Consider the following 144,179-nt stretch of genomic DNA (forward strand, 5'->3'; position numbering starts at 1 on the left):
TGTGATCTCATATTAATGTGCCAATGTTTAACTCCGTATTAATATAGCGTTAGAAACATACAAACTAGGAGCAGGAGTAGACTATTCAGTCTTTGAGCCCGCTGTGCCATTTTCAATATGATCATGGCTGATCCTCAATTTCAGTGCCATATTCTCAATTTCCATATGCACTGATGCCTTTAATATCTACAAAGAAAACTTTCTTGGATATACTTTGTGACTTGGCCTCCACAGCATTCTGTGAATCCCCCAGAGAATCCCACATGTTTATGACCCTAGGAGTGAAGAAATGATTCTTCATCTCAGTCCTAAAAGGCTGACGTGTTTCTTGAGATTGTGACTCCTGATTCTAGACTCGCCAATCAGGGAAAATATCCTCTCTGCATCCAGTTTGTCCAGCTCCATTAGAATTTGATACATGTTGTTACAAAGTTGGGTAGAGTACTTGTTTCATAGAATCCCTACAGTGTGGATACAGGCCCTTCAGCCCAACAAGTCCATGCTAACCCACAGAGCATCCCACCCAGACCCATTGTCCTATAACCCACCTAATCCCTGAACACTAGTGGCAATTTAGCATTGCCAATCCACCTAGCCTGCACATCTTTGGGCTGTGGGAGGAAACCGGAGCACCCAGATGAAACCCATGCAGACACGGGGAGAAGGTGCAAACTCTACACAGACAGTTGCCCAAGGGAGAAGTTGAACCTGGGTCCCTGGCACTGTGAAGCAGTGGTGCTAACCACTGAGCCACCCCTAGCGGATGGAAGGAAGCTAAAATGTATGGTTCCTTTGGAGTTTGGTGCTTCGCCTTACTTAGAAATTTTCTGTTTTAGAAAAAATGCTTCTGTGTTTGTGAGCAGCAGCTGAAGTTGCCTGCACAGAGGGCCTCAAAAAGTGAAAGAAGTGTATCAAAAATGCCTTACAGGTGGCAGGCCAAACAGCATTCTTGTTTTGATGTTGTGACAACGAGTTTGAATTCAGCCAAATAATTTAAACTAAGCATCTAGATACAGAAAGCCAATTGAATTTTAATCTGATGATGTTGACAACCTGAAACTAATCATCATATGAGAATCTGATTATGTCATTAAGGGTATGTAAGACGAGGGCATTTGGAAAATCAGGGAGAGCCAAGTGCCATCTGAAAGAGAGAGACAACTGCCACAGTTAACACCATTCACTTCTCAGAGAAAGCCCATCTAATCAATTTAAGGTAGCATGGTATTTTAGCTCAAAGTCCTCATTGAAGAAATTATAGAGATAATATATCCCTGACAGGAGAATTAACAGAAGAAAAATGTTTGTGAAGAGAGCGGAAATGACAGAATATTCCAGAAGACAGTCTGTGTAAACTTGGAGAGATTAATTTATGCTTTATTTCTTCTTATTAATTGGGGTGATATGAGTGAGACTTGTTTTTATTTGAACAACATTCCAGTAGAATTTAGACCAGTCATGGAGTAGTCGGTAGTCTTGGAGGGAATTGTCTGTTAGTAATTTTTTGTTAATTTGTTCAATCGTTGGGTTAAATAAATAAATTGTTACTTGTGTAGTGGAGATCAGGAATTTTCTTTCTTTTAACCTCTCGTTTAACAGATTATGTTGGGAAAGATAAGCTTCTCTAGCTGTTTCACGGCTAATTATTAGAGGGGAACCCCTACTCCAGGCATAACAGATTGGGGCTTGTGTTTTTGTTTAATTATCAGAGGGATTTGGCCATTTCCTTCATAACAATGTCAATCAGATCCACTATCATCCTTCTAAATTCTACTGAGCACAGGTGCAGTTGAACCAATTGAGCCATAGGGCAGTCCTGCCATCTCCAGTATCAATGTAATGAATCTCTGCTGCATTCTCTATAAAGCAAGTATATCTTTTCTTAGATAGGGAGATCAAAACTGCACACAGTACTTTTGGTATAATCTCACCAAGTCCCTGTATGTCTGCATGGCATCCCTATTTCTGAACTCAAATCCTTTTACAATAAAAATCAATGTTCCACTTGCCTTCCTAATGGCTCGCAGCACCTGTCTGTCTACTTTGATTGACTGGACTACAAGGAATACTCATGTATATCTACACTTCCATTATATCACCATTTAAATAATACTCTGCCTTCCTATTTTTGACACTGAAGTATACAACTCCATATTTAGTCATGTTATACTGCATCGACCTGATGTTTGCCTATTCACTCAACTTGTGGAAATAACCTAGAACCCACCTTGCATCCTCACAACTCACAATCCCTCCCAGTTTTATACTATAAATAAACTGAAATATTTTTAGCTCCCTCATCTCAGTTATTTACGTTTATCTTGAACAGCTAAGGCTCAAGCAGCTATCCTGGTGGTACCCACCACCCCCCACCCCACCCCCCACCCCACCCCCTGCTCACTGCCTGACATTTGGGAAAAAGATCTATTTATTCCCACTCTCTTTCCTGTCTGTCAATCAATTCTCAATTCATGCCAATATATTACCCGCTGTGTGCTTTGAATTTGACCACTCACCTCTAATGTTGGACTTTATTAAAATCCTTTGAATTTCAATAGACACCACATCCATATTCCCCTATTTATTCCACCAGATACATCCTCATTTTGTGCTTATTCTTAGCTGTTTATCATACGCAGACCAAACTTCTCATGTGCCACACGTCCTTCCACAATTATGTATTTTTTCCTGTTTGACACTATCACTAACCTTTCCAGTGGGAGGTGTATTATTCCAATATCATCCAAGGTGGCGTCTCCTAACAGGATCAAGTGTTCAATGTGATTTTGGAACCTCTTCCCACTTTGCATCTCTTCCCTCATATTTATGATATTTTTATCCTCGAGATATTTTCAGTTAAAAGAGTTATAAATATACAGCAAAACAGCAATGAGAAGCCCTTTCTGATTATTTACTCCCCAATAATGGGATGATGATAACAACTGCGAGACTTTTCTTGTTACCCTGACTGACAGCTGCAACCTTGGCATAAATTGATGTATGATTGTGAACTTTTCAAGAATATGTCTCCACAGTGTGATGTTTTCTTAGCTATGTTATTAAAAGGCAACATTGTTTTGGATCAGGAATCATTCAGTTGGCGGCTGGATCCTGGGTGAGTTGAAATTGACCAGCTCAATCTGCTGCCCTGTACCCCTTTGAATGCTTATGCATATTTCAATGTGACTTGTCCTGGGCAGAAACTTACTGGAGCAGGCATTCTATGTTAAGCAAAGCTGAGAAATTTTTGATGCAACACAATCAATGCATTTTACATTTTAAGTGTTTAATAATATTAACAGTAGGGCCTTGGGTAGTGTTGTGGAACAGAGGGACCTAAGGATTCAGGTAGATAATTCTTTGAAGTTTGCATCACATATGGACAGGATGGTTAAAAAGATGTTTGGCATGCTTGCCTTCATTGCTCAGTCCTTTGAGTGCAGGAGTTGGGAAGTCATGTCGAGATTATACAAGACATTGGTGAGGCCTCTTCTGGGATACTGAGTCCAATTCTGGTCACCCTGCTATAGGATGAATATTATTAAGCCGGAGAGGATTCAGAAGAGATTTATCAGGATGTTGCCGGGTATGGAAGCTTTGATTTGTAAAGAAAGGCTGGGACCTTTTTTCACTGGAGCATAGGAGGTTGAGAGGTGACCTTATGGAAATTTATAAAATAGTGAGGGGTACAGATAGAGTTAATGGTAATTGTCTTTTTCCTATGGTGGGGGATTTCCAGACGAGGGAACACGTTTTTAAGATGAGAGGAGAGAGATTTTAAAAAGACATGAGGGCTAATTTTTTTACACAGAGGCTGGTTCATGTGTGGAATGAACTTCAAAAGAAAGTGGTGGATGTGACTACAATTACAACATTTAAAAGACATTTGTATATGTACATGAATAGGAAAGGTCGGAGAGATTTGGGCCACGAGCAGACATGTGGGACTAATTTAGTTAAGGATTATGTTTGGCATGGACTGGTTGGAGCGAAGGGTCTGCTTCCATGCTGTATGATTCTGACTCTGACTATTGGCACCTTTATTGGCTGAAGGTCAGTCAAGTTTCAGATGTAGAGCCATCTGCTGTGATGACATGCAAAACCATCCTGCCTCATTGTTACCAACATGCACAACCATTGCACGTTGGGGTTCATCCAGCCAGTATAAGGATGTCTTGCAGCAACAACCCTGCTCCAAGTCACTAAACTTCCTCCAGTAAATAGTAACAACAGTACTATACAGTGTACAACATCAATGCATTTCCATAGTGAGGTGTGTTTCTTTTCTTTCTGTGTTTGTGCTCAATGTTGCATTTGCATGTTGTGTCTTCACATTTTATCGAAAAACAACTTTTATCGCTGCAAGATTAAACGTTTCTTTAGACTGGAGTTCTACAAAGTTAGGTAGTCAGTATTTGCTTGTGACTTCTGTAAAGTTATGGCATTTTTGTTCCAACATGTTATACCCAGTAGAAAGTAACTGTGGCTAAATTTTGAGATCACATCTGTGAAGTAAACATTGCACATATGTGAGGTAAGTATTCGATGGTGCTTTTGCTTACCTATGTGGGAAGATAGCCAGAACCATTTTTACCTCCCACTTTAATGCTGTGTACATTTGTTTCCTCTTCAGCTGTGTCGAATTGAATGGTTTAAAATGAATATCTCCTTTCCTTCAAATGTCAAACAGAGGATTAAACAACTCTTAACATTTTTGTTCACGACATATGCAATTCATTATTATCAAATTACCCAAAAACCAGTTGCTCTGAAAAAAATGTGGATCCACTTAATATGGACATCACTTGATGGAGCAAATGCTTCCATGTGCATACAGGCTGGCATTCTGAGGTAAAGGTCTAGTTGTGAAATTACATGATTTCAGGAATGAATTTTGCTTAACTCTTTTGCAGGTTGACCAAATAGTTCTGTAACTTCCTTCCACTGTCATGTCACTAAAAAGCAAGGTTGTAATTTGCATTTAAATCTCTCAAAAATGGTGTTTTATATACAAACCAGCTTTCTCCATTCTGTTTCCAACCCAAGCTGAGATGTGACTCCAGATACCAATCAAGAAGCCACTCTTGGATTTAAAGGGCTTTTTGGCTATGTGAGGAATCACCTCCGCTGAATTATGCAGGGCAATGACAGAACTTGGGTGGGTTTTTTTAAAAATCTGCCCTGATGTCTCAACACAGGAGAGAGATCAAATTTTGGTCCTCCCTCATCTGAAAAGGATAGTTAATTTGCTACAATGGTTCAGTTCTCCTTCCCTTCCAACAGTGTAGTCATTACAGGCCTAAAAGGCAAATAATCTCCTCTAACAGATCCCAGTTCTACATGATAACATCCTGGCTGGAGACTAACCCAGAGCAAGACAAGGTGGTCATGCCTAACTTCTTGGCCTTCTGCTCATAGTTCTTGATTTGAAGGTCATTTGGCTGAAATTCCAGTGCAGTTATCATTCTGTGCTACTGTTCTCGCAGATAGATCAATATTATAAAGATAAGATTTCAAAATATGAAGGCTAAGTTCAAACTTTGAACCAATTTATTTTCAAAAAGCAGGTCTAATTACAAGGAACTACAAAGGAAGCAGCTCTTTAATCTGAGCAATTATCCAAACTGTTTGAAATAAGTGAAATAAAATCAAGTGAAGGCAATACTTCTCCAGATACTTTGCCACAGCAGAAAGCTATGTTCACAGTGCACGTAGATCGAAAACAGGACACATGTACATCTTTAAGCTGTGTGTCTATAGTCATAATTTTCAGAACTTTAAGTAAACTTTAAGATAACAAATTTAAACAGATGAAAATAAATCCGTTTGATACAGAAACACCGTCGTACCATTGCTTTACTGAGAGCAGGTAAATCTGTAACAGGAATCATAAATGATTATAAATGCACAGAAGACTAAACATAGGAAATGAAAAAGCTGCTGATATTTGAGTGTAATTTACAAACTATTGTTCCAGTATAAAATTCGTCATGTAGCAAACACCAACAGCAATGAAGCTCTACTTAAAAAAGCTTGTAACTGAAAACCTTCCTAACATATGTCCTCAAATCTACAAAGAACAAAACTTAGTTCTCACTGAACCTTTTCCTAATTTGTCCATTACACAAGGTTCGTTTTTTCCAAATTACTTGTTAATTCTAAGTGAACATTCGAGCTGTTCAAAGCTGTCAGTCTGTAAAGCTGCAGTGCCAGAAGGAGATGGGAGTCTTTGGAAATAGTTCAAGTTCAATACCACATTGTGTTTGATGAGTCTTTTAAGAAGTTTTTATCTTGCAATTATATTGAAGGAGAAAGTGATGGTCAGATGTTAATTGTAATCTGCAACATTGAGCATTTACAGGTCAGCAATTTGGGCAAAAGCCAAGTGGTTTTTTTGGCAAATTTGTGTGTACCCCCAACTTTCAGCAGACCTGAAATTTCCAGGATAACCAATCACGCATATAATCTGACCAAGTGCTCACTGAATACAGTACTCAGTTTTTTTCTCCTCATGTGGTTCTTCAAAGATCATTTGAAAATCAGAGATGTGGGGTCATAAAGGCTAAAGAGTTTCTGTGAGATTCCAGATTTTAAATTTAAATTCAATCCACTCACACCTTTGAAGGGCCTTAGTAGTGACTTCCTTCTTAAAGGCAAAGGCAAAGTCACCACAGTCTCAGAGGATTATAGAGAGAGACAACTGGTGGTGATGCCCTTTCTATCTGTCTGAACATTGTTGGATGCTATTTAATTAGCAGAAAAAAACATAGATTTTATCCAAATATCTCCCTTGAAAATTTCTTTCCCTTTCTCTGGCTTAATAGTCTATGCTATTATACTGATAAACAGAAATAAGTAAAAAATGATTTTCATTACACACAGGATCTAAATAAAAGAGGAAAATCATGGTTCAAAAGGGACATCCTATTTTATGGAAAAAAGAATCAGTAATGTTTCCATTAAAAATGCATGTGCAAGTTCAACCGCTGTTGATTGATTAAAGACAAGGAAGAACATCATTTGAAGACACCCTGGAATGTGGGACAGACATGAGTCTTCATTTTCTTCACAGCTTTTTTGATTTCCTTGCTCTTTTTGTCCCACCTGTGAATAACTGTCAGGAGGTTCTGTTTGTTCACCTTCCGACCCATAATGAGGAAGTTACTGTTGAGATTGTCTAGCTGGTGGCAAGGGCAGTCTGCCCCATTCTTAATGTACAAGGTCAGCTTCTTCAGGTCCTTTTTCTTGAGTGGTCCCAGTTTCAGAGGCTTTTTCTTTTTCTGTGGTATGATTTTCCGATCTCCATTCTCCTTCTTCACTTCTTTGATCTTCATTTTGAGAGCTTGAATAAAACAGCACAGTTATTAATTAAAGGCATCAAGAACTGAGACCTTTTATGAATAATGGACAACAATTTTCCTCATCTCTCTCCCTCCCATAGCCCAAGACTGTACAAGAGATTGTTCTGGGCTACGTTTTATGGATTAACTCCTGACAACATACACATTGAACAACTTCAATCCTGCAAATGTGGATGTGATTTCGCCAGAAGAAACCCTAAAGTATTAAATCAGCTTTCTTTCTCACACATTCTCTATGCCATGCTCTCTAACTCTGCCTCATACATCTTGGAGAAGGAAACCATGTCAATTTTATCAGATATCATTTTCCATCCCTTTTCGTCTGGACAGACTGAATACACAATTGATTTTAGTTTGAAAGTAAAATATAACACAGCTCACTATGGTTGAACTTGTTTGGGATTCAAGTGAATTGAAACTGAAGTTTGTCCATGGGTTCCTAAGCTACAAGAATAGATGTCAGACCTCAGGTGTCCAAAGAAACTGGTAAATAGAAGCAAATGTCTGGAAATACTCAGCATATCAAACATCATTTGTGGAGGCAGATACACTTGATGCTTCGGGTTGAAGTCTCCTCAACAAATGCTCCCTGGCATGTTGAATATTTTCACTATTTCCTTGCTTTTATTTCACCTCTCTAACATCTTGGAGTATTTTTGCTTCTGACAGTTTGGTTCTGTTACATTCCGAGATGGAGAAGAAGATAAAAAGCCAAAGCCATGAGATTATGTCTTGTGAATCTGAGCTGGTGCATGACTCTGCCATGTATTCCTTGTCATTTGTTTTGTGGAACATGAATTATCATTTGTATTTTCTTTCAAAGGCATTCAGAACTTCGTTTTCCAATGTGTCATACTTTTCATGTGCCACTTTAATATCACCAGATACCAGTTTTATTAAAATAAAAAGCTGACTACCTTTGTCAAACAGCAACTGGCAAACAGAAACCTTTCAATTCCACAACATGAGGAGGTTCCAGATTGCTTGACAACCAAAGTCCAATAAAATGTTGGAGTCAATTCGACGAGTATAAGTTTCAGCCATTATCAAGGATTGAATTAGTGTTCTCTTGTTGGTGCTGCTGGTTGAGAAGATCATATGAGCCATGACCCCAGTTGACTTCTCAGTCAGTGAAAAGACACATCTTTGCTGGAAGACACCAAATCATCATCAGGAGGACATAGTGCAACAATTCATCACAGTGAACTGGCATTTTAAAAATTACTTTTGCAGATATTATTTCCTCAGTGAAATGCCCAGCAGTTGATAGATCCATAGGGAATGAATAATGACTTGGAGCACCACTGAGCCCAAAACACTGGGGAGGTTAATTAACATTGGCGAAATAGTCATTCACTTAAAAGACTTCAGAATTCTTCTAATTTCACTGAAGTTTATGTCATTGCCAGGACTCTGAATTTACAGCTACATCTTTTCTCAAAATATGGAATAAAAATGGATCCAAAAAATTCCCTTTCCCTAAGAATATTGATCAAAAATATAACAATCAATATTTATAGGTATTGAACTTTTTCATAATGTTGATTGATATGACTCTAAATTCCAGCAGCTGATAGGTTACGTTTGAATTTTCAAAATGCACTTTCAAGGACTTTTTTATTTACATTTCTTTCATGCACTGATCAACTGAAAAAATATCATTTGGTGTGAAATGCTTATGAAGTTAATACAAATGAAGGCTGTCCAGACCAAGAAATGATACTTTTCTCATGTTCTAAGTATTGAAGGCAAGGTTGGCATTTCATTTCCCATCCCTTGCTGTTCTGTGGGTTTCTTAAACTTCTTATAAAAATAGACACAATACAGTCGTGTGGTTGGTCTTGTGCTTGGTTAGCTCCCCAATTCCTGAAATTGTGACCCATTCCCTCCTTCACATTTATTTGTATGGTTGCAAAAAGTCATTTCAAAATGTGTCATTCATGCATTTAGTTGTCTGCGGGTTCAGTTTTGACACAATTTCTTCCAAAACTGCTCCTGTCTTACTGGAAAGTCAATCATCCATGAACAGCTGTATTAGCTCAGTACCAAAATTTCAAATGTTATCTTTATATTTTCTCAATATCATTTATGAAAGCAAAAGAAAATTTTCATGCAAGCAGTGAAGCAATTGCATTCATGGATTACTTATCATTGATCATGCTCTCTTCATTTCAAAATAAGCCAATACATTGATGCTTTGGATTTCTCATTCGGCCATCTTCATTATTAAAAAAAAAGCTGCCGTATTCTTTGCACAAATAGACACAGAGAACTTCTTTGCATGAATTCCTCAGAGCCACATTCGGGTCCAGTTACCTTCAACGGCTTCATTAATGAACTTAGATAACCTTACACCGAGAAAATTCACAGAAGTAATAAGAATGTCACACAAGTGCCTGACAAAAGCATTTCCCATAAGTTAATGGCCTGGAATGTTGAAACAAACACAGGACAACACTGGAAAAATGCAAACTCTATATTTTGCTTTCATTGCAGTCAACTTTCGCCTTCTGAAAGGCAGGTAGGTAAGAGCAACAAATACTGGCTTTGCCACTAACACCTATGTCTCAAGAATGAGTAAAAAGACATGCTGAGTTCAAGCTGAATACCTTAGATCAAGATGGAGTCTGCAGCCAACCACCCTTATTTGTCATATTTTCGATATTTGTTCCATTTATTCTGAACTCAGTTGATGCCACAATCTAAGAACATAGGAACGGGAGTAGGTCATTCAGGCCCTTGAGCATGTGTTGCTATTGAATGAGATCATGGCTGATCTGTGGCCTACCTCGATAAACCCGCCTTGAGCCATATCCCTTTTTAGCTTTGCTGAACAAAAATGTATCTACCTCATATTTAAAATTATCAACTGATCCAGCATCCATTGCTATCTGTGGAAGAGAATTCCAAATGTCTATCATCCTTTATGTGCCAAAGTACTTCCCAACATCTCTCCTCATCAGTCTGCTCCTAATTCTCAGTTTATACCTACTAGTTTCAGAATCCCCAACCAGTTAAAATAGTTTATCTTTATCACGCCTGTGTTTTGTATTGGATCTTGTTGCAAGTTGGCTGTGATCTCCAGAAGTGTCAAATTTCTCTTGGAATATTGGCTACTATTCAGGTTTTAATGTACAAACGTTTTGCTTGACTCTTTAACAGTCGGAAAGGCTGACGTGTAGAAATATTAACATGTTGTCAGAATTGTCTATGTTTGCCATGATTGGATGATTTCACAACTGTTTTATTGGCTGACATTTTTGGATATGTTAAGTTTGTGGATTCTCCCTCATAGTTTGCCTGAAGGCTTTTCAACTGCAAATAAGTGAACCCCTTGGGGATTCGTTGTATGACTTGCACTCATAATTCAGCCATTGTTGGCTAATACATTCAATCTTGTGATGCAATGCCTTTCTTTGCCAGTTGTAAAGCAAAAAGACTCATTCCCCAAATGAATGATGTTTGATTGTCAGACAATAGACAATAGGTACTGGAGTAGGCCATTCGGCCCTTCGAACCAGCACCACCATTCATTATGATCATGGCTGATCATCCACAATCAGTATCCTGTTCCTGCCTTATCCCCATAACCCTTGATTCCACTATCTTTAAGAGCTCTGTCTATCTCTTTCTTGAAAGCATCCAGAGAGTTGGCCTCCACTGCCTTCTGGGGCAGAGTATTCCATATATCCACCACTCTCTGGGTGAAGAAGTTTTTCCTCAACTCTGTTCTAAATGGCCTACCCCTTATTTTTAAACAGTGTCCTCTGGTCCTGGACTCACCCATCAACAGCATTGTCCCCCATTTTCAATGTTTTTATATTTGCTATTGAGAAATGTACAAGGAAAATGATTTTAAAATGTGATTTTTAATATCCCTGTGCTTTTTGCCCTGGTGATGGAGCTCCAATTCCTGGCAGCCTCCAGGTACATCATATAGGGTTGGCAACCATAATTACAAGGTAGATGCCTAATGTGCCATGGTTTTGACCGTACTGAAAGTGAAGACTGAAGGCAGACATGGAGTTGGCGGAAGTGTTGTAAAGAGTCTCTGTGCCTTCCTGACATACAGAGCAATTGTCCAGCATTATGCAGTTCTGATTTTCAATAGCATGTGTGCTTATTGATGTAAAATGATGGGAATCAACCTGATCCTTCCCATAACAGAATTACTTATGTATTGGAGAGTAGAATGCACTTTAAATCCAGGTTAAAACAAAGCAAAGGTCATCATCAGACAGGGCTAACAAATAACAAATTAAATTTGGTTTCCATCAGTGAAGTATGGTGATAAAATATCAACAAAGATTGCCAATGCTCAGCGTTTTTGGAATTAGGACGACCTGTGGGTATCATGTGATAAGTTGCTGAAATATTTTCAGTTTGTAACAACAATATGTATGTTTTTCATGCCTTATATTGTAAAACACTTCACAGGACAGTTATTAAACAAGATTTCACACTGAGCCAAATGAGGAGATATTAGGACAAATGGCCAAAAGCTTGGTCGAACAGTTATCTTTGAACAAGCGTCTGAGAATATGAGAGAGAAGTGGAGTGGCAAAGAGATTTTGGGAGGAGGTGTCATAGCTTCCGTCAGAGATTGCCAAGGGCATCATTACCAATGGTGGGATGAATCATCAACAGAACCTCTACTTTTTTAGCCAGGCACCCTACTCTCCAGCTCAAAGGGCTTTCTTAGTAATGCAATCCATTGAAGTATACCAAGATCACAATGGGTCGATAATTGCTGTAGTTTTCCTGAAATGAAAATGTGTAAACTAAGGTGCTGTCTGTATATTTCTGTGATTGTGGAACAGTTGCCAAATGTTCCGTCAAAAGAACAGGAAGTTTGGTTTGTATCCTGACACTATTTCTCCATCAACTAGCACCATCTCAAAACAATGAAAGCTTTGTTGATCTGCTTTCCTTTCTATGAGATGGGATTGTGTGCTAACTGGCCCCATTTGCCCATGAACCAATAGCCATTGCACCAAAAGTAATTTATGGTTATGATCTGCTCTTCCAGATGTTTTAAGGTGCCAGAAAAATGAGAGTTAGCTCTTTCTTAATTGGCACTGTTGTTTTGGTTCATTTTGGTCTACTCTCTCCTCACCGACCCACTACAGTTGCTGTGCAGACATTATATTCCAGTGGCTATCAATTATCAGAGCAGACTAATTAAATGGTGCCATTACCACAGCATATTTTGCAAAAATATGCTCCCACTGGGGAAACTTGCTCACTGGGAGTTCAAAACTGGATTAATTTTAATGTATAGAAAATCACAGAGTGGGTTTCTTGTGGATGCTTTTGCAGTTATAGACATTATGCTTGGAGAACCACGGCTCCCCTATTAAAGCATAATTTTCTAAAACCAGCCTTTCAGCCTTCAACCTTATAATGAATTAATGTCTCTTACACTCAATAATTCCTTCTAGGAACTGAGATATTAATTTCCCAGTATTGTTGTCATTTCAGGTAGTACAATCATACCAGTGAAGATATTTTTGAGCCTTAACCCTGAAAGTAGAGGTTACTAGTTTGACCTTCAGTTGAAGTACATGTCAACTTTGGGGGATCCTGCAACTAAAGGATTTGGAGAAGGTGGAAGAGAAATATTACTCGATTTGTACCAGGGATACAGACTTCAAGTGACCTGGCAAAGCCAAAGACTAGGAATATTTACCTTCAAGCAGAGAAGATTAAGGAGGGATTAACAGGCATTTTCAAAATCATGGAAGTGTTAGGGACCTGCTAAAGATGATGCCTTTGATGCCGCACTGGCAAAAATGTTGATGATCAAAGAAACTAGATATAAATTTATTGGCAGAAAAGCGAGAGGAGAAATGAGGTGACATACATTTCCTGAGCAACTTGTGTTAAATGGGAATGCACCAGATGCAAGGACAAAGAAGGAAAGGATGACCCAAAATCAATTGGCATCTGACAGTAGATATCTCTTTGCTGGTTAGCAGATGCTGGACTAACAGCAGAGAATGGTGTATTTTGTCCACCTCATACATCTGTAGACACTGGAGATACTATCTCTGAGAAGTTCGCCGTTATATTTATGGTGTGGCATCTGCCCTGCCCAATATATCGATGCTAGATTTCATTGTTGAAGGAGCCTTGACTTTCACAGCATAATCACTGTTGTCATCGACACAGGCAACATTAAGTGACAGTCAGGCAATGTGAATCTCTTGCTCTAACTTGGAACATTATGTGTTCAAATTCTCCCCCAGACACTTAAGGATAGAGTCCATGCTGAGACTTAGTGCAGTCCTGAAAGCAAGCAGCACTGTTGGATATGACTTTTTTTTCAAAAATTATAAAATTAGCGGGTTATTCAATTAAATAGTTTCTGCAGGCTTTGCAAAGCAGCTGTCATTTTATCTACTTAACAACAGCAATGAATACTCATTCACAGCCCTGCTCTGGGTGTGAATCATTTTGGTCCAATTACTGTCAAGAAAGGTACTTTATCAATCCTGTGTATATTTGACTAATTGTACATTGTAACTGCAAGCTATTTAGGCTAAAATTGCTTTTTAACAAGTGACTAGCTCCTGGATCCACCACTTCTGTCGACAATCACTTTGTCGGTACTTGTGCATCCCATTTAATAGACTTCATGCAGAAAAATAAAAAGGGAATTATTTGTAATTACTGTGAATGCTCATTTACGTTAAACACTTGCTCTTCTGTCTACTTTTGTGGATTTTGCATGCAATTTAATTGTGAAGCAGTTAGTACTTGTGGTGTCTTTGGAGACAACTGACTTGGAAGAGTTAGTGAGCACAGAACTCCAAGGACTGAATTAATCTCAAAAGAGCTGTAATCATTGAGCAGATTATGCTTCGGCTTCATTGTGGCCTCGATGGTGCCTTGCAAAATAGATTCCTTTCAGCTAACAAGGCACCACCAGGCATTTGCTATTGAAAGACAAAAAAGTTTTCAAATTGACAGAGTGGAGAATTAAAACAAAGTACAGACTGCTGAGAAAAAAACTGATCATATTTCTGTTTAGTTCTTAGGACACAGGCTGTAATCACCTCTCATGCTGTGGATTCATTTGAAAATGTCTTATGGGTGCTTTTTGTTTATGTACTTGGGATGAGCATGAGTGCACACAGAAAATCACTATGCTTCCTGGAGTATTCCAGTGTTCCACTATCCCATGTTTGCCCACAGAAATTCAACAAATCAAGAAATGCACATGTTGATTGAGCATATATTTCAAAATATGTCTTTGATCTGTAAGTAATGGTGCGTATTTCGAACACTGCGCCAAGTAAATTCTTGTTAGAATCAATTGCTTCATACTAACCATGTAAAATTGTTAGGTGATCAACACTTTAGAGAAATGGCAAGACAGGACAGTCAAATAGCTGCCTGCCAGAATGTGAGTCGCTCATTCTGCAGTGCCTTGGTTTCACCTCCTCATCATGTACCTTTGATCCCAAACACTTCACCACTCTGTGATCACGACCGTGGCCTCTTGGTCTCTGCTGTTATTTCGCTCCCCATCCTGACTCAAAAGCAAGCTCCATCCTTGGGAAATATATTGATGTTCATTATAGTTTCTGTACTATGGGCAATTTTTTTCTCACCACTCAGGTCAACAATGGATCACCCTAACCCTTGTGGTTCACCCACAAGTTCATTGAGTTTGTAAACTCAAGTGTCTTCAAGGACAATTTTAGCTTCAGTACCTAACTTTGGAAATTATGCAGCATATTATTGAGATAGAACACATCTGGAGTCCTGGATGTCTCCTTAGCTAGGAAGGATAATATGGCATTAGAAATAGTTTAGAAAAGATACACTCACCCCATTAGTGGGATGGGGTTATCTTCTGAGGAAAGATTGGATCGGTTGAGCCTGTATTCTTTGGAATTCATAAGAATGGGAGATGATGTTATTAAAGCATATGAGATCCTGAGGGGAGTTATAGGGTGGTAGCCAAGAGAATGTGCCCCCATGTGAAAGAGCCTGGGAACACATTACAATTGAAGAGATAATAAAATGTGAGGCTGGATGAACACAGCAGCATCTCAGGAGCACAAAAGCTGACGTTTCGGGCCTAGACCCTTCATCAGAGAGGGGGATGGGGTGAGGGTTCTGGAATAAATAGGGAGAGAGGGGGAGGCGGACCGAAGATGGAAAGAAAAGAAGATAGGTGGAGAGGAGAGTATAGGTGGGGACGTAGGGAGGGGATAGGTCAGTCCAGGGAAGATGGACAGGTCAAGGAGGTGGGATGAAGACAGTAGGTAGGAGATGGAGGTGCGGCTTGGGTGGGAGGAAGGGATGGGTGAGAGGAAGAACAGGTTAGGGAGGCAGAGACAGGCTGGACTGGTTTTGGGATGCAGTGGGTGGAGGGGAAGAGCTGGGCTGGTTGTGTGGTGCAGTGGGGGGATGGGACGAGCTGGGCTGGTTTTGGGATGCGGTGGGGGAAGGGGAGATTTTGAAGCTGGTGAAGTCCACATTGATACCATTGAGCTGCAGGGTTCCCAAGCGGAATATGAGTTGCTGTTCCTGCAACCTTCGGGTGGCATCATTGTGGCACTGCAGGAGGCCCATGGTGGACATGTCATCTAAAGAATGGGAGGGGGAGTGGAAATGGTTTGCGACTGGGAGGTGCAGTTGTTTATTGCGAACTGAGCGGAGGTGTTCTGCAAAGCGGTCCCCAAGCCTCCGCTTGGTTTCCCCAATGTAGAGGTAGCCACACCAGGTACAATGGATACAGTATACCACATTGGCAGATGTGCAGGTGAACCTCTGCTTAATATGGAAAGTCATCTTGGGGCCTGGGATAGAGGTGAGGGAGGAGGTGTGGGGACAAGTGTAGCATTTCCTGCGGTTGCAGGGGAAGGTGCTGGGTGTGGTGGGGTTGAAGGGCCGTGTGGAGCGAACAGGGGAGTCACGGAGAGAGTGGTCTCTCCGGAAAGCAGACAAGGGTGGGGTGGAAAAATGTCTTGGGTGGTGGGGTCAGATTGTAGATGGCGGAAGTGTTGGAGGATGATGCGTTGTATCCAGAGGTTGGTGGGGTGGTGTGTGAGAACAAGGGGGATCCTCTTTGGGCGGTTGTGGCGGGGGCGGGGTGTGAGGGATGTGTTGCGGGAAATGCGGGAGACGCGGTCAAGGGCGTTCTCGACCGCTGTGGGGAGAAAGTTGCGGTCCTTGAAGAACTTGGACATCTGGGATGTGCGGGAGTGGAATGCCTCATCCTGGGAGCAGATGCGGCAGAGGCGGAGGAATTGGGAATAGGGGATGGAATTTTTGCAGGACGGTGGGTGGGAGGAGATGTATTCTAGGTAGCTGTGGGAGTCAGTGGGCTTGAAATGGACATCAGTTACATGCTGGTTGCCTGAGATGGAGACTGAGAGGTCCAGGAAGGTGAGGGATGTGTTGCAGATGGCCCAGGTGAACTGAAGGTTGGGGTGGAAGGTGTTGGTGAAGTGGATGAACTGTTCGAGCTCCTCTGGGGAGCAAGAGGCGGTGCCGATACAGTCATCAATGTAACAGAGGAAGAGGTGGGGTTTGGGGCCTGTGTAGGTGCGGAAGAGGGACTGTTCCACGTAACCTACAAAGAGGCAGGCATAGCTGGGGCCCACGCGGGCGTCCATGGCCACCCACTTTGTCTGTAGGAAGTGGGAGGAATCGAAAGACAAGTTGTTGAGGGTGAGGACGAGTTCGGCTAGGCGGATGAGGGCGTCGGTGGAGGGGGACAGGTCGGGCCTGCGGGACAGGAAGAAGCGGAGGACCTTGAGGCCATCTGCATGTTGAATACAGGTGTATAGGGACTGGACGTCATGGTGAAAATGAGGTGTTGGGGGCCAGGGAATTGGAAGTTCTGGAGGAGGTGGAGGGCGTGGGTGGTGTCACGGACGTAGGTAGGGAGTTCCTGGACCAAGGGGAGAAAATGGAGTCCAGATAGGTGGAGATGAGTTCGGTGGGGCAGGAACAGGCTGAGACAATGGGTCGACCAGGGCAGGCAGGTTTGTGGATTTTGGGAAGGAGATAGAAACGGGCCGTGCGGGGTTGGGGAACAATGAGGTTGGAGGCTGTGGGTGGGAGGTCCCCTGAGGTGATGAGGTCATGAATGGTGTTGGAGATGATGGTTTGGTTCTCGGTGGTGGGGCAAGATCAAGGGGGCGGTAGGAGGAGGTGTCGGAGAGTTGGCGTTTGGCCTCGGAGATGTAGAGGTCAGTGCGCCATACTACCACTGAGCCACCCTTGTCTGCGGGTTTGATGGTGAGGTTGGGGTTGGAGCGGAGGGAGCGTGGGCTGCCCGTTCTGTGGGGGAGAGGTTGGAGTGGGTGAGAGGGGTGGAGAGGTTGAGGCGGTTAATGTCTTGATGGCAGTTGGAGATGAAGAGGTCGAGGGAGGGTAGGAGGCCTGGGGGTGGTGTCCAGGAGGAGGACTTGTGTTGGAAGCAGGCGAAGAGGTCAGTGGAGGGAGGGTTAGGTTTCTGGTTGAAGAAGTAAGCATGGAGGCGAAGGCGACGGAAAAACTGCTCTATGTCCAACCGTGACTGGTATTCGTTGATGTGTGGTTGTAGGGGGACAAAGGTGAGCCCCTTGCTTAGGACTGACCATTCGTCCTCAGTCAGTGGGAGGTCTGGGGGGATGGTGAAGAACTTCCGCCATCTATAATCTGACCCCACCACCCAAGACATTTTTCCACCCCACCCTAGTCTGCTTTCCGGAGAGACCACTCTCTCCGTGACTCCCTTGATCGCTCCACACTGCCCTCCAACCCCACCACACCCGGCACCTTCCCCTGCAACCGCAGGAAATGCTACACTTGTCCCCACATCTCCTCCCTCACCCCTATCCCAGGCCCCAAGATGACTTTCCATATTAAGCAGAGGTTCACCTGCACATCTGCCAATGTGGTATACTGTATCCATTGTACCCGGTGTGGCTTCCTCTACATTGGGGAAACCAAGCGGAGGCTTGGGGACCGCTTTGCAGAACACCTCCGCTCAGTTCGCAATAAACAACTGCACCTCCCAGTCGCAAACCATTTCCACTCCCCCTCCCATTCTTTAGATGACATGTCCATCATGGGCCTCCTGCAGTGCCACAATGATGCCACCCGAAGGTTGCAGGAGCAACTCATATTCCGCTTGGGAACCCTGCAGCCCAATGGTATCAATGTGGACTTCACCAGCTTCAATATCTCCCCTTCCCCCACCGCATCCCAAAACCAGCTCAGTTCGTCCTATCCCCCCACTGCACCACACAACCAGCCCAGCTCTTCCCCTCCACCCACTGCATCCCAAAACCAGTCCAGCCTGTCTTTGCCTCCCTAACCTGTTCTCCCTCTAACCCATCCCTTCCTCCCACCCCCAAGCCGCACCTCCATCTCCTACCTACTGTCCTCATCCCACCTCCTTGACCTGTCCGTCTTCCCTGGACTGACCTATCCCCTCTCTACCTCCCCACCTATACTCTCTCCACCTATCTTCTTTTCTCTCCATCTTTGGCCCGCCTCCCCCCTCTCCCTATTTATTCCAGAACCCTCACCCCATCCCCCTCTCTGATGAAGGGTCTAGGCCCGAAACGTCAGCTTTTGTGCTCCTGAGATGCTGCTGGGCCTGCTGTGTTCATCCAGCCTCACATTTTATTATCTTGGATTGTCCAGCATCTGCAGTTCCCATTATCACTGATACAATTGAAGAGGTTTCCAGTTAAGATGGAGATGAAGAGATCTTTCTTCAATTGGAGGGTACTTCGTCTGAAAAATTGACTTCCACAGATCGCAGTGGAGACATGGCTAATGAATATATTTTAGCCTGAGGTAGATAGATTTTTGACTGACAGGGGGGTCAAAGGCTTAGGGGGTAGCCAGGAAAGTGGAGCTCAGAGCACAATCAGATCAACCTTACCAAATGGCAGAGCAGGCTCAAGTGGCCGAATGGCTACTCCTAGTCCTAATTTATATGTACATAAATAAACACAAGTTTTGATGTTTGATTGATTACAAATTACGAATACATTTTGACTATAATTCAAGAGTATGTTCAGTCAAACCATGTGTGATGCAAAACTGCAAGAGTGCAAAGGCAATCAGATCACACTTTCACCAACTAATGGCATGTTAGAAACCTTGATTCATTTTCAAAGATGTACATTTTTTGATCTTGAAGCATTTTCTTAATAGTTGTTCCAGATATATGTTTTAAGTGGGAAGTGACGGCCTAGTGATGGCCTGGTTAATCCAGAGATCCAGATAATGTTCTGGAGATCTGAGTTCGAATTCTGCCACAGCAGATGGTGGAATTTGAATTCCATAAGTATCTGTAATTAAGAATCCAATGATGACCATTAATCAATTGTCAGGAAAAAGCCCATCTGATTCACTAAGGTACTTTCGAGAAGGAAACAATCATCCTTACCTGATCTGGTCTATATGTGACTCCAGACCCACAGCAATGTGGTTGACTCTTAACTGCCCTCTGGGAAATTAGGGATAGGCAATAAATGCAGCCAAACTAGTGATGCCCTCATCCCGTGAATTAAAAAAAAGTAAGACTTCTGAAAGTTGACTTGCAACTTCATCTAATGTGAACTTTGCTGCATTTCAAATTCATTCTGAACCTTCAGTTGGATAACTTTTCCATGTATTCTGTTGTATTGGTGGAAGGAGCAGACATTTATGATGTTTTTCAGTTGTGGAAGGCAAGTGTGATAAATACAGTATTGGAAAAATACAGCTGACTGGGAATGTATCTCAACACCAGTAAATATTCAACTTGATACTAAACGTGGGTTTCAAGCTCAAGGAGTCAGTTGAACTCCAACAATCACAATGGGATGTCAAAAATATGCACGTCAATGCTTTGGTCTCAAATTACTCATAAACTATACTTCTTCCAATTCTCTGAACTGTACATACTCTGACAAGTTTTGTGGACTTTATACTGACATTGCTGATATTTAACAAATATATAAAGGAAAGATCATCAAGCTCTATCCCACTTCTGTCACCTCTGCATCACACTGTGATATTCACGTGTATAGGTCTGGATATCAGAGTTCAACTCTTCGCATCAACAGATCAGTTAATTTGCAAAAGGATACCACAATTCTGAAACCAAGGGCTTCAACTGATCTGCAAAGAAATAGTCCACATCAGCAACAACTTGCATTTGGCTCATGCTTTTAATGAAATGGAGTGCCCCTAGGGCACAGACATCATTTGATAAAAACTGACAGCATGCCAATGAATAGTTGACCAAATGCTTGATCAAAACAAACAGGATTTATGGAGGTGGAGAAGGGTAGGAATTAGAGGCCATTACATTTTGTATCCAAACTGTAACCTCAATAACTGTTTTAATGCCCACTTGATATCACCTCTGCTCGTGCGAACATGTAGATTTTGTGGAAACATTTGCAAAGCAAAAAGCAAACACTTCTAGACCCTCTGTCTGCAACCACTTATATTTCTTGTCCTTTGACTTCTTTACTTTATAATAAAACACAGCTGTGCACCTCATTGCAAATTGTCCAAGTTACTTGAAAGGTATCAGCTGTGGGGGAAGCGTTTGTGTTTAAATCATGACTTCGATAAATGCGTGGAAAAACAAACAGAAAGGAATTATTAGCAGGGCATCTTCATGAAAAATAGTTGGCAAAACTTTTTTTTTATGAGCAACATACTTGCTATACTTTTAAGACTTGTCAGGTGAACTTGTGCTACTAACCACAAATTATAACTCTCTCACAACCACAAAGATAAAGTATTTTGCTGTGTAGTTTGAATTCCATGTTTGTCTGATATAAATTAGCTGCAATCTCTTATGTCCCTGTATTGCTTTTTGGAATCCAGAAATAATTACTGATTGTAAACAGTACCATTTTCTGTTCCTTGCTATTTTTGAATGAACTAAATAACCTCTGGTTTTAATCTTTTCCACAAAATCTACATGTTCGCACGAGCAGAGGTGATATCAAGTGTGCATTAAAACAGTTATTGAGGTTACAGTTTGGATACAAAATGTAATGGCCTCTAATTCCTACCCTTCTCCACCTCTTTCTTCCTTCATTTAGACCCTCCATAAATCCTGTTTGTTTTGATCAAGCATTTGGTCAACTGGTTGTGCTCTTTCAGGGCAACTTGGATGCTCAAGCTTTGAGTAAAATAATAGCATTATTATAATTTTGACTTTTTAGAATTTTAGCAATACATCAAGCCATGTTTTAAGGATTGAAGTGTTTAGCATTGTGGATTTTCCTCAAGTGCATTAATCAAACCACAGAGAATGGGGAGCAAATTTCTGTCATATACACGAATCTGACTCTGAAGCAAATCTAAAGCAGCCTACCACAGAAGTCTTGTGGGGAGAAACGTCATAGTTTCTCAATCACATTGGCATGCAAGCACTAGTTCTACACCAAGTGCTGCATTGCAGATCATTTTTTTTATCAGAATGAATTGGCTTACATGTTAATTTAAGGAGTACAAGCTTTTGCTGCTCATTCCCGTAATTATTTTCCATCCCCAACTTCCTTCCCGTCAAGCACATCCTCTTGAATCCTGCAAGAACTTGCTCTTGTGATCTTACTATGATGGGGTACCAGAGATAGCAAATGTTGACGAGTTGTTGTTAGGGCCAAACAAAATTTATTCCATCATCAGACAATTTCCAGCAGACACCCCTGCGTAGCAGTCTGGAGATGGAAAGAACCCTGTCTGATATTTTGTCTTTCTAATCCAAAAGTACATTCATGGTCCCGGAGGTATGGATCAAATAAAGATGGTGCATTAAAGTTGAATTCTTCGTGGTGTATTTCTTGATAGCTACACTAACCAAAACTCTTTTTCCATGCTTTGGCATGCAGGAAAAGAGATGTGGGAGTGCTTTTAGGTTAGTGACTGAGTTATAAGCTGGACCTGCTGACAAAAATTTTATCCCCAAGTTCTGGGATTGCTATTGGAAATTTTATCTGTTTTAAACTACTGAAGAGTTCACATAAAACTGATGCTTGGCAGTGACAAATTCCAAACCTTTGGACCCAAAAACCGCAGTAAAATTGTATTTCAGAAATCTTTTTATTCTGAGCTATCAGTATACAATAAAATGGTTAACAAGAAGCTGGAGTGCAAAAATGCCTTTTCTAATCTGTTCAGTGAAATAGAATTTCTTGTAGTGCAATGATTTAACTAATAGGATAGAACAAATTGAGCTCATTGCAAACTGGACCAGTGTGAAAACAAAATAGAACTTCCCTCCTTCCTACTTTGTGACATGATGCCAGATGGAAATACTTGGAAGTATTAATGGGAACACAAATATCAGACTTAATTTCTGTGGCAGTGCGTCAGCTGGCAAGCTTAAGAGCTACACAACATTCACAGCACAGAAACAGGCCTTTTGCTACATGACATTTTTTTTTAGTGTTGCACAGGAGACTTGTCCCAATATTAATTCATCGCAGCCTATCAGCAAATCCTTTTATTTCTTTCTCCCCATGAACTTATCTGGCATCCTTTATTTTAGCCTCTCCACAATTATGAATTTCATATTCTCACCATTTCAAGTAAAGATGTTAAATTCAAACTTGTACATCTCTGAAAGCACAATATCCGGATGACTGTTGATTGTTTTCCTATTATGGTCTGAAACGTCATCTGAATCAATAGTATGTTGATCAACAGAATCAACAGAACCCATTTGTTCCTCAACATAATTGTGCTTGGATATACCAAAGGACATTTCTTACAAATCTTGATGATTATATATTTTATTTCCTCTTCTATCTGAAAGTGAACTCAGTTGTAGTCAAGACAGGAGACTAATCCTCTCTCAGATCAATGATCTGAAAATTTTGATGTTTCGTAAATGTATTTTAGATATTCAGCTTGCTCACAAATTTACCTCATTAACTTGGACTGCTGTTAGAGCTGCTTGGATACTGACCATTTGAAAAGTACTGTAGGCCTTATATAGGTGGGTGGCCCAGGAAGTTTTGCCAGAATTATTTATTGAGTAGGATTTTACTACATGGAACACACACACAATTTATTTCAATTTTTATGTGAATAGCAGAACATTATTACAGTGCTACACACATTTAGTAACCTGGAACACTGCTTTGCACTTTTTGTGCTTGATATTTAGACTTTTTTTGCCTCCAAATACTTCCTTGGGCAGTAATGTGCTAGGTAAATTAAGAATAGCCAAAGAAGATGTTCTACAACTTTAGCTAAGAGGGAAATATCTCATCATAACCAAGAAGGTCATGCCAGATCCACACCAGAGAGGTTCAGTGTTGTGTTGTGCTAAGAGAGTGCTGTATTAAGTCTTGTCTCCAATAACCATAATTTCAAAACAATCCCTGACCCATATGATGGTAGATAAACATGATAGCACTATTTGAACAGGAATAGGAAGAATTCTTCTGTTGTCCTGTCTAATTTGCTTCAACCAAATAAGTAGAATCAGAAACTGGTCATTCATCTCACCTAACTTTTCTGCAATCTTGGCGTGAGAATATTGATTATTGCATTGACCTGTGCTGTAGCAATGACTTAACATCTAACAGTGCTTTTGGATTTCCCAATGATGTGGAAGTTACCAGATAAATGCAAGCTTTTATTTTCATCCATTGTCTTCAAACTCTTTTATTTTATTAAACCCTCTCTTTACTAAACATGATTTGCTTTCAATAATACAACAAGGTTTTTTTCTTACAAGTCTTGATTATAATCTATGTCATATTTATGTAAATGAATGAATTTAAAACAAATGTTCTAGCTGGGACATGATCTCTTAAAAACGTACCTTCTTCAAATATATTATTTTCATCAACACCTACTCTGATTTCATCAAAGGTTGAAAGTAGTTTTCTAAATTTCAATTACAAAGAAGTAAAAGTGGAGATTGCATATCAAGCAGCAAATGGAAATACAATCATGGGTGTTTCATAAACTTTTAACAATAATAGAATGCTGCAATTTGTCAGTCACCACCCTCAAATTATAGTTTCATAGAATCATTACAGCGAAGAAACGGGCCATTTAGCTTGACAAGTATGCACAGAACCCCCAAACAGCATCCCGCTCAGACTCAACCCTGTCCCCATAACGCTATACTTACTATGGCCATTCCACCTAACCCGCGTAAGGAAAGCATCACAAATATATGTAGACATGGGGAAAATGTACAAAACCCTCACAGACAGCCATGGAATTGAACCTAAGTCTGTGGTGCTGCAAGGCAGTAGCACACCATGCCATTTCAGTAGATAGCGCTTGAGGGTATGCAAAGAGGGGTCTTTTCAGCGGTGCACTGTGGTGGTAGCCAGATAGGCAACTATTTCAGAAATCTTTGTCTGTTGTCCTCTTGAATGAAGAACTGAGACTGAGACAACTGCTCACATTAACAAACTTAGATTTCTCTTCCACTGCTGCAAATTGATTAGTCTCCACTAGTCTGATTTCTTGGCAATGCCAGGAATAATGTGTTTCATAGCCATACAAGTCTATCTCACTATATTTATTTGGAGGCAAATACAATACCCTGATCCTGCCCCAACATTTCATCCTTTTGAGGTACATCTGCAACCCACTCTTCTCACAAATTTCTGACTGTCTGGAGCAGAGGGCTGAGATCATAAAATAGCCTCCTCCCAGATCCCATCCTGAGCTGTGAAGGTCTGCACAAAAGCAATTCAGAAGTAGCTAGTCTCTCAAATTTGCTTTCTCTCCAAAAAATGTCAATTCCCCATTCTGTGTCTCTAAACACTGATGCTAAAATTAGGATCACATTGATGTGGCAGATTAAGGAGAGGAGCTGAGACCCTAAATATTCCAACAGCACCATCATCATTTCACCTTATCTCTGAGTTATAGGAATTATAACTAATGAACAAGTAAGTAACTTAGTGAAAACCGTCTTACTGCAGCATGTGAAAGTCATAGTTAAGGCATGATTTAATTTTAAAAACTTAGACCAAATGGCATAATTATGCAATTTCTGGAGCCTGTTGTGATAATATCCAATGAGTCATGACATACTTATTATGCAACCATAAGTTATAATTGCAAAAGTGTGCAATAGGTGTGATGCAATGTTTGGTCAATGTGACTTTGACTTTGTGACCATGTCAAATTCTCAAACAGAAAACAAATAGCAAGATAGTTCTTCAATTCTTAAGAACCGGATTGCTGTACATCCACAGGGGGCATTCTTTGTGTCAAATTGCATCATTGAATGATTCCCTTCGAGAAATGGGGTGATTTCAACAAAGTGATAGATGATTTGAGGTTAGTGTCTTGTAAACAGTTTCAAATTACATTTTGTTTTTCCACCTGCATCATGCACCGTAAAAGTATTTCTTGGTAAACTAAGGACGAGATAGAAAACAGATTTTAAGGCAAAGAGGGGATATGAGATAGGATTGGCAGAAAAGGTTAAGGATAAACCAAAGATTTTCTGCAAATACATTAAGAGCAAGAGGGTAACAAGAGAGACGGTAGGTCCTTTTAAAGATCAAGGTGGTTGTCATCATGTTAAACCCCAGGAGATGGGAGAGATACTAAATGAATATTTTGTGTCAGTTTTTACTGTGGAGAAAGAAATGGAGTCTACAGAATGCAGAGAAATAAACTTTTTGATGTTTTAAAAACATTTCATATTACGGAAGAGGAATTTGGGAGGTCTTAGAGAATATAAAGGTGCTTAAATCTCTGGGATCTGATCTAATGTATCCCAGAATGTTGTGGGTAGTGTGGGAGGAAATTACGAGACCCCTTGCGGAAATATGTGCATCATCTACAGGTGAGGTACCTTATGGCTGGAGGTTGGCTGATGTTGTACCTTTATTTAGGAAAGGTTACATGTAGAAACTGGGAAACTCTCGGCCTGTGAGTCTGACTTCAGTTGTGGGTAAATTATTGGAGTTGATTATAAAAGATTGGATTTTACGGACACTTAGACAGGCAAAAATTGATCAGGAATGGTCAGCATGATTTTGTGTGAAGAAAATCATGTCTCACAAATTTGATTGCGTTTTTTGAGGGAGTTACCAAAATGATTGCTGATGACAGAACAGTAGACATTGTTTATATGGATTTTAGTAAGCCTTTGACAAGGTTCCGCATAGTAATAATTAGTAAAGTTAGGTCACATAGGATTCAGGGTGAGCTTGCCAATTGGATACATAATTGGCTTAATGGCAGGAGACAAAGAGTAATGGTGGAGGGTTACTTTTTGGACTGGAACCTGTGACCAGCAGAGTTCCACAGGGATTGGTTCTGGGTCCTCTTTTGTTTATTGTTTATATAAATGATCTGCATGAGAATATAGAAGGCTTTTGGTTACTAAGTTTGCAGATGACACCAAAATTGACGGCATTGAATACAATGAAGAAGGTTTTCCTAAGATTACAAAGGGAGCTTGATTAAATAAATCAATTGGCTGAAAAGTGGCAGATGCAGTTCAATCTGGATAAATGCAAGGTATTGCATTTTGGTACAACAAACAAGGGTAGGGCTTCTGCAGTCAATGATAGGCCATGGGTAATGTTGTAGAACAGAGGGACCTAGGGGTACAGATACATAATTCTTTAAAGCTTGCATCACATATTGACAGGATGGTTAAAAAGGCATTTGGAATGCTTGCCATCATTGCTCAGTCCTTTGAATACAGGAGTTGGGACATTATGTTGAGAGTACAGGACATTGGTGAGGCCTCTTCAGGAATATTGTGTTCAGTTCTGGTTGTCTAGTTATAGGAAGGATACCATCAAGCTGGGAAGGTTTCAGAAGAAATTTACCAGGATGTTGCCAGGTATGGAAGGTTTGAGTTATAAAGAAGGGCTGATAGGCTGGGACTTTTTTTGCCGGAGTATCGAAGGTTGAGGTATCACCTGACGGAAGTTTACAAAATAATGAGAGGTATAGACAGAGTTGATAGTACCTGTCTTTTACCTAAGATGGGGAATTTCAAGACTAGGGGGCACATTTTTAAGTTGAAAGGACAGAGATGTCAAAAAAGACATAAGAGACAAATATTTTGCACAGAGAGTGTTTCACGTATGGAATGAATTTCCTGAGGAAGTGGTAGATGCAGGTACAATTACAACATTTAAAAGATATTTGGATAAGTACATGAATAGGAAAGGTTTGGAGGGATACAGTCCAGGATCAGGTGGATGGGACTAGTTTAGTTTAGGTTTATGTTTGGTATGAACTGGTTGGACCGAAGGGTCTGTTTCCGTGCTTATGACTCTATGACTCTTTTAGATAATGGAGAGCAAACACAATGCACAGGCTGCAAAATGTACAAATAAACACAGCTGTATAGTTAACAGTTCAAGTGCACCAGTTTCATTTCAAATTTTATTTCTGCTTCATGTCAGTCAGTCTAATCCCCCATTAATTCGTTTTCAGAAACAAACATCTCAGTTTGAGTCCCACCCTAGGGCTTGATTGTTTAACAGATTAATATCTGTATGTTGAATTAGGCAGCAAAATATTTGCAGGGATTTATGATGAAACTACAGGTTAGCAAAAACACCAGTTTCCACTTTTCCCTTTTGCAGCCTTGCCCTGTCCAGGAGCCAGATGCTGTACTGGAGAAGATTTGGCCTCAAATTTCGTTTTAAGAAGTCTACCAACCACCAAATAAGCAAATCATCCATTCAGCTAATTATCAACTTTGATCACCAGGGCAGTGTGACAAGAACAAAAGGTCAAGACGACGGTGCTCAAGAGAGGGGACTAAATCAAAGTGGGTTTACATAGAAGCCCTATAGAATGGAAACAGGCCATTCCACCCATTAGATTCATACTGACCCTCTAGAGAGCAACCCACCAAGACCCACTCCATAATCTATCCCCACATTTCCCAAAGCTAATCCACCTAGCCTGCTCATCCCTGTACACTACGGACAATTTAGCATGGCCAATCCACCTGGCCTGCATAATGTTGGGCTATCAAAGGATGCTGGAGCACCTGGATAAACCACACCCCCCCCCACCCCCCGCAGACAGGGGGAGAATGTGCAGACAGCACACAGACAGTTGCTTGAGGGTGTAATCAAACCTGGGTCCCTGGCACTGTGAAGTAGCAGTGCTAAACACTGAGCCACGGTGTGAGGAAATGGTACAACTCAGCCATCACAGTGCCCAAATAACTTAGCCCTCAATATTTCTGATCAAGCTGTTCAGACATGCTATGAAACATCTCTGGGCTTGAAACCTGGCCTTCTGGTCCAGAGGTAGGGGCATAAGCACTTGCACCACAACAGCCCACAAGACGTCAGCTATTAAATGCAAAGCACGTTGAGCATTACCTGCTCTTGATCAACTCCAGACTGTTTTTGTCTGATTCTTAAAGGGACCTACGTTTCTAGCACTGACGTTGATGGCCATGGAAGCTGCATTTGTAACCTAGCCAAACAGTCTGTGAATTCTTAAGAGGAGGAGCCTCTCAAAAGTTCTCACCCCCAGACAAATGGGAGGATTAGTGATAGGGAGAGCATTGAGCTGTAATACCAACTATCAATTTGAAATAAAAATAATGGCTGACTCACATGATCAAACAACATTGTGTTGACCCCACATAACATGGGAAAGCAAAAGGAAATCTATGCGGAGCTTGTGTATAGTCTCTATATCATTCGTGTCAGCTGTCAAAAAGAACACCTCAGATTATTCTCCATTAGCAATGTAAACCATACACATAGAAATAGCATAGTGGGATTAATCTGTATTATTACAGAATGTAAATGTATTAAATGCAAGCATTGGCTGCCATTTATTTGATTTGACTCTCCAACGCAGCTCTGGAAGCAAAAAAAAATGAAATGCAATATCAATTTTATTTTACTCATTGTCAATGTCATTAATGTCATGAAATATCATCACAGAGCCACATTGCTGCAGAAAGAAGGCAGCGTTATCTCGTCAAATATCAAATTAGTGCCTCAGTTCAGTCCATCCTGAATGTACCAGCAGTGATGCAGGACTTTAGTAACAGGGTAGAAGGAGGTTAAGCAGGATCTGTGTCAGTGATGACCCAGTGGTAGCATTCCACCTCAATTCAGAGTCAGAAGGTTGTAATTCATATGCTACTTGAAAGGCTTCAGCTCAAAGGATCTCTAGAACAGTGATGACGGAATTCTACATTGTTGACCACGTCATCTTTGCACTAAGACATAACTCCAGAGATCTTCTGTCTCATCTGTGTGTAAAAGATCCCATGACATGATTTCCAAGGTTAGGTGGACTTTTCCCCACTGTTCTGGTCAACATTTTTCATTCAACCATGCATAATTAAAACAGATTATTTTTAATATATGTAAGCATGCTGCTGTGCTTCATACATTATAACATTGACTGCACTTCAAAAGCGTTCAACTAACTATAAAGCAATTTGGGATGTCCTGAGGTCTTAAAAGTTTCTGTATTTTCTTTATAGCTGGCAACCCAGTCAAACTTTGAAGTAAAATAATAATAGTTAATCCCACTGAACGCTAACCTATTCAACTTCATAAGTAAATTTATGATCTTTGGGTGATGAAGTGTTAGTGTGTGTTTGATGTTTGAGCATGAATGAAGAGACAACTGAAATCATAACTTCCTCATTAAATTAAGTGGCAGGCAAGGAGATTTCCTGCAAACGAGTTCAGCCTTTATGGGCTAATACTCTTGCTGAGCAATTTCAAGGCTGAAGTTTCACTTACACTTGCTGAAAATGAATTGTGAATGAAGTGTAAGTTTTAGCTTGTCCCTGCTTTCAGGCAGGAGAGTCACAATAATGAATGCTTTCTCTTCTGAGAACAAAATTTAGGTGAGAAACTTGACATGTGGAAAATTGGAGCCAAGGAACCACATCCTAGCACCCTTTATGGAATGAATTGCCTGAGTCTGATGAATCTGAGTTTATGCCTATGTATCTGGAACATAAAAATATTGAATTTATAAATTGCTCCGGAAAGGAAAAATAAATTATTTTACAAATTACTAGGCTAGACCACTGCAGTAAAGCGTTTGTGTGACTTTCGCACTGTCAGTCAGTATTGAGAGTATTCCTGAATCAGCATGATGATGTTGGAACAGAATTTGTGATCTTAGTCATTTCTAGCTGACAACGTCAAGTGTTGCACAACCATGAAGTTGGATAGAGAACTGGAAGATTAACCTTTTTTTCAGTAAGTGAAGGTACCTGTCAGGTGTTATTTTGCAATAGAAATGCCATCAAATCTGCTCCTTGCATGGCCTAACTGGATATTGATGACTCAGTAGTTAAGTATGAGTCAGCTCCACTTCTGGAACTACACTCATTGAGGATTTCATCTCCAAACTGTGTTATGATCAGGATGGGGCAGGGGGAGGGCGCAAAAAACTGATTCCTTTCTTTGTCTCAGTCCCTACTGGTCACAAAAAATGTAGAATTAAAAATGAGGTGAAACTGACAATTATATCTGACACTGTGTATAGTTCAGGATCAGAATCAAGTCAGCCATGTCCCTTAAGTAATAAATAACTAACTAGTTTATTGCAAACAGAACTTCATGAAGCACAACATGTAAAGATTTTTAGCAACTGTGAAACTGCAATAAGATACAGTAATCCCTCCCATAAGATAACACATGCACATAACCTCACAGCCCTGGAAAATTACATAACATTCTACACAACATTAAATTCCTTCAACTGAGTAAAGTTACGTTCAGGAGATAAGAGATCAGTTTCCTCAACTGGTCTGCAGCTGGAATTACTTTGCTTTCCAGCTCTTGGCACCAGGGTTTTCTTGACAGGCTATAGTTGGTTGAATTCTCTTTTCCAGTAGAAGGTAGTGCTGATTCAAAATTCTCCTTTTGGAACCAATCTTTTTGGTGATGAAGCCTTCCAATGTGTCTTCAATTCACAAACTTGAGGAGGGTTTCAATGATTTGGAGAGAGAGGCAAAAACTGTTGCTCCTGAAGGAAGAGATAACAAGGTGTAGAGCTGGATGAACACAGCAGGCCAAGCAACATCAGAGGAGCATCTGATTTCTGAAGAAGGGTCCAAACTCAAAATGTCAGCTTTCCTGCTCCTTTAATGCTGTCTTCATCCAGCTCTACACCTTGTTATCTCAGATTCTCCAGCATCGGTAGTTCCTACTATCGCGGCTCCTGAAGGAAGTTGCCTCGGACTATCCGTGTTCCAATCCAACAGATTTATTCCATCCACAAATTGGGTCAGGTGACCCCTCTGGGAAAGCAGTGCGGACTTAAGTAGCCACAGTCATGAAGTTTATGTTCATGTACGTGCCACATTTTTCTCTGCTGCAATCAGAATCTTTCACTTTGTCAAGTATCATTTCCAAAAGATCCATGAGACACACCTGTGTCTGGTCAGTGATATTCTATATTGATAGTTCACATATCATAATTTGATAACAGCTACCATGTTGACCCTGAATGCTGGACCAACCCATTGGAAATACTCTTTATTAAGCAAGTTCCTGGTCACTATTGAAAAATCTTGAGTGAAGCTAGCAACCAACAGATGGCATTGCTCATGGCATAGTCACTGAACGAATAAAAAACATATTCCAATTGTATCTCAAAATAATGGTATTAAGTAGCAAGTTGAGGCAACTGACGGAACATCCCTTTCATTGGATATCTTTTAATTCATGGAATTGACAGTAAATTAATTTCTTGTTCAGAGAAGGTCACACTTATTTTAAATATCCTATGAAGTCAGAAGTTCGGTCATATTTTGACAGAATGATTTTCTTTCTGTTCAGTACTGCCTTTCATTCAGAATGAAATATCATCTCGCTATGTTATCACAATAATACATCATCCCAATTGGCTATCTCATGAGCAAGAATATGGTCTGCAAACTGAAATATTAAGGACAGAGGGCCCTGGCTCATTTCTGAGTTAGTGCTACGTAAGCTGATGCTGTTGCCAGTTAACTGCCCTGACAAATTGATTCCGTTCGCAAGTACTGACATACATAATGTTGGTACTTCCGATCAAGAGAAACTAGTTATCAATCTTGCACTTTTGGTCAGGAGAAACACTTCAATCATCTTGTCTGTTCTGTTGGATTGTCAAAGTCTCCCAAATGTCAAATATATTGGTAGGTTGAGCACTGTTTCAAAAGACTATATTCTTCATTCTGAAGTTTTTACATATTTGTGGATAACAAAGTATGCCAAAATTTTTGGTTGTTGTTTACGTAAATTAATTGGGTGCCCAAGAACTCATTTTCATTGAATGCTGACTGTAACTTACTTGGCAATGGCAGCTGCTTAAAATAGTGAGTTACAATTATGCAGACAAAAAGATTTGAATATTTTATCACAACATCATGTGTCATGAGCTGCGGTTAGCTAGGATTGGGCAAAAGACATTCACTGGTCTTCAAAGCTGGAAGCATAAGGCCATCCTTGATTCCTACAACTTATGACTGTCCAGCAATCCTTGCATGTGGAGTTAGTTCAGAGTTGATCTCAGGTCTGGCTGTGATGGTACAGTTGTCATCATCCAAAGATTCACTAATACTGGCCTGCCTCGTGTGAGGATCGGCACTTGAGCTATGTATTGTATAGCACCAGGGGTTGTGAAATAATGTGATAGTGAAGAATCTGAGGGGAGGAGTGAACATAAAGAGCACAAACACATGGAAGTGAGTGGAACACCACTCAATCTTCAAGAGCAATGCAGCTGATAAGAATCCAGTTGTGTGATTCAAATGTTTACATTTTGTTCTCCAGTGTTCTTTTTAACAGCTATTCATGACAATAAAGTTTGTATTTCAACACAGAAAAGGAACAATTTAGTCAACCAGATTGCAGATACTTTCAGTCATCACTTCCTGTGCTCCACAGCCTCTTTCAAATGGTCAGCTAAATGTCCCATATACTGCTGTCAACTTCCTTCTGCAACCCAAACTGCCCTACTCCCTGCTTAAAAAAAGAACAGTTTTATTTCTGTAAATATGAACTGGCAGTGGAGGTATGGGAAATCAGAGAATGCGTGTATCAAGAGTCTCTAAAGAATTTCTAAAGGTCCCGTTACGGAGGTTAGTGAAACAAATTAGGCCACATTGGATGGGAATAATATACTGACATGGATTGAAGATGGGTTAACAAATGAAAACAGATTTGAAATAAACAGGTCATTCACAGGTTGGCGGGCTGTACAACCAGTGGGGTCCCATGGAGCTTGGATCCCAGCTGTTCACAATCTCTGTCAATGATTTGCATGCAGGGATTAACTGTAATACTTACAAGTTTGCAGATGACACAGACTGGAAGAGAATGTGTTTTGTGAAAATAATGCAAAGAGATTCAAGAGAATTGAAAGGGCAAAAATAAAGCAGAAGAAATATAATATGGGTTCATGGGGAGGTGCAGAGATTTTCTTCAATGCAAGAGGTTGGATAAACCTGACATCTCATGAATTACGTCCAAAGGACCCAGGTGTCCTTTTTCATTAGTCACTGAAAGCTCAGATGCAAGTATAGCAAGCAATTAGGAAGGCATATGGTTTGCTTGTTTTTATTAAAAGAAGATTTGAGTGAAGGGGTAAAGGCACCTTGCTTCTAGGGCCACAATCACACTTCTAAGGTACAAGCCATTTAGGATTGAGTTCAGGAATTTCTTCACTCATAACCCTAACCCTAACCCTAACCCTATTGCAGGTGAATATTTGAAAATCACTGCACCAGAGGTTTGTCGAAGCTCAATCATTGAGCTTGATCCAGACTGACATTGACAGATTTCATATCAAGTGATATGAGGATAGTGTGGGAATGTGATGCACATGGTAGATGATCAGGTATGATCTAGAATGATGGAGCATACTTGAGGGGCTGAATGGCCTACTCCTGCTCCTATATTCTCAAAATATTTCCAAAAAAGGGAAAAAGATATCCTACTCATATTTCAATTCATAGGTATTTGCCTTCTAATTTTCTTGATGTCTGTGATATTAGTGTTTGAAGGACATAAGTAGACCACAACTTCCTTCGAAATAAATAGTTTATTTAAAACTTAACCTTGTCACTTGAATGTGTGCCTGGTCAAGCTGAATTTAATTCAGCTTTGTTCTTTCCCCTCACAGTTCTATTACTTATTTTTGAAAATGCTCACTTCTTTTATTCAAATGCCTTTTCAAACTGGTGTCCAGAAGCATGCAGGCTGAGTTGCTTCAGTAACTGAATACTTACTTAACAAATTCTTTTCACTGTATCTTGGTACTTGTGACAATGATAAATAAAACCAAATCAAATTAAATCAGTGGGTGGAGTTGGTTCATCGTGCAGTCATGCCAAATGAAAACTTCTTTTATTTTATGGAATTGTGTTTAAAAGATCAACCATAAATGCTCTCATTTTGTGCAAAAGGCGTGAAAGGGATTTACCAAAATTTACAAATTATCCCCTGCCTGAAGTCCATACTATTCCGTTCCTCACTTTTAATGCACACAGAGTATTCAGATAAATTGGTTAGCTCCAGGCAACATAATAACTTCTCACTGCAACAGAACCAAAGTCAAACTGTGCAAGTTTCAACCAGTCAAATGCTTATCCTTGTATGAACATTAATGTCTCACTGTACATAAAGTAAATGCAGCATGAGACATTGCCAAAATACCTCTACCTTTGTCATCTGGATAGCAACTAAAACAAAGATCAAATTTCTTACCAATGAGACATGTTACAGCCAGAACGGATTGTCCTGTTGTAAATCAAAATGGGCCTCCAACAAATCTCAGCCTGCTTGTATTGTATTAATTAATCAGTTCCACATTGACAGCTCTGGATGGTTTGTGGTATTATGTGGAATAAGTTGAAACAATGAAGCAATCTTGATCTTATGACTAAAGCAAAGAACGTTATTGAAAACAAGACAGCATTCAACTGTTGACATTATCCTCCTTTGATAACCAGTGTTAAGGCATGTAATTCCATGACTTCCTCTCTGCAGAGGAGGAGGGGTGTGTGTGTGTGTGTGTGTGTGTGTGTGTGTGTGTGTGTGTGTGTGTGTGTGCGCGCGCACGTGTGTGTGTGTGTGTGTGTGTGTGTGTGTGTGCGCGCGCACGTGTCAGTCACTGCAGACCTGGGCATAATGTGTTCACTCAAGTCAGAACTCCTAAATAACATTAATCAGAAGGTGTGGCATCAGATCCCAAACTCCCAAGTGTCTAAATTCCAGGTAACGATTCCCAAACTCTCAAACCCTGCCCCTACCCTCATCCCACAGTTCATGAGATCCAAAGCAAATTTTATCATGCATCAAATGAACCAAGAAAAAGAATGGTAAAGAATGTTGAAGTTTCAGAGAGTTTGCTTTGTGGCGTCAGCAGTATTCTTTTGGGCTGGATGACGCAAAGCATGACGGGAGCAGCAAAGTTTTGTCGCTCTGGCTTTTTTGATTGGTACCATTCCTGAAAAAGGCTGCCTGAAATATTTGGAGCTTTCCTCTTGCATCAACTCCCAAGCTAAATTTGCATGGGAGCAGCTCAACAGAAGTATTGCACAAATGTGGACTGATCTGAGAGCAACATCGTTTCCATTATTTGTAGTGAACTACATGTGTGCTCTCACTGTTTCAACCCAGTTTTTCATGTCAGAGTTTGTCCTTTTTAGGGAAGTGAAAGCAGGGTATAAATCAGGTTTTTGTTTTGACTTGGAAGAGCGAATCAGCTAAGTTGCTTCCAAGTGGGCAAAATACTGATGATGCAATGGATGTTTTTTTGAAGAACTTCAGCCTTAACTTCTGAAGACAGCCTCACTTTCGAAAACAGACATTCACTTTTCTTTAAAAACAAAATACTGCAAGTGCTAGAAGCCTGAAATAAATGACATTTATGCTGAAGAAACCCGACAGGTCTGGCAGCGTTTGGAGAGAGAGGAACAAGATTAATGTTTTGAACATTCCGCAGAAATCAAACCAGCTTCAAAATGTTAACTCTATTTCTCTTCACAGATGCTTCCAAACCTGTTGATTTTTGTCAGTGTTCTCCATGTTTTCTTCATTTTTCTCTAAATTGCTGCCTTGCCATCAGATAATATTAGGAAGGATTAAACTGTTAAATCAGTGGCAGCTTGTAATAGTTGAAAGGAGTTTGTTCTAATCTGTGTACTTCTTACACTTGTGGCTGGATGAAGCCACTGATGGTCTCTTTTCACTGCTCATTCAATTGTGAAACAGCAGCAATTGTCTAGGAAGGGAAATGGTTATATGTTCAATGTCAGGTCATGTCACGGGCAGTGTTAAATTGGAAAGTTATCTTTCCTCTCATTGCAAAGGATTGCCAAGCCATTTAGCAGACTTTGTGTGACAAGGCTCCTGGTTTAGAAAACAAAACTGTTCATGCTCACAATGGATGTTTGCCTGAATGTCATTAATTTTTGATACTGAAGCTAAGACCTTTTGTTTATATGCAAGAATGTTGTACTTGGAGTGGTGTGGCAAGAATGTTTTGGTTGACTTCAGATCTCCTGCACAATCAGTTGTTCCTAGACCTAGGTGAAATTGTAAGCATTCCCTTGGAATACAGAGCTATTTGCAGACTGAGCACAGCTCACACAGAGCAGGACAAGCTGTTGGAAGAGGAAAGATGAGTAAAGGTCTCAGCAGAAAGCTGCATTTGCCCAGGATATTCAGGAAACAATTCTTCCAGCTAAACCCGATGGTGGTGAGCCATCTATTGATTGATTGATTGATTGATTGTCATGTGCACCAAAGCTTTGTTTACAAGCAGTACAGGCAGATCATAGTAAGCAAGGATGTATAGATCAGAGGTTGTAAAAAGACTGAGACAGAGGCATACAGCTTACAATTCACAGGGCATGCAATAGGCAAGATCAATGTTAGCAAGATCAGTACTACTTGAGGTTACAGAGTCCATTCATGAATCTAATAACAGCTGGGTAAAGCTGTTCCTGAAACTGCTGGTGCGTGTGTTCAAGCTTCTGTATCTTCTGCCTGATAGAAGAGATTGTGGGAGATCATTATTTGGGGGCAACGGGTCTTTAATGATGTTGGCAGCATTTCCGCGGTAGTGAGCCACGTAAATGGAGTCCATGGATGGGAGGTTGTCTTTTATGACAGTCTGGGCTGTGCACACCACCTTCTGTAGTTTCTGTAGTCCTGGACAGAGCAGTTGCCATACCATACCCACACAGTGTGCTTTCACTGGTGCATCTCTAGAAACTGTTGAGGGTCCTTATTGACATGCCAAATTTCCTGAGCAACCTGAGGAAGAAGAAGTGTTGTTGTGCCTTCTTGACCATCGCATCTACGTGGAAAGCCTAGGACACGTTGTTGGCTATTGTCACTCTGAGGAACCTGATGCTGTTGCCATATCAATCTCAGTTCTGTTGATTTAGATGGGGCTATTGTTCACTAAAGACATCCTCACTGAAATCTGCGAACTGTAATCTTAAAGTAGGGAACACATTACCAGTTGATGACATGATGACCCTGGGTAGCTGACTCCTTCCCGACTGGAGCTGCATATATTTGCGACATCTCACAGCTTACCATCCACTGTTTTTGACAGGAAATCACTGAGGCTCTCCAAAGAATGACAGCAAGCTGGATTTCATTCCCTCTTGCTGAAGAGAAGGCACAGTGAGCCCACTGCTTTGCTCAGAATGCAGGCTTCTGCATGGTGGAATGAGCATTAATAAGCCTGGTTCTTTATGGGTACAAGTCAACTTCATACTATATCCAAATTGAAATAATTCAACTCCTGCAGTTTCCAGCTGTTGAGTGACCACAAGTGAAGAAACATTAAGGTCAATGCCCAGTATCTTGTCAATGTGAATATTCCTTTTTGATCCAGCTGTCCGCTGTGCCATCTACATTTGAAACGCCACAGCAGTATGACACTGCAAAAGCTATCTGCTGCTTATGATGACATCTGTGATCATCAAACCTTTTGCAGCACTGCATCCAGATCCTTGGGACTTGGTTCTTCACATTGAGTTCCATAGCTATGCATCCTTTGTGCCTTCTGAGCTCATTTCTGAAGGATATTTTGGCTCTCAACAGATATAGGGCATTTCTTCTTCTTTCTATCTCCTTCCGCAAGGCCTCATTTTCAGTTATTCAAAAAGCTTGGCACCTGTGCTGACTCCCGTGTTGTATGATCCTTCATTATTTTGCAGATTAGAATCACTTCTGTGTAACTACTAGCAGCAGCTCCAACCACACTGCACCTGCCCTTTGAAAGGGTAGTTTCATGCAGTACAGCCTATCCTGAAGTGCCAAACACTCATGATGTTGGTCAAATGCATCACCAGGGACCACTCAACAGTACAGTTAGTGCTGGTAGAAACTGAACTCATAGAAACAAGCTGGCAGTGCCAAACTAGTATGCTGCCTACACTGCAATAAATTGCCTGAGTTAATCACCCCCATTTTTGGGCACTGTTGAACTTAGCCCCTGCAATCTCTCCTTGTGTTGCCATTTGTACAGTACATTTATGTTTCACATCTGTTTGTTGTTTTACGAATAAAGCTTGGATCTAACTCAACAAGAACAGCCAAGGAACCCCACATCGGTGATGTTTCAAAGTAACATGAAACTTACCTTCTCAGATGCCCACTGCCTATAACTCAGAGCAGTCATCATTTGCCTGTGACAAATGATGAGAGCAGTTTGTAGACCATTATGTCATCCACAGATGACTTGCAAAGATGTCAACACAACAAAAAGAACCAGAATTAGGATTAATTGTTGCAACTGAACAAGGGAGAAGTTACATTCCTGTAACTTGCATCATGACTCAGTTGATTTTTATGCTTAATGAAATTCCTTCCTGCAATAGGAATAACTGGCATTTTCCTTGACACAACTCGTGAGATCATAATTTGGAACAATAATCTGTTCTTTTAGTAGGAACATAGGATGAGTAAAGTAATAAGTGCTTTGCTCCATCTCTTCCTTGTAGCTGTGACAATGTCTTGCTGTGATGATTAATCCATTAAGCTTTGAGAACTTACTGCAGTTCCGAATGGAGGAAGTTGCAGCAGAATTTCTCTGTCTCAAATTTGTTCAACATTTCTCTGTCGCCACAGCTAACAGAGCAAGTCATAATGTACACAAACCCTAAACTGGAGATGCATCAGGCCAGGTTATGATGGGAAAACACTGATGAGTGCACATGTTTGTTTAAAATGCAACAATTGGAAAGGGCCTTTACATGACCATCCAGCTACAATTAAGTACAAAAATCAAGCTGTCGCAGTCCACGTTTTCATGTTCCTCTGTGAGCTTCAGGTGGAGTTGCAATGTCGACTCACCAGAATGATACTCAGGTTGTATGAATTAATTGTTTACCCAGAGAAATAAGTGACATTTAATTACCCTTTTTAAGCATTGAAAATCCTTTGTAACCTTCTACTTTATGTCAAATATAAAGCACAGAAAGAGGATGGTGTGTTGATCCCATGGTGTATTTAGACTCCACCTCACCTTGCTGCCTGTCTAACTGTTTTTAGTCATTTTCCTGCAACCCCTCCATTCCTTTGTGCTTCTATGCATTAATCTTCAACTAGGACAATTTTCTTTGATAACGTGTCAGCAAAATGATGTTCCTGCAAAGTACTAGCTACAAATACAGACAGCTAACAGACTACCAGATAAATCTTGGGATATAAGAGTTTTATAGCCTGTTGGGGTTACCATGGAGCTACAACTTTCATTACTCTGTACATCAATGTAATGGGCAGCCACTTTGTTTGGCAACTTCACTAATTTTGTTTTCATTTGAGAATTACTGAACTTTACTTTTGAACTTGGTGATATTTCAGTTTACACATTTGCATTTTTCCTGAAATAACTCCACAGAGGCCAGTATCCTGTCACCAAGTCACCCTTTATTTGCATGTGGAAAGATCTTGACCATGGGACAGCCTTGTCAGAGTCAACTCCCAGAGTGTCAGGATGTCTGTCAGCCAGGGCTTCCTGATTTTACCATTTTAACAGCCCCAGTCAGTGAACTCATATTCTGTGAGGTCTACCTGGCTAACCTTGTTATAATTACTACAATTACTGTGTAAGAACAGAGAAGACTATCATTCTATTTCATCAAATTAGAACATAGAACATAGAACATTACAGCACAGTACAGGCCCTTCGGCCCTTGATGTTGCGGCGACCTAAGAAACCAATCTGAAGCCCATTTAACTTACACTATTCCGTTATCATCCATATGTTTATCCAATGACCATTTAAATGCCCTTAAAGTTGGCGAGTCTACTACTGTTGCAGGCAGGGCATTCCACGCCCTTACTACTCTGAGTAAAGAACCTACCTCTGACATTTGTCTATATGTATCACCCCTCAATTTATAGCTATGTCTCCTCGTGCTAGCCATCACCATCTGAGGAAAAAGGTTCTTACTGTCCACCCTGACTAATCCTCTGATCATCTTGTATGTCTCTATTAAGTCACCTCTTAACCTTCTTCTCTCTAATGAAAACAGCCTCAAGTCCCTCAGTCTTTCCCCCAAGACCTTCCCTCCATACAGGCAACATCCTGGTAAATCTCAACAAGTCTTCACATTTATTTTGAAGCCTCCAAGCACATCTCTTTCAGAGCTATCAGCACACATCTCTTCCTGAAATACTTGCATCCCTGCAGGAGAATCACATTGAGTTGCTTCTGCCAACTCATGTATCAACTATCTACAATACATGCCAACTAGTTCCATGAGATTAAATTGGAAAGTCAAAATTCCATGTACTGCCTGCAGGAATATGAGGCAGAAATTACATAATTTCGAGAGTAAAACATGAAATTGAGAAATGTGAACAGTGAGTTCCCTCAGCTATATCATTATTTTGCACTGTGCTTCTTGAAACCCTCATCATACAGACTGGATGCAGGGAAGATATGTCCCTTTGACTGAGATATCTAGAACAAGGGGTCACGGTCTGAGATTCATGTATAGGCCAATTTAGATTGGGATGAGGATAAATCTTCTCATTCAGGCAATGGTAAATCTGAGGAATTCTCTCCCACAGAAGGCTGCAGAGGCCAAGGCACTGAATATACTTAAGAAAACAAAAGATCAATTTGTAGAGGGTAGTGATATCAGGAGTATGTGCAGAGTGCAGGAATATGACATTGAGGCAGAAGATCAGTCACGATCTGGTTGATTGGCTGAACAGGCTTGATGGGCCAAATAACTTATTCCAACTCCTTGTCTCTACCCATGTGATCAACAACCTATACTAGCTCGAGGTTAAGCAACAAATTGATTTTAAATTTCTTATCCTTGTTGTGGATCACTTCACAGCCTCATGTGTCTCTCTCCTTCTTGAATCTCCCCATGGCCTGCCCACCTTCTGAGATACCTATGCTCATTTAATTTGGCCTCCTATGAGTTTCATGGTTTATTTCAGGGTGCCAACTCTGGCTGCACAAATTCCAGGTTATGTTGGTAGAAATGGCATCACGGAAAGCCACCTCTTGGCTTCAGCAGGTGCCAGTACATCCTCTGTTGCAAAAAATCTAAGAGAAGAAATCAGTTTAAAGACAGGGCTATACCCTGCAAATGGGCACTCCATTGCAATCTGCTGGCCTAAAATGGCAAGCTTTTCCACTGAATCCGGCAACAAATTGGACTTCTAAGTAGCAATCTTTCCATTGAACTGATGCTGTGTGCATGGCTGTACATGAAGCTGAGAGGACTTGTTCCACACAGTGTGAACTGCCATGTAGGAGTACTGAAAAATAACATGTACCAAAGAAATTCAGGGGGATGTGGTGACAATAGCGGTAATATCTTTGGAGTGGTGATCCAGAATCCTAGTTTAATATTCTGGGGCATAGATTCTAATTCCACATGGCAGATGGTGGAATTTGCAATCAATAAAAATCTGACAGAAAAGGCTAACCGAAAAAGCTAAGAGAATCCCACTATCATCCTTTTGGGAAGGAAATCTTGTGTCTTTACCTGGCCTGGTCATGATGATATTCTCACCTACATGCGCAGGATGGATGCTCACAAACAAGAAACGAGGTAAATTCCAAACTCTTGGAATGCATTTATTGACTGGCAGAAAATACTGATTCTACTTATCTCCCTATGAACTCTATTTTTAACTGCTGCACCAGTTGTCGGTGTGATTTCAGCTGCTGAGGTTCTAAGGTCTGGAATTCTCTACATTTCTAACTGACTTTCCAGTTTTGATTGTCTGACCTGATATCTCCTTTTGTGGCTCAATGTCACACTTTGTGATGAAAGTTTCTGTGAAGCATGTTTTATTAGATTAAAGCCATTGTCTCAGTTTCAAGTGTTGTTGGGGTGATAGCGAGGGGGAGCAATGCCAATGTTGAATTCGAAACAAAATAATCAGACAATATGAGAGAGAAAGAAAAAGAGACTTTGGAAGTGTGGTTGCTATTGTTTGGTCAGCACTTCAGCAGCCAATTTACACACAGTAAGCTGCCGGAAATAGCAATGTGATCATGAACCATGTGCTCAACATGCATTGATCATTGTTTGTCTGATACTAATAGATCCAGTAAACAAGGAACCTTGTATCTTCTCTAAGAAACTGAGAAGACAGTGAGATTGCAGTGTCGAATATCTGAAAACAAGTTAAGATTTCAGGCAAAGTTAGAAAAATATCCAGTTGAGATGTTTGTTGCGTCAGCCAAATCTTCGTTCTTCATCGTACTCCAGGCTAGAGAACAGCTCTCACAAGTGGAGCAGTTCCCTCAAGCCTCAAGAATGAAAAAGAACAGGAGTCACAATTAAAAATGCCAGTTCCTCTTTTTTTCTAGACAACGGCTGACCCAGAGGGAAGAAGGGAAAAAAAGAGTTCTTGGAAACAAATGTGATATACTGGACCTTCATCTTGAAGTATACAAGACAAGTCAAACCAGTGTGTCTCCTTTTCTGGATTCATTGATTCCTTTTCTTCTCACTGTGCTCTGGTACCTTGTCTGAATGTGCATGCTTCAGTTTTGAACTTAGACAGGTATCAAAGGAGTTTGTTTAACTGTGGAAGCTTAACTGCCTAACCACTGTTGTCTGCTTATGTGTGCTTAATGTGTAGTAACATCAGTAAGCACAGACCCAGCCCGAGTCTGTGATATTGTAGCTGTGTAAATAGTTAGTCTTATAAATAAACTTTAAGACTTCTGACTCAAGAAGAACCCAAGTGTCATGGTGTATATTACAAAGGTGAATGGAAAACCATAAATGGTGCCAGCTTTAGAACCACTTATAATACAGAATGAGGCCATTCAGCCCATGTCAGCTCATAGAAACAGCAATGTCATTTCTAATGAAGAGGAGTCCTGTTTCATAATGCAAGCAAGGCCAGGGAGAAGAGAAGTACACAATATCAGGGCCCAAGCACAATTCTTTTGTCTTTTCCTTTACCAGCAGCAGCACCTATCTGTCAAGTAGCTGGCTCATGCCTTAACCTGCTTGAACATGAATGCAAGATGGGCTCCTCAGTCTGTTCAAAGTTCTAGCACTTGAGATCTGCTTGTCCTGGAGTGTAAACCCATGTAGCCAGGATATATTGTGCGTGATGAGATCTACCCTACTGCACAGGTATCGCGATTCACCAAAGGAGTCACATCAAGATGGCAGAGTGGGCTAGGGAGGCCAGGACGAGAGGCAGTTGTAGCAACGGTGAGGCTCAAACCAGTTGAGTGTTGGACAAAACAAGGAGGAAGCAGGTCTTGACACGTTCACAGCCGTTCCATACTCCTCTTCAGTGATGTGAATCTCCAAATGTACAGCAATGGCGCAGTGGGGCAGTGCATGAGTAAATCAGAGAGAAAGTGAGATAGAGAATCCTGAGGTTAGGAGTGAGACATACACACAAACATATTTACCTACAATGTCAGGATAGACAAACAGCCCAGGTTGAAATGAAGGAAATGAAGCCCTCTCCCAGTCCACACTTGTATATCATTATGACCAAGGTGGATACACAGTCATTGTTAGTTAAATCCATCTTAACAGCTCAGCCTCCAGTTTCTTCCCTGGTGATCAGGACTTGGGACCATGTCTGGATCATTCTCTCTTTCTCTTGCACTGTTTTGTTTTAGGAAAATTTCAAAGAAGGTTGACTAAATTAGCCCTGCTGTTTGACACAATTGAACGATTCATTACCAATTATTAATATGTTATTTTTGAACTGATTTCATACCTTACGTGGTAAATTAAATTCATGTCAATGTTGTGCCAAACCAGATGTCCAGCTGGTGCTGCTGCGTTTCTTGCTGATTGGAAAAATTATGACTGCTTTTTGAAAATTGACCAAACAGATTTTTTTGCCCCATTAGAAATGGAAAGAGTTCAAAATATTGGGATGACAGGTCACATTTGTACACAGAGATACAGTGACCAGGGACCCTCCATCAGATCATGAGCCTAAAACACTAATTCTGTTTTTCTCTCCATGAATGCTACCTGGTCAAATCTCCAGCATCTGCAGTAGTTCTTCTATTTTGTGTTCCATGTTGGACATTTCTAATTCTGTTTAGTTTTGCTTTAAATTGAAAAAAATATTTATCCATCATTGCATGGTGTAATTTTTCTGTTCTTGAGTCCCACTTGTGTGACTAGAAATAGCACTCTATTGCAGGTGAGCTGATTGGTTCTAATCTACCAGAAGGGTTTGCCATTTTGAAGCTCACAAGTAAGATCTAATATAATGCACCAATCGAATATGGCACTCTTAGTTTAAAATGCTCTCATTTGTCTGTGGGATTGTTGTTTGTGGTGGGTGTGAGCTTCAAGTCTTCTGCAGAGGACCAGGTTCAAAGAAATGAAAATAGGTGCATGATACGATTGACCAAGTTGTGTGTAATTGTCTGACAAAGCAACATTGCTAAAGTCTACAATACTGAAATCTGAGAATTCTCGGGGCTCCATTATTAGAGGCAGACAGTACAAAAGCAAAGAGGTTTGGTTAAATTGATAAAACAGTTCAACCCCACTGTATCTCTGATTCCCAATATTGGGCACCCATAGGATATGAGGGGTGGGTTAAAAATTAAGTGGATGGTTTGGGATAATTTCAGATCTGGAAATCAGAGAAGCACCAGGACCTTGGTTTTTCTTCCTGGCCCTGTATGGTGCACCTCCTTTTCCCAGGACATATGCAACAGGGACATGACCAAAGGCATATCAATGAGGGGATGCGCCTGGTGGTGAAGTTCAATTGATAGGCCAATGGTAAAACAGAATTCACCCAGTGACAATGTGCAGTGCACTCAACATTTTATTGATTCATTTTAATCATTAGGCAACTGACTGAATTTTGTGTTGTCTAACTCTGGCACTCAACTGCACTCAATCCTGTCCTGTAAAGATCGATACTCTGCTACATAACCTCAGTGAACTTGGCCTAATATAATCACTTAAAGTCCACAGTGATATCAGTGATTCACTCTTGCTGTGCTTTTAATAAACTACATACTTTATTATTTATAGTACAATTATTTATTCTCTAGATAATGGAATAAAAATGCAACTTCAGGGAGGACAAAAATGACAAAATTGGATCAATCATCCATTGTAAATTTCACTCACTTGGTTTCTCTACTGCTGTCATTGGGCAGGAAAATTTGCCTGATGTACATAAATACATACCTATGCCAAAGTCAGATTTCACCTAAAAATATATATTTATTGCTCAAAAATGAGCATTGGATGTAGATTTCATAACAAAATGGAAAAGCATTCTGCATCTCCAAGCAAAAATGATGGTTCAGAAGCATTTCTCTGCTGCAATCTCCTTCTCCCAATTTCTGTGGTTTTCTTAATTAGAATTGTCCCCTGGCAAAAGTAACATTGCCAATTTATCCAGACCTCTGAACGATTTCACAATAGTTATGGAGTAATGGGCAGGGGAGAGCCATTTACAAAAAAAAATTAAAAAGGGGCAGTGAGATTCATCTGAAATAGTGCTAAATTAATGTTTCTGCAATATGAGAAAAATTTTGGATGCAAATTGAACTGCAAGTGGATAGAAAACAGTTGCATGCTGTGATAGAAAGAATTAAACAGCAATATTATGCAAGTTATTCATTGCAAAACGGCAATTTATTACATCACTGAAGCTAGTGTATGGGTTTATTTAAGTCCAAAGTGACGAAAGCAGTTGGTTTTAATACAGCTGGACATTTACGTAACTTCACCTGACCATTTACAAGCCTATCAGAATGGAGTTAGGGTTTTTCAGATCACACCCCAGACACAGTCTACTTCTCTGAACGTAAATGGCCTATTCTCTGAACCATTCACAAATATCTAGACATATTCTGTTATTGAGGCAGAATGAAACAAGCTGTTAAATTCAATCAGCTTGAGCAGTAAACTCTGACTTGCAAGTCAATGCTGTGGCCATGTGATTTAATCATCTCAAACAATCATCCTGGAATGAGGGTTTCCCAGCTTGCTCTGACTCTTCGTGGCAACTGGCTAACTTGTGCATGAAGATAATGTGAAACTGTAAACTAGCTCTTTGCGTTTTAAGGTTCTGCTGCTTTTCCATAGAGACCAAAAAGACCTCAAGTGGGCAACAGTAGGAAGAGCATTTGCAATCTTGTTGACTCCCTCTCCAGCCATCCGAAAAGCTTGTACCCTACATCTCTATGACCAACCAAATGAATTTTTAACATTGAGCAACTAGTTGCTGACTCTGGAACAAAGGAGAGATCATCCATCAACGTTTTCAATCATTCTGCTGCATAATCCAGAAGATTGCCTAAATCATCATGGAAATATCCAAATCATCAGTCCACAGGTTGGCTTTCTTTTGGGACCCTGACACAATTTAACCCACCTCCCTCATTGTAATGGGTGTGTGTGCAGTGTCGAGTAAGATTATAAGACATTGGAGCAGAAGTTAGACCATTCAGCCTGTCGAGTCTGCTCCACCATTCAATCATGGCTGATATGTTTCTCAACTGATTCTCCCAATTTTCTCCTCATAACCCTTGATCCCCTTGACAATCAAGAACCTAGCTATCTCTGTCTTGAATATATTCAATGACCTGGTCTCCACAGCCTTCTAAGGCAGAAAGTTCCACATATTCACCACTCTCTGGCTGAAGAAGTTTCTCCTTATCTCCAATCTAAAAGATATTCCCTTTACTCTCAGGCTGTGCCCTCAGGTCCTAGTCTCTCCTCCAAAGGAAACATCTTCCCAACATTCACTCTGTCCAGGCCATTCAGTATTCTGTAAGTTTCAATTAGCTGTCCCTTCATCCTTCTAAACTCCATCGAGTATAAACCCAGAGACCTCAAACGTTCCTCATATGTTAAGCGTTACATTTCTGTGCCCATTCTCCTGAACCTCCTCTAATCCCGTTCCAGAGGCAGTACATCTTTGCTGAGACCTGGGGCCAAAACTGCACACCATAATCCAAATATGGCCTGACTAGAGCCTTAAGGAGCCTCAGAAATACATCCCTGCTTTGAGATTCAAGTCCTCTCAAAACAAATGCCAACATTACATTTGCCTTACAAGCTGATTGAATTTAATAGCTTGTTTCCTTCTGACTCAACCTGCAAGTTTACCTTGAGAGAATCCGGGACTAGAGCTCCCAAGTCTCTTTGCACTATAGATTTCTAAATTTCCTTCCTATTTAGAAAATAGACCATGCTTTTCTTCTTCTTCCAAAGTGCATGACCTCACACTTTCCCACATTGTACTCCATCTGCCGCTTCTTTCCCCACTCTCCTAACCTGTTCCAAATCTTTCTGCAGCTTCCCCACCTCCTCAATGCTACCTCTCCTTCTACCTATCTTTGTATCATCTGCAAAGTTGGCCAGAATGCCCTCAGTTCTTTCATCTAGATCGTTAATGTATAAAGTGAAAATCTGAGGACCCAATACTCACCCTTGTGGAACACCACTTGTCACCAGCTGCTATCCTGAGAAAGACCCTTTTATCCTCATTCTCTGCTTTCTGTCAGACAGCCAACCTTCTATCTATGCTTGCACTTCACCTCTAACACCATGACCCATGATGTTACTGAGCAGCCTCCTGTGCAACATCTTGTCAAAGTCCTCCTGAAAGCCCAGGCAGATAACATCCATCCGCTCTCCTTGGTCTAATCTGCTCGTTACTTCCTCAAAGAGTTCTGGCAGATTCATCAGGCATGACCTCCCCTTGATGAAACCATGCTGACTTTTACATACATTTCCAAATATTCAGAAATCTCATCTTTCACAATAGACTCTAAAATCTTACCCATGACCGAGGTTAAGCTAATCTGCCTGTAATTTTCTGTCTTTTGCCTTACTCACTTTTTAAACAGAGGTGTCACATTCACAACTTTCCAGTCTTCTGGGACCCTCCTTGACTCGAGCAATTCCTGAAAGATCACCACTAACACCTTCACTATCTCTTCTGCTAGTTCCGTAGGAACTCTGCGATGTGGTCCATCTGGTCCAGGTGATTTATCCACTTTCATGCCATTCAGTTTTTCTAGCACCTTATCCTTGGCGATGTCCACCATACTCAGGCCTGCCCCCCTGTCTCTATTGAATTTTTTTGGATATTACTCGTGTCTTCCACCACGAAGACTGATGCGAAGTGATTATTCAGTTCCTCGGCAATTTCCTCGTTCCCCACTACTATCTCTCCACCATCATTTTCCAGTGGTCCAATGTCCACTTTTGGCTCCCTTTGATCCTTTACATATCTAAGAAGAAACTCTTCTCGTCGTCTTTTATTACTGGCTCGCTTACCTTCATATTTAATCTTCTCCCTCCTTATTTCTTTTTTTTTGTTGCCTGTGTTGAGTTTTGTACTTTCCCATTCCTCTGGTTCTTACTGCCCTTCACCTCCTTTTATGTTTTCTCTTTTGCTTTTATGCTGTCCATGACTTTTCCTATCAGCCGTGGTTGTCTCCTCCTCCCTTTTGTATGCTTCTTTTTCGTGGGGATGAATTTTTGCTGTGTCTCCCAAATTACTTCCAGTAACCCCTGCCATTGCTGCTCCACTGTCTTTCCTGCTAGGTTCCTCTCCCAGTCAATTATGTCCAGCTCCTCACTTGTGCCTCTGTAGTTGCCTTTATTCTGTTATAATACTGTTACATCTGATTCTATGTTCTTCCTCTCAAACTTAAGAGTAAGTTCAATCATTTTATGATCACTGCCTCCTAAGGGTTCCTTCGCCTCAAGCTTCCTTATCAAGTCTGCCTCATTGCACAACACTAAATCCAGTATTGCATCTTCTCTCATGGGCTCCTCCATAAGCTGCTCCAAAGAGCCATCTCATAGATATTCCACAAATCCCTTTTCTCACAATTCACTACCAACCTGATTTTCTCAGTCCACCTGCACGTTGAAATCCCTCATAATCACTGTAACTTTGCCTCTCTTACACACCTTTTCTACCACCTGGTGTATCTTACAATAAATAGCATTTCCTTTTCTTCTGGAACGGACAAAAATAAACTACCTTTGTGCCTTTTATACTCCGCACTTCAAAGTATTTAAAAGCCAGTAGCTGTGGTCAATTGGCAGGAGGAAAGAATTGACAGCCGTTTTATGACTCCTCACCTGGACTGGATAACAGATGATGAGGAGACAAAGATGATTGATTTGTTGATGCCTCTTCACTTTTACTTTCCCAAAGTAAAACAAAATTCGGCGTTCCTGAAATAGTCATTAACTGAAACCTTTTGGAAAATATTCAGTTCAGTTTTTCACCCAGCCAACAGAGGTAACTCTTACTACAAGGATGTGAATTTTTAAAAAATGTTTCCTTAAATTTCCACCCATGGTTGCTTTCTTCATGCTCCACAAACAGTGATTCATGCTGGGATTTGATTCTACAGATGTTATTCACACTCTGTTGCCTGCCAGATATTCTCCACATTGAACGATCAGTTGGTTTAGACAGTATTCAGCATTCATTTGGTGCTTCACAACCAAGTCCAGTCATGTCCTCACTTGGCATCCACAAAGTGGTATATGACAGCAAGGAGGTGCTGGATATTCATCAGGAAAGAAGATTGATCCTTCTGTGGTATGGACTTGAAAACTTTGATGAGTCTAATTGTCCAGGCAGGTGAATGATCATTTGTAAAAACAAAGTATTCAATTCAGCAGTGGAGGTTTATGCAATCTCTTCACACAGTCAAATACTAAATAATCCCTCCCACCCACTCTGTCTCAAAGACATAACCAATTAATTACATATTTCAAAGGGTAATTTCCTGCACAGCAGCAAGTGATTCCTTTTTCTTGTGGTTTGTTGACACCAGAGAACAACTCGTTCACTATTTTAATTAAGTGATATAAAAGATGGGAATAGGAATTTGCAGCAATGGCACACGGAAAGGAGATACAGCTGCATTGTGCCACCGGGCTTAGGGTTGGTTTGAAAATCACTTCCTTGTATTTTGAACAAGGACATCAACAAATGTAAATAAACCAGATGAAGCTCAGATAGCAGATATAGAAATTTCATATTTACTGGTTTGCTGCCAATGAAGCAAAGAACCTTTTCAACCCAATTGAGTTTGATGTAATATCCAACTCAAGTCTCTGCAAGCAAGTGAGGTTGTCTGCCAATTTTTATTTTGGTGTGTCCCTTTAAAGCGTGACTGAAAATATAAAATAATAATAAAAAGGCCGTTAGAGTGAATTATAAACTCCTTACAAAACTTAGTTCTTGAAATGGCCAAGGTAGTGAACTGTTGTACTCGAGGTACTTTTAGACTCCCTCCATCGCACATGAAATCTGGAATCATTTTTCAGTACCTTTGAAATAAATTTTGTCCTGTTGTCTGAAACACTTACAAGTCTGCAAAGTAATGGTGTCAGAAATCTTGATTTTTGATAATATTGGGCTACTTAGCTACTGCTTTGGAAACTGTTGTGTACAGGTGCTGCCTTTTCCGCACTATTTCACCAAGAGTACATGATAACAATCTCTGCTGGTTTTTCCTTTTTCTGAATCAACAAACGATAACATTCTGTATGTTTGGAAAGGTCATCATGATCTTTGTTCCCAGTGAAGAGAAGCAGTCAAGTCCACACACAATCAGCAATGATTGATGGCTTTATTTTTCTCACTTTTCAACCATCGATTCATCAGTTGGCATCTGACCTTCTTATGCCAAGGCTTGCCACTGCTGATAATCCCCAAGCGAGCATTCCAGAGATGTTATGCTCTTTTGTTTATTATTTCACCTTTCTTGTAGGATTAGCAAAGTTTACATTCAGGTTAGCTACTATAGTCAGCAATGTTATTTCTCAATTTGGCAAGCAAACAATAAAGTCCCTCCACGCTATGGCTAACAGGCTCGAAACACTGGGGTGAATCTTCCTTTACTTTGTGTAAGTGTCCATTTGGTGGGTGAATTCATGGACAGATTCTCTCCACAAGAGCTGGTGGCTTTTCACAGGCGATCGTCCAAAATATAACTCATTGACTAGTGGTCCCACCCCTCACGTCCGGAGCAGGCTTCATTCTACCGCTCACTGTAGCTGGAAGAACTCGCCTCTGCCAGAATATCCTGGAACAGACCAGCATTGCTGCTTGCCAGCACTGTTTTTAAAAACGCCATTGTGCTCCCAGACAAGTGCTGTCAGTCCACACTTCCCCATCACATTTACCGACATCAGCACCAGGTGTGGCACATGAGGGGAAATCGAAAGTGGAACACTCACTTTATGGACAGGGACCTGCAGGTTCTGATGGATGGGGTGATGAAGAGAAGGGATGGTTTCTTCCTCCAGAACTGGCAGAGGAGGTTTCAGCTGTCTGGAGGAATGCCCAGCAGTTGAGGTAAAGGGTCACTGACCTTCTCCATTCAGCCAGGGAAAAGCGACTATCATCTGTCTGCTGCCTGCCTCTTGCTCAATGTCTGCTATTGCATCAAACTCCCATCAAGACTTGTGATCCACCACTCTCACACAACGTCGTCACTCATTTACTCTTACTCTCCTCCTCCCATTCCCAGCAATCCCTTCCCTCCCATCCCCCAAAAGCCCTGCATGGCCACAGTAATGTGAAGTCACTCAAATGGGAATCTTCACCACCATGGGTGGCATACTGGTTAGCACTGCTGCTTTACAATGTCAGGAGTCTCGGGTTCAATTCCAGCCTCAGGCGACTGTGTGTGGAATTTGCTCATCCTCCCCTTGTCTGTGTGGGATTCTTCCTGCACAGATGAGAGATGTTCAGCGTAGGTGGATTGACCATGCAAAACTGTCCAGAGACGTGCAGGCTCGTTGGATTAGACATGGTAAATACAGGGACATGGTGGAGGTTAGAATCTGGGTGAGATGTTCGCCGGAGTTGGGGTGGATTTGATAGCGTGCTTCCATTCTGTGGGGATTCAATGGTAAATCAAGCCCCTTATCAGTGAATGCTTTCCTCAGTCTGGACTGGCACTAGTGGCTTTGCCACTCCCTTTATCTTACTCAATCCTTCTCTCAGACCAGTAGAAAACAGGAGCAAGGATTGTGTCCTGCAAAGTTCAGTGTTGGGGTCACAGCTGTTCACTTTTTATATTAATGATCTGGATGAAGGGACTGGGGGCATTCTGGCAAAGTTTGCCAAACATACAAAGATAGGTGGACAGGCAGGTAGTACTGAGGAGGTGGGGAAGCTGCAGAAAGATTTAGACAGTTTAGGAGAGTGGTCCAGGAAATGGCTGATGAAATTCAATGTGAGCAAATGTGAAGTTTTGCACTTTGGAAAAAAGAATACAGGCGTGGACTATTTTCTAAATGGTGAGAAAATTCGTAAAGCAGAAGTACAAAGGGATCTGGGAGTGTTGGTCCAGGATTCTCTAAAAGTTAACTTGCAGGTAGAATCTGTGATTAAGAAAGCGAATGTAATGTTGTCGTTTACCTCAAGAGGGTTGAAGCAGCGATATAAAAGCAGCGATGTGCTTCTGAGACTTTATAAAGCTCTAGTTAGGCCCCATTTAGAATACTATGTCCAATTTTGGGCCCCACACCTCCAGAAGGACATACTAGCCCTGCAGCGTGTCCAGCGGAGATTCACATGAATGATCCCTGGAATGGTAGGTTTAATGTATGATGAATGGCTAAGGATCCTGGGATTGTACTCATTAGAGTTTAGAAGGTTGAGGGGAGATCTAATAGAAACTTACAAGATAATGTATGACTTAGAAGGGGTGGACGCTGGGAAGTTGTTTCTGTTAGGCAGGGAGACTAGGACCCGTGGGCACAGCCTTAAAATTAGAGGGGGTAAATTTAAAACTGAAATGAGGAGACATTTCTTCAGCCAGAGAGTGGTGGGCTTGTGGAATTCATTGCCACAGAGTGCAGTGGAGGCTGGGACGTTAGATGCCTTCCTGGCAGAGATCGACAAATTCTTGATCTCACAAGGAATCAAGGGCTACGGGGAGAGTGCAGGGAAGTGGAGTTGAAAGGCCCATCAGCCATGATTTAAATGGCGGAGTGGACTTGATGGGCTGAATGGCCTTACTTCCACTCCTATGTCTTATGATGTTATGGTCTTATGGTAGGGCACCTGACATTCAGTGCCACACCCCCAGTCAGGAGAAGATCCTGACTGTAACCATCCCAAGAAGCTGACTGACTGTGCCCAAGCTTCTGACCTTGTTTTGGAATCTGCTCTTGACTTCCTGTGCTGGGACCCCAAATGGAAGGGTATCTTCCTTGACTTGACTGAGACCTGCTGACAACCATGACAGGCTTCTTAGATTTGTGTCTGCACTGAATGGCAAGACAGGACAGAAGTCCTGTTAGCCTGGTAGCAATGGATGTGCTACAAATAGGCAAGCAAGGCAGGGATGCTGTGCATATCAAATAAGGTCAAGGTGAACAAGCACAAGAGAGCATGTGAGACACCCGCAGCTTTAAAGTCCTGGATCATCCTGTAATATACTGGAGGGATGCCATGAGGATCCTAAGAGACTGCGAGACGTTGGATGCTAGCACCCATGATGGGGAATAGGTGCTGCTAGTCCCTGGAATGTTTCTGAGCTGTCGTTGCCGTGTGTCCAAGATGACAGGCTGGAGGAGCAAGTGGTGAGCTTGAGTAACCAGGCTCTGAGTTTCATGTTTGGAATTTTCAGCTTCCAGTTTCCTCAGATGTTAGGATAGGAAGTTGCACATTAATGTGGAATGATGTGCAATTAGTGAGAAAAATCACGAGCAATAAACAAGCAATGAATAATAGGCATCTTGCCTATGTTCCAAAATGCTGTTGGAAAATGTGACTTTTTTTTGCCAAACTCTCTCTTTCTGATTTCACCCCTTCTTTCTGAGCCAGGTCCCTTCCTCCCTAGAAGATACTGACCTTTATCGGTGTTCAGGATGAATGGCTGTTGTTCCTATCCAAGTGGTGATCAACTGCTAAATGCATCAGAACTGTTCCAAAGAATAGATATTGGACTCAGAGTTCAAACGTGCACAGATGCTGCCAGAGCTGTTGAGTTTTTCCTGTCCTTTCTGTTTGTATTCCATCTTTCCATTGGTTGCACAAACATTTCAACTGTTGATTAAGGATCAGGAGTGGGGGTTTGGGAGGTGAGTTTCCCAAATCCCTGACTATCACTGGCTTTCACTTATTGACCCAGAGATCTGAAGCACCCTAAGCATTCCTTTGGGGTTAACAAATTGAGAGTCTTGCTGTGAAGTTTGGGATCTTCAAAGCCAATGCAACAATATACCAAACCATAAAAAGACCCTTGTCACTATTCCATTTCTCCCCCAAAACATCCACATTCATCTGAAGGAACCATTCCAGTTTCCACTTTTCTGCAACCACTTTGTTCCCACTTTGGCCTGCAACATTCTTCACGTGAGACCCTGTATATTCTACTGTATGCTTATTTTCCTCCTCTGACACAAGTACTTCAAGATTGATTCTTCCTCAAATCCTGTGAAAGATACTCTTTACACACCTCACTTGTTCTCATCTGCAGGAACTTTACAAAGAGGCAAACTCCAGGTACTCCCTGCCCTGCAGGGGCAATCTTGTCCCCTCACATTCATCTCTTCAGTTCCCTACTGTCAGACATTTGCCCTCTCTTTTTGAACTTCCCATCTCTGAAATATTCCCATGCTTGTTAAACAAGGGATAATTCATTTTCAAAAATCAGTCAGTTTAGGTGTGGAGAGCAAAATAAAATTTAAATCTGCTTCAAAATGTTCAGCTAATTTACAAGAGGGCAATTCTGACAAACAATTTACGATCTATTTTTAGTGACAGAAACAAAGCATGCTATGACAGTACAGCATGATGCTGAAAGGATTCGAAAGCTGAATGTGTCTCTGGCATAGTCACATTGAACTATTCTGGCATTAATAAGGGCTGGGGATTCTGAACCATGAAAAGTTGCTTCTTGCGCAGCGTGGGCAATGAGTAGCAGAGTCATTGTGAGGAGACAGTTATATTCAAAGTCTAGCTTTTGGAACAAAAGCAAAGCTGCTGAAAAAGCTCAGCAGGTGTGGCAGCATCTGTGAAGGAAGTGAGAATTAACCTTTCAGGTCCAGTGACTTCCTCAGAACTGAACCCGTTCTGAGGAAGGGTCACCGGATCATAAACGTTAACTCTTTTTTTTCCTTCACAGATGCTGCTACGTCTGCTGAGCTTTTCCAGCAACTTTGTTTTTGTTCCTGATTTACAGCATCCGCAATTCTTTTGGATTTTATCTGACTTTTGGAATGCTGAAATGAAAACTCACCGGTACAAAAAACATCTTTTTGATGGCATGTATTATTTAAATCATGTGGAGCAGTACTACAGAAGGAAGATTTCTCAACAGATCCTTTTGAAGTTTGTCATTTGTCCAGTTGATGTTTAAGAATCAAAACTGCTCATATTTACATTAGCGCAATGAAAATAAGCATTGAATCATCAATACACAATGCCAACAAAGCAGCAGTTTGCAGCTCTATATATGAACATTTACATCATTTTTAGCACCCTGATGATTAAAAGTTCACATTCCAAATGAACCTGTTCTTTAAAATTGAGGTAGTTGACATCAACTATATATTTCCTCACTTTAATGCTAATTGCCTGTGTTTCATTCATAATTGAGTTGCTGTGTATGTGTAGTGCTTCGAAATGCAGAATGGCCACCTTATTAGTTATGAGTTCTTCACATTATGTGTGAACTCCAACTTGGAGATGGATCCGGGATATGGGAGATGTAAGTCTGAGTTGACCAATGGATCTAAGGTCATTTCAGGGACCACACAACTGTTGTTTCACTTGGTCAAGTCAAGACCAGGACTTTTGAGCACCATACTGTCTCCATGTAACAGAACATGTTTGTGAAATGGATCTCACAAAATTGTTGTAGGACTCAGGTGTTGAAACTTACCATGCTCCATGGTTGGATAAGCAAAATATTTGTCCTTTTCTTGGTCCTGTGCCACGTACTCAGGCTGTCAAGCTGGGGGAGTAGAATTAACATGCACAGGAAAAATAAAAACCTGCTGTGCAACCCCACCAAGTTAATGGACTGCATCTCTACAGTTTGTTAATCTGCCACAAGGGGTTGATGTTCTCTTGCCCTTCCTTTGAGCTCTTTCAGCCTAATTTGGTTCTCAACTCTCACTGATTAAAATAAAAATTTCAAATGAAGAAGAAATGTTACTGATAACTTGATCAAGTAAACTGTGCTATACTCTGACTGACATTTTGATGAGACACTGCAAACAGCACGAGAGAAGAGCTGTCTCCTGAATTTGGCAGCTACTTAGGTACGGTGCAGAAGCAGATTGGTGAGCACTAATAAGTTTTTCTCATACTCTAACTGTAACAAATATGTTTTAAAGTTGCCAAATGATAGCTCAGCTCAGTCAAGTGTAGTGTACATTGTGTAGTATGTGTGAAATTATGGAATGCCATGTGTCCCAGACAGTCACATCTGAAGATCTGTCCCCAGCTGCACAAGCTTGGAACATTGGATTTCAAGCTTGACCAGCGACTGGATTCACTGCTGTGTATCTATGTGGATGGTATATTTAGAAAAGTGGTCACACCACAGGTTAGGCAGCGAGGGACTGAGTAACCATCAGGTAGGCATTGCTGGAGTCCCTTGAGTATAATCATGCTTGCAAATTGATATTTAATTTTGGAAAATGGTGAGGGCAATCCCATTGTCTGAGAACATCAATGTGACTCCAGGATGGTATGTTGCCTATTTGGTGCCAGGTAAAAGTTATTATAGGCCATTCTTCTAGGGGTAGATGATCATCCATAAGTCATGGCTCATGCTGGCACCAACGACTTAGGTAGGAATGGGGATGAAGATCTCAAAATTACTTCTAACCCCACTTTTGGTGCACTTAGAGAAATGAGTAACGAATAACTGCTCTGGGGAGGGTTTAAACTAGATTGGCAGGCAAATGGAGCATTCAGAGCAGAGAACAAGAGGAAGACAATTTCTTGGAAGAGATAGTAGGAACTGCAGATGCGGGAGAATCCGAGATAACAAGGTGTAGAGCTGGATGAACACAGCAGGCCAAGCAGCATCAGAGGTGCAGGAAAGCTGACGTTTTGGACCTAGACACTTCTTCAGAAATGGAGGAGGGGAAAGGGGTTCTGAAATAAATAGGGAGAGAGGGGGAGGCAGATAGAAGATGGATATAGGAGATGATAGGTGGAGAGGAGACAGACAGGTCAAAGAGGTGGGGATAGAGCTGGTAAAGGTGAGTGTAGGTGGGGAGGTAGAGAGGAGATAGGTCAGTCCAGGGAGGACGGACAGGTCAAGGGAGCGGGATGAGGTTGGTACGTAGGAGATGGGGGTGGGGCTTGAGGCGGAAGGAGGGGATAGGTGGGAGGAAGGACAGGTTAGGGAGGCGGGGACGAGCTGGGGCTGGGTTTGGGATGAGTTTCTTAACAAGTTTCCTCTAAAAGGGGAAGCAGAGGCTAAATAATACATCGTGCAAAGGATGAGTAGTATTAATAGTTGCATGCAAGGTGCATAGCGTATAAAGTCAATGAGCTGAGGTCACAGAGAGATATATGACTGCATTATATGAGTATTTTAATGGAATTTTGGCTTAAAAAGGGGAAAAGACAGAAGATCAACATTTCTGGGGATAGAGTTTTCAGCCAACATAAAGAAGAAAGCAAATGAGAGTGCTATTATTGGTCAAAACATCAAATCCAGCTGTAAGAAAGGATAATATTTTAAATGAAGCATCAAATGAAGCCACATGGGTAGAGTTCAGAAACAAAAAATGGGGGCAACCACACTGTTAGTTGTGGATTACAGACCCTAAGTAGTAGAAAGGCATTAGCGAAGCAAATACATGAGCACATCTCTGAGTTCAAAAACAAGAAGGCAATAATAGCTGGGGACTTCCCAAAATATCAGCTGAGATCGAAATACCGTGAAAGGCACAGTGAACTTCAAATTCTTAGACTGCATTCAGGAGACTTTCTTAATCAATATGCAACGAGTCCAATCAGAAAGAACACCAGTGGGTGACAATTTTGGAAATCATGATCATAATACAATTGGATGTAGCATCATTATGGAAAAGTATGAAGGTAGAACAAGAGTAAAAATTTTAAATTGGTTTATGAAAACTTTATCAAGCTGAGAGATGATCTGTCAAAAATGGACTAGAATGCAACAACTTGAAACAAATTCAGTGACAAATCAGTGACAGGCATTCGAAAATGAAATTTTACAGGCACAATGTAGACATATCTCCCCCCAAAAGAAAAAGTGGTCCTGCCAATTTTTGGAGAAGTGAAGTGAACAGGTGGAGTGAAAAGGGAAGTTAGGAAAGCAAAAAGAGAATGCAAAAAAGTATCGGCCTTTAAAATTCAGGAAAATTCAAAGACATTTTATTAGTCCATTAAGAGAAAGATGATTAAGGAAAGGATAGAGCCAACCAGAGATGTAACATGGTAACTGAGAGTCATAGAGTCATACAATTCGGAAACAGACCCTTCGGCCCAACCAGTCCATGCTGACCATAATCGTAAATTAAACTAACCCCACCTGCCTGTGCTTGGCACATAACCTTCTAAATATTTCTTATCGATGTACTAATTTAAATGTCTTTTAAACGTTGTAACTGTAACTGTATCCACCACTTCCTCTGGAAGTTCATTCCAGACATGAACCACTACATGTGTAAAAAAGTTGCCCCTCATGACTTTTTAAAATCTTTCTCCTCTCACCTGAAAAATATGCCCCAGTCTTGAAATCCCCCAGCCTAGGAAAAAGACGCCTGCCATTCACCTTATCTATATGCCTCATGATTTTCTAAACCTCTAAAAGGTCACCCCGCAACCTCCTACGCCCCTGAGAAAAAAAATCCCAGCCTCTCCTCATAACTCAAACTCTCCATTCCCAGCAACAGACTGGTAAATCTTTTCTGAACCCTCTCCAGCTTAATAATATCCTTCCTATAATAGGGTGACCAGAACTGGACACAATACTCTGGAAGAGGCTTCACCAATGTCTTCTCAACATGATGTCCCAACTTGTACACCAAATGTCTAGGCCATGAAGGCAAGCATGCTGAACTCCTTCTCAACCACCTGGTTAACATGTTACTTTAAAGAACTTTAAAGAACTCCTAGGTTTCTCTGTTCTCCAACACCACTCAAGGCCCTTCTTTTAATTGTATAAGTCCTGCCCTCATTTGTTTTATCAAAATGCATTTATCCAAATTAAATTCCATTTGCCACTCCTCAGCCTATGACCCAATTGATCAAGACCTCTTCTTAATCTTAGATAATATTACACTTGCACTGTACATGGATGTTGAAAATGTGCGCCATTTTCTTAATGAACACTTTGTCTCTGTTTTCACAAAGGAAAGGAATGCGTAAACATTCTTGTGGAGTGGAGTAACATGAAATATCAGCTTAAAGACCGTACTGGAAAAGGAAATATTGGAGGAATAGACCTCCTTGAAAGTGAAAGTGACTACATCACCAGGAAAAGATGAATTGTATCCTGGGTTGCTAAACGAGGCAAGGAAGGAATTAATGGATGCTCTGAAGATCATTTTTCAATCCTCACTCGAGATAGAGGTGAGGTACCAGTGGACCGAAGGTTTGCAAAAGTTGCACTGTTACTCAAAAGGGTGTGAAAGATAGGCTAAATAATTGCAGGCTGGTCAGTTTGGCCCTGATTACACTTTGAATGCACTTCACTGCTGTCAGGTACCTTGTGACATCCCAAGATTTCTGTCTGCACTGCATAAAATAAAGCTGTTGTGGGGTACTATCCCTTTCTTCCTTATTTTGTTCATATTTACTTTCCTGGCCAGAGTCAGCTGCTAGTAAAAATTCCCGAGCAGTTGACATGAATTTTTTTTCCCACGAAGGTGAAAAACAGGGAAATTGATTTATTCCATTGCATCAGGGAGTTGATATTTCAATCGACATATTTAATTAAAAACCATCGGCAGCACAAATCCTTTTGCAGGTAGTGGGGATAAATGTTGGTTGTGATAGTAAGAATGAAACCCTTAAGTATTGAATTCATATCAATTGATATTTTAGGGTTTCACTGTATAAAAAGCCCTCACTTGCTGTGCAAAACTTTGCTTCGTTTGGTGATTCAATATCCTTCTGCAGTCTTACATCTTAACCTGTGCCATTCCTTGCTGTGCCATAAATTAGTTTACCAGTGTAATTGCTCTCAACAGACGATGTTAAAGCAATGCAGCAATGGTCAGGCTACTTCACTCTACGTTACTGTTCAGAGAATTTTACTCCTGATAACTACAAATTGATGGTCTGGTATCAGGACTTTGAGCGTTCATTAAAAAGCAATATCACACTGACATTTTTACTCTCTCACTATCTCCTGCTCTCTGCCGATAACATTTTTACATTAGAATGAAAACTATTGTGATTGCTCAGGAACGGTGAAATAGAAAAACAAGGTGCTTTTCTCTGGTCAGTATTTTGCTTCAATATTGTATTTCATTTCATTCCTCAAGACTGAACAGCTTCAATGCAGAGATTTGTACTGCATTTCTACACTGGAGATCACACACTGACTAGATTTTCTCTGAAAATTGTTTGGGATAAGGGTAGGAAATGACAATGCAACCAGTTCTCTGAGGAGCTGAGATACCAGATGGAATTTTTCTGTTTTTGCCTTAATGGGAGAGGAGGGGAGTCAAAATTCTCAAAGCTCTTTTCTTCACCAGTAATGCTTTTATAAAACTGTTAGTTTTAATTATTCTACATGACTTGAAAACTCATAAACAAGATGTGCAAGTGATTCTGTTGCTTCATCTCATAGAGTGTGGGAGTGCTTGGGTATGGAATAAAGAAGAGGGAAAGTTGGACTGTTTGTTGAAAGGTTAGGATTTATGCTGAATTCATTGCATCTGGTGACAGTTATGGCTGTTAGAGAAACCCACAAAGTAGCTTAGCTGCAGTTTAGAACAAAACAATGTAAAGCAAAGGAGGATTATGGTGGTATTTAAAGTGCAATTGTAGCATATTTTCAATTAGCTTGTCATCTAATGATCAAGGATCAACCATTGAAAAAGAAGCTTTGCGCTCTTGGCTGAAGTGAGATGGGGCACAACACCACCACCCCTTCAAAATCCCTGTGAGCTTCGCTTCAGATAAAGATGAAAAAATTTCCTTCAGCTTATGTTGAATTGAAAAATGAAATGCTGATGTTACTTCCAACAGTACTATCATGTACTAAACTGACCAAATCATTAGAATGTGCAAATGCGTTGTCAGGTTTAGGCAAAATCATCACTGAATATGTTGCCTCTGTCATTCTCACTCAACATGTTAACTAGAGCAAGTCAACCTGTTATAGCTTATAGAAACCTTAAACCTTAAAAATTTACAGTCCAACTGAATATCCAGATGAAAAGCTGCACCATAATATTAAAGAGGCAACTTGTTGAAAACATCACAAATCTTATAATCCTCATTACTATTCTGCAAGAAATTGTATAAAATATTACAGCACTGAAACAGACCATTTAGTCCAATGGGTCTATACTTTAACATATACACAAGATGAAATACAAAAGCTAAAACATTTTTTTAAAGAAAAATTAATATGCTTTGCCCACTTGCCACAGGGTTATTGCAATTGGAAAACAATTCTCTGGCACTCTAACTAGTACAGTTGGCAGCTAAAATTTGCAAAGTACGTTGATAAATTAAGTGAGTGGTCGGATTGGAGTATACAGATTCTGTAGAATCACAGAAGTATTATGTTACAGAAGGTGACCATTTGGCCCATCCGGTCTGCACTGGCTCTCCAAATAAGCTTTTTGACTTAATAGCATGTTCCTGCCTTTTCCCCAGATGCTAGTGTTGTTTCTGTTCAAATAAACATCCAGTGACCTCTTGAATGCTCCCTTTTAACTTGCCTCTGTCACACTTCCAGATCCAAATACTCATTGCATGAAAATGTTTTATCTCACATCACATTTGCCACTTTTGCTGAACACTTTAGATCTGTGCCCTCTTGATTTGATCTTTGTATAAACAGGAACAATTCTCCCCTATCTGTTCAATCCAACACCCTCACAATTTTGAAAATTTTCATCAAATCTCCTCTTAGCCTCTTTACTCCAAGGTGAATAAGTCCAAACTGTGCAATCTATCCTTGTAACTTAAGTTTCTCATCATTGTTACTATTCTTGTGAATCTTTTCTGCACTCTCCCTGATGTGTTCACACACTTCCTATAGCATGTCATTCAGGATTGCACATCGTTACGGTGCTGAGGTCCCACAAATATCATCTATGGTTTCACCATTACTTCCTTGCTCTTTTACTCAATGGCCCGATTAGTAAAGAGGACACTGTGTGCTTTATTGTCCGCTGTCTTCATTTTGCCCTGCCTCTTTGAATAATCTGTGCATGTGTACACCTTGGTCCTTCTGCTCCTGCACCCTATTAGGAACTGTACCTTTTTTAAAATTTTGTCAGTCCATGCTCTTCCTATCAAAATGCAACACCTCACACTTGTCCAAACTCCATCTGCCATCTCCACTGACCTATCTATGCCTTTTTGAAATTCCAAAATAATCTCTTGGTAGTTTATAACACTTCCAACATTCATATCATCTGCAATCTTTGAAATTGTCAGCTTAGATTAAGTGCTGAAGTCTCTGAAGTGGGACTTGAATTCACAGTTCTCTGACTGGAAGACAGAAGGGAGCCATGGTGGAAGCATTGAAACTGACTGTAAAGTGGGGAGGAATATGTGATATATGTATAGACAGTCACTCAGGAATGGAATGTTGGCAGATTTTCCCCTCCCCTTCCTTAACTGGGAATGCTATTGCCAAACATGGTGGCACGGTGGCCTAGTACTTTGCAGTGTTGCCTCACAGTGCCAGGGAGCAGGGTCCAATCTCAGCCTCAGGCGAGTTTGTGTGGAGCTTGCATATTTTCCCTGTGTCTGACTGGGTTTCCTCTGGGTGCTCTGATTTCCTCCCACAGTCCAAAGGTGTAATGGCCATGTCAAATTGCCCAAAGTGTCCAGGAATGTGCAGGCTAAGTGAGTTAACCAAAGGAAGGTAGAGTTTCAGGGATAAGGTAGGAGGGTGGGTCTGCATGGTGTGCTCTTTGGATGATTGGATAATGGGCCGAATAGCCTGCTTCCACATCGCTAGGATTCCATGATTCAATGAAATGTATCCTAATTGTTGACAAGTGAAATCAGCTGAGGCAACAAGATGCCTTTTCTTGAAAAAAAAGCCCTCAAGTTTTGTTCAAAGAATACCTAGCAGCTGCAGTTCAGCTGGAATGGAATGAAGCCTTCCTGAAAATTTGTGCCTTGCATGCACCTTGAAGTGATTTCTGTTCTGCCTCCTGACTCAATGTTACTTTACCCCTTGAGAAATAAATTCATTTCTTTTATCAGTTCTTAGCCTTCTGGCACCAAAATTCATGAAGAGCATGTTTCAAAAATAAAACACAAAACATTTGCAATCACCCTTGAGGAACACTTTTACTAAAAAAAATTGGCAACAAAATAATAACATGAAAGATTTTTAGGGTAATATATACAGGCGGTGTTACTCTGTATGGATCTCTAATAGGAGAATACATTACCACATTTAGCTTGTTGCATTCAGGACTACATTTACAAGGCAGTAACCATCATATTGCATGATAAATATTTAAGGATTTAATAGACTTGCCCCTCTGGCACAGGTCTCCTTGATTTCACTTTGGAGTATTTAAGGGGCCGAGGGCAAGGGTTCGCTGTAAGGATGTTGAATTCTACTTCCAATAAAACTGTAGAATAAAAAAAACACTCGATGCAGGAGTTTGTGCTAAACTGGAAGATTGCACATGCAAAGCTATCAGCTCCTCGAAGAAGAGACTTGAGTTATGTCAGAGCAGGAAAGAATAATCCAGGTTGAATAAATGTTCAAGATTATAGAATTTTGTCAGAAGAGATAAGAAAAAAAACACTGGAGATGGAAAATGTCAAGATCTGTTTCCTCAACCGACCAAGTAAAACTTTGCACCCATTATCTGAAAGCTATACACTTAGCTGCAAAGACAGCCTTATCAATATCTTCCTCCTCTGAAACTAAGTTATAAATTGGCTGAAATTCTGCTGTGTGGTGTGAACCAGCAGCGTTTTCACAAGTTCTTCAGCAAAAAAAACTTCACCTGATACTTTAACTGAAGACTTTGCGCTTCTGTGAAAATTTTTCAGCCAGAATATTTTATCTAAACTTGTGAAGCACATCACCTGCTCATATCAAGAAACACAGTTTATACCCTGAAACACTGTACGCCATTGTCTTTTACCCATCTGTTTAACTCCAAAGGAAATATGCAGATTACCACAGGCACTGTGTCTCCCCATCTTATCTCTGTTTTGCTGAAAATCTGTTCCTGATAAAGATTGTTTAATGTACAGGATGTTGAAAATTGCATTATACTGAGTCACAGAACTCATAAGTCACACAATATTTTCTTGGCTGAGCACAGCTGCTTAAATGCTACTGATGCCATCACTTCCAGCGTCCTACCAACACAGTCAGTTGTACTAAAACGCGATAGTTGCGTTCCTACACAATATCACATGATAGAAAATCACACTATAGGAATAATGGGGCCTATGGGAAATGCAGGATTGGGGCAGATCACCAAAAAAATCACTCAAAATTGCTCAAAAATCATTCAAAAGCTAACATGAAGGATAGCACCATTTGAATAAATGTTTTACTTACATCTAATTATGAAAGAAAAGTAAATTTAACACCTTATCTTGAAAAAAAATCAAGATGACTTGATGTTTCTTGGAGGTTGGCTTCAAAAAGACATCCAGATTTTGTTACTTTGCTGTTTTTCTTCTTTCGTGAAGAAGCTATCAATAGGATATCATATAAGATCTTATTCCATGAAGGGCTACCCTGCTGTGTTCTGCAATGTAATTGTTGTCCCCTGCTGCAACTGCTTCTCAATTTCCCTCAGGACAGAATACAAAACAGAAGTGGAAAGCTCTAGTGGGGCTGCATCCTGGACTTCTTCTTCTTCGTCTCCAGCTTCCTCTTCCCCCTCAGTGACAAGTTGTTATGGAACAACTGTAGAGAGGTCTTCACAGTGGTGGGTCAAGTAGAGAGGTCAAGGAGCTCTTCAACATCCTCACTCTCCGCTTCTTCAAATCCAACTTGCTTTGCAAAATCAACACAATATTCTTTGATTCTTGGGATCTCCTCTGATGGGTCAAAGCCTTTAAAATCTTGAAAAAATTCTGGGAGAAGCTTCCGTCAAACTGCATGCAAGCAGTCCTTACTGATATCACCTCAGGCCTCTATGATAATGTCAATTTCATTCCTGATGTGAAAGGTCTTCCAAAATTGAAGAACATTGTCCTTATTCCCCTCCGTGGCTGCAATCAGCCTGTTAAACATGCGCCTTAAGCAATAAGCTTAAAATGCTGCTACTGCACCATGGTCCATGTGGTGAATGAGAGAGTTTGTGTTTGGGGTAGAAATAGCACACTGATGTTTTCACAAAGCTCACTAATTGTGGGAGGATGGTTTGACGCATTACCCGGCATGAGGAGAAACTTGAAATCCAAATTTTTTCTCCTGCAAAACTTGCTAAAAACATCTTCCAAAACATCCATAATAAGGTCAGAAAAGAACATAATCTCTTTTGCTTGACCTAAAGTAGATGCCTAGAATGGACTTAAGATAACCTTTCAAGGCTTGCGGGTTAGCAGAATGGTACATTACCACGGACTGAAACTTTAAATCTCCACTGGCATTGGCACCCAGCAGCACAGTCATTTGATCCTTTGCTACCTTAAAGCCTGGAGCATGTGCTTGATTCATAGAAATGTAGCTTCTTGTTGGCATTTGCTTCCAGTATAAATTTGACTCATCCAAGTTGAAAATTTGATCTAAGTTGTAGCCTTCTTCGTCAATTAAGCTTTTTTTGCTATGTGACTAAACGGCATTGCCTGCCCCTCATCTGCCCTGGCAGTTTCGCCATGTAACTTTCTGTTATGAAAAGCATAATGGTTCGTAAAACCAGTCGCCACTATCAGCACTAAAGGCAGGCACATCTGCAGGATTTTCTTTTTTTTTGTTAGGTCTTCATAAATAGATAAGGCTTTCTCTTTTATGGTGAAAAAATGTGGTACCAGATCACTTTTTTATTTGATCTTCTATCCACATACTTAGAAGTCACTCCATCACCTCAAGTTCCTTTTTCTGTGACCTCACAGATTTGCTAGCACTCAGGCTTGTTCCATCAATACAGCTTGCTTTAATCTTTTGTGCATTGTCTCTAATGGTGTGTCCTTTATTTCTGTGACATGAACTCTATCACATGTTCTCTCATTCCACTCAAAATGCTTTATAACATCCAGCTTCTCTTCCAGTGTTATATCCTTTCTTTTATTTTCACCACCTGCAATGTTGTCACCAGGATACTTCTTGCTAACACTTTTGTCACATTGTCCTTGCATTTTTGTGGGTAACATGGCAAAACAATTATGTGATGCTGGCGTGGTGACTCGTTTGGTGCTAACATTGGGCATGCTCAGGACAAATCGTGTGAAACGATCATATGGTGTCGATGCGTACTCCTCTGCGCACTTATAGCCAACACAAGTGCACATTTTAGAAAAAGCGTTCTCCTATTCGTCAGTTGCATTATAGCCAATTCGCGTTGCCAGAGCACACGTTGTGGCAGAACCGAATGTACTCAGATTCCATCCCTCTCAGTTATTTGCTGCAGATGAATTGGCTTTCTCATAAGTTAAACAATAAGCCCTGTATCCTATCAATTTCTGTGGTCACTTAGCTACACATGCTGAGCTGCAGTCCCTTAAGTATGATCATGATGAAAATCCCTTCAAGTTCTCATGTCCTGTGTTGTTACAAGCAAGTACATAAGTTTAGATTTGGGCCTGCCCAAGAAAAGATTTGTGTTTTCTATTAATTCTGCTGTCATACTTGAGCCACAATTAAAGACTTGCTAAAGTTGCCATGCTATTTGTAAGAACTCCAAGGGTGAGAGGAAAGATTCATCCACTTGGTTACAATCACAATGCACTGAGTAACTGAAAATTTCATGAAAATGGCAGAGTAGTATGTGCTCGTTATTTTGCCCATCCCATGTTAATTAACAATTTAAGAGCTTGTGACTCTAATTGAGGTACAATTCCATTAGCAATGTCCTTCTCGGCCTCCTCCAAGCGGTTTGCATGTTTGTTACCTTGGCTGTTTAACCATGAGGACACCATAATCAAGTTTCAGTCTGTTCACAACACATTTGCACACCTCCCTTTCCCAGGAGAACTCAAACTAAAATGATCAGGAGCAGCAAAGTTAGCTGAATGCTCTTCCCACCAGCTTAATGAATGGGAATTTGGCCAGTCCCATCAGTCAGCAGAGAATTGGTGCTGTCAAATCTTGAGATGATAGAAATATGGAAAAGGTGCTTAAAACTGCATTCAATATATTTCACATCTGGCCCAAAATCATCGTACATTGATTTAACATTAGTTCCTGCTTTGTGTTCAAGGCTTCCACAGTGTCAGGATCCCAAATCCCATCTATCCTTTTCATCACTTTTTCCATCTGTACTCTGTCTTTAGCACACTGTGTGTTACTTTGACTACATATTTCTGTTGATTTACTGCAAACAAGATACTTCCATTCATAGAATGAGTGAATGATCCTTTCCCCTGTGCCAACTCTTCAGTGGAGTTATCGGTTAGTCCAAGAACAGTCTCCCATTGTCCTGAAATTTTTTCCCTTCAAACCTTTCTCCAATTCCCTTTGAAATATAGCAGGAATATACATATAAGATGGGAGGCATTTCCAGTGCATTTACTGCAAAATAACCATGCTCCAAAGCTACATCATCCTGTCATCTCCAATCACTTTACAAGTCATTTGCTATATCACAAAATATTTCATTTTTCAGAACAAGCTTGAGCCTCTCAGCCTGGTCAGTATATTTTTGAACAGGAAGGTGCCAGGGGAGGTTTTATGAATTAATAAAGGCCCGACATTCTATCCAGTCATATTACATGAATGATTCTGTCATCTACTTCCAACACAATATCCACAGAGACACATAATGGATACATATATCTGACCTCTATAAAGCAGAATGATATTGATGAGTAGAAATAGCCCTGAGCATCACTTGAAATCTATTTGCCACTTATTTACTGATAAAGGAAGTTTCCCTCCCAGCTACGCACCATTCTAACTCAGAACTTTATTACTGTCATTCACTGGTATAATATATTGTTGCAAGCTCACCTTTGGATCTGATAAGGGTGTGGATTGTCTGGTTCAGCTTCATGCAGTTGTCAGGAGAAGTATGGAGATAGTAGCTTGGGTTGATGTTTGTGGAAAGGGAACAGAGTTTTTGAAAGGAGGGTGGAGTTTGTAAAGGAGACCTACGAAAACATTAGAGGGCATCTCTGATCATTCACTTCTGAATATTACACAAATAGCCTGAAAATTTGGAGAGAGTGAAAGGTTTAAGAAAGGTAATGATAAAAAAGAGCTGAATATCATTAGTGTTTCTTTTTCTGTTGCCAACCAAATTGAGAGGACAAAGAGTAGATCTTTGGGGAACATCAAATCAAACAATTCATGAAGGACAAGAGAAGGTATTGCTGTTGATTCTTCAGTTGTGACCGGATGGAGAACAGTGTTAGCTGTCCCACCCCTCTGGACCACATTTCAGGGTATTCCTCTGGTCACCTGTGTCAGAGGATGCAAACTTGGGCAAGTCTGAGGAGGAATTGTTTCCATTTATCGCTCGGACAGGATGCCATTTGTGTCTTATTTGCTAAGAACAATGATGGGGTGGAAACCTGGTTGGAAGGTTTACGATGGTTTCTCGCAAAGAAAAAAATATCCAGAAACGCAGATTTGTCAAAGTGCTCCTTCTGTCTGTAGATTTTACCTGATGATGATTCTGGATTCCATGCACTGTTCTCATAAGATTCCTTCACCTTCCCTGAGATTGCATACAGCTCAGGTCACATTGTTCCCAATGAAATGTGGAATCTCAGGGTTTAATGGCCATAGCTCCCCTCAATTGTTTGTTTGCCAAGAGGCATTTGAATGATTTGCTCAATTTGCACAGTCAGCTTCAATTCCAAGCTGAAGAATTACAAGCGTGTATTTCATCAACTAGTCAAAAAGGTATGACTGTGTACTTTTTGTTTTCACCTTTGTAAACAGAAACAAATATTCATTTCTCTACAATCCACATTTCAAAACTTTTTAGGTTGCTCAATTAAGAAGGCATTTTCTGTAGCTGTTTAATTCCACTTGAAAATCAAATGAAAGCTTCAAAGTCTCAGATGATAGGGTCTGACCTTCTTTAGGGTTATACAAGTCTCCTGTGATTATGTCTGCGGGGGAAATGACCGTGGAACTCTTCACAGAAGTGACCAAAATCCCTGTGAAGTGTTCCATGGTCGTTGCTGGTAAATATTTAGATGAATATCTTCTTCTGCTGATAAGGATTGTCCAGGCAGTTGGGGCAGAGTTGGAAATGAGATAGCATTTGCTAACATAAGAGGGGCAGGAAAAGAACATATGGTAAGCCTCAATCCACCATTCTGTTTGATTAGAGCTGCTCTTGGGGTTCAACTGTATTTTCCTGCCTGCTCACCAGAATCCTCAATTCTGTGAGAAACGAAAAATCTCTCTGTCTCGGTCTTAAACACATTCAAAAGTGGAACATCCACAACTCTCAGAATAGAGTTCCAAAAGTTCGCAATCATTTGAGAGAAGCAATGCCTCATCTCTGTCCTTAATGATTGGTCCCTTACCCTGAAACTGTGTCCCCTTGTCCTGTATTCCCCCTCCATCCAGGGAGGCCACACTTCAGTATAATATCCAAGTTATTCAAGAGTATGAAGAGGATGGACAGTGAGATCACCTCTCATTCTTGTCAACTACAGAGAATGTAGACCCATTTCATTGAGCCTGTCATCATATAACAATTCTCTTTGCTGCACTGCCTTCAACACAAATATATCCTTTCTGGAAAGTGGAGTCTAAATGATAAACTATGATGAATTTTAGTTTGGTCACTGTTCAGTGTCTGAATTCAATAGTGGCACATTCACTATCATTTTATCTGACTGTAAATATGCTTCATCACATGCCAGACTGATGAACAGATATAGAACACTTGGAGACTTCCACGCAGCGACATTCTGACACTGGGGGACTGAAAGAAATTATTTCAAGCAACTTACCTGTTGGTAATCCCTTAACAGCAGTCTGCTATTATTTACAGATTTTGTAACAACATCCAGTTAGCTTTAAATCATACAAGTCAATAGTCCCATTGTCCTGAATCATTATGTCTTCCTTTCAATTTCACTAACATCTGAAAATTACAAATCAAACTAAAAGGCTGACAGACAGGGACATATTACTACAAGATGTTGATCAATGCTGCTTAACAAGTTGAAACATTCATCCCATCCCAGTAATCCAAACAATGTTAAAAAGCTTCTGATCCATGGCATACTGCCTGAAATGCCTCTCTAGTTAGGTTCCTGCTTTCTTAATGAATGATGGATGTGAAATTGGGTTCATTCATAAAGCATCATTGTGCAGAATGCAGTTCTCACAATGTGTAAAGTGCTAGTTCCATACATGGGAAGCTTCGAGGCACGTACTGACATGAGTCAAAAAGGGTGAGGCCTATCTGTTTAGAAAGACACGGGACGTGAACGCATTTGACATTTCACAGGGGTTACTCACATTGACCTTGGATTTGTACCTACATTCCTCATCACTGGGGATTGACGTGGGCAGAACACAAGAAATTTGCCTGAACAAAACTAAACAGTCATTCGGTTGTGCAGAATCTGAGTGTTACTGATAAAAGGCAGGTTTTGCCAAACCTTTCCATTCTGTACACAGAAGGACATTTTGAATGAATACACATTCAAGAGGAAACCCAACATTGATACTGAACAAGAGAAAAATGCTGATTGGTTGGCAAGTGGAGTCTCATTGGTACAGGTGGAGGTTTCGTTTTTGGTAACATGAAAGATATATAGCTAGAGCTTCCATGATGAAAGGAAAAGAAGATGACTTTGCTGTAAATCATTTGCAGTAATATCACAGATACACCCATGAGAAAATCAGGACAAATTCATAAAAAGACCTGCAAACTTTATTTACTGAGTATCGATAACTTTTGTCGGCATTTGATTATTAGGGCGACTTTTCCCACCTCTGCCCAGCAGCAGCAACTTAAATTACAGCATGTTAAATAGATAATATTGCTCCAAAGCACTTCACAGTTGGAGTCAGACCCAAACAGGAGCAGGAGTGAGATTAAATGACATTGACCAATATGTCACAGAGTAATGTGCACCATTTGTTGGTGCTTTTATGACCTTATTGACATCGCTGTCCCTTGATGGCCTAATATCTGAGTGTATTCATCCAATATAAGCTGTTATTTTAATTAAAATCATCTCCTTGTCGCAGCATTCCCCGAAGCTGCGTGACCTCAGATGTAATTCTGAGATGTGCCCTGTCTTCTCACAGGGATACAATAACATTATAAAATGTGAGCACTCAACAAAACAACACAAAGCGAAAATAATAGCATGATTTCTTCTCAAGAAAAATCATTTTAGTCAGGTTTTTGGACAGAGACTGTTGCATTTTCGGGATCATACATTTTGAGCATGAAAATGAAAGAAAATTCAAGAGGGTCTGCTAATGCATGCAAATATTAGTTACTTATGTATCCTTTGATAGGATATATTGATAGCCGGTTCAAACAAATGTGAATCTGTCCTCACATGATATTGAACCAAAAAGGGAGTGAGAAAACATGTTCCTTGCCCGAATCTCCTGCTTTCCAGTGTATTCCAAGCAGACCTTCTAGTATATCAGTGAAGTGGCTATCCTGGATGTACAGCTTGGGGAATTGGAATTCTATGCTCCATCAATCCTGGCCACTGCATATCCCTGATTTCCCTCACCCCACCATTTGCAACCATATCTGTAATACTTGGGCTTCAAACTCTTAAATTCTCCTTTCAAATCTCTCTCTGCTCCTTCAAACAACTTCTTTTTATCTTCCTCAGCTGCCTATTTATCTGTGTGTCAAATCCTATCTGATAGCATTCCTGTGTGCTGCTCTGATAATGTTTTAATGTGTTAAAGGCATTAACTAGATGCGAGTTTTTGTTTATAGATTCTGACATCCAATCATTGCTATGGCAAGTAAAGGCCATTCAATAATCATTAGGAGCAGAACCCATCCCCCACCACCACGCAGCTGATTTCCCATATCTCCCCAGCCTCCCAATCTCTCTTCCAACAATAGATGAATCTGCTGCATTCTGCATACATCCCTGGATCAGGGCTGCAACATCCTTGGTTTGAATCATTTAGGACAAGACCAAGTGGTGTCTTTATCTGTTAAACCACTGAGGAGTTACAAGTTGACAATGCAAGATGAGCAAATATGAGACAAACAGTCTAACAAAGGGCAAAATGAATATAAGGTACTGCTTAAGAGCAAGAAAATGTATTTTAATTGTTGTTCCAAACTGATTCTTATCAGCATTTTAATGCTTAATATTTGTTCCTTGAATCCATGTTGCAAAGAACAGTTAGAATGTCATTAGCATAAACTTGATATTGTAAATTTGAACAGTTTAGGCACACCCTGAGAGGTTTAAATATAACTCATTGTAACTAATTCTGCTTAAGCACTGAGCTTAGCATGAGCAGGAGCTAAGCAGCAGAATCTGCATCAACAGTGCCACCTCAGGCCGGTCAATGAGATCTACAGCCAATGTACATGAGAAACTCCAACAGAGCAACTATCAAAATGTGTTCAGGCTCTGGGCAATGAAATGCATTCCCTTCTCACACGCTCTTGCACAGCCTTCCACCCTAATTTCATTGTGGATTTGTATCCACCCAGTGCATCTGGGCTAAGTACATGATTTGAAGGGAACAGGTGCTACAACATTGTCACAATGCAGTATTCAAGGCCAGTTATCATTTCAGGGGTAGAGCTGAAGGTAACAAGGTGTGGAGCTGGATGAACACAGCAGGCTATGCAGCATCTTAGAAGCAGGAAAGCTGATGTTTCGGGCCTAGACGCTTGATCATCTGGATGAAAGGTCTCGGTCCGAAACGTCAGCTTTCCTGCTCCTAAAATGCTGCTTGGCGTGCTGTGTTCATCCAGCTCCACACCTTGTTATCTCAGATTCTCGAACATCTGCAGTTCCTATTATCTCTGTAGAACTGAGGAGACATGTGCTGCCAGACTCTGGATGCTTTGTCACAGCAAGCACTGCATACAAATTTTAAGACAGAAAGATAACTGAAGAACTCAAATCTTCAATTGTGAAAAAGTTACAGGCTCACTTATGAGCCATTCTTTCTAATCTGCAATCCTGTGCTGACTCTAGTGGACACTTGTGAGTGTGTAACAGCACTGTTTTTTGAGTCTGAAGGCCTTGGCTCCCTGCTGCTTGGAAATCAGATCAATGTCTCACCCAGAAGGAAAAAACAACAAGATTGCAAATGATGTCTGCTGGTCCAATTCACTTCTGTACCTCAAAATGAAGCTGCAGTATTACCAGTACATTTACTTCCAAGAATTATTGTTTTTTTTTACTGGTTTTCTCTTCGGCTGACTCAAAGACTCAGCTAATTGTAGTGGGTCAATTGGTGAAATGAATAGATGAAAAGAAGCATTCTACCCAGGCCTGCATTGATCAGGCGTCCCAGTTTTACTGGGATTACATGGTTTTTTCCTGAGACTCCTGATGTTCTGAGAGTTTTCTCCAGAGCACTGAATTGTCCAGTTTTCTGCTCTGCCGTTAAAAGCAGGGCTTGATTTCTGGTGCATTACCCCAGTGAGGTGCAATAACATTTAAAATCAGGCAAATGGCAGGATCTGATCAATCTACACTGCATTGACAGCATTCTATCTTTGTTCCAGACTTTCAACACATTTATATCGGTGTATTTTCAAGACACTTGGTGCTTTCACTTCTTAACTGTCCATACAATCTTTTATGGAAACATTCTTTCATTCTTCTGCAACCTTCAAAGTGTAATTTACAAATAGGCACAGAAGTTGGCCACTCAACCAATTGAGCTCCCTCCATCACTCTACTAATCACAATCAATTTTCTACGTCGATGCTTATTTTCTAGCGTATTACATGATGTCTTTGATGTTTCGAGATCAATTGATCTCTGCCTTGAACATACTCAAAAACTGAATCTCCATAGTCCTCTGGGGTAGAGAATTCCCAAGATTGACAACATTTTGAGTGAAGAAATATCTCCTCCTCTTCATCTAAAATTGTCTACCGCTTGTTCTGAGACTGTGCCCCCTGGTCCTAGATCCTCCTAAACTTTAAAAGTCTTTAGTAATGTGCTGTGCTTCAATGAGATCACCTCCCATTCTTCTCAACTCTAGAGGACAGAGACTGAAGAGACCATTCTCCTCAATCTCTCCTCATGGGACCATCCTGCCTTTCTGACAAGTTTACTCTTCCTGAGGTCAAAAGAAGATGGCACCAGAGTAGCAGCAATGTGTCTGAGGTCATGGCCTAGGGAGCGTATGCTTCCATCTGTTTTCTTTGCTTCTTTATTTTCCTTTTTAATTTTGCTCTTTTTCTTTTGCTCTTTTCTTTCATTTTTCTCTCTTTAAAAACCTTGTTGGCTTCTTTTGCAGGGCAGGAGTAGGTCCAACCTCCCAAGCATGTGCAGCAGTGGCAGCAAGCACTGTCTCCTCAGGGAGAGTGAGAGTAATGCGGGGCAGAGCAAGCCCTTAGAGGGTTCATGAAAGCAGCAAGTGTAGGCCCAGTGTCAAGGGATGGCATTAGAGCCTGGTGACTTTGATGTTGATGACTGGTGGGCCCACTGGCCAAGGATTCAACATGGCGGCAGCAGGGAGGGTTCTGCGGTTGGCGTAGGAACTATGATGTTGGGCTTCATCTGAGGCAATGCAACAGGCCCAAATTAGTACTCCTGGTGGATTGACGGGAGCAGTGGCTGCATCGACAACAGCATGGTAGGCCCGGTATGGTACTTCTAGAATGCAGTCGCGCATATGGTGATCCCAAATCAGGACTCCTGAAATTGACTGTGATGTGGGTTTGTTGGTGGGCCCAGAGCCCATTGTGGTGAACACCCACAACCCCACCACACCCATCCCCCCAATCTTGAGCACAGCATAAGAAGGGAGGAAGAACTCAGTTTTTAGCTATATTCTTGTTATTTCTTAATATCTTCTGAAGTTTAAATTGGCATATTACACTTTTCACAATAAATTTGTTTATTGTTATTCAATTCTATTCAATATATGTTACCAAACCATGTATAATGATCCAGGCATGGTTACATCAAAGCTGTACACATTGCAGCAAGACACTTGCTCTCCTGTCCTCTCACAATAGATACCAACATAGCATTTGCCATTCTAATTGCTTGCTGCAACTGCATGTTAGCTTTCAGTAATTCGTTTACAAGCATACTGAAGTTCCTTTGGACATGTACTAACCAAACTCCCACACATAATTCTATGTTTCTGACCAAAGTTGCTAACTTCATATTTGTCTACATTGTACTTCATCTGCTATCTTCTTACACATTTACTTAGCTTGTCTAAATATGATTGAAGCCCCTTTGAATCTTCCTCACAACTCACATTCCCATCTATTTTTAGATCCCCTGCAAACTTTTCAATATTACTTTGGGCTCTAACATCCAATTCATTGATATAGATTGTGAATTGCTGGACTGATGCACAGATCCTTGTGGTACCCAACTAGTTATAAGCTGAAAGAAAGATCTTTTTATTCCAGAGATAGTAGGAACTGCAGATGCTGGAGAATCTGACATAACAAGGTGTAGAGCTGGATGAACACAGCAGGCCAAGCAGCATTTTAGGAGCAGGAAAGCTGACATTTTGGGCCTCGACCCTTCTTCTATGCCCAAAACACCAGCTTTCCTGCTCCTCTGATGCTGCTTGGCCTGCTGTGTTCATCCAGCTCTACACCTTGCCATCTCTTTTTATTCCAACTCTGTTTACTGGCTATTAATTAATTTACAATCCATGTTCATACATTATTTCCATTTCCCTGTGATCTAATTTTGTTTGCTCACTTCTTGTGTTGAACCTTATCACCAGCCTTCTGTAAATCTAATTATACCACATTCACAATCCACCCTTAAAATTTCTCTGGTTATGATATCAAGAATTTCAACGGGTTTGTTGAACATGAACTCCCCTTTATAAATCCATGTTTACCTTGCTCTTTGGTGTAATTATTTGCCAAGACTCCAGTTAGTGCATCTTTCATAATAGATTCCAATATTTTCCCAACCAATGCCAGCCTGAATGGAATATACATTTGTTCTCAGTCATATGTTATTTTTTAGATGTTCACTATTACGCATCTATCATCATACCTTTTTAATGTAGTTCCCAATCTAGCCCAGTTAGCCATTTCCTAACTTCGATTTATGGGCTTAATATCAGATTGAATTTCATTTTTATAAAATTCCATCATGCTATGGTTCAACCTTCCCAAAGGGCTTCTATACATTCACACTTTGTCTTTGACAATACAAAACCTGAAGTAACCTTCTCTCTTGCTGGTTCCTCAATGTTCTTTTGCAGAAAATCATCTCATATACGTTCCAGGAAATCCACAGCCTTAATTCTTTCAGTTTACTGAATATACACATGGATTAAAGTCCACCATGATTATTGCACTTTCCTCGTTACGTGCATTTCTAATGACCACTATTGTTTGGTGGCCTCTAATAACTGCTGTCCTTTATGTTTCTTAACTTCACCCAGACTAAATCTACATCTTGATCATCTGATAGAAGATCCTCTCTCACTGAAGTACTGATTGAATCCATTATTAATAGCACTCCCTCACCGCATTTTTGCCAATTATTCTTAAATGTTGAACACTGCACTGTGATTTTTTATTTTAAAATATTGAAAAGATGCCGATATATTTTTGGTTTAATGAACACAAACACTTCACTGAACTTCTGTCCTGTTCAAAAATGAAGATCGTCCTTCCGCCAATCAGTTGACGAATAATTTAAAGAAATAAATAGACGTGTTGTTTACTGGGAGAATGTGCATCAGTCAGACAGGAATTGCATACAAATGGGCTGCAGCACAAATTTCTTGTATGTGCAGCCTGCAAGTTTGTTATGTATGGCTGAGGCAAGACTCTGTGCAGATGACAGTCTCATAGCCTGTTGTTTTGTGTTGTAATTAAATTGTTTTTCCTGATCTTTTAGAGACGAGGGATTAAATTACAGTAAACAGGAACTTCTCAAATTTCATATATTGTCTTTGCCCCAGCAATCACAAACTGGCTACCTATTTTCTGTTAGATTAAAAACAAGTCTACAGTACTTCAATCCTCCATTCTAATCTCAAATATGACTTGGGAGGGGGCAGAGCTTTAAGGAGAGTTTTAAAAGAACTCTGACCAGTACCAGGAAAATGTCAATTGTCACCATATTATTCCAACGGTTATTTATCAACTAGATACAGGCTATCTTCCGAATGGAGCCTTTCACACTCATCACTTGTCACCAGGCATTATAATGACAATTGACTGGCGGGTTCTGTCTGGAGATAGCTTATACGTACAGTCGGGAAGTTATTTTCCCCGAGATTTCAAGAAACTTCTGGAACACTGTATCCTGTTCAGTTGAATAATATGAAGGTCAACAGCAGTTGATTCATCAGTCTCCAGGCAATTATGTAATCTGAGCTGGTATCAAAGTGGAGAAAGACAGTTTATAGTTTATCATTTTCTCGATTAATGCCTTATTTTTGGTTAACTAGACCCTTTGATTTCTCACATCTTCTCAAATTTGTTCCCTTTCCCCTCCTATTTTGTTTGCCTGTAACTACCACTCTGGGTGTCTTAATAAAGTTGTCATCCAGGAGATGTCACCCCATTCTCTCTTATCTTCCAACTGTCCGGCCCAAGACCTCTGCCATTGGTCGCCTGACTCGTTAATCATCAGGGAGCCCTACCTTCTCAAGGCTTTTCAATCGTTCCAGTTTTGACTTTTGTGAATCTGGTCTCTGTAGTGCTAAGTTGGCTGCTCTTGGAATTCACAATAAAGGGCCACAATTAGTCCCATCGCTTGCCAGCTTGGGTCAGGGGAAATTGGACACAATTTTTTTCTGACTCCTGGACATGCATCATAGTTGGTGACTGGGTGAGAACTCACCTGTGATACCCCCACAGAACTGTCAAATCATGGGAGCTCTCAGTTCTTGGGCTCAATTTTAAAGCAACTTTTGGTGTATTAATGGAGTAGGGTTGTATCAACATGCAGATTGTTTTTTCTTTATTCTTTCATGGAATGAGGGCATCACTGTCTAGGCAGCATTTATTGCCCATCCCTAACTGCCCTCAGGGCAGTTAAGAGTCAACCACATTGCTGTCAGTCTGGAGTCACATGTAGACCAGACCAGGTAAGGATGGCAGCTTCCTTTCCTAAAGGACATTAGTGAACCAGATGGGTTTTCCAACAATCAGCAATAGAATTTGGAGCAGCACAATGGCTCAGTGGTTAGCACTGCTGCCTCACAGCACCAAGGACCCGGGTTCAATTCCACCCTTGGGCAACTGTCTCTGTGGTGTTTGCACATTCTCCCTGTGTCTGAGTGGGTTTCCTTTGGGTGCTCCAGTTTCCTCCCACAGTCCAAAGACGTGCAGGTTAGGGTGGATTGGCCACGCTAAATTGCCCATAGTGTTCAGGGATGTGTAGCTTAGGTGGGTTATAAGGGAATGGGTCTGGGCAGGATGCTGCAAGGGTCGGTATGGACTTGTTAGGCCAAAGGGTCTGTTTCTACACTGTAGGGGTTCTATTCTATGTGAATCACAATCATCGTTGGATTCTTAATTCCAGATATTTCCTGGATTCAAATTCCACTGAGATTCTAACCCTGATCCCCAGAATGTTATCAGAGTCACTGGATTAACAGCCCAGCAATAATATCACAAGGCGATTGCCTCCCCTATCAACAAAGCAGGAGCAGAAGGGTGGTGAGAAGAAGTGAGAAACAAGCCACACTTTACCCCTGTGCATGTTATCTTTCATTGAGCCGTGGGTCACCAGCACCATGAGGAGATAGTTGTGCTGAAATTTAGGACAATAGCCAATCCTTCCTTCCACATTCCACCAATTGAGTTGCTAAAAACATACAAGTGAATATAAATTTATTCACATTTACCATCAAAACTTTCTGAAAATCAGTGAAGCATTCTAGCTTCAAGAGAAAGAGTCGTTTTCTCACCCAAAGACATGGTGGCTTATAAATTCCCCAAGTTTTTCTAATAGTCTGCCATACCTAAGCCACTCTACGTAAAGCATGGCTAATAAGGACAGCCCAGTCCAATCTTACCACCTGCACAAGTATATTGGAAGGATTTGCTACATATTTCCAACACTATGATTGCACATATAAATTCTTGAACTTCAACATTATAGCCAGACAACATCAACTAAGAGCAAGTCAATGTGGCAGTCTCTGCACTCCTCATCGATATTTGCACAAAATAAATGAAAGGCTATTTCAAAAAGAAATTGTGCTTTTAGTGTGAGAGGTAGGGATATTCTAATTTTGGGGTTATAGGAAATACAGCGAGCCTGTGGTTTGTTTGGCTTCTCAATTGCTGTCTTGACTTTTTGTATCTCAAAATTATGATCCATATGCATGTTGTTTTAAATGTGGAATCTTCAGCAATCAACACATTCCTCTTTAGGTTGTTTCAAAATTATCCACGGACAACCTAGATCCATGGATAATAGCATGGGGAGACATTACAACCTGTCCTCTTTGTGTCAGACACTAAATAAAAACCAAAAGAACTGCGGCTGCTGTAAATCAGGAACAAAAGCAAAGTTGCTGGAAAAGCTCAGTCCAGTGACCCACCAGACCCAAAACGTTAACTCTGTTTTCTCCTCCACAGATGCTGCCAGACTGGCTGAGCTTTTCCAGCAACTTTGTTTTTGTCCGTCTTTGTATCAGAAATGTCTAAGAACAGCAATTTACAAACTTATTATAAGGTAGGATTTCGATAACCAGTTTGACCAAGTCAAAGGGTTGTTGGTTAAAGTTCCACTCAAATTTTAATTCCAGATTGAAATTTTAAGTGCCAGTACCCAGGGAGTTCTGCACTCCCAGAAGTGCAATCTCTCAGGAGAAAGATTAAACCCACACTCCATGCTGCCATCTCACATGAAGTAAAAGATTCAACTGCAGTATCTCAAATTAGAGCAGAGGAATTGTTGCCAGTGAACTAGCTAATTATAACTTGTAACCAGCACCTCTAAAATCCACTGACTAGCCATAATTACATTACTGTTTGTGGAAGCTTGTTGAGTACATACTTGCTGTCTCAATTTCTACACTGAAAGAGTTATTACACTTAAAAACAAATCATTGATTGTTAGGCGCTTTGTGAAATTCTGAGGTCATGAATGGTGTTGTATCAATTTCTGTCATTTTGTTTTCAGCTTCAACACAACATCTAACACACATGGTAAAATTTTGTCTGTGACAATTGGCACTAAGCAGTCAGTCTTGAGTGTGTTTTGGCTTATTACCAAAACTAGAGGAGTTGAAGAAGTGGTGTCAGTCATGGAGAAGCCAGTATAAACATATCAGGTTCTACCTCGATGCAGTTTTAAAGCTGGAAAAACAAATATACTCCTTACTTGCTGTCCCCACCCCCTCGCCACCAAAATGAAGCAGGAACAATCCTTGGGTTATTTCAGTTTAAATAAATACATTCAGATGTCAAGACATCAGCTCAATAAGTACATGGAACCAGTTGCATATTTCTCAAGCAGTCAGTCATGAAAAAGGAATGGCAAGTCTTTGCAAAATCAGTTCCCAGGGGTGGAGTAAACTCAAGAAGGGAAAGATGATTAATAGCTCAATGCATGCAATTCATCCATGGGCCAGGTTGTGCATTTTCTTTTCCATCACCAAAGCTGGTCTAGAACGTGGGAGGGGAAGAAAATACTTCTGTGGTCACATTTTAATTTTTTAATTATCTAGTCAGAACTACACTTTTTACGGAGCCTTGGAATTATGACAGCTTTGTAAAGAAGTACTTTCATTTTCACAAATTACTGATATGAACCAAAAGTATAGTTTTGATCTCTGTAATATTTCTGTTGCTCTCAGAACGTAAACAAGAGAACATTCTTTCCTTTCCCTCTTGCTTACTTACCCCACCAGCAATGAATTGGACAAGGAAGGTGATGAGATAGCAAACCTATTCCTGACTCTGTTTCGGATCAAGGCCATGAAAACCTGAGATAGGAGTTGACTACCTTGCCTATTCAAATGTGTAAGCTTGTACCCATTCAGTGAACCATTCTTGGAGGCTAACAATGTGTCCTCCAGCAGAATACGGTGCAAAAGAATATCAGATTGCTCAGATATTAAAACTGGAGATCTTGAAATTTTGATTAAAATTCCAGAAATACATTTCCAGGGAAGGAATGAAGGGTTTGTGAATGATCATTGTTGGCCTGCATTAGTTCCTTCCCAAAATAAGATGGCTGCAGCAATCTCTCTCCTGGGGTTCAGCACGCCTTAAAATGCTTAGGAGCCACAGAAGGCAATAAATTCAAGATGTGGAACTGCATTGTGTTAAATCTCACTGAGGCAACATGTTTAGACTCCTGGTATGTTTGACGGAAAAAGAGAGTTAGACAAGTAATAAACTAGCTGACAGGAACACTCATCGCAAATGAGACTGTGGCAGGAACAAAAGTGGTTTTATTATGTGCTTGCCCAGTTTAACTGAGTGCTCTTTTCAAACCACATACAAATAGCGCTTTCATTCTCACTGAACGGTTTCAGTTTTGTGTGTCTGGAAAAATTGTTGAATGACCAAGTTGCCAGCCTTATCAATTTACTGATCAAAAAAAAAGATTAAGTTGCAATCCAAATTCTTGGTGAAAGAAAATATTTAATTATTTTTGAAACCTACAAAATGAATCAATAGTAAAAGGGTTTCATTAGCATCTATTGGCAGGTCTTTGTCCAGATCATGTCACTGGCATGAATATTCACTCATGGTGATTTAAATGATCTTTAAAACTTGATATTTTTTGTCCACTAATTCCTATTTAGTTTGTTATCTTCTGGCCTTCTTCTGCCTTTACACTCCTGGTTGCCCCTGTCAACCTTTTCTCCAGTCTTCTTCTTCCGTCCACTGCTCAGTGTTTGTTCAGCCACAACACTCCTAGTCTCTGAAACACCTCTGTGCTAACTCAAAGTCTCTGTCTCCAAACGTGTCAAAAGTTGGCAATTTTCATCATGTGAACTCTAGTTGGGCAAGGGGTGTTCTTGGTAGAAGGCAAAAATGAATGAACTTGCATTTACCTAGCACTGTTAATGCCTTCAGATATCCCAAAATGTCTCACAATCAGGAGATACTTTTGACTTAGAGTCACTGCTGTGATGGAGAACTGAGCCACCTAATTTGCACATCGTAAACTCACAATAATAGCAATGAGATAATGACCAGATGATCTACTTTTTTGACATTAGTTATGTGACAAATACTGACTACGGCAATGGGTAGAACTCACCTGAAACAGTCCCACCTAAGAAAACAGACAGAGCCCCACTTTCACACCTAACTGGAAAATGAAGGGGAAAATTTACCCTTATGGGGTACAACGAAGAGCTTGATCCCTTTGCTTTGGGCAGGGATTGGGTCCTGGTCACTAAGCAGAATGATGATCAGATACATACCCCCCACAGGGGTATGTAAATGATGCCAAAGACCTGGCATATAGCTCATTCTTTCCATTGTCTTGGGTATACACATTATTCTGTTGGGCATGAGTATATCTGTCGACTCAACATTTCACTCTTGATTCCAATCCCCATTATCTGAGATCATTCCCTCCCAGACTATATCAATGACTTTATATAAAAATCACAAACTGTTTAGTGTCTGAACCCTCAGAGCTTTTCACTGTGAGTTGAATAATGTCAGCTGTGTCTAACTGCTTTAAAAAAGACACTTTACTAAAATTTTGTACACTGGGAAAGGAAAAGGAACAAAGATGGAAGAATACAGCTGAAGTACAGATCGGCCAAAATTGAACTAAATGATGAAACATGTTTAAACGGCTCAATAGCTCACTGTTGTACCCAAGACCTCCAGGTAAAACACAACTAAACTCTTGTAATTTCCACCCTCACTTATGAAGAGATTGATTTTTGGTAGGGGAAGCCTAATACTAGTGCCAATCCTCATGTCCGAACCCAACAGGGATGTTGAAAATCCAAACTGAGCGAAGACCATTTCTTTCTTCATAGTCCACACCACAAACAATCCAGATACACTTTGCTGAGCAACACTCAGGAAGGGATAATGCAGATGCTGGGAATTTGAAATATGAACAGAACATACTGCTATTACTCAGCAAAGTCAGTCAGGATGCACAATAGAGTCATGGAGTTGTACAGCACAGAAACAGACCCTTCAGTCCAATGCGTCCATGCCAGCTCGATATTCTGCATTAATCTAGTCCCATCTGCCAGTGTTTGGTCCATATTCCTCTAAACCCATCTTATTCACATACCCATCCAGATGCCTTTTAAATGTTGTAATTGTACCAGTTTCCACCACTTCCTCTGGCAAATCATTCCATATGCGCACACAGTTCCCCTTAAGTCCCTTTTGAATCTTTCCCCAAACACTTTAAACCTACACAATCTAGTTTTGGATTCCCCTACCCTCAGAAAAAGACCTTGGCTATTCACCCTATTCATGCCCCTTATGATTTTATAAACGCCTAAAAGGTCACCCCTCAGCCTCTGATGCTCCAGGGAATATAGCACCAGCCTATTCAGCCCCTCCTTGCAGCTCAAACCCTTCAACCACAGGTGCAGCATGACCTACTGGATACTTCCAGGGTTTTTTTCTGTTTCTCAGTCAAGAACACAACCCTGAATCACCCCCTTCCCCAAGAGGTTGTTGCAAAACAATGCCTTGAGAGATCAAACAACTCATCTCTGGAAAATCAAAATCATGGACATCAATACTGTTTTTCACATTGTAGTCCGAAGTTCTAATAAGTCAGGACTCAAAGTAATGTAGGATGTGAACAACTTCTGTGTCTTACGAGAGAAGAAGGTGTTGAAAAAATCTTTGCAAACATTGCTAAAAATTCCAGATTCCTTTATTTTTCAAATCTCACCTCTGATTGTACAATTTCAACATTAATAGCTTTTTCCAACTGATTTGTGGAACATTTGAGGAGTAGTTTTCTGTTATGACCTTTGTAGTGGAAAGTTGTGCAGACCATGTGCATTTTTGAGAAATTTGGATACGTTATGAATGATATTCCGACAAACTTTTCAAATATTAAGAGCATTTGTGTGTGCAGCCTGGAGCTCCATACTACCAGAAGAATGGTGGCACAAAAGAGAGGGGACAGCACAGGTTTTCAAGAATGCTGCAAGTAAAACAGAAAGTGCAGGAAATAGTCAGACCAGACAGCATCTGTGGACAAGCAGAGTTAATGTTTCCATCACAACTGGGAAGTTGCCTGGCACAAGGAAATACTGCCACGATCCAAACTTCTGCCAGCGCTCTTGAATGAAATCTAGCCTTTTGGATAAATTATCTAAAAAGGATTTGGCACCATTGGATGTTCAGTAAGGAGTCAACACCAAGAATATCAAGGAAAACAATAACTACATCAGGATGTATTCAACTCAATTCATCACCAAACTGTGATAAAGGTAAGAGAAATACCAAAAAATATAAAAGGAAGTTTGCGCAGAAAATCTTCAGCCAAAGAGAGTTTAAAATGTGCTACCACAGAGGACTGGAATGGTTCAGATGGATTTTAGGAGAGTTTAGATAAGCATGAGGAAGAAATGATGAGAATGATATGTCAATGGACTGAAATAAAGAGGAAGAAGTTATTGTGCAACATACACATTGGCATTGACTAGATGAGCCAAATGGCTTATTTTCTGTCATAGAGACTCAGTATAACTTCAGGTACTCAAGCATGTGGTATTGTCTCATCAACACCGTGGAGGCATCCTTTCAACTGGTCAAACATGATTCAGAGGCGATGTACATTGTTTCCCGATCGACCCTGAGAGGTTGATGTCAGATTGTCACTCAGGTCTGGTGGTTGCACTTTGAAGGTTGCTTTAATTCCTTGTTCAATTTGGTTCCCATCACTGGCAACACTTAGATTGGCACTTTTGTTTGAATTGTTGTAACCTTGCATTCTGTGGTAGTCAAAGACGGAATGCAAGAACCTTTCTCATACAATAAAATGCATTGGGTTACTCTTCTTCCTTGGCAGCACCATCAGAGGACTGGGACAATCTTGCTGGTTGACCACAGGGCAAACAGAAGGGAAGTGTTGGAAAGAACACTGGAGTATCCAACATAAAGATGCCAATGTGGAGTAAGAGGTTGAATGTATATCAGTCTATGATCTATCTGACGGTATTTCAAGATAAAATTGTTAAAGCAGGAGCCTTCTGTATTAGACTGGAATAACCTATATAGTGTGAACGAAGAATTACTTTACTATGCTTACATCAGAACTCCTGCAAGTAGGCAACAGATCAGGACAACTGACCAGTTCAACATGAATGGATCAGGAACAAACTAAGCCTTACATTAGGGATAGACCACACCATGGTACAGAATGCCACCAGTGAACAATGACACTCAAAACCAGTCATGTCCATTGATAGTGCCTTTGGCAATGTACTAAGGGGAGGTTCAATATTGATTTCCCATTCTGTGCTGAGCTAGATCCAAGTGTTCATGGCTTACAGGCATGGATTGGCTGTTTGCATTTGCAAGCAGTTGAAGGAGGCAGTTCACCACCACCTGTACAAGGGCAACAAGGGATGAGCAACAAATGTTGACCCAGCCAGAGACAATCATGTCACATGAGTGTATTAAAAAAAAATCCAGTGGTGGGAATAGGACAGAATTGACTTCAATTAAATAAGGTGGTTACACAACTTGTTGACAAGCCAAATTGGCCATTGTTTGCAAACAGCTGCCAGTTAGTCCCTGTTTGCACAAAAACAAGACAGAAGGTCTTGAAAGGAAGAGTGCTACTTGTTCTTCATTAAACATACATTGATGCTGTTGCATGATCCAAGAACAATTTATTTAACTACTCTCCAATGTGTCTGAGATAAATAAAACATTGTGGGTCTTACATTGAATTTTTCTCTTTTTTTTCAAACCCAGCATTAGTAGAAGAACAGAATGAGAAATGTTTAATGTTGTTCATTGTGAGACAGTTTTCCATGGTTACAATTCGTATGCAGCACAGTTTGTCCAGATTAATTTGGAATTCATGACTTTAATTGTAAAGAAACTGCTGCCACACTTCTGATTTATCCATATCCCCAAGTCCCTCAATAAGAACTGAAAGGTTCCAAGTACAGCAATGGAGGGTTGGCTTCTTTTTTTTTGAGGGTTGTGCTCGTTCCTCTTTCTGTGCTCTTTCTTACATGCATGTTCAATTCATAAGTGATAGTCAACTTGATTTGACTTTGGTCCCAGTCCAGCGAAATCCTGCTCTCAACCCCTGTCTACCAGAGTTGGTCCTCCATAAAGATGCCAGCCACCTGACATAATGCTCTTTGCTGTTCTTTGAGTCATTCACACTATATGGACATTTGGGATGTTTCAACACGTTGGTGGTGGTGCAGGTGTGGGCTTCCAGCTAACTGTAGTCACTCTATCCTGGCTGAGATCAGAAACAGGCAAGAGTAGGTGTCAAGGAGCTTTGTAGCCTGGATCACTTTCCTACACTGTACTCACAGGCATGAAATCGTATCTGTATGTGTAGTGTGGCCACGAAGAGTTCATGCTCATTCTACATCAGTCATATGTTGCCTATCTCATTCATTATTGTTCCTCCAATAAGAGTCAAGGTAGGAAACTAATCTTAGGCATATTGCATACTTTATCAGGGCACAGCCCATTCAGCATTACTTAAGGCATATTGCATCCAGACAGTGGCGCTTGGAGAACTGGTTGGAGGCTGTCACCCACAAGTTTAAGTCTTATATCCCCTCCATAATCGGAAAGCCAATCTCCATGTGAAATGCCCCAAATTAGGATACTTTGAGACATTTGGCACACCTTTGCTTCTGAACATAGGATGTGAAGCTCTGAGAAAAAAAGTGATCAAGCAATGTACATTCTCCCATTCAGATTGTTGCAAGCTTAGTTTCAACTTGCATTGCATTCATTGGAATTGACTAATCCATCCCTTCATGTTCAACTTACAATGATGGATCTCTCCCTTAATTATTCAACAGTGGTCCTCTGTGAATCATCCCCTCATTTCTCTGCACTATTGTTGTGAGAGATTTCAGTTACCTGAATCATACTCAGCTGAAACCCCTTAAACCTTTCCTTATTTCTTTGCCATCCATTTTGTTAATCTCCAGTCATTCAGGCTAGCATCTAATTCCTTTGCTTCCTTTCTCCTGAATGTCTTTGTTGTTGAATCTTGTATATTAGTAAGTGCAAAATAAAAGCTTGTTGTCACCAACTTGGCTCGTGCGTGTACACCTACTTGCACAAGAAGCTAGACTGTGGTCAATATCCGCACCTCTTGAAAAGAAGATGGGGAGAGAACTTATATTGATTAGTAAAGAAATCAGCAGCTAAGATAGAATTTATATTAAATATAATAAATCTTTAGCCAATTTTGGAATATTGTCAGTCTTCCAGAGTAAAACAGAATTTAATACCAGATGAGCCTTTTCAAGGAAAACTCATGATGATATAATTAGAGACAGCCAATATCTAAAAGCATTAATAGGCAAAGCCTGCTGAATACTTGCTGTCAGTGAATAAAGACAAGCAGGGCCAAAATCAAAGCAATCTGTCTGAGGCAATCGGCTACCAAACTGTTAAAATCATGCTTTAATAAACCTGTCTCTGAGGTTCTGTCAAACATAAGTGGTTTATTGTTAGATGTGATGTTGACAGATGTGATTCCTGCAGCACCACTTTAATTTAAACAATTTTGCAAATAAACATTCAGTTCTGTTAAATGCCACTTTAAATGCCAAAAATAGATTTCAGGAGGCTCTTGGCAGCGCATTAGTTTTGTTTAAAAACACTGGCCATTTTGATTAACAAATAAAGAAAGAAAGCTTTGATTCAGACAAATGTTACCTTTTGTAACATTGGTCTGAATGTCAGAGGTCATGAACGTCAGAGTAGGAGGACGCAATCCAGCTCCTTGAGGCTCTTCCACTATTCACTCCATAGACTCAACTTTCCCGGATTTCATTTAGTACCTTTGGTTAACAAACATCTCCATGTTATGACGCAAAAAATATGTCAAGCTATTAGCAAAGCACAGAAATCTGACAAAATGCTCGGATTATTTTCTGCATCTGCCTGATCACATCACATTGTTATCCATAGAAGCTTGGATGATTGAGTCAATTCTCTTCAGATGAAACATGATAAATTTCTTTCTCATAGCAAGCTATGCAATTTCACTGAGTCCCGAACTAGCATGAATATTTGACAGTTTTCTTATTAGTTCAACTGATACCTTTTCCTGTTTCATAACTAGTTACTTTTCCTAACTGAACTCATTCTATTGCACAAAAGATGAAATCTGCCCAATCAAATTGCAGCAAAGCAAGCCTCTAAACTGCAGATCAACAAATAAAATTTCAGTGGAATATAAGTTCCAAGAACCACAAGGACTATAAGTAGCTTGATTCCATATGATTATAGCTGCTCATCAGTCATGCTTCTTTCGCTCTCCAACACTATTTCCGCCATCTACACTCTGCCATGACAAACACAAACACACACACACACACACACACACACACACACACACACACACACACACACACACACACACACACACACAGAACAGATACATGGTAACACCATCTTCTCTAAATTGCACACACTGTGTGCACTTCAAAAAATACAGCCCTTTCTTCATCATTGTTGGTCAAAATCATTGCATTCCGCTCCCCCACCCCCTCACAGTACTGTGGGCAGATCTTATTGTTGTTAGGATACCAGCTGATATCAATAATGGATAAGTCAGATCCCAGATGCTTGTTGGATCATAAGTTTTACTTTTCTTTCTGTGTACTGTTAAGGTCAGTCACTAAACACATTCACAAGACACTGTAAATGTACTTTTAACTGAAGAGGAAAACCGTTCATTGCATAAAACAAAATTAAAAACTACATTAGTTTTGACAGTATATACTGGACTGATCTCATTGTCAATATCAAAAAGAAATATTCATTCCTTATACCCCAGCAATATCCTTACATAGGCTCAAACCGCAATAAAGAATCACCCTGATTAGACGCTAAAACTTTTCACTCAACTGTCATGAGTTTCCTTTCAGCTATCGCTCTGTGTTCACTTAATGTTATTTACTTCAATTAATGTTTGTCCTCAAGGCTCTCCAAAATCAAGCTGCAAACGTAGCTCACTATTATGTAAAATGGATTCCCTGAGCTTATGTGTTCCACCGATTTGACCTCTTGGAAACTGATCATAACAGCACCTCTGCTGTAATAGCTCTCCCACTTTCAAACTTGCTTCTGGACCCCTTCTCTCTCTCTGCTAGTCATAAAACCTAATTCAGCAAACATTGTAGCAATTGTCTCCCCTTGTGACTTCTGGTCATTTAGCTAAAGTCATATGACATCCTCTAAAAAATGTTTTCAACTCACTGTTTAAAATGGTTTTCTGAGTTTTCACAAAAAGACAAGTTAGGCCTTTACAGAACTGAAAACTAAAATTCATTATTCCTCACTTCAATAATCACTTTTTCAAATAACATAATGTGTTTTGAACCATTATTATGACTTGGAGTGCAGCCATTCAAAAAAGGCATCTCATATTTTGAAGGGCAACATTTCCCACCAATACTCACAATCATTTTGTTTGGGGACACGAACCTCTGAGGTCGATGTGCAATGTTGAAAACAGAAGTCAATGCGTTGGAACAGCTGCATGACCATGCAGCTTGGACAGCATTTTTCTACCTACATCCTAAGAAATAATAAATAAATAACTAAAACCAACATGCCTCGTTGCACCCCTTTACATTCAACATGTGCTGAGGATCAAATGTGCTTGCATTCTGATTTCCTCAATCCCTCTAGCTACTGTCCTGTTCTCCCCAGTCTCGCAACTTTCCACTTAGTCATGGGCACTGGTTCCATCATGATACATTACTAGTGGATAAGTAAACAAAGCAATTTCCTGAAGGACATTGTTATGTTTGTCCAGAGCTTTCTAAATACAGCAGAATCTGTGACAGAGTGAAGGACATCTGCAGCAAAATGTACAAACATCAGACACATGAAGAGATGAAAAACAAGGACAGATTAATAGTACAACAGACAAGTGAAACATTAGAACACGATTGGGAATTTATAAAGCTCTTGAAGCAATGATAAATCTTTCAAAATGGATAGGAATTGCCAGTAACTTCTTCCGTGATCCCCAACCATCATTCATGCAGAAAGCAACACAAATAGAACTTGCCTCAAGTTTGCAATATCAAGCCAACTTCTCAGTGCTCCTAATTCCCATAGCCGCTTCAGGAAGCAAGGACATTCTCTCAGTAATTGTCCAGGCATCAGTTTCTCTCTGTTGGGAGCACAATTGTGTCTGAATCATCACGTGTGAGTTTAAATACAACATCGGAATTTTCAGCAAGGTTCCTCATTCTGAGAGTGTGTTGTAATCTTGGAGGTACCAAGTAAGATCTCACTCTCTGTTTGGATCATTGGTAATACTCCTGTGTTATGATGTGAAGAGAAACACTAGATGTTCTGGGGCCTTGCTCATTTTCCTTTCTTCTGTTCATTTCTATTTCTTTTCATTCATTGTACTTGACTGTATAAAATAGCTGCTAGAATTACCTTTGTAACAATGGGTATTGAATGTAAAACCAGCCAAGAAGCACTTTGAAATACTTCCAAAATTTGTGCCCAAGTGAAATCCTGTGCACGATTCCCTCAAGCAAGTGCTATAATGCTCAGCAAGCGCTTGCATTCAAAAATTATTCTTCAGAATAGAAAGATTCAAAACACTCGCTCATGGTTTTGATGTCTCCAGATTGCTGACAACATTTACTAACATCATTATGCTGCACATAAGAATAGCTGTACTAAGACTCTGATAGGTAGAATCCTGGTGTTGATGATCTGTCAAATAGTCTTTGCAAGGAAAGATAGTTCAGTCAATAGTGCAGGCTGCACCAAAACAGATAAAGTCAGGGATGTTCATTCACCTCAGTGCTCCAGGCAAAAAGCACAGCCACAGTCCCTAAACATCTACTTATTCACTGGAAACCTACAAAGAACAAACTTCCTTTTACCTGCCAGAAATATATCTTCATTGATTCCAACAGATCAAAACTGGAAAATTCTGAAATTCACTCCTTGAAGTGGCAAAGGCAAGCTGGAACTCATTTGGAAGGTTTTTCAACATTGTTGACATTGGGCAAGTTCTGAAACTGACTTGGCGGAATAAAAACACATGTAAGAAAAGGTTACACACAGTTTATTTGAGTCCAGTGATGGTGGATGCAACTTACCAAATTCACTTGCACAGAGGTGATCCAGAATAATGTCTGTATTCATCTCATTGTCACATGGTGGACACACTTCTGATGCTGCTGGAAAAAAGCAAAACAATGTCGCAGTCAGTAAGAACAGATAGGGTGAGAATTTATAGTAACTCTTTAGTACATAGAGGCATTCATACAGCAAAAATCATCTGCATTTATATAAGCCATTAAAAGATGTACATTTTCCAACCTGAATTAGAGCAGTATTTTTGAATAAAATTAACAGTGAATCAAAAAAGCATGTTCGAAGGAAATGATCCCACTTCACTGAGAGTCAGTTCTGAAGCAATACAGTGTGAGGAGATTTTAGACACAAAGTCAAAGAGCAAATTTGTCATTATTAGGCAGAGCTCAAGTTATCCTATTAATTGGAATTTACTTCTATCTCATTCCAATTTCCTCAAGGACCCCACGTCCTTTCCGCAATTCTGAATGTGAACACCTTACTAAATCTCTGGCTGTCCTTGGCAGCCAAGATGCTATAAGTCAGCTGGCTGTTTGAGCACAAGGAATACTCAGATCAGGTTGTTCTGTGCTCACCTGACATGAACTTCCCAACATGGATCACTGGCTAAACTTTGCGGAGGTGGTGGTGTCTGATAATGTCGTTGGATTAATCATTCCAGAACCTCAGGCTCATGTCCTGGAGGATGGGTTTGAATTCCCCTAAAACACGTGGGGATTTTTGGACTGAATAAAAATAATGAAGGGTAAAAATCTCATCTAATAATATCCATGAAATCTTTGTTGATTGCTGTAAAAATTTATTGCATTTAGTAATCCCCAGTCAGGGAAGGACATCAAGCCTTCTTACCTGATCTGGGCCACATATGATTCCAGACAGCAATGTAGTTGATTTTGTTAAGTGGCCTCTGAGAATGAAAAATGGGTATCAATCCTGGCACATCCAGCCACTCCCACATCTCATGAACAAATTAAATCAAAACAGCCCAAAGGCAATAATGGTGACCTTCTCTGCATCACTCAAGAGATTTGTGAATGCACGTAGATGGTAGGAGTGAAGATTCTCCTGGTGTTTATGGTTCAGGACAGTATACGAAGCATTTATCCAAGAGAACAATGGGAAGAGTTGCAGTTAAGTAGCACTATTCTTGACCCTGAGATAGCTCAAAGTGCTAAGCTGCCAATGAGACACTATTGAAGAGTAGTCACCATTGTAATGTTGGAGCCACAGAAAAACAAAGACCTTCAGCTCATTGCATTCATTGGAAATTCAAACCAGACCATTTTAAGTCTTCATAATGCTGTTTAAATCTAAGCCTTCCAGCTCATGAGCAAAGCTGAGATGCCAGCCCACCACCTGAGAGTGTATTAGCCACCCATCCCTTATCCTACCCAGGAAAACCTGGAATTTTTAGTATGGAACCGTTTTCCTAACACACTCTCATTGTTCTTTTGCTCATTAACCCCTCTGTCTGCTTGGTCACATTAAAGTGGTCCTTTGAAATTTTTGATGGAAGATTTTCCTCATCAGACACAGGAGTAGGGATAAGAAAAATAAGCTAATTCTGGGGAAAATTCAAAACTCTTTGCAAAAAGAAAGCTAAGGAGAAAACATTTTCCGTCATTTGACTGAAGCAACACAATCGTTTGAGGGTAGCGTTGATGGGAATGTGAAGAATAAAAAAAATGTTGAAGCAAGATTTGCTTTCTTCAGTGTGAAATTGTCCATGACAAGTAAAATAAACGGCAGCGTGCAATAAGAGGCTGGAGTCTGCTGAATCAGCATGTGACGTAAATAGCTCTGAGCAGTGTCTATTCGGAAAACTGCAATCCTGCACTTCAGCACAATCCATCTTTCATTACCCACCAGTCGGTTGATGGAGCCATTACAGAGCCTTGCATGAACTACCTGTGTATACAACTTGTCGTACCAGTCAAACAGAGTGGTTCCACTGAGTCTGACCCATTTCTGCATGCTGGGCTCTCAGCTTCACCCAGTTTGCCTGTCTGTTATTTGTAATGTAATGTGGTTACGTGGGTTAGCACTTTGGCCTCTGAATGATTGGATTCAAGTTACACGACAGACACAAAGCTGACACTCCTTTGCAGTAGTGGGGGAGAATTTCAAAGAACAAAGAAGATTACAACACCGGAACGGGCCCTTTGGCCCTCCAAGCCTGCGCCAATCCAAATCCTCTATCTAAACCTGTCGCCTATCTTCCAAGGATCTGTATCCCTCTGTCCCCTGCCAATTCATGTAACTGTCTGGATACATCTTAAATGACGCGATCGTGCCCACCTCTACCACCTCCACTGGCAACACATTCCAGGCATCCACCACCCTCTGTGTAAAGAACTTTTGACACATATCTCCCTTAAACTTGGCTCCTCTCACCTTGAAATTGTGACCCCTGGTAACTGATGCCCTCACTCTGGGAAAAAGCTTCTTGCTATCCACCCTGTCTATACCTCTCATAATTTTGTCAACTTCAGTCAGGTACCCCCCCAACCTCCGTCTTTCTAATGTAAATAATCCTAATCTACTCAACTACTCTTCATAGCTAGCACCCTCCATACCAGGAAACATCCTGGTGAATCTCCTCTGCACCCTCTCCAATGCATCCACATCCTTTTGGTAATGTGGCAACCAGAACTGTACGCAGTACTCCAAATGTGGTCAAATCAAAGTCCTGTACAACTGTAACATGAGCTGCCAACTCTTGTACTCAATACCCCGTACGATGAATGAAAGCATGCCGTACGCCTTCTTGATCATTCTATCGACCTGCGTTGCCAGGGTACAACAGACCCGAACACCCAGATCTCTCCGTGCATCATTTTCCCCCGGGACTTTTCCATTTACCATATAGTTCGCTCTTGAATTGGATCTTCCAAAATGCATCACCTCACATTTGTCTGGATTGAACTCCATCTGCCATTTCTCCACCCAACTCTCCAATCTATTTATATTCTGCTGTAATTTCTGACAGTCCCCTTCACTATCTGCTACTCCACCAATCTTCGTGTCATCTGCAAGCTTGCTGATCAGACCACCTATACCTTCCTCCAAATCATTTACATATATCACAAACAACAGTGGTCCCAACACGGATCCCTGTGGAACACCACTAGTCACAGTTCTCCATTTTCAGAAACTCCCTTCCACTGCAATTCTCTATTTCCTATTGCCCAGCCAGTTCTCTATCCATCTAGTTAGTACATCCTGGACCCCAGGCAATTTCACTTTCTCCATCAGCCTACCATGGAGAACCTTATCAAATGCCAAACGCCCATCTATATCACATCCACAGCCCTTCCCTCATCTGCCAACATTATCTTTTCCTCAAAGAATTCTATCAAGTTGGTAAGACATGGCCTTCCCTTCACAAAACCATGCTTCCTATCACCAATAAGCCCATTTTCTTCCGAATGTAAAGAGATTCTATCCCTCAGTATCTTCTCCAGCAGCTTTCCCACCACTGACATCAGGCTCACCAGTCTATAATTACCTGGATTATCCTTGTTACCCTTCTTAACCAAGGGGACAACATTAGCAATTCTCCAGTCCTCCAGGACCTCACCCATGGTCAAGGATGCTGCAAAGATATCTGTTAAGGCCCCAGATATTTCCTCTCTGGCTTTCCTCAGAAACCTGGGATAGATCCCATCTGGGCCTGGGACTAGGCCAACCTAATGCCTTTCCAATGTTGGGAATGTGATTTTTGCATTAATGTTAAACTAAGGCTTCATCTTCCTTCTTGGAGCACAGCAGAAGATCATTCCTTATGTCAAAGAATCATAGAATCTTAGAATTTTACATTACGGAAAGACGTCATTCGACCCATCATGTCTGCACTGGCTCCTGAAAGAGCTACCCAGATAATCCCACTCTCCAGCCCCATTTCCGTTACCCTCTAACTTCACCACTTGCAAACATATATCCAGCTCTCTTTTAAAATCTCCAAAGGAATCTGCCTCCACCACTCTCCCAGACAGTGCATTCCAATCCTCAGCAAAATATAACTCCCAACAGCATGGCGCAAAAAAAGAAAATTATCTGATCATGATCATGTTGCTATTTGTGGAAACTAATTGATGTGTGTTCGCTGCCATGTTTACAACCTGACATTCATTTCAAAATGGCTTAATTTCTAAAAGCACTTCATGTGAAATACTTTTGAGCATTCTGGCTGTCATGAGAAATGCAATTTAAAGCACTTTTTTTCTCTGTTGAGCCATAATGTTGGCAGAAAACCCTGGATACGTGAGCAAACATCAAGGTTTCTGCCACTCATTGACCAAAGTTCAGGTGATAAATGGGACAAATCCTGGCAAAGATATTTATCGCCCCTCACGTTTGTGGTGAACTTGAGGAAATTCCCAGCGATTTTGTTTCTGAGGATATTGTGCTTGAAGCGATTAACACAGGGGAGCTTCTCTTTTGTGGGCAGTCAGTAAGGGTGTCAGCCTCTATCCAAACATTTTCCTCCACCAATCTTGCACACATTCCATTTTGCCAAGTCTTAGAAAAAGATTCCCACAAAGGCCTGACAGCCACTGGCATGAGCTTTCACCCGTCAGCATGGATCCAGCTTCCTCATCTGTTGTCATGAGCTCAGTCATTAACTAATATAAGCTCAACTGCTGGAATAATCAGCATCAGCACATTTTCAATGAAGGTGCAGGATTTTTGCTGCTTCGGCAGCTGAGGTTTGCTGCGTTTACACTAATGTTTGTCAGGAAGGCTTGTGAAACATGGGATTAATCGAGGGTTTTATTCCATCTCTCAGAAATGTTAAATGTTTCCAGTAGGAGGCGCAGTTTCCTTGACGTGCTGTGATTGACTGCTTTCATGGCTGTAGGGTGGTTTGGACAGGGAAACTCCAACCCTCTGCCATGCATGGTAAAATCACTCTAAAATTTCAGAAGCACATTTTTGTTTTGCTTTCAGTTATTTTTTGCTGGCATTCAGTGTAGGACTGAGGAGAAGCTGCACTGTCAGATATGTCCTCTTGCAGGTGAAGCATGAAACCGAGGACCTGTTGGCCTTCTCACAAGGGCATTGTTATCTCATTGTGCTGTTTTTAAAAAGGGGGAGAGTTGTGCCTGGTGTCCTTGCAAGATTCAGTCTGTTGAACAATACCTAAAATACATAACGCGGTCAATTATTCATTGCTGTTTGTGGCAGCTTGCTGTGCATTACTTAACATTTGTTCAGGATATCTGAAGCCTGGGTGATATTTCTGGCTCATTGCCTTCGGAAGTTCAACCAGTTCCTGCGGTGGAAGGGTTTTGAGTTAGACTATTTAGGGGTGAAAGGAGGAAGTACTTCGTCACACAAAGCCCTGGAAATCTAGAACATTACGTCTGTCACAAGACTTTGGTTTCTAAAACTGGTCATATTAGAAGTGACTTTTGTGTTTGATAAAGCTGCTAGCAATATGCCACATGCGATATCTTACTCGGCGATTGCTGCCACATTTGCCGACTTAACAGTGATTAATTGTTCGCCTGCCGACAGATTCTATGGGACCTACAGATGGCAATGGGAAGGTGCAAATGAAAGTACGTTATTGTCTTTTATCGGCCTCTCTCTGATATCATACATCCGCACCCGTAACAACCACAAGGCCCGCAGTGCAGTCTGGTTTTATAAAATGATGGCTGCACCATCTGCTGGCCAGTAAACAGGAATGGGAGGAGCGGCAGAAAAATGCAGACGACAAAACAGCTAGTGATAAGCAAATATTGTAGGTGTTTGTATGTGCATTAAAAACAGCTTCACTTTCCCTTCATGATTTTTTTTGCACTTGAGTTATTCTCATGCAGTTAACCTGCAGTGCATTAAAGATGTGCTGCACACCTTCGTCAACATCATTGCTGTTTGCAAAGATGGAATGTAGACTGAAACATGTGAGTTGTCAACATTACAACAGTGACCACAGTTACTTCATTAGCTCAAACATGCTTTGCGATGTCACGAGATTATAAAACATGTTGAATATATGTAAGACTTTGAAGGCGTTCAATGGCGAACTCAAGGTACAACGACCTTCGAGAAACCACGAGCTCTTATCAAGGATAATAGGAACTGCAGATGCTGGAGAATCCACGATAACAAGGTGTAGAGCTGGATGAATACAGCAGGCCAAGCAGCATCTTATGGTCTCGGCCCGAAACGTCAGCCTTCCTGCTCCTAAGATGCTGCTTGGCCTGCTGTGTTCATCCAGCTCTACGCCTTGTTATCTCAGCTATTCTCAAGTTTGCGCCCAACCAAGATGTTCAAGTATCATCAGAGTTCACAAGCATGTAACTTTTAAGTTCTGAAGAATGGTCACTGGAACCGAAACGCTAACTCTGATTTCACTCCACAGATGCTGCCAGATCAACTGAGAGTTTCCAGCAATTTCTGTTGTAGTTTCAGATTTCCAGCATCAGCAGTTCTTTTGGTTTCTTTAGTGTAGCTTTAGTGCTGGATCATCAATATCTGAAGCTAGAGATCAGATTGGTCACTTAAAATCTACACTCCATTTCTATCATCTGAATATTCATTCACAGATCAGATATTGGGTTTGTTTCCATACAAGTGGTGGATGCTAGCATAAACCCAACAGTATCTGTCATTTATATTGGGTGACAATCATGGTGTTGAATAGTTTTGACATTGTTTAGCACAAAGGTAATTTTAAAAATCTGTGATGCAGTGGTCATGTGAGTTATCCAAGTGTAATTTAAACTCCTATTTAATTTCATTTCATGAGAGGTATTTCTGCTTTCAAAAACACTTTCTGATATTTCAAACCCTTTGGCCATTAAGATAACTTGATATTTAAGTGTTATTTCCATTTACTGTCCACTCACTTGCATATTCTGCTCATTATGACAATCCATCTCCATTCCACAGCTCATTAAACAGACATGAGTCTGTTATATATGTTACAACGAATGAATGGCAACCATTTGACTATGGAGATGCACGCCATGTCTGAAATAGAGCACGAATGCTTACATTTTCAGTTGCACAACTCCCCAGTACATTTTCGTTCTCGAATGCATCCACCAAAGGCTGAAGAGGTGACCAGAAGATGGGTAGATGAGGACAATGCATACTTTGACTTCAGCAAGGTTTTTGTTGTGGTCCCACATGGGAGACTAAGAGCCCAAGGAAATTTGGTTAATTAGATCAGAATTGGTTGAGTGGCAGGAATCAGAGGGTGATGGTTGAGGGCTGTTTTTGTGACTGGAAGCCTGTGTCCAGTGGCTTCTGCAGAAATTAGTGTCGTGGCACTTGCTATTTGTGATATGTGTAAAGTATACGGATTTGACTATCAGAGGCCTAATCAGTAAGTTTGTGAATGATATAAAAACTAGTTGGGTGGTGAACAGTGAGGAGGATAATGTTACTTTGCAGCAGGACATAGACAGGCTAGACACATAAGCTGATCAGTGGCAAGTATAATTCAATCTAGATTAATTTGAGATGATACATTTGGGCGGGTCAAACAAGGTTTGAAATGCATGATAAACAGTTGGACCCTGGGAAGCACTGATGATCAGAGGGACTTTGGTGTGTGTGTACACTGGTCCCTCAAGGTAGTGGATAGGTGGATAAAGTAGTAAATAAGGCACATGGGATACTTGCCATTATAAGCTAAGGCATTGATTTTAAGAGCAAGGAGATTGTGCTGAGCTGTTTAAAATATTGGTTAGGCCAGAGGTAAAGTCTAGTTGCAGTTCTAGAATCCACATTTTTGGAGAATGATGGAATCAAAAAGTATGGAAAAGAGATTTTATCAGGATGTGTCTGGGCTCAAGAGTTTTAATTATGATAAAAGTTTGGATATACTGGGGTTGTTTACCTTGGAGCAGAGGAGACTGAGAGTGGGCATGATTGTGTTGTTTAAAATTATGAGAGACATAGATAGTGTTGACCAGAAGGAGTGTTTCCCCTTGGGGGGGGGCGGGGTAGAGATCAATGACCAAGGGGCATAGGTTTTAGATAAGGGGGCAGGAAGCTTATAAAGGAAATCAGGAAATCTTTTTCACACAGAGCCTGGTGGGAATCCGGAACTCGCTGACTGTATAAATATGGTAGGGGCAGAAACCTTAGTAACATTTACCAGGTATTTAGATGTGCACTTGCGATGCCAAGGCTCAAAAGGAGAGGATCAAAGTGCTGGAAAATGGATGAGTATGTTTAGATGTTTGTTTTGACCAGCCTCAGACTTGATAGACTGAAAGGGAAACCTCTGGGACCATCAGTGAGGAAGATTGTAGGTCAAACAAGGGAATTAATTTTCAAGATGAAATCCTGGAATTGAATGAATCCACCAGCCAGTGTGTAATATCAGGAAATGAAAACGTATTATTTCAATAGCTTCGTAGCAGAGTCTGTCTGCTTTAGAGGTTCTTCATAATATTCCTGAACAAGTTTATTTGAGCTTTTCTGTAGATCCACACAAGACAGATGGAAGCCCTTGGGCCCATTGTCCTTGGTCAATTCTTTCACCTTATAGCCCACAAGCAATGCTGTCAAAGGCAACAATCTGCTCACTGACTTGCACAAGGACCTGACTGGCTCCTGGTAAACTTGCAAATTGGGTTAACTAGACAGGAGTTCCCAAACTATGGGTCATGACGCCCATTGAGGTTATTGGATGAGATTTTGGGGCCACCAAATTTGAGGCATTAATGGTGGCAGTAGAGCTTAGACAAAATTATTGCAACTTTGAGGCCTCTTTCAATATATTTCTTCATCCCCAGCTGGTTAGTATTACTTAATCCTCTGTTTTCTGAAGCACAATTGCTGCTTCAACCACAGCGCGTAAAAATGGTGCTTCTTAACTTTTTTGCATGACACCCCCAGGAGTTTGAAACATCCACCCTGATTAAAAACTCTCAAACACGCACCTATTTCACAATCCTCTAGATTCCAGAAACTGTCCAGGACTAGCCAGATAACCACTTTAGCTGCAAGAGCAGGTTAGCAGCTAAGGGAGTAACTCACCTCCAGACTCCTGGAGCCTGTCTACCATTGACAAGGCACAAGTCAGCAGTGTGATGGATACTACCTACTTGCCTGGATTGGTTTAGCTCCAACAAAACTCACGAAGCTTGACACCATTCAGGACAAAGCAGCCCAATTGATGGGTTCCCCTTTACCACCTTTGGTTTATCCTCCCTTCACCACTGAAGCACAATAGCAGTAAAGTGTACCCTCTACAAATGCAGTGAAACCACTCACCAAGGCTCCTCTGGCAGGACCTTGCAAAGCCATGACCTCCACAAGCTAGAACAACAGGGACAGCAGCTGTTTGGGAACATCAGCGCACAACATCCTGATTTGGTACAAGGTTGATACTCCACCACTGTCAACTGGATCTAAATCCTGGAACTTCCACCTTGTCAGCACAGTGGGTATATCTATTCACCATTGACTGCAGTGGTCTGAGATTGCAGCTCACACCTGCTTCTCCATGGAAATGAAGGATGGGAAACAAATGCTCGTCAATTTATCAATGATGCCCCCATCCCATGAATGATATTTTAAAAATCCTGCTCAATGGCCTCTATCATCCTAAACTCCCCACCTCCCCCACTCGTCCAATGTTGAGTCCCCAATTTTGACTCTGATGTCACATGATGGCTGAGGCATTAAGATAGCATCACATTGGGAAGCTGTTTGGGAGGCACTGACCCCAGTTCTTTGATTGAGTTCCATTAAGCTTGGCAGTCAGAGGCTAGAAATGGTTAGTTTCAGGCTTGAAATTTTAAAAATGTGGACATCTGACTGAACCCAAATCATCCATTTTGGGTGCTAAAATTCTGGGTCTTATTACACATTTCAGTGTTTTCTCACCAATGATAATACATGTTTTTCTCTGTTTGATGACCTGTTGGACTTACCACCTCTGATGTCATGTCATTAAGGACATGGTGCTTATTCTGAATGTTGGCCGGTGTTAAGTCTTTCCAATCACGTCTTCAGTGCGTTGATGAGACGCTGACAAACGTAAACTGACAAGAGTGATGCTCAGAATTGATTTTAACAAAACTTTTCAGGAATGAGCTGTGAGGTTAAAAGTTCAGGAGAGAAGAAGTTTACGCAGTGTAACAGGAGGAGAGTGTGTAAAAATAATTTGGTGTTTGTCACAAACAGCACTCCTTGTCTAAGGGAACCACATTGTCTAAGTCAGCAGTAAGATCTTGCAACTGTTTTGAAGTTGATATAAACTTCAATACTACACCATCAAAACTAATTTGGATAGCTTATGCTAGAGCAGCCAGCAGAGAGCCGTCCCAGGCTCCTTAACGATGCCAGAAACTCAGCTGATGGGAAACTACTGATGATAGAATCAGTAATTCAGTTGCATCTGATGACATTTACTCAACTAAGCAATATTCATTTCTGCTGTTTCTTAAATATCAATGATGCAACAAGGAATTCTCTATTCTGCCTCTAACTCAGATGGATTTATCTCCCTACAATCTCTGCCTTCTAATCTTTCTTCCTCCATTTTCCTCCCCGGGCTTCCTCTTTCCTCATCTTGTCTTATAATCTTTTTGTGAGGGAAAATGCAGTGGACTGTGTCTTGCAACGTTTGAACAGGAGGTCAATCTGAGAAGGTAGATTGGCTACTTAATGATACCAATGTCTGAATTTGTTCTGAATTTATTCTGTACATCACTATGATTCTGAGGTTTGAGATGCTGCACCTAACTAGATATTCTCTACCAACAGTGAATGCAAAGGCTTACCACATTCTCTCTTGCATGTGACTACATCACAACCCAACCCAAACCCAACACACCAGACTGACTTGTCAATGCTGGAACATTAGGAACAAGAGTGGTTCATTCAGTCCCTTAGACGAGCTTGGCCATTCATCCAGATCTTACTTGACTTGTTCCATCTTCTCACCCTTACTTTACATTCGCAGTAAGTTTTCTTGTGTAAAAATCTAACTCGTCTTGAAAGCTTCAACAGTACCAGAATCTACACTTGTTCAAGGGCAGTGTTCTTGGTTTCCATGATCTTTCCTGTCATTAGAAAACCTTGCATATCTAGCTCATATATTTGTCATGTTTTCATGTAGCCTCTCAATTATGCTCCATTTCCCTACTCCCACAAATAAATAGCTCAAAGCCAGGACATTCAAGTATGAAAATAAACTAGAGCCGAGATTCTTAATTTGCAACGCAGCTTGCCTTTTTTATTTAATCTTTTTACCTTCATTAACTCTATTTCACTGCAGCTGTTTTTATTCCAAACTTCACACTGTCATTGAGAAGTGCGACTGTTTTCTATACAGTACCTTAAGGCAGGTCAGTTGATGAACAGAACATCCACTCACTGCACTTTGATTAAAACCAGAGCCTAAATCCATTTGTGGTCCCGCTCTCAGAATCTGCCTTCTCTATCTAAAATTGAACATAATTATTCCCCCTTCCCCCAACATCCTTCATAGGTAATTTAGAAATTGCAAAAAGGAATATACAAAGTATTCATTGCTAAGAAACAAACACAAGGAAATCATGGAATTCAAATATCTTGCACAACTGTATCTGTGTCTACATGCCTGTGAAAAAGATTGATCTTTCTGTGTCGAAATGTATGTAATCTACATTCATTGTATATGTTCACAAGAGGATGTAAGTGTGTGTATACATTTGGATAATGGATCTACAAGTGTAGATTCATCGGCAAGTTTGTGAACATATATTTACGGCTTATGCATAAACAGTGCTATGCTGGTCAAGTCAAGAGTGTCACAAAAATGAATTAACAAGTCAAGCAAGCAAAGAAATGCAAATCATTCTCCTTGGCTCATTAAAAAAATTGTATTCCCTGCCTGCAAAACAAGGTCCAACTTGGATATTTTAAGGATGTTGAAACAGATTCTGAGCCTAAGAATTAAGTGACACTCCCCACTGGATTCTATAATAAAGTTTTCTTTGTAGCTGACCCTGTTTGTGACTTTGCACTGAACTGAACAAGTCTGCAAATGGAAGATGACAGTTCCTCTTTTGTTATATTTTTAAGCATAATCAGTTTCTTGTTGGGAAATTGCTACTGGTGTCCAGTGAAAAGAGGGAGCCCTCAATTAGTGTTGCAAGCAGCTTGCACCAGTATTTAGACCAGCTGGATTGGATCAAGTCAGCTGTGAATAAGTAACAAATGTCATTTCCCAAAACCGTAACTCGGGATTTCATCAGAGATAATGGGAACTGCAGATACTGGAGGAGAATCCGAGATAACAAAGTGTAAATAACATTTTCTGAAGAAGGGTCTCGACCCGAAAAGTCAAACTTTCCTGCTCTTCTGATGCTGCTTGGCGTGCTGCGTTCATCCAGCTTCACACCGTGTTATCTCAGATTCTCCAGCATCTGCAGTTCCCATTAGCTCTCCCAAACACGATTTCCCCCTTGTTTTCGCTCCTCCAATGTGATGTGCGCATAAGAAGGAAAAACGTAATGAGATTGAGAAGACCCCACACTCAACTACAACGTTAACCTGTTGAATTCGCTGAACTTATACCTTTGGGGTCCCGTGAATAAAACTGCTCGGTGTCGATGGAACTTTAACTCAGTGTCGTTGAATACCTTTGCTGGATATCACTTGCCAAGGAAAAAGTGAAAAAAAATCAACTTCAGGGAAGTCTCTTCTTATGTAATGTAGGAGGGAATTTTAAGAAAAAAATAGACAGGCTTTGTGTCAAAAAGGAATTCACAGGATTAAAATTCATTGTGCTGGAATCTTGACCCAACGTAAAAGTGCTCGCAACCCAAGATAACCAATCAGAATTGAGAACTTGCCTCAAAAATTAATCTTTCAAACGCGACGATCGTGACCAGTATGTTTTGAAAAGTTTTATTTAAACACTTTCTTAAATTTGCCAATTAAGTGAGAAGTAAGCTCCAAAATTCCGAATAAATAGCTTTCCAGCAGGCACTTCAGTCGTTTAACAGATTGCTCGCAAGATATTGTGATTTAAAATGCTTAGTTTAGCAATAAACTCATTTTGGTTTCAATTCACCTTCACGATTGCATCAGGAATACTTCTTTTTATAAAATAATTGATGAAAAGGTCTCCTCAAACCCTGTCTGAATGCTTTGATTCACAGCAATTCTGCATTCATTGATATGCAAATTCGTTGGAATAAAAGTTCATTCGAAAAAGCACTTTACGAAATAGGCGCAATTTGCGCCCATTTTCACCCATTCCATTCAACTCAAGAAACTCCACCCTTTCATTTTTGCCCACAAAAGTTTATTCTGTGGAGCAAGCAACAATAAAGGCGCTGTTTAATTTACTGCTATCAGTCCCATTCACGGTCCCAAATGCTAATCTGTAAATAATTATTCATTCGTCTTTCATAACCCCGGCCAAGATAAACATTCCGCTCGCAGACTGCTAAGCAGTTCAAGCTGTCACTTTGTGTGAAATATAAACAACATTCTCCTGACTGCATGACATCTTGTACCATCGCATTCCTCATCACCGTCTCAATTTCAATTACGTCAGGATCTCTACAGAACTGCAAAGAATATCTTTCAGTTTCGTATAATTGTTATATTTAGACTGAACCAAATTCCTGTGATCAAACTGAGATTTTGTTTTAAACCTGACTCTACTCCATGGCTTACTTTTTGTTTTAAAACGTTTGCCGCTTGAATTCTAGATTTCAAACTGTCTCTTAAAATAGAAATAAAGTCAATCACTGTGTCCTGCCCAATGAAGAGACAAATTCGTGCCGTGAGTATTTATGCAAATCCTTTAACATTAGAAAGTCCCTCGGTGCTGAATTAGAGGGAAATCGAACAGGCTTTGAGGTATGAGAACAGGTGAGCCAGCGTTTGGTCTAAAAGGTAGGTTTTTAAAGAGCATCTCAAAAGAGGAGGGAAGGGGACCGAGGCAGGGATTCCCAGGCTTAGGGAAATGAAGGCACGCCTGTCAACGGCAGAATCGCTTGCATATTGGCAAGTCTCACAATGGGCATTTGGCTGGAGTGAATGTGTTTGGTGTCCACCCCCATCTCCTTGCAAGAAGCTAATGTCTTCAGGAGACGAAAAGGGGAGCAAGTTAGAAAGTCTGAATTGAATACTAACTACTGAACAGCAATTATTTAACAGCATTTATTCAGAAGCTATGCAAAAAAAATCCATTTCATTGGGTGTACTCTTTTTGAGGCTCAGACTCTGAGCTCTGTTGTGTAAGTTCATTAAGGCCGATAGAACAGTTGTCCCCTTAAGAAGGGACATTTCTGCCCATTTCTGAAGAAGGACCTAGGCCCGAAACGTCAGCCTTCCTGCTCCTCTGATGCTGCTTGGCCTGCTGTGTTCATCCAGCTCGGCACCTTGTTGTTCCTATAAGACGTATCGGTTTCCACATGTCCTGCATTTGCTGCACGTATCGCAAAATGCGTAGCAAGGCAAAAAAAAGCCAATGTATCGACTGGCCAGCAGGGGCACTGATTGGAAAGTTCACAGCATCTCATTGCCACTCTAACTGTTGATGGCTGGATCAGACTCGATGAGCCGAATGGTTTCATTCTGTTCTTATGTCTTCTGGTATTATGATCAAGTTCCGGCGAACATTCAAAGCCACTCTTTCCGAGAAAGTGTGGTCTTGGACTTAGGACTCGCATTTCCCACATGTCGTTGGGAAGTGTAAGAACATGCATTTTCCCGAGGGAAAGAAAACAGCTTTGACAGTCTCAGTCCCAAAACCGCTCTCCACTCTACCTAAGAATGCATTTAAGGAAAATCCACTTAACTCCTCTTTATTTCGAGGGAATATTGACTGCACTGTGCGCCGCCTGGTGAGAATTCTCCAGGGGAAGACTTCGGAGGGCCATCTTAACTGGTGCCGAAATCAATAAGGCTCAAGGTGCCGAACAGACCACTCCTGTTCCTACTTCTTCTAGTCTGAAAGCTGCTAACTGAGCACGGAGTAAATATAACAACTTCGAACTTTATCGTCTACACGCGTTCATATAATAAGCTCAAACCAACGACCATAAACAACGACCCAATAAAAAAGATTCTGAAATCGTGATGCCTCAGGGTAAGTTGAATCTTACTTCGATTTAAGACAGTAACTGACAGTGTTCTTTACCCTTACCATACAAACGCTAAAGTCACTTGAACTAATAAGATCATCCACAGTGTACAAAATGTGACTTGGAGAAGTTCACAGGCAGCAATGATATAATCACAAGTTGTCCACATATATTGCACAAGACCTTATATACTTTGTAACCACTTATTAACTTGTTTTAGTCATTGCCAATATTGAGTTTAAAGAGAATCTATTGCACAAACCGTCTCGCTTACTGAAGGGGCCAGCGAGGAAAGTTGGAGGAGCTTAGTTCCTGCTCCAGAGCTGAAAGAAGTCGTGCCTCAAAACCAGTGGAATCTGCATCGCGAGAATATTTGGAGAAGACTGCAGCGTTAAAGTTCTTACCGAAAAACAATCAGACTGAGCGGTGTTTAACTGCTCCGTGTCTGATCGACTTCGTTACCAATCCACTGAAAATGATGATTGAAGCCATTCACACTGACTTGAGCCCGAGTCACATACGTGGCCTCGTTCACAAGCGGTGATAATGGGAACTGCAGATGCTGGAGAATCCAAGATAACAAAGTGTGGAGCTGGATGAACACAGCAGGCCAAGCAGCATCTCAGGAGCACAAAAGCTGACGTTTCGGGCCTAGACCCTTCATCAAGAGCTTCACACTTTGTTATCTCGTTCACAAGCGGGTTGCCTGCAACAAACTCTGCATCATCACCGCAGCACACATACACACACGCCTCCTAACTTCCATTTGCCCGCCAGTGACTTAAAAAAGGATCAATCTTTTCTTTCTTAACGAGCCGTTCCTCTGTTCACACTCATTGCCATCACAATTTAGCGCCGTTTCAAAAGATCCAGGAAGGAGAAATCATTCTAGATGGCGCTTTCCTAATGGCCGTCGCTGCACCCGTGAACATCTACCTAAACACAGCTCAAACAGGAGTTGAGCTCAAGCGAGTTAAGTTTCAAACAGAAACTTCACCAGCGGGGTGAAGTCGGGATTCGACAGAAAACATGTTAAGACTCATTTCTCTTGTTGTCAATCATGGTATTCCCCCTCTCCCGAAGTTTCAAAATGCGTTACTTTTTAACAGTACATGCTTGGGCCGAGAGCGAATATTACCTTGCGAGCTGGTCGACAGGGTGGCATTCGGGTTGGGAAAGACGATGCACAGGTCATTGTCCAGTGGGAACTTGTCGCACTTCAACATGTCCGGCCAAGGGAAGCCAAAGAACTCCATGACAGGTGTGCAGGCGTCTCGCACTGCCATGCAGAGTGAGCGGCACGGGTAGATGGGTCTGTCCAGGCAGATGGGAGCATACAGTGAGCAGAGGAAGAGCTGGGTGTTGGGATGACAGTTCTTGTTCAGCAGTGGCACCCAGCTGCTCGCCTGTTGCTGCACCTCCTCCATGGTCTCGTGGTCGAGCAAGTTGGGCAAGCTCATTTTGTGATAACCTACGTTGTTGCAAAGTCTCAAGGCAAAAGGAATATCCACGCAGTGCGGTGGCTTAATATAAAAGCGGCTGTCCGCTTGCCAACTGGATTCCTCCACTTCCATCGCAACACACCAGGCAAAAAGCCCCATGCTGAGCGGCAGAAATACAGCATAAAAGTTCCAGCGAGTCTTGCTCGAAATACCTCTCTGTCCCATTTTCCTTTGGTTTCTTTGTTGTTGGAAAGTCGTGTCTGCAGCTGGCAGGGTTACTTTCCTCCGGTTTGCACAGTTGGACTTTAAGCTTCACTTTGAGAACTGGTCTTCGTCGAAAACTGCAGCACAGGGCTAGATTTTGTTCTGTCCTCTGCCTTAGAAACAGGAACGCCTCGAAGATATCAGTACCTGTCTCTGTTTTTTCATTATCCAGACTAACCGGGTTTTCTCTCGCTCGCTTAGTTCACTTTGCTTTCAGTCCACTGTGCACATAATGTGTTCGGCGGAGTGCTGATTTATGAAACTGGCTCCACTGATCTCAGCATCCAGCTTCTGAACACAAGTTTGTTCTGCTGGGTGCGTGCAGCTTTCAGTCTTCATCACAACCTCGCAAGACCAACCAATCAGCCTGTGGCCATCCCATGTTACACTCCCATGCAAGTGTCAGTTCCAGCCTTTACTTACCAATCAGCTTTTGGGAAGGGAAGTGACAGGCAGCCCCCTGACTCTCCACCTCCACTTCCAACCCCATCCCCCAAGCCGTACCCACCACCCAGCCAGCTCCGAGCTTTCATTTCATTCTTCCACATTCCGATTGTGTGGGCAATTGAAACAAAATATTTTAATGAGTAATAAATATTTTTTCTTATGATCTTTCGAGTCCCCAGGAGTTACAAAACACGTTTTAACACGCGATTCAGAAAATATATCACGTCGTTTCCTCCCGTCAATTTGACTTGTCTGAATTCCTGGCACTTGTTTTACCAAAGACCTACTTGTCAGCTTTAGGTGAGTGTCATAAATTCAACTAAACAGGAACAGTCCATTTCAGCACTTGGCCGAACTGCAGCCCCTTTCACCCATTTCTCTCGGGGGGGGGGGGGGGAAGGAACTGTATAATCTGCAATCCAACTGAGATGGACAACTTCTCAAAGTACACATCCTCAGGACAATTGGTACGGATTTATTTCCAGGGAGGATGAAATCAGAATTTTTTTATCACTCTATGTGCGTGAGTTTTGGTGGCGAGAGGATAACTGACTTTGAGGGAAGTTAGGTGAATTGCAGAGTGCGGCGAAGGTCAATTTGCATCACTGTCAGTAAAATAGTCGGCAGCATTCAGAGCGTTAAACGTGTGACCACATTCACTTAACATAACGGCTCAGTTTCTGCCAGTCAACATTCACTAATAAACAAACATTACTTACACAGCGCCACATAAATGTACTCTCCTGCTAGCTCGGACGACTGGCTAGGAATACTGAACCGAAGCTGGAGCCTAAATCGTACGGAAAGTACCAGTCTTGATGCCAAGTCTGTTCAGAAGCGGTCCATCCAAGCGAGGGCAGCAGGGGGCAGCACAATGGAGTCATGTCAACCCCAGTGTCGAAGCAAGATCTATCCTGGCTGGCTGTCGGGGCCATGCACTAGTATGCTGTGAGGTTTGGCAATGGCGTAATGGAATCCTGGCACTGACCCTATTATTTCAGAAACGTAGGATAACCATTTTTAAAGTTCTAGCCGGTATGTGGGCATCTCTGAATGGACCAAGATGCCTCCTCCAGACCAAACGGCTGTTGAGAAAAAGGCACTGATGAGTCCTGGTGAAGCTGTTGCCACCGTGTTGTTTAGGAGGGAGTTGCAGGACATTTGCCCAGCGGCAATGAAGGAACAGTGATATATTTGCTTTTGTTTAAGCTACATCTTTCTGTTGGATGTGTGCCCATCATTTGGAAGGACTTGAGAGTGCAGCATATCAATATTCATGCATAGAAAGGGCCATTTGGTGCCATCATTGCTCATGCAGATTTAATCAATCCTCAGTGAACCTGTGTCTCACCTAATATTATTTTGAATATCATATCATTTGCCTTTCCTGCCTGTCAGAATATTTATCATTCTTGGAGTACAGCAGGAATACATACATTTATATGGAACTTTGCTCAACCAGAAGAAATCTCATTACATTTTGCAGACAATAAATTACTTCTTAAAATCTAGTCCCTGTAGTAATGTCAGAAACACTGCAGCTAACTTTTCACAAACTCCCACAAATGATGATTAGTTAATGTGTTTTTGTAGTGTTTGATAGACTGATAAATATCAGTTCATCGGGAAACTTCACTGTTCTTCCTTCAAATGATATCATAGAATCTTTTACAGACACCACACATGGGGACTGGATCTCAATGTCTCATTCCAAAGACCACACCTCCAACAGTGCAGCACCTCCTGAAATCTGCACTGGAATGTCAGCCTTCATGTTCGCACTGAAGTCTGGGACTGGTTCTTGAACTCAGAGACGTAGTGGAGAGTGCACTTCCTAGTAAGCCACAGTTGAAAAACATGGAAGTTATTTCTTAACTTAGCTGTTCTCAATTTGATTTTCATGAGTTCACATTTAAGGATTTTGGTACCATATTTTTGCTTTCTTTGAAGTGAAACTGAGAGTTTATCTCGTCAGTTTGGTTTATAGTTTATGTCCCACAATGATCTTTTGGGTTCACACATAATCAATTGTTATTTTTCCTTTCTCAGGTTGAGTGTAAATCACTCCAAGCCCACACAATGAGAGGTTGATAGACATTTTCACCAGTCAACTGTACACTTGGTACAGCCAAGACTCTTCCAAGCATTGAACAAAATTGGCACCATTGTTCTTTATTGTTTCAATAGATTGAAATCCTCAGTGCAAATATGGAGATAACAGGGGCTGTCTCGGTCAGTTTTTCACCCTAACAACAGGATAGCTATTGAAAAATTAAGCAAGGTTATTGGAGTGAACAAACACAGCCAAATAACAACTAGGGGCTTTTCTTGAGTTAGAAGTGATTGAGGGAATGTTAGGTTACCAATGAAGATCTCACTGCCTTTGTGTTGATGTAATCTTTTACTGTTACATCAATTCAAGAACATCGTTTGATCAAAGCTTCACAATGAACGTTGATGACAGTATATTAAAATGATTTGCAGAAAGCATGGCTTTTGTTTAAGTTAAGAGATAACAAGGTGTAGAGCTGGATTAACACTGCAGGCCAAGCAGCATCAGAGGAGCAGGAAAGCTGATGTTTTGGGTCTGGGCCCTTCTTCAGAAATGAAGGCCCTTCTCTCCAGCATTGGCAGTTCCTACTATCTCTCCCACTTTCATTTAAGTGTTACATTTGCTTGTCTTATTTTGTTTATCATTTGTCAGATGTGACAAACTTACGATTCTGGTCAGCAACTCCATGGGTAATAGCTAATCCCTTTTGTGCTGGAGTGCGGCTAAAAGTTTAGGGAGCATCAAGAAGGAGAGACAATGTCTGTTTGTAAAAAAAAACAAAGTCAAGTCAAAGTATGCTTGTACATTTTGCTCTTCCTTCCCTGTGAGCAATTACATTTATCCAAAAACAATCTCTGTGCACATACAGTGATTTGAGAATCTCTGGTCTTTGAAGTTGAGGATAGAGACTGAGAAACTCAAAGATAATTAATCCAAAATTCTCCAGCTTTTATCCTAATTAACACCAAGTCCTGTTCACCCATCAACCCTGTGTTTGGTCACTGATGTTGGCTATCAGTCCAGTGTACACTGGTTTCAAAATTCTTTTCTTGCTTATAGAAGCCTCCATTGGTTCACTCATCTCTATCTCTCTCATTTCTATCAGCCACACAACAGTTCTGTATTCTCTAATTTTGACTTTTTGCACATGCCCAATTATAAACATGCCACCACTGGTGGTCATTCCTTCAATTATACAGGCCTTAAACATGTTAACTCCCTCCTGAACCTCACTACTAAACAGCCTTGCCCTTTCTTCTCCACTTACTTGTGCTGTCATATCAATTTGTGTCAAACTTTGTTTCCTATCAAGCATCTTGGGATGGTTTCTGGCATTAAAGGTGCTGCATGAATGCATTTTATTCTTCTGTATGTTATTCTGAATACTGGCAATGTGTGTGTTTGATATTTTTACATCCCCAGGCCTGACAACTACATGCTGACATTCTGACAAACAATTGTAAAAGAAAAGCCTGACTGATAAACATTGGAACAGGGAGAAGCTTGTTTTACCAATCAATGGGATAGTGAATAATCTGTGTTTTATCTCAATGTATCTGCTTTGACTCCAATTCCTTTAAAACCACAAGTTAGCAAAACTATATTTAAAAGATTATAAATTTAGATCACATTGAATGATTTTTTTGGACAAGAGTCCCACATATGTTGACAAGAAGAATTATCTTCTAACTTTCTCATGGCTGCCAGGACTCTGATTTTAATATCTTGTCAATTTGCTCTAGCCTGTGAAGATTTCCAAAGTTTCAACCTACATGATTGAGCAGAACAAGAGGTCAAAAATGGCACATTCCTACCATTGCACTCTATTTGGTGCAGATCCCAATGAAACCTTTGGCAGACCAAACAACCCATAGTTCGTTTTAATATAAGTTCTTGGTTCTTCATAGATGGAACAATATCACCATTTCTTCACTGTCATTATGTCAAAACCCTGAACTCAATTCCGAACAACAGGTTTGGAATATGTGTACCACATGGGTAGCGGCAGTTCAAGAAGGTACCTTCTCAAGGTAATTGGACATTGTTAATAAAAGTGGCCCAGCCAATGATGCCCAAGGTCTGTAAGTAAATTAACAAAAACAAACTATCCATGTTGAATTGAAAAATAGCAGAAATGACTTTCATCTCAAATAGCTGTCACCAAAGAGTTTATGGTGGACAATTCTCAAAACTTGATTGTGACTCCTCTGTTTGCTTAGGGGTAGAGCATAGAGAAGTCTACCACCAATTTTAATCCATCTTGACCTGAATGGCCCCGGTTCAGGTTGGAACCCAGTTCTACCACCTGTTCAAATTTACTCTCCACTGACTTTAGTGATGCATAAAATCAAGTGAGATGTAAAATGGGATCCTAACTGAACCTCTTTCATTTCCAGAGATAATGGGAACTGCAGATGCTGGAGAATTCCAAGATAATAAAATGTGAGGCTGGATGAACACAGCAGGCCAAGCAGCATCTCAGGAGCACAAAAGCTGACGTTTCGGGCCTAGACCCTCATTTCCACCAGCTTATTCTCTGACCTTTTGTCTTGGAAGATCTCCTTGGTCCACTCCCTGCTTTTATAACCACACCACCCTCCACAAGTTCTCTATTTCCTGAGGGACTTCTTCTTCCTCACATAGCATGCCTAGCCTCAACATTCTCAGCTCTGCCTTCACTGGCCTAGGTCATAATATCTGGAATTCCCTACTGCTGCCCATCTGCTGGCTTTGGGAGTATCCTCGAAAAAAAATCAACCTGACTCCTCATATGCCAGGAATACATTCACCCTCTTTCAAATGGGCATATGTTGCACAATTCAAATAAACCCCACTGATAAAAGATTAGAGGAATAGGACTAATTGGTCAGCTCTTGCAAACAGTTGGCACAGTCAGGAAGGGTTGAAATGCCTCTGACTACACGGTAAGGTGTTTGAATCAATTTTAGTTGGAGATTTTGCTTGACATCCAGGTGTGCAGCAGAAATTCAACTTCACTTCCAACAGATATATTTTCCGTCTTTAATTGAAGAATGAATCATGCAAGTGGGGTATTTGGCAATAGTGTGACCTTAATAACATAAATTTGAAAATAGTTGAAGCACTGCTGTCAGGCAAGATTCTATGTCCAGCTTGGCCAATATAAGCTGAAAAAAGATGTGGAAGGGTAGTTGGTGCCTTGTTGATATATTGTGGTGCTAACAAAGGTGGCAGTGATTCAGTAGGAATCCTATGCTCTGTGTCTTGCATTGATCTGTGAAGGCAATCTTCTCCTCCCCTCTTTTCTCTATAATCTCCAGTCTGCCTGACTGTCATGTAGCTGCGATGAACAGAATGGCAGAATTGCCTGTTCAAGGACTCTGGGAGTAGATGAGGAAACTCCCTCAGAAGGCCCTTATCTCCCAGTTACAAACAGCTCAGCTCTGGATGAAAGTGAGACAGCAGGGACTGCACTCAGTAGTGCGTGATCCCAAGCCTGCATCATGCTGCTGCAAAAGAAAATGTGTAGTGTTGTTCGTGATTTGATCAGGGGTTAAAATGACAGAGCGATATTGAAGATGTGATGCCAAAAATGAACAGCCACAAAAGCTCAGAGGTTCAGCAAACATGCAGGAGATTATGAAGAGCTTTGGTCATAAGGAAAATCTGCTTCCAATAGCCAAAGGATCAGTGCACAGAGGAACAGAATTAAGATTATTAACAAATAAACAAGAGGGGAGATGAATACTTCTTCCTTCACACAACCTACCTTAATGATCTGGAATGTGCTTCCTGAGTGGGGGGGGTTGGGGTTGGAAGCAGATTTAACAGCCACTTGCAAAAGGCCATAGGTATATATTTGAAAATAAAAGACAGAGCTGTGGAGAACGAACTGACAGTGGGACTAATTAGAATTTTTTTTTCGAAGAACCAGCACAGATTAACTGACTAAGTGGCCAGTTTGTGCTGATTGTTTGATTTCATTGCACTGTCACAGTGCAGATAGTCCACTTTCAGACTTTGCACTACAGATGTTCCCATGTCAGATTAAGTCAAAAAATAAGAGTAATTTAGAGAAAATCCAGTCTTTGGAACCGAGTGAATAAAGCTAATCTTCTTAATAGCAGCTCACATCAGCCTTTCTACAGGCCAGTCAGCATTATCACAATGGAAATTAATATTGTTGATTTGTACTTGGCAGTCTGAAACAGTGCAGGTTTTGTCAAAGCAACAGAGTGGCAGTATTGTGTGGCCAACCTCACGGGATGATGCTCGTCGGCAATGTGGTGATATAACTGTGATATAAAAGTGACACTTCCGCCATCTACAATCCGACCCCACCACCCAAGACATTTTTCCATCTCCACCCTTGTCTGCCTTCCGGAGAGACCGCTCTCTCTGCGACTCCCTTGTCTGCTCCACACTCCCCTCCAACCCCACCACACCTGGCACCTTCCCCTGCAACTGCAGGAAGTGTTACACTTGCCCCCACACCTCCTCCCTCACCCCTATCCCAGGCCCCAAGATGACTTTCCATATTAAGCAGAGGTTCACCTGCACATCTGCCAATGTGGTATACTGTATCCATTGTACCTGGTGTGGCTTCCTCTACATTGGGGAAACCAAGCGGAGGCTTGGGGACCACTTTACAGAACACCTCCGCTCGGTTCGCAATAAACAACTGCAGCTCCCAGTCGCAAACCATTTCCACTCCCCCTCCCATTCTTTACATGACATGTCCATCATGGGCCTCCTGCAGTGCCACAATGATGCCACCCGAAGGTTGCAGGAACAGCAACTCATATTCTGCTTGGGAACCCTTCAGCCCAATGGTATCAATGTGGACTTCACAAGCTTCAAAATCTCCCCTTCCCCCAACGCATCCCAAAACCAGCCCAGCTCATCCCCTCCCCCCACTACATCCCAAAACCAGCCCAGCCTGTCTCTGCCTCCCGAAGCTGTTCTTCCTCTCACCCATCTCTTCCTCTCACCTCAAGCCGCACCTCCATTTCCTACCTACTAACCACATCCCACCTCCTTGTCCTGTCCGTCTTCCCTGGACTGACCTATCCCCTCCTTACCTCCCCATCTATACTCTCCTCTCCACCTATCTTCTTTTCTCTCCATCTTCGGTCCGCCTCCCCCCTCTCCCTATTTATTCCAGAACCCTCACCCCATCCCCCTCTCTGATGAAGGGTCTAGGCCCGAAACGTCAGCTTTTGTGCTTCTGAGATGCTGCTTGGCCTGCTGTGTTCATCCAGCCTCACACTTTATTATCTTGGAATTCTCCAGCATCTGCAGTTCCCATTGTCTCTAGTGATATAACGAGCCTCTTTGGGGAATTTTTTTGGCAGGCGAACGTGACTCAGCAATCTCTTTTGTTTCGGGAGTGAGCTGTTCAGGACAGGAGCTCTGCAGGTCGTTGAGGGAACTGAATGCCAAATCGCTTTCACTATTCAATGGAGCTGCGGCTGACAGAACGCTGATTTGTGAAAGCGCTCAGAACACAATCCAATGGCCAAAAATGGCGAACTTCACTGCAAATGTGAGCAGTGGTTTTTGATGGGGATGTTTAGGAAATAGAAGTCATTCCATAGAACTCTTGCACCTCGGCCACCTCTAATCTGTTAAATCTATGGATTTTGGCTAAACTCAAAGCAGATGTTGCATGTACACCCGAATTACAATGTGCGCAGATATAACCGCTGCTTCAAAAATTGTATAAATCCGTTAATGAGACCTGCAGGAGAACTGCTCACAATTTTCAATTATGTCAGCTAGCTTGCATTTTAAAGGAAAACTTTTAAAATGTTTAGTCCCCCGCAAGTAAGGGCCTAACTCCCGAAGCTGCAGCTGGTTCAATCCGTTCTGATTCTGGGAATGAAATTATTCCAACAATAATTGCTTTGTGTTGAGAAATTGAACAGTGAATGGCAGGATGTGAGGAATGGCGCTTTGTTCCTCACTGATCAGGGGGCTGATTAGTATCACCCGCTTTGCCTTTCTGTGTGGGGTTTGTAGTGATTGGAAGGAGTAAATGGTGATTGCAGGCATGAACTTCTGGCCGGCTCCTTTGACGAGTGAAAGTCCAAACGCGTGAAAGGTAACAATTGGGATTCACTCAAATCCCTTGTGTCCTTCCTTGGCTCTTGAAGGGGGCTTTTTTGGAGCTGAAAGCCAGAGAGAGTTGTATATCTTCCCAAAATCACGTCTTGGTGGTCTTCCTTCTAAGATGAGTCGTGCCAGCGGCCAAATTTAGTCTTTTTTGTGGGGTGGGAGAGCGGGCTGCAAGGAACTTTCCTGTTCCGCTGAGGTGCTTGGCCTGCTGTGTTCGTCCAGCTCTACACCTTGTTGTCTCAGATTCTTTAGCATCGGCAGTTCCTACTATCTCTGCATCATCTCCTGCTGCGAGTTTTAAGGGTCTGGGGTGCGGATCTTGAGCCTCGCCATTGTATTGAACATTATACTAAAAACAAACAACATTCAAAATTCAGTAGGGATTCTGGTTCAGATGGAACTGCTTTCGGTTGGGTTTTCCAGGATTTAGAGAAACTTGGCAGCATTTTGCAGATGGATTAGCCGAATTCCTTTGGAAGCACTGCCTGTGAGGCCAGTACAAGAAAAAGTAGACTTGCCTCCCCAAAGTCTAGAGAAAATCTTTAGGTATACCGCGGACCCTCCCAGGCTTCTGGCCCACCATCCTTCCTGGTTTGCCCCCTGAATGCCAGCCTGAGCCCTCCTCACCCTTCCGCAGGTTCTGCTTTCCAGCCTGAAAGTTGATCACTTTCCTCAACTCTGAGGAACAGATCTTTCCACACAATTTCCCAAGATTACCATCCTGCCCCGATGCTCCACCGCTCGCCTTGCTCCCCGGCTTCCGGCTTCTTCAACCCTACCAGGTTTTTGATGGGGCGTGCAGCTCGAAAAAGCAGCGGCGAGGTCCTGAGACTAAAATAGCTCATTCCTATCGGCCATGCGAGCTCCCAGTTCAAACCCCCAGCCCAAACTTTCTTATGGAATCCACAAAGCATGAAATCAGATGGTGCGGAGCACCTTTGATTAAATCTTTGTGAAATCGCGTGACCAACACCAGGAAGCCTTCTGAAGAATGAGTAGGTGGAAACTGTTTCATCTGGTTGTTGGTTTAAAGTATTCACCCCCAAGTTTTCCAGGATTGCGATTGGCCTTTTGCTAAAAGCCCAGCAACACTGTTGCAGAGGGATTTTAAAGAGGGGTTTGAGTGATGTGTTCAGTTGCACAAGTCAATCTTTATTGAAAGCTCCTTTACATTCGTGGGAGAGGCTGGACAAGAATGGGAATCTGGCTTTCATTTGGGCCCCAGTTGCCCTATTGAGCACTGCTCAGATCTGAGGTCAGTGACATTTTACCTTTTCCTATAATGTACGGGATATTTATACATAGCACTTTACAATGGTTACATGCAACATCAGTACTCGCTACATCCCCTCTGACCTACATATTCAATCTCATGAATACATGATCATTGGTGGACAACTTCATGGTTCAACATCGACTGTCCCATCATCTGGGGGTGTTTGCCAAGCCCTCTATCACCTGTCCTTGGTTTTTTTTATTATTGACCACATTCCAACACCAATTAATATATCCCTTGCTAGACATTTGCCAGACACATCTTGACTTGCTTGTTAGCAATGACTTTTCAAATTCAGTCATGCAATTCGTATCCCTTGCTGATCTTGGAACAGAAGATCTAAAAGGATGTTATTTTCTACCAATTATTGCGGTATTTGTAATATCAGCTCGATATTAAGTTAATCATAGTTTTGCCTAATACTGTGATTCTGTGACAAAGCTAACAATTTCAGGAACAGCTTTCCGCTTGTCCAACTTGTGAAACAGCAGTTGTTTCTTCCATTGGTGACAGTGAACCTGTTTCAAAATTGTTTCTGCCCACCCGCTATGTTACTCCTCTTTTGGTACTCATATGAGGTTATCTTGTTTACTACTTATTGCTGTGCTAACCTTCTTGCTGATGGAGGAAACATTTCATCAAGGCATTTATTGAAACTCATCTCTGCATCCAAGGCTATCTGCCTTCAGAAATTTAATACCCCAGCATCTAAGAAAAATAAACTTCTATTCTTGAATGAATGTGACTGCTCTAATATGTAATTATCATTATTTAAAATTCCTCTCAGGTAGGTTAAGCTTTCCCCTTCTATTCATATTAAAATCAGAAATTTCAAATCAGATGGTTTTCATCTGAGCTGCCTTATCTGAGTCTGACTGTTTGCATCCAAGTCCCATCTTATGAAGACAAATACATGAAGGACAAAGGGGTAACTAGGGAAAGGATAGGGCCCCTTAAAGATCAGCAAGGTCACCTTTGTGTGGAACCACGGGAGACTAGGGAAGGTAGCAAATGAGTATTTTGCATCAATTCTTACTGTGGAGAAGGATATGGAAGATAGAGAACATGGGGAAATAAATAGCGACCTCTTGTAAAGTGTCAGTGTTACAGAGAGGAGGCGCTGAATGCCTTAAAACACATAAAGGTGGATAGGTTCCCAGGTCCAGATTGGGTGTACCCAATCTGTGGGAAGTGAGGGAAGAGATTGGTGGGTCCATTGCTGAGATATTTGTGTCATTGATAACTGCAGGTGAGGTACCAGAAGAGTGGAGGTTTGTTAAGGTTGTGCCACTGTTTAAGAAAAGTGGTAAGGAAAAGCCAGGAAATGAAAGACCGGTGAGCCTGATATTGGTGGTGGGCAAGTTGTTGGAGGGAATCCTGAGGGACAGGATTTACACGTATTTAGAAAGGCAAAGACTGATTTTGGATAGTCAACATGTGTTTATGCGTGGGAAATCATGTCTCACAAATTTGATTGAGTTTTTTGAAGAAGTGACGAAGAGGATTGATGATGGCAGAGCAGTGGATATGATCTATACGGATTTCACAAAGACATTCGACAAGTTTCCTCATGGTAGACTGGTTAACAAGGCTAGATCACATGAAATACAGGGAGAACTAGCTATCCAGATATAGAACTGGCTCAAAGGTAAAAGACAGAGGGTAGTGGTGGAGGGGTGCTTTTCAGACTGGGGTCTGTGACCAGCACTGTGCCACAAGGTTTGGTGCTGACTCTGCTGCATTTTGTCATCGAAATAAATGATTAGAATGTGAACTTGGGAGGTATGGTTGGTAAGATTGCAGATGACACTATAGTGGAATTTTCGTGGACAGTGAAGAAGATTACTTCAGAGTACAACGAGACCTTAATCAGGTGGGTCAATGAGTTGAGGAGTGGTAGAAGAATTTTGATAAATCTGAGGCACTGCATTTTGGAAAGGCAAATCAGAGCAGGACTTATGCATTTAATGGTAAGATCCTGGGGAATGTTGCTGAACAAAAAGATCTTGGAATGCAGATTCATAGTTCCTTGAAAGCGGAGTCACAGGTAGATAGGATAGTGAAGAAGACATTTGGTCCATGCATTGTGTATAGGATTTGGGAGGTCATATTGTGCCTGGACAGGACATTGGTTCAGTCACTTTTTGAGTATTGTGTGCCCGTTCTGGTCTCCCTGCTATAGGAAGGATATTGTGAAACAAGGAAGAGTTCAGAAAAGTTTAACAAGGATGTTGCCAGGGTTGGATGGTTTGAGCTACAGCGAGAGGCTTCTAAAACCATGAGGCAGTGGATAGGACAAATAGGCAAGGTCTTTTCTCTCGGGTGGGGAGTCCAAAATAAGCAGGCATATATTTAAAGTGAGAGGGGAAAGTTATGAAAGGGACCTAAGGGGCAACTTTTTCACACAGAGGGTGGTGCCTGTGTGGAATGAGCTGCCAGAGGAAGTGGTGGAAGCTGGTACAATTACAACATTTTATAGGCATCTGGATGGGTACATAAATAGGAAGGGTTTAGAGGGATATGGGCCAAATGCTGGCAAATGCGACTAGATTTAAATATTAAATCTTGTTGGCATGAACGAGTTGGACTGAAGGGTAGGTTTCCATGCCATACATCTCAATGACTCTATGGCTCAGAGGCATTTTGTTGTCCGTCTGTGAAGGCCATGATTTAGGCTTTATGAAATGCTAGATCAGTTAAAGTTTCCTACAATTGTCTGTGTCAGTTAAAAAGAAAACCCCTCCTAGCCATTTGTCATATTCAGCCTCGGCAACTACAACAAACATGAGCAACCCATCTTCAATGAACCACTTCAGATATGTGAGACTTGAATCAGGGGAGAGAATTCAATAGTTCTGGTGAATCATTTCTGTGAAGCCAATGTCTGTCCACCTTTCTACCTCCTCCCCCTCACTACACTGGCACTGACTTGTGGTGAGTTAGACACCATGTCAGCTCAATTCATTAACTCAACTCGAACTAAGAAGGAAACCTGCTTGCCTAGTGTGGCTAAGTATGCCCTTGGGCTGTTGGGTGTGCCTTCAGTATGGATTGTATTGAGTCTATTAATATGGGGGTAAAGTGGGAAGTCGTTGCTCTTAATAATATTGTTCCACTTAGGATGTTGCTAATGACAAATCAGGACAGGACAGAGCAATTTCCTGAGTTGAAATGATATTTTAGACAGACAGGCAAGAACCTGTCACTTTCCAAGGATAGGAAGCTTCATCTACCGCTAGAAACTTTTGTCTGCACAGGGCGCTCTCAAATAAAGAGCATGGAAGCAACAAAGTAAATTGAAGATATAATAAATTATGAAGATAGAAATCTCAACAAGTTTTTCTCATGGAAGGCAAATTATTTGTTTCAGTCTGACAGGAAATCTGAGGAACAGGCAGAGCAGTGGGGAACCAGATGTCAATGTTGGGTCATTCAGCTTATGGGTGACTTTGTAGTGGCCTAATCAATATTCAACGAGGCTGAGAGAGTAGGCTTAAAACAAGTCTAAATGTATGGAACGTCTTCCACTCTGCACTGAAATTACAAACGTCAGATGCTCAACGCCACGGGCTCACATCTCATGACAGCGTACAATGTTGTAACTTATGATATCAAGGAGAGATTGGCAGAGACCCATGAGTTCAAAAACACCATTCTATGATATCAGCTGATATCATAATATATAATAACAATTGTATCATTGTGTGCATCTTCAGCCCCTGTTAAAATGCATCAGCCTCCCGTCCATTCCCTTTCGTGTGCAAATGTGTCCACCTGTAAATGGTGTACATCTATCTAATCAGTGGACAACTCTTGTGGTCATTTAAAACATGATTGAGGTTGCCTCAATATTGTCAATGTAGACACAGAAAATGCCACGAAATTCACAAAAATAAATAAGGACTTTTTTTTCAAAGCAGAATAAAAGCACAAACTTTCTTACAAGTAATTGCTAACCTATGTCAGAACAAATAGAACTGCAGCCCTAAATGGATAAAACCAGACCCAATCTGTTCAATTCTGCCCAGTCAAGAATGCTACAAGTGTTATATTGGGCCTGAGTGGAAAACAATGGCATTTGCCACTTGAGTTGAACAAGGTTGACTTGTTTCTCATAATGTTTTGATCTTTTATTAACTTGTGCATGCGTTGCCATTCACCTCCACACCAGGTGGGACTTGAAGCTATGACTTTCTGGCTCAGAGGCAGGGTCACTACCACTAGACCACCAGAGACTACATCTGGTAGGTTACCAACATATATTGTTTGTGGGACTGTTGGTGATTACAGGAATATGATGTGCTGAATATTACAATGTAAAGATCCAAATACAGCCAATTGAAATGCACAACATCTAAATTAACATACTAGGTTGAGGGAACACTGGAAAGTAATCTCTATGGTTCTTTGTTTTGACTTAAGAATGGATGTGTTTGTTTTAAATGAGTTAATTCTTACCTACAAGTGCACACAAAGGAATGTTTGTGTGCAAAGTGCATTTGAGGAAGCTGGTAGAAGAGAAGGGGAGGCACCTGCCTGTGTCTGGCTCACTCCCAGGCTCAAAGTTCCCTTGTTGTCTCACACACACTCACTTTCAAAATCGTGCGCGCGCGCGCACACACACACATACACACACACACACACACACACACACACACACACACACACACACACACACACACACACACACACACACACACACACACACACATGCGCTATCACATAAATGAGGACCATAACCTCCCCCCTCGGTGATCGAAAATGTCCTCAGCCACATCTCTTGCATTTCCCCACTTCTGCTCTCACATCCCCCCCCCCAACAACAAAAATAAAGACACAATCCCTGTTGTCCTCATATATCACCCCACCACCCTCCGCACCCAGTGTACCATTCTCTACCACTTCCGCCACCTACACTCTTCTAACTTCTGCCTTACTGTTGGAGGGCAGGCTTTCAGGAGATGAGTTGAATTACTCATTGTGGAATAACCAGCCTCTGATCTACTCTTCTAGTGATAGTGTTTATATAAAAAGTGCAACTTAGCTTGTGGTTAATGGTAGTCCTCGGGTTATTGATAGTGGGAGATTCTCTGATGGTAACGCCATTGAGTATCAAAGGGTAATGATTAGCTTCTCTCTTTTTGGAGACAGTCATTACCTGGAACTTACTTGCTATGAACATGACTTACCACATATCCGCACAAGCCCACATGTTAAACAGGTCTTACTGCTTAAAACACAGATTGCTTCAGTATCTTAAACTTCAGGAGTGATGCTGGATATTGTACAATCATTGGCCAACATCACTTCTCCCAAACTTTCGATGAAACAATATTAAAGTAGCTGGAGATAGTTGGGTTTTGGACACAGTACTTAGGAACATGCACAGTACTTAGGACTAAGATGACGGATCTACAATAACCAGAACTATTTTCCTTAGAGCTTGATATTACTTTTACCAGTGCTGTCTGCCTCCACTGAAAGAGTCTCTGAAAAAAACTCTGAAAATATATGATGGAGGAGCCTTTTGTTCATTTTCTTTTCCTTCCTTCTATCTTTGTTTGGAAATAATTATACAAATGCAGCCTTGATGTCAAGGCTGATCACTCTCACCTCACATCATGAACTCAGATCTTTTGTCAATGTTTGACCAAGACTTTAGTCAGGGCAGGTGTGAAGTTACCTGGGTAGAACCCAAACTGAGTGTCAGTAAGCAGGTCATTGCTGTGTAAACATTGTTTAATCACTTGTCAAATCCACCATTCATCACAAGAAACTTTCGAAGATCTGGAGAATTCTGTTAATATTTGCCTACAATTCATCTGCAGTAGAACATGGTTACATAATCCAGCCAAATGATAAGGAACAGTTCAGGACCTGGTGGTTTCCAGTATAGCAGTAATAACACTCCAGTGTGTTTGCTAATGAGATTTTTGACGTGACAAATTTGTTGAATAAGCAGTCTCATTCACAGCAGGAAATTACACAGTACACTTCTTTATTTTTAAAGGCTTTTGCAAGTGTTTATCTACCTGCAAATTAGTAATGTTAAGAAAACTCAGGGAATTAAGGAATCAGGTTGTTTTAATAATTGAAACTGCCCAGAAAAGCTACAACATATGGAAACAGCCTTTGAAACCATCACAAAGATTGTATTGAATTGAAATATTCAAGCAATGTACAACTGTGTAAGTGAGCAAAGTAATACCTTGCAATCCTTTTAAGTGTAGCTTTGCATGATGATTTTTCATATTTTAAACAATGCAAAAGGTTAAATTTTTCTTTTTGACCATGACTTAATGCACAACATACTTGCTTTTGTGTCAGAGGTTGTGGGTAAAGTTTCCCACTCTACAGGCTTGGGTGCAAAATTTTGGCAGACACTTCAGTACTGAGGTGGTGCTGCACTGTCTGAGTTGCCCATTAGCAATACTGGCAACAATGAAGAAACAATTGCATATGAACAGAGTATAGAATTCTATTCCTTTTATTTCCCATGTTGGACATGGCAGAAGAATCCAAGCACATGATACATCCCTTGAATCAGAGAATCCTGCAGCAATTTCTATTGGAAGCAAAGAAACAAAAGACTTGCATTCACACAGCATCTTTCACAACCTCAGGGTGTGCAAATTATTTCTCAGCCAAAGAGGAACATTAATGTGCAATAGGTATTGTCATCCAGGATTTACAATAATAACCAAGTAGAGCAATGAAGATGTCACAGAGAGTAACATAATATTTGACCAGATAACCTGTTTTTGTGATGTTAATCAAGAGACAAATATTGGGTAGGACACTGGAGATTATTTGCCTCCTCTTCCATGAAGTTGTGCCATTGGAATTTTGACATCAATTTGACAGTACAGCCAGAGACTTGGTACAACATCTCATCCATAAGACATTACCTTCTGACAACGTAGAGCTATGGGCTAAATAAAACATGAGGTAGGATGACGGTCGTGGCAGTGAATTCCTACTTTTGTGGGCCAAAGCTGAAGAGGGTTTTTTAAAGTAGGTTGCATAATTTCTGTAAAAATGACACTATGTAAAGTCTCCTGTGGCGCTCACTCCTTCTGCACCATCACAAAGCTGATGTGCATATAAAAATATTGCACTTTGAATGCACTAGAATTGAAACACATTTCAGTTGTCAGCAATTTCTGCCAACAGAACCCATTCATTTAGGTAGCCACTTACCACATCCTCAGAGCATCGCAAAATTCTTCATAATGATTGGAAAAATAGAGTTCATGGGGGAAAGACGCAGCTGATAGACAGCTGCCAGGTCTATTCTTGTATCAGAGATAATGGGAACTGCAGATGCTGGAGAATCCAAGATAACAAAGTGTTGAGCTGGATGAACACAGCAGGCCAAGCAGCATCTCAGGAGCACAAAAGCTGACGTTTCGGGCCTAGACCCTTCATCAGAGAGGGGGATGGGGAGAGGGAACTAGAATAAATAGAGAGAGAGGGGGAGGCGGACCGAAGATGGAGAGAAAACAAGATAGGTAGAGAGGAGAGTATAGGTGAGGAGGTAGGGAGGGGATAGGTCAGTCCAGGGAAGATGGACAGGTCAAGGAGGCGGGATGAGGTGGTTGGTGGGAAATGGAGGTGCGGCTTGAGGTGGGAGGAAGGGATGGGTGAGAGGAAGAACAGGTTAGGGAAGCAGAGACAGGCTGGGCTGGTTTTGGGATTCAGTGGGGGGAGGGGATGAGCTTGGCTGGTTTTGTGATGCAGTGGGGGGAGGGGACGAACTGGGCTGGTTTTAGGATGCAGTGGGGGAGGGGAAATTTTGAAGCTTGTGAAGTCCACATTGATGCCATTGGGCTACCGGGTTCCCAAGCGGAATATGAGTTGCTGTTCCTGCAACCTTCGGGTGGCATCATTGTGGCACTGCAGGAGGCCCATGATGGACATGTCGTCTGAGGAACGGGAGGGGGAGTTGAAACGGTTTGCGACTGGGAGGTGCAGTTGTTTGTTGCGAACCGAGCGGAGGTGTTCTGCAAAGCGGTCCCCAAGCCTCCGCTTGGTTTCCCCAATGTAGAGGAAGCCACACCGGGTGCAATGGATACAATATACCACATTGGCAGATGGCAGGTGAACATCTGTTTGATGTGGAAGGTCATCTTGGGGCCTGGGATAGGGGTGAGGGAGGAGGTGTGGGGGCAAATGTAGCACTTCCTGCAGTTGCAGGGGAAGGTGCCGGGTGTGGTGGGTTGGAAGGGAGTGTGGAGCGGACAAGGGAGTTGCCGAGACAGTGGTCACTCCGGAAGGCAGACAAGGGTGGGGATAGAAAAATGTCTTGGGTGGTGGGGTCGGATTGTAGATAGCTGAAGTGTCGGAGGATGATACGTTTTATCCGGAGGTTGGTAGGTTGGTATGTGAGAACGAGGGGGATCCTCTGGGGGCGGTTGTGGCGGGTCTCCATCTCCAGCTCAGTCTCCATCTCAGGTAACCAGCTAGAAACTGATGTCCATTTCAAGCCCACTGACTCCCACACCTAGCTAGAATACGCCTCCTCCCACCCACCCTCCTGCAAAAATTCAGTCCCCTATTCCCAATTCCTCTGCCTCTGCCTCTGCCGCATCTGCTCCCAGGATGATGCATTCCACTCCTGCACATCCCAGATGTCCACGTTCTTCAAGGACCGCAACTTTCCCCCCTAGTGGTCGATAACACCCTTGACCGCGTCTCCCGCATTTCCCGCAACACATCCCTCACACCCCGCCCCCGCCTCCTGCAGTGCCACAATGATGCCACCCAAAGGTTGCAGGATCAGCAACTCATATTCCACTTGGGAACCCTGCAGCCCAATGGCATCAATGTGGACTTCACAAGCTTCAAAATCTTCCCTTCCCCCACTGCATCCCAAAACCAGCCCAGTTCTTCCCCCCCTCCCCCCACTGCATCACAAAACCAGCCCAGTTCGTCCCCTCCCCCCACTGAATCCCAAAACCAGCCCAGTCTGTCTCTGCTTCCCTGACCTGTTCTTCCTCTCACCCATCCCTTCCTCCCACCTCAAGCCGCACCTCCATTTCCCACCTACCACCTCATCCCACCTCCTTGACCTGTCCATCTTCCCTGAACTGACCTATCCCCTCCCTACCTCCTCACCTAAACTTTCCTCTCTACCTATCTTCTTTTCTCTCCATCTTCGGACCACCTCCCCCTCTTTCTCTATTTATTCCAGTTCCTTCTCCCCATCCCCCTCTCTGATGAAGGGTCTAGGCCCAAAACGTCAGCTTTTGTGGTCCTGAGATGCTGCTTGGCCTGCTGTGTTCTTCCAGCTCCACACTTTGTTATCTTGCCAGGTCTATTCTGTTCAGTGTTGACTAGGTGTTCTATCCTCTGTATAGACTGTACAGATTGGCGTGTCCAAGAACCTGACATGATATTCTCCTTGAGGGGGAAAGATTACTCTTCAAAGCGTTTTCTTCTTCTACTCATTTCTGAATTGTTCACACCAAGTGCACTTCCCCCAGACCCTCTTCCCTGTGGCCATGAATGTTATCTATCTGAAGCTTCTGCAAAAGCTGCAAATAGATGTGGGTACTGAAGGGCTAATGTGATGTGCAAGTCTTAACACCAGCAGCAACAACAATCATCTGCATTTATTTGGAGCCTATAATTTAGGAAAACCGTTCCAAGGCACATCATATGAGCATCATCCAAAAGAAAGAATAGAATGTACTTTATTCTGGTCTTCAATTGTGCTGCTTTGGGGGTAGTGCGATGGTTAATGTGCCTCAGTATGTTTCACACTCCTCTGCTAAGTCTGTGTTCTCAGCAGCAAGGCACGGGGTGGGGGTGGGGTTGGGGAATGGGGTGGGTCAGACATGTCTTCTAACCTCTAACCTTTTGTTTCACTACTCACCATAATTGCCGAACGCTGCCCTCTTGGCAAAAGACAATTAAACAATTTGTCACTTCAATTGTCTGTCAGTCAACACTGACCCTATTCAGCAAGTCTGCACATGTTTTTTTTAGACTGCTTGTCTAGCCACATTAGCAGAGAAAATGGCACCTTTGTTGTCCCTTTCATCGCAAAAATGCACCAAGCCTTCCTATTCAGCCGCCTGTTGCACTAATTGAGGAGTCTGTAACGAGCCTACAGAATAGAGTGTCTGCTGATTGTTGTAAGCAGTGGTCACATGACAACATGAAGAATAATGACAATATCTTCTGTTTTCTTTCTATGTTCTCAAATTCCAATCAGTGTGACCTCTTTGATACCTAAATGTTGAGACATGGAAGAGTGAAATAGAACAAGTACAGTGCTGAGTGAGATCACAACTCCCTTCAAGCTTGCTGCATTGAATCGTAGAGCACAGAGGGAGCCCTTTGGCCTATGCTGGTATGTTCTTTAAAAGAGCTGTCCTATTCATTCCCACTTCTCTCCTCCTTCACTCTTTGTCCTGCAAAAATTGTCTTCCTTTTCAATAATTTATCAAATCCCCTTTTGTAAGTTACTATTGAATCGCTTCTATGAGCCTTTGAGACAGTGTACTATAGATAGTAACAATTTGTTGCATTTCAAAAAGAGACTGAGCTCACCTTCTGCTTATTTTGCTAATAATCACAAACCTATGGTCAGCAGGTTACTGATCCTGCAGCTAATGAAAACAGTTCTTACTTAACCTGAAAATCTCTTAGAGGTTTGTACGCAGCTGCTAGATGTTATGACCCTGTAGTTTTGTATTTATTTTCAGCTCTTGCTTGTCTGTATTCCTGCAGGTCCTGACACCAACTTGCTGACTGTGGCTCTAGCATTATCCATCTTTCAGATTCTCATATCAGAAGTAGGTTGCAATTATTCATGCGAACGCACAGTATTGACAAGGTCCTCAACCAAGGGGCCTGTTACAACTAAGCAAACCACATCATGACCCGTTATCCACACACGCACACACACACACACACACACACACACACACACACAGAAACACTCACTCTCACACACACACACAGACACACTCACTCTCACACACACACTCACACACACACACAAACACACACAGACACACACACACAAACACACACAGACACACACACACACCCAGAGATTTGTCAGCAGAAAATCACTATCAGGAGTAGATTTCAGGATTTAACCCTCCCTAAGGGGCAGAAATCCTTTAAATAGAGGATAAACCCTTCCTCTGGGGTTGCTGGGTGTGTCCCAACTCTAGGCCAGTAGATCTGTGTTCGAATCCCACCTGCCACACGTGTCATAAAATGTCTGAACAGATTACTTAGAAAATAAAGTTTTAAAGACTTTAAAGCAGGGTTCTTGTCGTGAAGTGTTAGTGGCCCAATCTTTGAGCCAGGAGCCCTGGTTCGTGCCACCTACTCCGGATTAAGAAGATGTCATTTGTCCTCTGTCAGCTTGATTCTGTTTGTAACACTCTTTCTGTCCAAGTGGTCAATATATTGAGTTTGCACATGAAGTTGGGTGAGAAGTTGTGGGATTCATGTCTCGTTTTTCCGTTTCTCTACCACATAGAAGATACCAGAGCCTGGAGAGTATGTGATAAAGAAGTCATTTATTAATGCATTAAGGTGATGTTGGGTCCGTCTCAAAATGCATTTGCCTTGGATCCCTCTGTATAATATGCTGTTCATGTTTATGTTGAAATGCATCACTTTCCTATTACTTTCTGTGTTCAATTTATGATTTTCCTGTCTTTATTGATAAAGGCTCGAAGACAAAAGGACAGAAGTCATTCATTATAAATGATTGGTAAGGTTCCAATTCCACTGACATTGTGTCTCCAAATCTGGGCCTTAAACTCTTGGAAGGATGTCAAGGTCTTGCAGAGATGAGAATCAGTAAGTAAACATTTATTGTCCCGACATAAAATTAATTCCCTTTGATTATACAGACTCATGCTCCAGTTGCAGGTCTCAAGGTAATTTTAAAAATAAAAATTGACATCACAGACACTTCTTCATGTCTTGTTTCTGCCTCTTGTCTCCCTGCTGCCTCCCTTCTGGGATTCTTCAGTCAGGGTACAGTCTCATAGGCAATGAATACTTTACACTAACACCCACCCGCTCTTAATATTTGCAAATTGTTTCAACTGCAGAATGTTTCACGGGCAAGTCTAAGATCTGACATCCATGCACAGCCTTGCAGTAAAGTTTACTGCTTGTTCCCCTGTGTTGATACATTCTTGCCCAGGGCCACTGTGCCTGAAATGCCATTCCAGCTGAGATCAGGACAAATCCTGGCATAATCATGCAACTGAGTGTCTTCATTTTAATCATGGCATGGAACACTTTTTTATGGTCCATTCATATTGAGATGTAGACAACAGTTTTTCCAGCCAGTTTTAGGGAAATATCTGTGCATAGGAGTTTGTATTTTGTTTTGCCTACGTGCATGCGTGGGAAGCTAATTGCTCTCTGTTACAGCCACCAAGAAGGAGAGAATTGTTTTGTTCGGCTTGGTTACTGTCATTCTCGTGTTTTGAAGATTCAGAGAATATAATCTTAGGTCACATCTGTTGTACAACCCACCCTTCTCTGCAGAATCACAAATAATATCTCAAGTGGGGTTTTCACACCCATCTAGCTTATTGTTTATAATGATCCATGTTAATGTAATTGGTTTCAACAGCATTTTCAAGGTAGCATTCACTTGTTGTCTTCAGGTAATGCTCAGTTATAAATTTTTATCTTCGATTTTTTAAAATATATGTTCTGCTGAAGGAATTGATTCAGTTATACAAGTGTTTTTAGGCTGTTGCACCTGAGGCCTCTATTCTAGCCCACAAGGAGGAAGGAGAATCTGACCTCTCTCAGATACTCCAGTGTATCAAACTGGATGCGATTGTCAACGTGAAATTCAGTCCTGATGTACATTGCTGCCAGAGTCTGCAAAGTCCACAGTCTTAAATTCCCTGAGAGAAACGGCAGCAACTTCTTTGATTTTTCTGTCCCTTCATCAAGGATGTTAAGGCCAATGCTTCTTACCCCTACTGCTGTCCATACTGGCACCTATTGTTAAATTCAAATGTAACACTTTGCTTCTTAGTACTACACCATACAGACTGTTTACACATGAAACAATCAAAGGAAGGACTTCCAATTGTTCACCACATCCTCCCTTCTCCAGTAATTTCCTTGCCTATTTTTCAAATTAGGATGCATGTGAGATATTCATTAAAGTATCACGAGGCTAATAACAATAATTATACTTGAATTGAGTTTACTGACAGCTATCTCTTGTGCGAATTTGTTTTGAAGTTTATTCTCTTGATATTATTTCAAATTTTAGGAGTAATCCCTTTAACCACAGAAATAAAAGAAAAGAATTTTTTTTTGTCTTGAGGTGTAATGGTGAGTCAGATTGCTTATGCAATTTGAGTGCCATAATCTTCAAATCTTTGGACATGGCTTCGGGACTCATTTGACTTTAATGTGGGAGGGGAAGGATTTCTCTGTGAACAAATAGGCACATAGTTTCACGACTGCAGTGCCAATAGCACATTGAGAAAAAAAACAGAAATAAAATGATTGGATAATGATAATTGTCATTCTAGCATTTAGAGAGAAAAGTAATTGCAGACATCTGTTTCTTCCAAAGTTGAATCCTACATCACTAAACCACTGACTGATTCCAACATGTCCAATTTGATTGGTGGTTTGTCATTTAAACAAAAATTGCATAATAAAAGCAATTCAAGGGTGGTTTGGTCAGTGCCCAAAAGGATATGATTCCAAGATAACGAAGCGTGGGGCTGGACGAACACAGCAGGCCAAAGAGCATCTTAAGAGCACAAAAGCTGACGTTTCAGGCCTATACCCTCATCAGAAACTGATGCTGCTTGGCCTGCTGTGTTCATCCAGCCCCACACTTTGTTACCTTGGATTCTCCAGCATCTGCAGTTCCCATTATCTCTGATCACAAGGATATGATTCCAAATGCTTCCTCTGCTTCATTCACATCTTTAGCAATCTAGTCCATTGAAGAACCAAAAAGCAGCCTTGAACTGAAAGCTCGAGGATATTGTAACTGAATAAAAAGTCTCACCTTTTTCTTGTTGTGAATGCTGTTGTATTTTGATATCTGAAAATATTTCACCTCATTTTCCCTTCTCACAAAGTTTTAGTTGAAGTCTGTGCCTTCAGGTAGAGACAGTAACTGGAGTACAGATAATTTCCCATGAAAGACAGAGAGCAAGGAACAGAAAGTCGATACTGGGTTCCTCCATTTGATGCTTTTGCAGTTGATTTTGGACTTTCTATAAGCAGAGGCCTGGCAGAAATAGCTGTAACCATACCTGATGCAAAAGGAGACGACTGTGATTGTTGCAGGCCCAACATCTCTTTAGGACATTGCCAAGGAATTTCACCTGGTGGGTATTTTCTCATCAAATTGTTCAGATTTGCCATGACAAACTTCTGCAGCAGATGGGACTTCAATCTGGGCCTCCTGGCTCACAGGTAAAAGACATTGCCATTGTGCCACAAGAGTCACAAACACTCCACTGCGTCGAGTTCTTAGCACAACCATTTCAGCTGCTTTCTTAATAACCTTCTCTCTACCGTAAAGTCAGAAATAGAGATGTTTAATGGTGATTGCACAGTGTTGGTACCATTTGTGATTCCTTAGATACAGAAGCAGTTGAAGTCCATATTCAGAAAGACTTGGACAACATTGAGGCTTGAATTACTAAGGGATGGGCAGTGAATATACCCAACAGGAAAACATCTAACCATTGACATTCAACAGCATTGTCATGCTGAATCACCCGCCATCAATATTCTGGGGGGGTTGACTGCTGACCAAATGCTTAACTAGACCAGTGATACAATTGGCTACAGAATATGTTAGAGTTTGGAATTCTACCCTGAGCAACTCAACTCCTTACACCTGAAGAAACCTACCCACCACTGAAAAGGCACAGTCTGATGGAGTATTCTCCATTGACTGAGTGAGTATGACTTCAACATCACTCAAGAAAATTGACATCACCCAAAGAAAAGCAGCCTGCTCCCAAGCATCAAATTTAACATTTATTCTCTCCACCACTGGTGTGTATGTGTTCATTCTGGGAAGGATCCAACACAGTTGAGATCTATTACCCAGAAAATTATCTTGCTCACAGTGCTGTGAATTATGAGCATCATAAAAACCATTTAAGCACCAGCACTTCAGACTTGAGGTACTGGTCATGGATTATGAATCAGTTGTGATCACTGCATTGCAATATGCCTTGGGAATTTAACCACTCACATAAAGCAGTTGATAAGTTTCACCAGTGGTGTTCTCACAAGATCCTCCAAGTTCACTGGCAAGAAAAGTGGTGCAATAGCTTCTTAAAATAGTATCAGAGATAATGGGAACTGCAGATGCTGGAAAATTCCAAGATAATAAAATGTGAGGCTGGATGAACACAGCAGGCCAAGCAGCATCTCAGGAGCATCCTCTGATGAAGGGTCTAGGCCCGAAACGTCAGCTTTTGTGCTCCTGAGATGCTGCTTGGCCTGCTGTGTTCATCCAGCCTCACATTTTATTATCAATAGCTTCTTAAATCAGTTTTCCTCGCACTGAGGCAGTGATCACACCAAGTCAGGTTGGATCAGGCATGTTGGTTGTATTCCCGACACCAGACTCCTGAAAAACATTCCTTAGTCAGAACTGGCTTGTGACAGGAGCCTCCCAAGGAAGACAGCAGAACTGCTTCAAGAATGTTCTCAATGTATCCCTAAGACGTCAAACATCCCCATCAGCTGTGGAGAGTCCTTGGGCAATAACCAGACAAAATTGGTGAGGTCAGTAAGGAAGGCAAGAAATTTGATTAGAAAAATGCAGAAGCGAGGTTGTGCTTTGGAGAGATTGCGTAAATATCCATATAAGTCATCTATCTAACCTACTCTGGAAACTTGCATGTATATTCTAATCGCAAGTAGTAGGTGTGAGAGGCATGTTTTCATTTCAAGCCTCTGTTAGATCCTGGGGTTCCAATGCAGGCAGTCAAACTACATTCCCTCATGATCTGAATTTTCTCTTACACAATATCTTAAACACAAAAGTTATGCTTAAGAATTGTGTTGTTCACTGAATACATCTGGCTCAAGTGATTGTAAATCTAGCAAATCAGTTGAGAAAACAAGTTCAAGCCATTATGTATTGAACAGGCAATTGTTGTGCAAAAGCTTTGTTTGATTTGCAGAGTTTTCTGTCCCTGCATGAGTTAATTCATTGTGACATGGAATTTTCAGAACACTCTGCAGTGATGAAGAGTTGCTGAAAGCTAACCAATAAAGTATGAGATGCAATAATGTCACAGGCTTACTTTAGGGCAGCTTGTATAATAGTTCACCATGCTAATAAATAAAATTCATCTACCAATTTATTCAGTGCTATTCCTTTTTATTTTTTTGGGGGAAAAGAGAATTTTACAAAATTTCAACTGCTTAAAAAATGGTGTTAACATGTCAGTGTTTTCCAGTGGTAGGAGAGAGAGGACAATTTTTCCAAGGGCCAATTGCACCGCATCACTTGAGTATTCACATGTTAATGAAGCTCAAACTGACCAAAATCTGGGAAATACAATACCAGGAGGCAGAAAAAAACATGTTAAATTATTGTAAGAGAGCAACCAGAAACCTGGAAGTACTGTTTGTGGTATTTGTGGATGGAAGGATGCTGCTGCCATTCATCTTCCCTTGACTGAGTCTCAGGGTCTATTTGGCTTATAGTTCTAGAATAACAGCTACTTGTGAGTCTTGACAAAGGAAAATCTTGGCCTTAACAAGACGTAATTCATTGCAAGATACCAATTCATACAAATTACATTAGCTAGTTAGTCTTCGTTGTTAAGACTACTGAGAAATGCCTCTGTCCCCTTTGCCCTTCAGAGCAATTCTCTCACATTTTCATGCCCAAAATTGCATGAAATGATCAGTTTGGGTGGAGGTTAATGCAATCTCCAACATTAGCCAACATTAAAGACAACTTCGGTTTAATTAAACAAGAGAAGTTAGACCAGACAAAAGTGATCCAACACAAAGATGGGATGAACAGACAGCTGCAGATCGCAGAACTCCACAGGAGTTAAGTGACAATACTCCTTTCTCCTGAGTTTAATTGAAGTCAAGCCTGCATTCCTGCCAGCACTCAGTTCTAGAAGATTTACGGCTGGTATCTAATGGGGGAGTGAAAGCATTCACGTACCAAGACTTCTCTGCAATCAGCAGAGAAACTACATTGTGTCTCAAAACTAATCTGTCTGCTTTCATTTCCCCAGGCAACTAGTTTATGCTTTCATGGAAGTAAACATCCCAAATTCAGCATCCTTCAAAATTGTTCATTGTAAAATCAGATTGCTACTTGAGACTGCAAGCAATAAATCAATCCCATCAAACTAGTTTGTATGCTCATCTTTTTTTAACCTTTTGCCCTGCTCCAGTCAGTCCGTTCATGGGCATTGTCACTCAGCCTCAAAAAAGATTGATTGGTGCTTATGGTTCTGTTGATAGACAACATTATTCAGACGTTGGAATAAGAGATATTGGAAGCACACAGCAACTCCGGGCAGGTCATGTCATAGAGTCAGAGTTAACCAGCACCTAAGTAGACCCTTCAGTCCAACCAATCCTTGCCGACCATGAACCCAGAATAAACTATTCAATGACCTTTCCTCAGCCGTGGAAGATCTTTATGGACGAGTCAACAGAGAGCCAAGGGAAGAGGGAAAACGGGGATAAAATAAAATCAGAGAGGTCTATTACTGGAGGGCAGCAGGTGATGAAATGGTCGGCCAAGAATGGTGCAAGGAAACAAGAAGTGACAGTAAGAAAATTAGAGAAACAAAAGATGGGTCTACAAGAGCTAACCCAATCACTTGTACATGGTGGCTTCAGCAGTGACAGTAGCAGCTGCTATGTATCTTGTGCAATCTTTGATGTGCTCTCAGCTGATTATTGCTGCATTCGCAACATTATATTTGCACCATGTTAATAATCAAATACATAATGTAGCCAGTCTGTGACTTAGTGTGAAACACCATGATATTTCAACCAAAATGTTGTGGAGTCTTTGTCTCACTCCTGATAGTTGACCACATTATCTTACCTGATAGTTCCAATCTCAGACTGAGGCAAGGCTGCAGACGAGACATCAAACCAAGACCTTCCCCATAGGTAGGTCTTTCAAACAAAATTCTTTTGGCTCTATTTTGAAAAAGAGAAGGAGCTATTCCTGACGTTCCAGCCAGAATGTATTCCTCGACATTACAGAAGACATTGCTATTTTTGGGAGCTTGCAATGAACAGTGATTTGTACACTTTCCTTCATTACAATAGTGAATGTGGTTCAAAAGGACATTATTAGCTACAAATCAGTTTGAAGTGTAGTGAAGATATGAAAGATTCTTTATAAATGCAATTCTTTCTTTTTCCATAACCAAATCCAATGCTTTTATTCCAAGTAAATTAAAATCCATGACAATGTTATTTAATAATTCCACCTTCTGAATAAGGAAAGTGCTGTCATGGGAGGTGCACATTGATAAGTTTATGTGCATTTACTGAATGTGAGGCTTTGAAATGGAGTCAGCATTCCTCTGAAAACTCAGATGTAAAAACGTGAGTGGAGTAGACAGACACTACAATTCTTAAATTAGAGCAAAATTATTCAAGAAGGGGAAGCACTTAGATTCACACATAGTTTAGATTTAGATTTGAAATTGTATTGTAACGAGTACTAAAGTGCACAACTGTAGGGGTACAGAGAAAAGTGTATAATTTCACCACATGTGGTGCCATTTTAGGTACCAAAGTACCTTGGTATAAACAAAAGCTCAGGTACAAAGTAGTATAAGAAACAAGAGTTAAAAAGTTAGGCATCACTTTATAGAATAGTAGGAAAATAAAATAAATAAGTTAGAGTTAGAGTTGAAAGTAGGAAAATAAAGGAATAAGCTAAAAGTTCAACTGCCTTTGGTGAGTTCCCTGGTTATCTCGCTCTCTGGGAGACCTCAGCTCTTTGTTCTTGGTGCCACTGCCACCACAGATACTGTTGCTGCTGCTAAAACTGCCACCTCTCCATTCTCCCCTGCTGCCTCGGGAACATGCCCAGGCAGAATTCACTTGCACACCCAGCCTAGGCACCGTGGTGAGCCAACAAAAGACAGACTGACATACTGCTGAAAGACCAGGTTGAGAGCCACTACACCACTGAGAGACCAGGCCTGGGACCTGCCACAAGCCGCTGGGAGTCCAGGCCTGCACCAGAGACCAAAGAGAGAGAAAAAAACAGAAGGAGCGGAGAGGTCCAGTTGGCACATCCTACTCTGCTGCCACCTTGGCTGAAAATTGCAGAAATCAGGAACTCTCCTCATGCAGCGGTTACTGGGACAATTAGTTTTCAAGCTCGATATTGACAGATTTATTTTGGGTATTGTGGAATATAGAGAAAAGACAGGGAAATAGAGTTTGTGGTTTACATATCAGCCTCAATCTAATTCATCAGTATGGGGCGGCAAGGTGGCTCAGTGGTTAGCACTGCAGCCTCACAGCGCCAGGGACCCAGGTTCGATTCAAACCTTGGGCGACTGTCTGTGCAGAGTTTGCACATTCTTCCCGTGTCTGCATGGGTTTCCTCCGGGTGCTCTGGTTTCCTTCCACAGTCCAAAGATGTGCAGGCTAGGTGGATCGGTCATGCTAAATTGCCCGTAGGATTCAGGGTTGTGTGGGTTATAGGGGGCTGGGTCAGTGGGATGCTTCAAGGGGCAGTGTGGACTTGTTGGGCCAAAGAGCCTGTTTCCACACTGTAGGGAATCTAATCAGTAGAACATGTCCAAATGGCCATAAAGCCTTCTCTTCCTGGCTGTTACTCTCCTGAAATTACTCGCCTTGGAATCACGGAATCAAGAGCTCTTTAAAATCTTAACCTAACGTGGCACTACTTAAAATAACTCAGATGAAGAAGCCCTTTTCCAAACTGTGGGAAACTGGACACTGGAGAAGCGCTTATCCCCACACAGCCTGAAGTCATTAACCTCCTCCCCAGCACCTTCTGTAATGAATGATAATTTCAAAAACAAGTAATGTTTGGTTTGGGAAGCAAGCACTGACAGACTTCAGGAATCTAAATGGATAAACAGCTTTAAAGTAAACAGTGGGTCAAGCACAAACAGAAAAGCACTAATTCAGACAATGAATAATGACTTTGAACATATGGCCATTTCCAACATCTAGCTGATGGCACCCCAAGGTTAAGAAAGCGCAACCTCAGTGGTTTGCCCCGAAGTGGTGTTCCTTTATCTGGTAATCAAAACAAGAGATTGGCTGCATTGTGTGATTTATCCTGATAATAAACAGGATGAGTGCTGGCTCATTCCAAGTGAGAATTTGTCTTTCTTTCAAAACAGAAAGCTCCTGGCTTTCTGCAAATAATAATTACTCCCACTGCCACTGTTTCCACAAGTTTTAACATTTTTAATACCTTTTCAGCCTGCTGGGTTTATTTTGTTTGCTGGCCTTCTGTTTTCTTTTGCTTCCCCCACCGTCACCACCATACAATGTCCTCTCCTCCTTCTTGAAAACTAATTGCTGTGAGTCACTGGAAAACACCATTAAAAATATCTGTGTGAAGTTTGTAGTTATGATAATTACAGAGGGGGACCATAAATGGCAAAGCAAAGAGCAAAGCATCCCAGGTTAACAGTTGCTGCCTTAAATCCCAGAGCTGTTGAAACTTAATTCAACTGGCTACGTTCAGGGTAAACTTGACACTGAGTCCTCTGATTTATAATAAATTGAACATCTTGCACTTGGAAGCTAGAAGAAAGTTATAGAATTGTTTTCTATAACAAATGTCAATACAGTAATCAAAAATGGCCAAAATAACTTAAGCCAGTGCATTCCTCTAATTCTGTGACCTGTCAATGGACTTGTATGGGATTATGCATCAGACATAGGATGCTACTGCAGTAGTTTCTCAAGGTCATGTCCTCAACTCAGTCTCTTCAGTTGCTTCGCTGATGATCTTCCCTCCTTCATAAGATCAGATGTGGGGATGTACACTGATCATTGTAGAGTGTTTGACACCATTCCTGACTCCTCAAGTACTGATGCAATCCCCAATCATACACAACAAAACCCAGACAGCATTCAAACTTGGGTCAATAGTGGCAACTGACATTCCATGCAATGCCATTTCATGATCAACAGATCCAAAATGATTACAAAGGCGTTCTTAGAGGTCTTGAATGCTTTCTTGATTAACCTAATTTCAAAGTTGATGAGAGAATGAGACCAGTTTAGTGCCTGCCAAGGAGAGTTCCAGCTGAAAAAGAGTACAGCCTGAAAGTCAGGCTGGACAAATCAGTGCCTCCATAACCCAGGAGGTCTTTAACATAGGGGATAAAAGATGAAAAGGTCGAGAGGTTGTTCTCTTAGAAGCTGACCACTTACAATAATAGATGAAATGAGGAGAGGCAGTCATCACTCAACAGTAGAAAAAAATGCATGACAAGAAAGTATGTAGGTCATGTACTTCCAGCAAAAGGACTTTGCAGTGATGCTGACAAGGTGAGAGAGCAAAAGCAGGGATTGAACAATGAACAGATGTGAAAATGGTGCAATTATTTGTTGGATTCATGAACCATCTAGCAAAATTGCCGAATTTGTGTGAGAACATCTACGGAGGCTGCTAAGGATTTGCAGTAGTACTGGGGCACAAACAAGAAGCAGCTTTCACTCAAATCCAAAAACTGGCAACAACAGCTCAACATGCTCTGGAAGTTGTCAACCCAGTAGAGAGGTGAATCTTGTTTTGGTTAAACATTCACTATGGGAACAACACTCCTCAGGGCGAAGCAGTATCAAACCATGAGTGACCATATACCAGACAAACTGACAGCAACAACGATCATGTATGTCCTTAAAAAACCTGAATGCCTAAAGAGATTTCTTGTTTAATTTACACATTGGACATGGGCATTTTCCCAGCTAGCAGTTAGTGCCTATCCCCAGTTTCCCTTGAGAAGTTGGTGATGAGCTGCCTTCTTGAACCACTGCAGAACATGTGCTGCAGGTAGATGATGCATAAAAAGGATGCACAGAGATTGGCGAAGGGGATCAGACCAGAATTATGTTTTGTTCATAAATGATAATTCTTCCTTGTTGACCACATATTCTCAGTAACTTGGGTAACTTATGATGGTAAATGATAAGGCAAAGATTGTTTTATGAAAAGGGATGCTTGGAGAAATGCTCTTGCACATTGGATACTCAGTGGCTAGTCATAGTCTTGTGACCACTACCTCTGCTGTAAATGCTTTCACTTTAGTTTGCGGAAACACATGACATGGCAAATATTTTACTTAAGTCTCCTGTCTGAACATCTTCAGAGAGTCACCAATTAGATATCCAATCAGAGCATGAAAGTTTTGCCTAACTACTTAGTTGAATTATATGAAACAAGATTCACACTAATTGATCTATACTGACTTGCATGGGATCAATCAATGGACTATTATTTAAATGGTGAAGAATTGCAGCATGCTGCCGTGCAGAGCGACCTGGATGTCCATACACAAGTTGTTAGTTTGCAGATACAGCAGGTAATTCAGAGGGCAAATGGAATATTGTCCTTCATTCTTAGAGGTATGGAGTTTAAAAACAGGGAGGTTATTCTGCAGCTGTATAGTGTGCTTTTGAGGCTACACCTGGAGTACTGTGCACAGTTTTGGTCTCCTTACTTGATTAAGGATGTGCTGGCACTGGAGGGGGTACAGAGAGGTTCACTCAGTTGATTCCAGAATTGAGAAAGTCGGCTTCCGAGGACAGATTGAGTAGACTGGGACTATACTCACTGGAATTTAGAAGATTGAGGAGAAATTATATAGAAACATATCAAATGATGAAGGGAATAGATAAAATAGAAGTTGTTCCCACTGGTGGTTGAAACTAGAACTAGTGGACATAGCCTCAAAATAAGGGGGAGCAGGTTTAGGAGTGTGTTGAGGAAAAACTTCTTCACCCAAAGGGTTGGAAATCTGTGGAATTCCCTGCCCAGTGAAGCCCAGTTGAGGTTACATTGTTGAATGTTTTGAAGGCAAAGAACAATAGATTTTTGAACAGTAAAGGAATTAAGGGTAATGGTGAGCAGGCAGCAATTAATAAGTTCATGGCTGGACTTATTAAATGGTGGAGCAAGCTCAATGGGCCAGAAGACCTATTCCTGCTCTTATTTGTTATGTTCTTAAGTTTTTATCCCAGACCTGTGGGGTTTGATTTAGGATCCCAAATACAGTATCACGTTTTCTAAATGTAAAACTATCCACTATTTTCCAAGAAGAAAAATAGATCTCCTATAATAAAACTAATCAGTAACAGTATTAATTGACTGATTTCAATTCCAGTTGCTGACACTACTTGCGTTGAAAAATGCTTCAGTCATCAACTAGAACATTGCAATTTTAATGCTTCAAAGAGATTACAGTGTCGACATAATCTGTCTTTAAAATGTTTTCTCAATAGTTTTCTGTTATTCAGCTTCAAACAGAGGTAGTACAGAGGGATATAGAGAAGTAGAGATTCTTAAAAGGGTGACTGAGAGAGATTGGGCAGCGCAGAAACACAGGGGCATGTAGGTTGAAGCTCCATCCCAAGACATTCTCACCATAACCTAGGCTGATGGTGCGGCACCAAGAAATTGCCTGGAGGCACTATCGGAGATGCCATAATTTACATAAAGTGTTTGACCACTTTCCGTTATTCTTGATTCCATGACCATATTGGAAAAGCAGTAGGTGCTTTTTCTGATGTCTTAGCTGTACATCACCTGAAAACATCGTGATTTAGAGCCCACCGACTCCCACAGCTACCTAGAATACACCTCTTCCTACCCACCCTCCTGAAAAAATTCCATCCCCTATTCCCAATTCCTCCGCCTCCGCCGCATCTGCTCCCACGATGAGGCATTCCACTCCTGCACATCCCAGATGTCCAAGTTCTTCAAGGACCACAACTTTCCCCCCACAGTGGTTGAGAACGCCCTTGACCGCATCTCCTGCATTTCCCACAACACATCCCTCACAACTCGCCCCTCCCACAACCGCCCCAAGAGGATCCCCCTCGTTCTCACACACCACCCAACCAACCTCCGGATACAACGCATCATCCTCCGACACTTCCGCCATCTACAATCCGACCCCACCACCCAAGACATTTTTCCATCCACACCTTTGTCCGCCTTCCGGAGAGACCACTCTCTCCGTGACTGCCTTGTTCACTCCACACTCCCCTCCAACCCCACCACACCCGGCACATTCCCCTGCAACCGCAGGAAGTGCTACACTTGCCCCCACACCTCCTCCCTCACCCCCATCCCAGGCCCCAAATGACTTTCCATATTAAGCAGATGATCACCTGCACATCTGCCAATGTGGTAAACTGTATCCATTGTACCCGGTGTGGCTTCCTCTACATTGGGGAAACCAAGCAGAGGCTTGGGGACCACTTTGCAGAACACCTCCGCTTGGTTCGCAATAAACAACTGCACCTCCCAGTCGCGAACCATTTTAACTCCCCCTCCCATTCTTTAGACGACGTGTCCATCATGGGCCTCCTGCAGTGCCACAATGATGCCACCTGAAGGTTGCAGGAACAGCAACTCATATTCTGCTTGGGAACCCTGCAGCCCAATGGTATCAATGTGGACTTCACAAGCTTCAAAATCTCCCCCTCCCCCACTGCATCCCTAAACCAGCCCAGTTCGTTCCCTCCCCCCACTGCATCACAAAACCAGCCCAGCCTGTCTCTGCTTCCCTAACCTCTTCTTCGTGTCACCCATCCCTTCCTCCCACCCCAAGCCGCACCCCCATCTACCTACTAACCTCATCCCACCTCCTTGACCTGTCCGACTTCCCTGGACTGATCTATCCCCTCCCTACCTCCCCACCTATACTCTCCTCTCCACCTATCTTCTTTACTCTCCATCTTCGGTCCGCCTCCCCCTCTCTCCCTATTTATTCCAGAACCCTCTCCCCATCGCCCTCTCTGATGAAGGGTCTAGGCCCGAAACG

General features: G+C 41.3%; 1 protein-coding gene across 2 annotated transcripts; it reads right to left on the reverse strand.

Annotated features, from left to right (window-relative positions):
• Nucleotides 1–5,532: 5,532 nt before the first annotated feature.
• Nucleotides 5,533–109,622, reverse strand: LOC125448134 (secreted frizzled-related protein 1-like). 2 transcript variants are annotated; one of them, XM_048523194.2, is made up of 3 exons: nucleotides 108,694–109,622; nucleotides 92,496–92,573; nucleotides 5,533–7,342 (listed from the first exon to the last, which is right to left on the reverse strand). In XM_048523194.2, the coding sequence occupies exons 1-3, from the start codon at nucleotides 109,220–109,222 to the stop codon at nucleotides 7,017–7,019; spliced, it is 933 nt and encodes a 310-aa protein (XP_048379151.1). In that variant the 5' UTR covers nucleotides 109,223–109,622; the 3' UTR covers nucleotides 5,533–7,016. The 2 variants fall into 2 exon arrangements, with proteins under 2 accessions (XP_048379151.1, XP_048379150.1); XM_048523193.2 differs by having other exon boundaries at nucleotides 92,496–92,576.
• Between the last annotated feature and the right edge of the window lie 34,557 nt (nucleotides 109,623–144,179).

The sequence above is a fragment of the Stegostoma tigrinum genome, chromosome 40 (assembly GCF_030684315.1).
Source record: "Stegostoma tigrinum isolate sSteTig4 chromosome 40, sSteTig4.hap1, whole genome shotgun sequence".
In the NCBI taxonomy this organism is placed as follows: Eukaryota; Metazoa; Chordata; class Chondrichthyes; order Orectolobiformes; family Stegostomatidae; genus Stegostoma; species Stegostoma tigrinum.

What these genes read in the sequence shown, in the direction of transcription:
- LOC125448134 (XM_048523193.2), bottom strand. Translation starts at nt 109,222, where the DNA reads ATGGGACAGAGAGGTATTTCGAGCAAGACTCGCTGGAACTTTTATGCT. An exon ending in CCTGTCGACCAGCTCGCAAG is followed by an intron (nt 92,577 to 108,693) that starts GTAATATTCGCT and finishes GCTTTTTTCCAG; the next exon opens with CAGCATCAGAAGTGTGTCCA. An exon ending in CCTCTGTGCAAGTGAATTTG is followed by an intron (nt 7,343 to 92,495) that starts GTAAGTTGCATC and finishes GTTTTATTCAAG; the next exon opens with CTCTCAAAATGAAGATCAAA.